This window comes from Cryptomeria japonica, chromosome 4, assembly GCF_030272615.1.
Source record: "Cryptomeria japonica chromosome 4, Sugi_1.0, whole genome shotgun sequence".
Lineage (NCBI taxonomy): Eukaryota > Viridiplantae > Streptophyta > Pinopsida > Cupressales > Cupressaceae > Cryptomeria > Cryptomeria japonica.
In genome coordinates, this window is record NC_081408.1 from 12156662 (window position 1) to 12300840 (window position 144179).

At 37.7% G+C, this 144179-nt stretch overlaps 1 protein-coding gene across 2 annotated transcripts; it reads right to left on the reverse strand.

Annotated features, from left to right (window-relative positions):
* Positions 1 to 27548: 27548 nt before the first annotated feature.
* LOC131040780 (bifunctional nuclease 2) lies at positions 27549 to 101594 on the reverse strand. 2 transcript variants are annotated; one of them, XM_057973737.2, is made up of 10 exons: positions 100475 to 101587; positions 95088 to 95258; positions 84484 to 84533; positions 84321 to 84377; positions 84150 to 84215; positions 83971 to 84045; positions 28424 to 28545; positions 28244 to 28335; positions 28068 to 28154; positions 27549 to 27942 (listed from the first exon to the last, which is right to left on the reverse strand). In XM_057973737.2, exons 1-9 carry the CDS (start codon positions 100770 to 100772, stop codon positions 28090 to 28092), a joined length of 996 nt encoding a protein of 331 aa, XP_057829720.1. In that variant the 5' UTR covers positions 100773 to 101587; the 3' UTR covers positions 27549 to 27942; positions 28068 to 28089. The 2 variants fall into 2 exon arrangements, with proteins under 2 accessions (XP_057829720.1, XP_057829722.1); XM_057973739.2 differs by lacking the exon at positions 95088 to 95258 and having other exon boundaries at positions 100475 to 101594.
* Positions 101595 to 144179: the final 42585 nt, after the last annotated feature.

Below are 144179 nucleotides of genomic sequence, written 5' to 3' on the forward strand. Positions count from 1 at the left end.
TTATCCAACAAATTATTTTGATAATTGTAATTTAAAAACAAATCATATATAGTAAATTAGATTATGAAAAATTGAAAAAATGATTAAAAAATTGTGCAACCCACAAGTCAATTTTATAAAAAAAAAGGTAGGGTTTTTATGAAATTAACCACTAAATTTATGTAATTGAATTGCAAATTCCTACAAATAAGATCTAAGACCATAATAAAAAATTAGCATGAAAGGATTCGGGTTCACCAAAATGTAATGGTAGAAAAACTAAGCTTTCATCAATAAGGATAGTAAGACCATTAATCTTTCCTTGGGGACCATTACATTAAAAGAGGGGTCAACCTAATAGATATAGCCACAATCCAAATAAGGAAAGGGCTGAAATTATAATTAGATTCTCTGGTTATTTGTTTGCCCCCTCTTTCTAGTTGAATATTGAATGATAATTATGAAATTAGGATAAAACAATGAATAGTTGAAGTAGATTGTTAAAAATAGACTACTACAGATATTGCACGAAGCCACAAATTGAGATATGGGCAAAATAAGATATTTAGAATCTATTCCCAGAAGTTCGACCTAATTTTTTGAGACAAGGAAGTACAAATTCACCCCGGTCCTCTGAATTTTACTCCATCAAAAGCTAAAATTGTTCATCGTTGTCGACTCTGTCAAAATCCTAGATTACAACTCACAAGCATGTTCCCTGCACATAAAAAGAAAGGAAATAGGGTTATGGATAGGGGTTTGCCTTGGGTAAAACCTTGGTTTAGGAATTAACCTTGGATTAAATAATGTAAATACTGAAGTAAATACTAAGGAGATATGTCTTAGATTTGCAATTGTTGATGATGATGCAAATTTGTTGAATGTAATCACAAATGTTGAATGTAATGGCATTAAAAACAAATTAACACGAAAAACCCCAATCAAACACACATACTTGCATGAAGATTGATGTAAATTTTCTCCATAATTCTTGACGTATGAAATGCAACCTTTGATGTCTAAAAATGTTTGATGATGAATGCTTCACAGATGCATGAATGATAGGTTATGTGATGGATGGAGACCTAGATCTAAAATGAATTCATAATATGTCTTTATATAGGGTTCCCTAAGTAAATTACCAATTAGGCTGACCTCCAACAATCAAGTGTAGCCATGGGGATCAGATTCTATCAGGGAGGGAAATGTCTTACCCCATTTCAAATTGGGGCATGTTTAAGGGGGACCGAGGTGTCTTGGGGTGCCCTAGTCTAGGACTATGACACTCCATGCCCTAGTCCTCAAACAAATAGGACTTTCCAATCAAAAAAGAGGGAAGGGACCTCCAAGATGAGGCCCACTCAGCAGTGTTCATGACATCAGAGTTGGAGAAGGGCACCAAAATAGACCTAAAGAGGGGGATGGAGATAGGACACACTAAAGTAGGAGTATAAACATGGGGTGTGAATTTTACCGATTACAATTTATAACACTACAATAATTAATAGTTATATAGCCTCTATCATTATACTCAACAACATAAGTGATGAATAATGATGAACAATGAATACTCTAAATGGTACTGAGAGGAGGGGGTCAATCAGTACATACAAAAACTTATCCGCAACTTATCAAGTTAAAACAATGCTAACCGGTTGTCTTCATTACTGAATTTAACCATGGCAATACCGGTTAAACATAGTAAGACTTTAGACAACATAAACAGGTAAAATTGAATACTTCAAATACATTCAATACTTGATAACTACTTCACCCATAAACATATGCATGTGTTATATCAGCAACACCATAACCATTAGCTCTGCATGCATAATCACTTAAACAAAGATTACTTAATCATCACATGAAAATGCACAACCCATGACACACAAATTTTTCAAGTGAAAACCCAAATGGAAAAAACCACGGTGGGGATGAATACCCACAAGCTTGTTTTGAACTCTTTTGAAGCTTGCTCTATTAGGAGCCTAGTCTGGTTAAAAACTTTACAATAAGGTGCTGCTAGGAACCAATCCTGTTAAAGATCACCTAGTTAAGGGATGGCTATATACCCTGTTAAAGGTTACCTTGCTAGAGGATTTAAAGAACTCAATGAACTTGAGTCACCTGGTTACAGGATTTACAATAAGCCTGTTAAAGCTACCCGGCAAATGGATTTTCCTTCTATTGAAATGGTTAGAAGACAACAGGTAAAACTCTGATCTGATAATATCACTGTATGCTAAGGCAGATCCTTTTCAGTTCCTCTACTCTGCAATCACACTCTGCAGTTTTCTCTCACTAGTCTAGCAAGTATCTCATACTTCGTATACATACACAAATTTTGCCAACAACTTACAATAACAAACATCATCGACCTTATAGACAACAATTAGGTCGGTAGCATAAACCCTAAACCCTAAGCATTTAGGTTTACAATTATAGGTGGTCCAATCCTGACCATCCAAACACTTTTCATAGAATGAAACAATCTCAAACAGATCACAAGTCATTCTGCATCATCCATTCTTCACCGCATATAGAAATCAGTAACCCATCATGCTTTCTTCTCATAAAGCTAAGAAGAATGTTCATTCCCGGGGTAGACATTTAATGCAATCGATCTTCACATGCAAGATCCTCAAGGAAATCCTTCACGTGCACAAAACTGACGTGGCATATCAATCTTATCCTTATTTCTTAGCTAACTCATCACAAAATATCATTGGTTGCATTGCACAAGCTAGATTGCCAAACCGGAAACCCTAGAGCTGAGACTACCAATCGGTAGTCACACTTAGTGGAACCCTGACACCGGTTCACTACATCTCTTCATACCGGTTCTTCAACTTGATCATCAATAACAACTGCTTCCAATCTTCATACCAGTTGACCTATACTTATTGACATCAATGACAACATACATTATTATCATATCATCATGTGCCAACAATAAGTAGAGTGAGAAGGCCAAATATTGGTAAAGATTTACGAGTTTGATTAGGGGGTGCCACAAAGTAGTTTCCTTTATCATTCATACCATCCACTACTATAGTATTAGAATTAATAAGGTATTGAATTTCATGCTTCAATCTAAAGAACTTACAAGTATCATTCCCAACTTGATGATGGAATTGGCAATAGGCTTTAGGATCAAAAGAACGTGAAAAAGGCTTGGAAGTATCTATGGTAATAATGGGAGGAAGCTTCATCACACTAAAATTAATCAATCTAGGCATGATGCTATGCACTAACTCAAAAAGAGGAGTGAGTTTGTAATGTATATATTATGAAGAGAAGTGAACTACAACATATGTTGTGGCCGCCACTTGCCAATCAATATGATTAGAAGAGTTGTTGGTATTAATCTTCATGAAGTTCTTGTTTTGTTTTCTGAAGTTTTAAAATTTTTAATTTGCATCTTCATTCTGATCAACCAAAGTCAACGATGAAGAAGATTCTATTGACTCACTTGAAGTTGATAATTATGAAGTGTTGTGCACAATTGTGTGAAAGATGCATAATCAAAAAATAAAATTTTATCTCTAATATTTTTTTGCAAATTAATAATAAAAATTATTTGAGCATCACCACTAGGCATAGGATAAGCAATTTATGAATGCAAATGTTTATATCTACCAATTAAATGAGTCACTTTTTCTTTAATACCTTGTTTACAATGCACCAATTTAGTCAAAGTAATTTGTGGACCAATATTATGTTAGCAACAACCAAGAAGGAAAACCGAGAGGAGGGAGGAATCAGTTTTCACCAGATTAGAACAATTTAAGCACAATCTCAGATCTTAACAACAACAAGAAGAATGGAGATAAGAACATTGAATCTACAACATATAACACCAAGATTTTGACATGGAAAACCTGGTTAAGGGAAAAAGCATGGTGGGAACCTACCCACAATAAGATGATACTCTACAGTAGTATGTGTAAATATTACAATGGGGATGCACATGCATTCAGACACACTGCCAAGAGCTCATTGCTCAAAATAAAATGACCTAGAAGGATCCAACCCTTAGGGAAGGCTCACTACCTTACAAAAAGATTCAGACTACAATCTGGATTACATGAACTGCAAAATTAGCATCTCCTTATGCCTAATGACAGTTCTGGTTAAGCATATTTTTCTACCCTACAATAATATCTTCTCAGTTCACCACACTGAAGGATAAATTCTCTTAAGCACCACATACACCTCTCTCTGATAGTGCAGACATAACACTGATACCCAAATTACATGACTATACCACCTATTTATACAAATCATCAACCTTGACTACAAGGTCGACTAAATCCTCAACTCTCAATTATAAAATTACATCTCATGATTAATAAATCAACCACCAGACCAATATGATGATATACAAGACATATCATGGACCTAAACCAAATCTCCAAACACGCATCACCACCGGAAATCTCGCCAAGATCAACCGCAACACGCTACACCATCGAGAATACCGCATAATGCAAAGAATGTCACTGGATCATAAAAATCACCAAGAACATGCACAAGAATTAATGAGGACCACCAAAACAAATAGGACACGATTGGGAAACACCAACAAGTACATTAGAACCATCCACAATAGTTGAACCAACACCACTTATGCAAATCTTCATCAATCAACACACTAACTCACATGAATACTCAACAACAGCAATTCGGACTAGAAAGATAACTTGCGGAGCACAAAATCGTGAACCATCTAAAATGAAAATACACATGAACATACAAAACATTCTCCCAAATCCGCAACCAAAGAAATGATCATACCGAAGCTCACTGGAGCAAATACCAAACTTTGTCAACCACTGTACAAAAAGACTAAACTATAAACCAGATCAAATAATATGATCGAGCAATCTCCCGAATCATTGAAACCAATAAGGAATAAAGTATTCTAGTATCCCAAATAGATAAACCATCCATATCAACTCAATGCAATCACCAGAACACCAAACATATCTTCTGCAACAATGAAATATGTTGACATCAATGACAACAACATATCCAACATATTATTTTACAAATGTTGAACAAATACATTAGTCATTTTTTTAAAAGAATCAATTGAATAAAGAGGCAAGGTGAAAATCCATTATAAATCTTTTTCTCTTAAGGTATAGGTGAACAACTTTGCCATGAGTTTGTGATATTAGAAATCACTACACAAAATTGAAATGCTTACACATGAATTTGGGAGTCACCTTGTCCATTATATTTTTTCAAAGGGGGCTTCAATGGTTTGTGAAAAATGAGTATGAAGGATGACAATAGAGAGTGGGATAGCAATAGGATATATAGAAATAATGGATTTTGATTGAATTATGGAAGCCAATTGTTGTTGTAAAGATGAAACATTTTGGATCAAATGGTTTATGGTAGCTTCAGTGGATGAATTAGATTGAGATGGAGGATTTGAAGGTGTTGTATAAGAGGTAGGTGGAACATTGTGATAGGTGGGTAAAGGATATGCTTGGGAATCAAATTTAAAATTGGTTGAAGGTGGTATGTAAGAATATTTATTGATAGGATCCCCCCCACTACTAACATGTGTAGCATTAACAGTTTGTGTATAGGTAGCCATTATGAAAGATGTATATGTATGCACATTAGGAAAAGATGTAATAATAGGAATGAAAGGCTCAAGTTGGCTTTAAGGATTTGAATGTCCAAGCACTTCAACACAAATTTTCAATGCCATAATTTTTTCATCCACAATATGAGCTATACATGCAACACTTCCACATCATTTTCATCATTTTAAATCAACCTATTTAAACCTCTAATCAAGGGGATTGACTCTCCACTCATGTGTTCCTGACTCACAAATTGTTGAATCCCTTCCAATTCCTTGTCAAGGTTCCCCAATCATTTATTAGACACTTGATTTGAATAGTCATCCTCGTCATGATCAGAAGCATGAATGGAAGGATTCTACAAAATTGTAGAGTCAAAAATATCACCCTCATCACCTTTAGTGGCAATTGCGACATTTGGCGCCTCCCCCACGCTTTTTGGAGGACAAGTCCGCTAACTTGTCCTTTTTTCCACCGAAGAAGTCCATGTCAGCTTCCCCGAAGGCGTTATCAATTCTATCAATCTGACAGGTTCGCAAATGCAGACATGGAGCAGGGACATCCACATAGCACACTACAGTCCCACCAACCTGCCAGCCAATAGGTGACCATTGGGGTGTTATGACCCGTGCTAGGAAGGAATTGTAATGCATGTCTGCACGACCACTGACATCCAGATTCGTCCCTCGGCCTATATCTTTGATCTAAGGAAATTTCCAAAGGACCTTTTGGCAGATTGAAGACTTTCTCTTGGAGATTGAAGCTCTTGGAGATACTACCACCATTGTTGCAGCATTATCAAGCTACTAAGTCCATCAAGCATACCAACACTTGCCAAGCACTAGGGGAGTAATCTAACTCTATCTTTCACTTCCAATATCTCATTTACTTTCCAATTATCAAATAGCATAGTATCATCTTTGCATTCTTTTTTATCATCTTCTTTATCATCTTCCTTTCCCGTGGCTATCTGGGGTTGTTCATGGAGGTGGAAACACCAAAATAGGGGTTTGACTTAGGCAAGCTCCAAAACACAACCCCCAACATTTTCTCTCTTTCATGTATGTAGGCACAGCTTCACAAAGAGGGAATTATCTTGCAAGAGGCTTCACAACGTGGACTAGTTGTGAGATTTCTTGATTCTCTACTACTTTCCTTATTCTATTTTGTAATTCGTTTTTTCTATAGTTTTTAGTATTGTTTAGTTATTTCATAAGTGCCATCAACATGTCCAGGATTTTCTATCTAGGCTCTACACTCTGTTTGTATAGGACGACAACGCACTACACTAGTGTCCCTATTCTGCACGCTCATCATGTGGATAGAGGCTCTACAAAGCCGTCCAGAGACGTTTCTTGGGAGGCTGACGCTCCTCATATAAATTTGTTATCCCCTAGCTCATCTTAGTGCCAGTTCACAGAGGTAATCAGAAGGACAATTTTTCCTTGAGGATTCATCATCCTTGAGGTGACAAATTCCCTCCATTACAAAAATGTTAGGCATGTTAGGTGTTGAATTGAAACAAGAGCGTTCATCAAAGCTCCTATAGAATAAGTTAATCAAGCTAAGCTCTTAGTGTTTAAACTTTAAGAAATCGTAGTTTATAACTTCATCTCATGTGATATTGGATTCACAAAAATGGGCAATGTAACTCTTACACAAATAAGGCAAAGCTTATGAAATAGATTTGTACTCACAATACCTCTTATATAATTGATAATGCAAATAATTATAGCAAATTAAGTGATTAAATAATACAATATCATAATATAATGATCAATTAACCACTTAATTAAGAAAAATGAACTATAGAAATGATAGATTTTATCAATTAATGTCTCTAAATCTAAAAATGATATGAAATTAAACTTAGAACTAAAAATACAAATTAAAAATTATACAATAAAAAGTTAAATTCACCAAAATATAATGGTGAGGAATGGGTTTCACTTGCTTAAACATACAAACTAGGAATCTAACCCATTCACATTAACATACATTTGGGAAACAACCAATAGACCCAACTACAAACCCTTGATAGAGCTAGGCACAATGGTAGATTATTTCCTTGTTAAGTGTAGATGCAATTAGATAAGATAAAATAATGAAATACAAGAACTAGGGCTAAAGATGCAAAATTGAGAGTAATCACTATAAATAGTAAGCTACAAGATATATACACAAACTTTGAGTACAGATCTGGAACATGAAACACAAAGGAACCTGCATCTGCAATTTGAGCCCAAAAGTGATGAACTATGTCAACAGACGTCACTATCCTAAAGGTGTTCGATGCAAATATTAGAAAAAAATTCTAGATCAGGATGCCACTCTTAAGATTTCCCCGAGATTTTGTTAGAAAAGTATCAAACATTGACAATATTTGTTGTACTATGGGGAAAATTGACATAAGGCAATCAAATTTAACGAGTTAACCACCAAAACTCAAATCCAATTGACAAAATCCGCAATAACAATGAAAAATAGAATAGAAATCAACAAAGCAATAAAGATAAATCAAATAAACTCAAGATCCCTTGTTGATTCAATCGTTGACTTCCCTCTTCTCAATCTTTTGGTTGAATGACTCTCAGAGTCACGCTTGAAAACTTGCATTAAGACACAAAGATTTTGAAGATAGTGGTGGTTGATAAAAAAAGGGAGATTGATGATGAATTTATATAAATTGGAGAGAATTTGATTGATAGGTGGAACTGAAGTGAGCTAAAAAGGTGATTGATAGTTAGACAGGTGATTGAAGAAGTAAACTGAATAAATCAATTATTCAGAAAAGGTGGAACTTAGGGCTGAGTGTTGGTTAGAAATTAGCATGTGTAATAGAATTTAGCATGAAATTACATTTAATCTATATTTGAATTTGATATTAATTTTTGAAAATATCCAAATTATGCACATGAAGTAAAATTAAATTTTGAGAATTTAGAATTTAGAACTAAGAGAAAAATTAGATTAAATAAATTTAAGAAATTTATTTAATTTGGAAGACATAGTTAGCTAATTAAATAATTTAAAGAAATTATTTAATTAGGGAGAAAATAGAAATTGAATTTAATTAAATAATAAATATTATTTAACTAAAGGTATAAATTCGAAATTAATTAAGTAATAAAATATTTAATTAATTTTTAAAAGAAGGAAGGTTGCATGATTAAATGATTGGAGGGAAATTAGAAGAAACTGAATAATTAGAAATGATGAAATGTGATGATTAAATTAGTTTAGAAGAACAAAAATTAGATTAATTAAAGACTTATTTAATTAATGAAGACGAATAATTAGCGTGTTAGTAATGCAACATTTTTTAGGTGTCTACATTTTCCCCTCTTTGAGACAATGTTGGAACAACATTGTTTCAAAGAAAATGAAAAATTTCCTGCCCCGATGTGCCTTGGTGATAGTAGGGTGTAATTATGCTCCTTCAAAAAATTGGTTGAAATTTTTTCAAAATTGAGACCAATTTAATGATATTGTACTCATGAGTGATAGTTTCAAATTTCATGAATTTTTGAGCTCGATTAACTAACCTACAAGTGCTTCAAAGTTTAGGGGGACCACAATCGTTTTAGAGGGAAAAACCTTAATTTTTGGCTATAAATAGGAATTTATAGGTTCATTTGCATTCATTGAGTTCAAAGCATCCAAAGCAACTTCAGAGCATTTAGTAAGCATTTTGAGTGCAATGACAAGGATTGGAGCAAGATGTCACCTATTAGAGCAAGTCAAATCATATCAACGCCCAGCTGGCATAGGCGACATGGTAAGTACCTTGAAAGTTTTTGTCAAATTTTTCCCGTTTCCAAAGTTTTTCCAAATTTCTAAAATGTCAAATGTTAATCGTTTTGCATACATACTTTGTCTTTTTTGCATGCGTTGTAAGTTTTGCACAAGAGTTTGTAGGATGTCACATACGTTAAATATTTTGCATCAGTCTAGTTAGGGTTTTGCATTATTCCATACACTGTCTTGCATTTTTCCTATTAGTATTTTGCAAACGTTTTTTCAATACTTCACATTCATCAGTTTGTCTTGTCGCATTTGTTCATAACATCATTTAGTCCTCAATCAGAAAATTCCTCAGGTTGAAAGTGAAAATTCATACTACAGGTCCCATCTTTCTGTGATTGAAAAGTCTATCTAGAATCTTTAGGTACATACAGGTTGCATTCCTTCACTGTCCTTAGGTTCCCATAGGTTGCATGTCCTTCATTGTCTTTAGGTTCTTATAGGTTGCATGCCCTTAGGATCAACTGTCTAAGGTTTTCTGCTTCTACAAAGTCTAGATCTCTTTTGGCTTAGTTTGTACTTTTTGAATCTATACTCCTCTGCTAAATTTGGAATCTGTACATACAAGAGAGGAAAAATGGTGTTGGATTGATAAGGGTTTTCCTAGCTCAAACCTCAAGTTTGGAATTAACCTTGTAATGAAGAATTGATAGAAAATAGAGCTTACTCTTCTAGGGTAGACGCTAAATCTAAAATAAAATGTTGAATTGAAATGTTATATCTTTACTCATGAATATCTCTTTACTCAAAGTCTTTGTGAAAGGTTGATGTTTCTAGATGGAAACTCATGCTTGCCTTCACATAAACTTGATCATGAGTGTCATCTTGAATACTTGAAAATATGAACTATCGACCTTTCCTTCATTGTCTTGATGATGCTTGATTACTTTCTCACTTGAAATACCTGATGTGAAATGAATTCCTTAATGAGAGATGCTTGAGAGTTGTTTCCAATGAGGGGACAAGAGCTGCTTTTATACTCAGCCTCAAGAAATGTGTTGAAACTTTCAAAGAAGACCGACATCGGGTATCCTTCTAACTCAATATTTTTACCATTAAAGGGTTCAAATTGGAGCCCCTTTTGTCTAGAATATGGTGCCAAGTGCCCAATCCAATCCTTTTGGACTAGGACAAGTTCAGGAAGAAAATACATAACAAAGACCTCAAATTTGGCATTGGTTTGAGCAAAATTAGACATAATTAGGGCAAAGAAGGAAAAACACCAAGGTGAGACCCAAATGAGCATAAAATTGTATGGGGATACAATTTATGACACTGCAAGATTCTATGCTCTTTCAAGAGTAGTTACAACATCAAATACATATGGAGAAATTTTGGATAGGTAACAATGTCTCAAATAATAACCAAAGTGTCTCACAAAACAGCTAAGAAATTGTCATATTTATAGAGCTCACATATCAAATATAGGCACCCATGTTTTCCAAAACCATCTCTAGTTCCTAGGTAGACAAGTGGTCTCCATAACAACAAATTTTTATATCCTTAACACTTTGCAAATAGAACTTTTCAAACCACTAAAATTTGTCCTATAACGATAACTTTCCATATGCAACTACACTCAATACATTGAAACTTAATAAATCCATAATTAAGCGTCCACCATACATTAACTCTTTTTGACTCTCTAGTCTTGACAAACAAACTTTCCAATCCTACCAAGAGTTAACTCAACAACCACGGGACACATGTCACCAAAGTGCACCTCCTAGGAATTTTATAAATTCCTTCACCCAAGATGAGTGCCCAAGTAACAAGCGACCCATTCCTGGCACACTTCTCACCTTAAGTAGAAAGCCAAATCACAATCGGGTTCCACAAAATGACATAGGAACTTTATTTTTTTCATCTACTTCCACTTCTTCTACCAAATCATCTCCTCCATTTCCAATCTCTTTAGGTGATCTTGATTAACCTCACCCTAAAATGTTGTAAGTGTTGACGACTCCCTCTTTTGAACCATCACTTATCACAATGTTTCTTAATGTTCTACATTTTTCTAAGGCCATTGATATGCTTGATAAAAAAATCATGTCTATCATTTCTCTTGTTGCTCATCCTACTCCATAGCGCATGATCCAGCCAAGCTTTCCAGGGACCCTCAATGCTTCCATAATTGATATGAATATTCCTCATCAACTGACTAAGCACAAGTTGAAAAATCCTCCTCCCTACTATTTTAAGGGATAGCAGGTTGATTAATTAAGAGGCATCTTGAATTGTGGGGGGCTAAAGTATCAGCCTGCAAAATAATGGCAGTGGGAGGAGGGGATTATAGCTATAATTCTCATTAGCCTTAGAATAGTAGGGGCCCACCCAAATTATCTTCCTCGTGCACACCCTTTCCTACAACTATTGATTTATTTTGATGAAATATCCATCCCACCCACTTGACTATGCCCCCCACCCAACCCCACACACACCCCTACTATTCTATGGGCTATAGTAATTAATTTATAATTTCCCTACTATTCTAAGGATGGAGCCCCCCTATTATTGTAGGGAATCAGTCCATAGAATTTCAAGGAAAGTAATTAATCAGCCTGTTAGGATAACATGCTAGAATAAGCTAGAATAAGCAATCCATCCCCCTAGTTGAACTGTAGGGCGAACTGTAAAGTAATGGTGTTCATTAATGTGCTTGCACTTGATAGTTGCAAAAATAGAGCTATAATAGGACCCACCCTCCCCCTATAATTACCTCCCACCCAGACAACTATCTGTTGGCTATTTGGTGGAATTGATTTTGTGTTGCATTGATGTTTTGTCATTGATGCCAACACTAGTTGTTTGGATGCTTTACCTGCACCCTTCTGGTCACGGTAGGTTGAGTGGTTTCTAGTTGATTTGGATCTAGTATGATCTGGTAGGCTCCGGTATGATTTGGTTAAGGAATTGGCTTGTTCATGATACTCATGCTCATATTCAGTAAGTTGGTTTTGGTCTGGTAATCGGATGCTATCTTGTTTGCTTAGAAACTTGGCTTCTGGTTCCGGCGAGGGTTTCACCGACAGATCTTTTGATGAAGATCTTTGATGAATTACATAAGTGGTGTTGGTGCAGCTTCTAGTGGAGTTTCAGGATGCTAATGGTGATCATGTTCGAGACTTGGCGGATGGAGATCATTGATGTAGTGTGTGGACCTATACTGGGTCCCGGTTGATCTAGGTTATGGACTGACTTTAATGTAACATGTGGATTGGACCTCTCGATGTGTTTCTGGGATGTCTTATGTGTTGGATATTATTTGTTTGGTCTAAGGCTGACATGGTTTGTAATTATGTAATTGGTTTATTATCTGGTGGCCAACCTAATTGTTAATGGTCGAGGGTTTGTATATATAGATGTAAGATCTCATTGTAGATCATCATGGTTATGTTAGAGGTCATGGTCAAGGGATGTAATGTGCGAATAATGTAATATCATTCAGGTAGAGGATTTAGTCGATCATTGAAGATTGAATTGGGTTTATGTAAGAGGATTTAGTCCTTCGGTATTGAGCTTAACCGGAACTGTACTCGAGCATAGGAGATGTTATCTTTTGTAGTTCAAAACTTCTCTGGATTGTAGTCTGGATTTCTATGTAGTCAGTGAGACTCCTTTTGTGATGAGCAGTACGGTCTAGGTTGTTGGCCTTCCTGCAAGTGCAGGCCCCTAAATTGTAATTCACATACTTACTGCAGAAGTATTATCTGACTATGGGTAGGCTTCCCACCGTGGTTTTTCCCTTTACCAGGTTTTCCATGTATAAATCTTGGTGTCATGTGGATGGTATTTATTCTATGATTATTGTTTATGCTTAATTGGTTTAACTGCTATTCTGGTATTAATGTTTTGGGTTCCGGTATTAAAGTTTTAGTTGCTATTGGTTCTGGTAATCTGTGACAACTGATTCACCCCCCCCCCCCCCCCTCTCAGCTGTCTTCCAGTTATTTGAACTGTCTAACACTACCCCCCTGAGGAGCTTCAATAACACATATTGATAGGGTGGCAGGCCCGAGTAAGACCTAATTCAATCACCCTACCTAGAAAAAAAAGGAGTGGTTCAATCACACATGGGCATGCCACCTCAAAAATAGATAAGATGTACCTAGTTGGTAAATAAGAAACAATTTCATATATTGGTCCTAATCTATCCCATTCGAAGCTCCCAATTGAAGGGAATATTTGCCCACCCCTACCATGTTGGCATGATGACCAACTAGCTCTCCTATCTTGGTTGGCTAAATGATTGAATGGATTGAAACATGGTGCTATGATCAAATGATTACCTTAGGGTGGGTTGCGGGTGTAGTAAATTGAGATCCTCTACTTCATCTTCTCCACCACCAATTAACCTATCTTATTTTGTTCTTGTTGTTGAAAAAGCTCGTCCATCACCTAAGTTTGTCATTGCTACTCTTCCAAAGGTTGGCAATGATCCTTGAATCATTCAACATCTTCTAGTTGAATCACCACACTCTTCTCAATAAAATTTTATGTTTTTCTCTTTCAGAGGATATTTTGAATTTGTCAACCATTTTCACACAATCTTTGACACTCACCTCACAAAAGGTACAAGATGATGATGTTTAGGTAGCTTCATCTTTGGTTCTTACTGTAGGTGAGACACCTGATACTTCCTTAGCTATCGTTTCTTTACAAGCACAACCTCCTCCCTATGATCAAGATTGAGAGTAAGAAGACTTTTTGGATATGATTTATTAGAGAAGTATACTTAATGTCTTTATATTTTAGAGTTTGTATGATTCTATATGTTCCCCCATACTTTCATTCTTATATTTGTGGTCACCCTTCGAGGACCCATGACACTCTTGTAGGTACTTGGTTACAGGGAAGAAAATTTGTTGTTAATTTTTTTGTATGTTTTATCATTCTTCAGTGTGTTGGTGCATTTAGGCCTCTTCCATGTTGATCCATTTTTTTTTTCATGTGATCCTCCCTCCTCTGTGCTTCTTATTCCATTGTATTTGGAGAAATTATGATGTTAGTTCATACAGTATTACATACACATATTTATCTATTATGAATTATATTGACCCCAAATACTTAGATCCCTCAGTATTTCTTATCGATATGTTGTTGATTTTATATGTCACCTTTTATCTACAAGATGGCATTCTGTGAATAAATCTATTTATGTATTTCATGGCACAACATCTCTTCTCAAAATAACTTGCAATGTTTGGAGTTGTGCAAGTTATTTCAAGGGGTGGCACTATCACACTATCACATGGCACTTTCACACTTATATATCAAAATAATGTATAATCCTTTTAGTTGTCTGATATTTTATGTACCATCTAGCATGGCTACACCTTGTTGAACTCGAGGTCTTTATATATGATGTCTTTTTTCATTGTTTTCCTGTGATGTAGTTTGCAACAATTATGGGCTAATTAGATTATTGTATGGTCTCTAACATAACACATCTTGATAGCCATACCTACCAATGTCTTTTATGAATCTAAAAATATTTGTGTAACACATTTGTTTGTAACTGATATGTTTGTGGTAAATTTACAACCTAACATTGTAGTTTTATGCAAGATATTCTAATTTTGGTACAAGTCTCCTCCATAGGGTCCAAGTCCACATAGATGAAAAGTTATACACCCTTTTCACATCCTATGTAAAACTCTTTTAACCTTACATCACTCTACTTGAACTCATGTATCTAGTAGATTATATATGCTCACTAATGTGGGGGAAAAATGTAATGTCACAAATTGCATACCCTTGCAATTTCATATTACATAAACCTCCATTTAGCCCAAGAAAAGACACTTCTACAATTGTATAATGATTTTATTAAAATCCTTCTTTTTAGTAAACATTATATTTTTCCTCGGTCTCTGAGTCCAATTTTTCTCAGACAAAAGTGCTACGCACAAACATCCATACAACACACTAGCATCTTCCAAATTTGAGAGATTTGGCTAACCATTGGAGCATCACATCCTAGATTTTTCCAATGTAACACCACTACCAACCAAGTTGGACACCACAAGTGAATCAGGACCTTCTATTTGGCTCCAAAACTCCCATTTTAAAAGAAACAAATTTAGAAGGCTGCTCTCTCTCAACTTTTCAATCATTCATGCATGTATACACAACTAATAATTTTTCTCTTAAGCTTTCAAGATAATATTTGTTACTGATTTTGGCAAAAACTCTAAAGCTTTGGTGCAAATGTTCTTCTCTTGTGGTATTAGCGTGAGGATAATCTTACTGTTGGCTGAATTTTCCTTCTTCTATTGTGGAAGATCGGTAATATTAGTTTTAAAAATATTTTAAATTGTTCATTGTATTATCTTTAGCAAAATATATTTTTTCTTTTTCTCCTTGCATGTCAATTACCTTTTATTTATCTTGGTTGCTTATGAAGGTGGAAACAACAAAATGAATTTTTGCCTGAGGCAAGCCCCTAAACACCCACCCCAACCTTTCTCTTTGTTTCCTATGTGTTTCTCTACATAGAAGCTCTTGTTGATTTTGGATTATATTCGTGACTTTATTTTTACACCATGTGCTTATTTATATTATAATGAAGACGTGTTATATCTTGTTGTGTTTTGCATTGTCTCATCCTTGAAATTTGTGTAGGTTAAGTCATTTTTCATTTGTTTCTTTACTTATACGTGATGAAAACATGTCGCTCTATAGTCAATGCACCATGCTCACATCTATGATAAAGAGTTAGTCCAGGTTTTAGGAATTCCTTAATGTCTGTATGTTCTATTTTTGTAATCATTTTAATCTAATTCTACAAGTATATATATATATATATATATAAAATAAAGCTTCTCTTTTGAGTTTCAATTGTAATCCATTATCAAAATATGATAAACTAGAAGGAAATGACACCTTTATTTGAGCGTAAGATAGAAGATTTAACTCAAATTTGGGATTGTTATACTTTTTAGAAGTTCATTTTTCATACTCTACAATAACAACTACAAACAAAAGATAAATATGGGACCCCCATATCCTACTTAGACAATACTAGAGTTTTCTTTAACTAGCCTATCACCCAACACTCTAGCATTAGTTTGTGAAAATTATGTAAGCACCTTGAATCAGGTAATCCCACAATACAGTGTCCCATTTCTAAGATGTCTAGATTATTTTTTGAAATCGCATAATTTTAAAAAAATTATAATGATTTAAGCTTAAGGGATTCCATTTAAAATATTTTAATTGATGAGGGTTGGATCAAACGCCACTAGATAGAACCCCTCTAGTCTCAAATCCTACTTACAATGGAGTATTCTCAATACCTATCAAAATGCTAACATAAAACCACTTTTGCTTTATATTTTGGGGGATAAAATGAATTCATTTACAAGTTTTGTCTTATAAGTATGTAGTTGTTATTATAAGCTTTCCAAAATGTATAATTAGAATATATTTAATTTGATTTCTATATTTTTTTTATTTTTTTTTAGATGTACTTTTTTCATGAAACATTAAGGTCTTTGTTTAACATGTGAAAAAATAGAAAAAAAACTAAAATAATGTGTTCTCTAGGTATTGATGTCCTCATTTTAACAAAAAAAAAGTGTTGGGTGAATATTTTGTAATCAGGTAATTGATTACAAAATGATGGATTCAACCATGGTTATGATGAGATTATATCTCTCCTCACAAAGGGGAGGTTGCCTTCTCATTGCTAACTATTAAAAGTAGTATCTAAACTAAAACTATATATACTAATCTATTCTCAGGGGCATAGCATTCATCATATTCTCTTCTTTTAGAATAGACGTTCTTTTTCTTACAATATCACCTTGATCACAAACTTGTGACAATTACAAAATATATGTTTCATCAAAATACTAAATTAAGCAATAATAACTGATAAATAGTCAAGTTACACAAAAGAGTAATTGAGAATGTACCAGCAATTCCTAAATAACAAATAAACTCATGCAAGTCCAAAGTCTTCCATTGCTTCTCCAAGTTGATCACAAGAACAAAATTATGATATATGAGCAGCTCAAAGTCTCTCACATATACCACAATTCAAATTACTCCAAGTAGATAACAAAATACATCACAAAGTCTCCAAACTATTATCAATTCACAAATATCAAGAACTTAAAATATAATGATGTAGCACAAAGTCTACAAGATCATATTTGATTACCTTTAAACAAATTGCCTCTCTGCAATACACAATTCAATCAATATAAGATAATGCAATGAGAAGGATGTAAGAAGAATCTCACCACATAAACATATTGAATCGAAGAAAAATATTAGATGCCAATTTATTTTCTTTATTGATTGAAACTTGATTTACAACTTAAGCCAAAGTCTTAAAACTTTTTTCAAACTGGCAGAGTTTCAATGCATAAGATAAAAGGTCCTATTTACAAATAAGCCCTTCAAATTTATAGAGGAGAGCTTATGAGAAAAAAGAGGGAAAGTTTCAACTTTGACTTATTCAACCATAGAGACCTATTTGACTTTGATTTGTGTTTTGTTACATGTAATTACAATTTTATAAATTACATGTAAAATGTCATAAACAAATTGCATAATGCATAACTAACAATATGAAAATAAACAAAGTCTTCGGAGTCACGTCTTCATTATCATCATCCTTCTTCATATCATTGCAAGGTAGCTTGTGCTTCAAAATCATTTGGTCTCAGTGTGTAGGACCAGGCATTTGGAACGAAATTGCATCATTGAGTTTGATAATTTCTCAAAGTTAGGAAAATTCTACATATGTTCCATATAATATCATAGAAATTCTCTATTTCTACATGACATGTGTGGAGTGGCGGAGTGATGCAGACCCCTGAGAGGATTGAGTAACTTAGACCAAATTTGGTCACCACTTCCCAAATATATTTGGGACCACTTAGATCAAACTCACAACCAATCTTAGATTCCTCACAAGGCTGTAGACATCAACAAAAACATACCAAGCACGATAGACCACACATCATGCAAAATCAAGCTTAAACCCCACTAGGCTTCAATGCTCAAGCATGAGACGACCATGAACTTGATGTGTAACTCTTAGGGAAGACATAAGAACACCTTGTAACATTTTTATGAATAAAATTTCAGACCCCAAACAAGTTTGTTTTGATCCTAACTTCAAACTATGACTATCCACCATGTAGACCAACCCCTAGGCCTAAAAGCCCTCAACGTAGGACAACACCAAAATACACATACTCAAGGTTCTTTAACACAACTTATATGCATTAAATTATATGTCTCAACAAGGCCTAAACCATAGTACAAACTCAGACCTTGACTCTTTATGCAAACCCCAAAGTGTAAATTTGACCTACTAGGCCTAGAGCCCCAATTAGGTCACTTTTATAAAGCAAGTACCCTCAAAATTATTCAAAAAAACATGAAACCACTTGTAAAACCTCCTAATATCTCTCAATCCACAAAATCCACAGTCATTTGGGGTCCAAACAACTCTAATTCTTCCCAGCACTCAAAATAGTAGCAAATTCATAACTTGTCACATAGAGATGCTAGGTTAAAACTTCATGAAACTCACTCCTCACTCCATGGCTTCCCCTAAAAAAAATTTAATATTAAAATAAATACATGTAATTTGCATTACCCCAAGTGGAATGAATTTTGGATCGGGGAATGTCAAGTTATTGACATTTTTGTACAAAACCCTAGGAATTGAGGGTATTCAAACCCTATTTTAGAAATTGGATGGATCTCACTCAAATTTGCACCAAAATGCTTGAATATTATGGAAAATTAAAGATATATATTTTTTATAACAATCCATATGCCTTCTTTTTGATCAATCAATCCATACAATAAAGATATAAGGTCTGCAACACGTGTTTTTACAGAAAATTTGTAGGGGAACAATGAAGTTTTGTATTCCAATCACCAAAAATTACATCAACAACCTTCCTCTCGGTTTGGGAGAGGTTTATATAGAACACATACATCCTTCCAACCAATCATAACCACCATTTGAACCTTATGACCGTTGGCAACAACTTTTTTTGAAAAAAATTGTCATGCATCTTTTGCAATGTTGACAACTTTTCACTCTAACCTATCATACTCACCTAGACTCAACAAAGTCATTACAAATAGGCCAAATGTGGCTCAAATATGCTAAATACATTGATCTCACCCACTTTTACACCTTTGGGTGACCATTGACCACTAGTTGACCAAATAGGTCCTGATGGGTTACAAAGTCCAAAATGGCATGAATGCCTTACATAATTAACAAAACATCATGAATTGGTCCAAGGGACCTTATTACATCATAAGAAAATGAAACACAAAAACCAAAAGATCAAATCCTTTTGAGTCACTAGCTAAGTGTAGAGGGGGTTGCAGTTCAAATTCTAAAACCTGAAGTACATGTGAGAATGTAGTGAAGGATATGTCAGTCGGGTTTTGAAACCTAATTAACAACTATGAATAAATAATGAAAGTGAAAAAGGTTGCAGGTCGGGTTTTAAAACCCAACCTGCATGGAGGTATGTGACATTGTGCAGATTGGGTTTTAAAACTTGACCTACAATTGAGTGTTATGTAATGGAGGTTAACATGTCCATCAAGTTTTAAAACTTGATCGACATGTGTGAAAGGAAATGCAAAGAGGGTCTATATCAGGTTTTAAAACTCGAGGCATATGTGGGACAACAAAGAAATATGCAAATCAGATTTTAAAAACCGAATCGCATTTTGTGCAACATGGATGACCTGTAGTTCAGGTTTTTGCATATTTGTTGTTAAGACACATGCAGTGTTAGAAAAAAAACCCGATTCTACATGAGAAGGAATTTTTCTAACTTCCAAAAAACAAAGACTTGTTAAAAACGGCAAGACAAGAAGGGGATCTGATCGAAATGGGTGATTGAACTAGGTGTGAGGGCACTTGAAAAATACCCCGATATACGTGTTTAGAGGGTATGAGATACAAAAAGAAAAAATTTGTAGGGGTTATCCCTCAATTTGAGTGAGCTCAAATCAAGGGATAACAAAAAGTTAATTCAAATGCATAAAAAAAATTTATATAAGACAATATACACTTATGTCCAAATTATAATTAATCTCACTTCAAAAATTAATTAAAAATCTATGCAACAAAAAATTACAAACAAATATCCATGCACTAGATATTGGTGTGAAAAATCTATATTTTAAATATTATAATTTAACTCTTTCTAAAAAAATATATGCATGACAACATAAATATCACTTTTTAAAAATATTGTTTACTAAAAAATAAGTTATTAAGAGTTACTTAAAAAAAATCATAATTTATTTCTAAATTTTAAGTATGTATGTATGTATGTATGTATGTATGTATGTATTTATGTGTATGTGTATGTGTATGTGTATGTGTATGTGTATGTGTATGTGTATGTGTATGTGTATGTGTATGTGTATGTGTCTGTGTGTGTCTATGTATGCATATGCGTATGCATATGCGTATGCATATGCGTATGCGTGTATGTGTGTGTGTGTGTGTGTGTGCACAAAATTTCACAAATTACTTGTTTGCATCACCTTGAATTCTAAATAATTTAGATGTTATAGGTATTTGAATCTAAAGATCTACTGAAAAATACCGATTTCATTGTTCTGATTTGTCCAAAAAGTGGGACTCATTATTGTGGGCCTATCAATGCTTTTTAAAAAGAAACAAAACAAGGGTGACAACCCTATACAAAGATAGGCCAAAAAGGCCGCAAACAATTGGTCAAGAACAAACCTTTGACAAAAAAGGCCAAAACAAACTACTTCCAACGCACTAGGAGAACAACTAGTAGCCCACATCAAAGGTGGGTAGAAATATCACCCACAACCTAGGGAAGAGTTTGGGGAGGGGGAAGATTGATCTTTCCTTTGTTGATAAACAACAGTCCAAACAATAATATCATTTGGAACACCATCACAAGGGGGACCAAGAGGCGGGAATCCCATAGACTGTTAGTACCAAGAGTAGAAAGTTGACCAAGCAACAAGACCTCCACCAAAGGCTAGATTAAAAATTAAGCAACAGATGAAGAAGGTCCCACAAGTCCAAAGGAGGCCACACCAGTAGTAGGAGGCAAACCATCATCTCGGGAGGAATTGCCAGTAGCATGTGAAGAGTCATCACGGGAAGAATCAAAAGTTAGGACATCTAGGTGATCACCATTAGTGTCCTTCTACCAAGTGGCAAAACCTTTATACCTCGAGAGAGAAGAATTAATGGCCAAGTGATCAGTAGAGAAGCAACAATGGCATCAAAAGGGAATCCCTCATAATCCAGCGATTGAGTCCATGGCCTATCCCCAAATATGAGAACCACATACTGAGGAAGAGGCATGGAAATGTTAATATTGACCAAAATGCGTGCAAAAATAGAAAGACCCATTAAGAAAGTGGTATTGTCTACCTTCAAGAAGTGATTGATAGAGTTGCCAATGGAAAGTCAAAACAAGAATCTTCCCAAAAATGAAGGGGAAGATTGGGAAGACAAACCCAAACTAGACACACATGGAGTGGTTCAGTAAGAGGGTAAATGAGGTTGTTCGTGGTTTGGTCGAGAGAGAGTGGATATCCCAAACCCACAACTTGCTCAAAACCAAATCACAATCAACAACATAAATAAAACAAGAAATAAAAAAACCTTAGCACAAGGGAAAATCTCAATGTTTCCCGAAAATAAGGGCCTCCAAGAATCCATCAACCATTAATGAAGATCTAAGAGAGAAGGCTAAAGACCAGTGAATCTACACAGCAACTTGCAAGGTTGGTGAAAGTCCACGTTTCCACCACATTTTGGCCATAGAGCACAACAGGGGAGGTCTTGGCACAAACAAGAGGATGTGATTTCCACTTGGGAGGAAGGGTAGCAATAGATTTGGCAACATGAGCAAATATTTGTCCACCAACAATAGAAAAAGGCTTTGGAGGTACCCCAACACCCATGACAGAAAAGAGAGCAACAACAGGGGGAACGTCATCACACACCAAATTTACAAGACTCCCGAGCACCATACTAACAAATCCAAAGATAGATTAATAGGAGACAAGGAAGGTACATCCATAGCTAGAGTAGATCTAGAACCCCCACAAGCAATAGAGGTAAACCCATGAACAGTAGAGAACCCCACGATAGCACATCTAGGGGCATGGGTGGGAGAAGCAAACTGAAAGTTTCAAAAAAGTTGGAGGAGCGGGAGCCATCAAGAGATATTCTTTGAAGCTTTTCAAAGAAACATGTTACTAAAACTATTTAGGCCTATTAATATTGATTAAATCTTTTGATGACATTTATAAATGTATAGGTTCTTGTTGAAAGGATAAAATTTCATATTAAAATAGTTATTATTTTCCTTTTTCAATTATCACTCAAACACTCTTAATGTTAGACTCCTATGTGTATATATGAGGGTTATCCAAATGTCTATGACTGTGCGATTCATAACTCATCTCAAGTGGAGACTCGGTTGTGTTTTAATAGGTGAAATACAAAGGGTTTTAAGTGCATATAAGTAGAGCCCTTTTAGTGTCAATGGTTTGTGAGTTCTAGTTGGTCTATATTATTTTAGAGAATGAATTTATCAAGTCTACATTGAGGATAAGGGAGAGGTGGTGGAATGGCTTACCTACTTGCTCATTTGTATTATATAATAGCTAGCCTCCAAGGTGCTAAAATAGCTATTGTGAAGAACTAAAATGAGTCCATAAGATTAATCGAATGATCAATGAGATCTAGTGGTTCCCTCGTACAAGGTATCATGTGATCTTATTTATCAAGGTTTAAGATATGTTAATCATGTAAGAGAGTATTATATGTGCTAATCATGTAAGAACATGTTGTATGTGATATTCCTTTTTTACATGTATGTGATGTTCCTTTAAGCTTTGATCACTGGTTAAAGAGACTATATGCATTGAAATTATACATATGTGAATGGAGTTGTTTTCCTATAAAGCCCTATAAAGATTTTTTCATTTTAGAAGAAGATTAGAGTCATAAAAGAATGGAGTTATGTTGAATTGTTTACTTTTCAAACTATGATTGGAAAAATCATTTATGGTTCTTTGTTGGGTTTATCGGATATGGTTTTAATGAAGCATATGTTAAAGTGTATGTACATTTAGTTTTGCCTAACCTATATATATGTGTGTTTGTTTGAATGAATCTCTTGAATTAGATAGAGATGGATAAGATCATACTTTTGGTTGGGAAGATGAGATTTAAACTCAAAACCATAAAACTAAAACCTATCCACAAACCTAAACCTAAACCTTTAAGCATGAGCCCAAGTTTCACACTTAATATAGACTTCAAACTTCAACCAAATTTGAGGAAGAACCTTTGGGACAATAATAAAAATGGCACAGAAAACAAAGGCAAGTTTATGTGGGGCTTGTGACACAATCTTATATAAGGGTACAAACATTGCACCTAGTGCAAGGTTTTTTTTGTTGGATGAATGGCACTTGACTAGTGCACTTGTTTTTTAGATCAATCAACTACCACTCAACGACTACTTAGAGTCTCATTCGATCAAGTGAGACTTGATAAATGTTGCAACCTAAATCTATGTACTCCTAAACAAGTTTAAGTTTCAAATGTTAGCGTGAATTCTAACAAGATCCTAATGGCTTGTCATATTGTTTTGTTTGAAATTTCTCTTTTCATTTTTCACTTCCTTGACTTTCACTACTATTTGTTTTCTTTTTATCTACTCATTGTATTTCCAATATACTTATTTTTATTTTTATTTTTTTTAAATATCAATATTTAATATTTATGTATTAAAATTGAGCCCTTGCTGCCACAATAGGTTATCCCTTTTGGTATAACTACTCATAAATACTCACCAGTCGAGACTGATTTCTAAAAAGATAAAACATTACCATGGACATCTAAGATGAAGATCATACATCACAATTTTTTGGCAATGGAAAATTTACCAAGGTAGGAGTCCGTTTGAAAGTGAATGTTGCACCCATATAATGTATTAATTAGATATATGAGAGCCTTCTTGTAACCTACCATCGATGATCCTTGAAGGAGGAAGGGGAGCGCAGGCATTCATGCAGGGATACAGTGGTTGGATTTGGATCTTCAATTTGAAAGACAATTTGACAGAGTGATAGCGACCATGAGGCCAAAAATAGAGATGGATCTACCTAAAATCGTATTTGAACATATTTATTAATTAATTTGAAAATCAAAACAACATTTTTTAAAAATTTTAATTATTAGCCGATAGGCTTTTTATGTGGGGAAAGCCCCCACCGGAATTGTCTCACGCCGGAGTTTTTGGCCGGTCGCAAAATTTCAAGGCTCATTGGCTTCCGAATGGCAGTGGGTTAGCGTGTTAGAAACATCGATTGGTAACAATAAAGTCCACTAGAAATGTTTGCATCTATTTATTTTGGAGTTTTGGGAATCGAATATTAATAGCCAAAAGAATGTAAACGACAATCGATCTCTTCTCCTATTACAGGCGGCATCGTAGCTTTAATTCTTTAAATGGTCTGTGGCATTCGCCAATGTTGAATGCTTCTCTTTCTGCAAATGAGGACAATTCTTTTGTCGTGAGTAATATAGCTCTTCTAATCCACATCCACGGCATCGCCTATAATTACTCAACCAGATAAGCTTACTCAAACCAAAAGTATCTCCAAGCGCTCTGCTCTCAACTGTTTTATTACTCTGAGAAGCAGGCAAGAAACCATTTTCATCTACACATTAATTATTATCTTAACTTGGCAGGGGATGCCATTGCATTTCTCCAAAATCACAGCGTTGGTGAAATGATTGTCATGGAACTCGAATCCGACACTTCTTTCTTCACTATTTGAGAAATTCCTCAGTATCGATTCGTCCAGGCTTTCGCTCTGTTGTTCCAAGTCATAAACACAAGCTTTAATTCTTTCAAATAATCTGTGTCATTCCCCAATATTGAATGCTTATCCTCCCCAAGTTTTTTTTTCCTTCAGAATGATTTAGGTGTAAATTTGTTTAATTATTTTTTATGAATTTATAATTTAAATAAGTTTATATTTATTTTGTTTAAATAATAAACGTTTTAAGATTTTTAAGATATTAAAATTGAGATCTATTATCTCTCTTGAAAAGAAGAAAAAAAAATTATTAATTTCATATTATAATAAAAAATCTAATAATTTATTTATTTTTATGATTTTATAATGGCAAAAAAATTAAATTATGTTATTTTAATATTAATTCGTTTAAAGAAAATATATATAGATATATATATATTTAATTATAAGGGGAGAATATTACATATATAAGATTTTTACAATGCATTCTAAAAAAATTTACAATGCATTCTAAAAAAATTTACAATGCATTCTAAAAAAATTAATTTGCATCAATGTTCTAACTCAAATTTGATTGTTTCCATCAATGTTCTAACTTAAATTTGATTGTTTCAAATTGAATTTCATGATTTGTCAAAATAACTAAAAGTAAATTAGTTAACATTTAAAGTTAAAAACCAACAAACCAATATATAAATTGTATTAAAATTAGTAGAACGAAACTTCACACATTGGTTCAAATATAATATACAAGATGGAAGAAATAATATTTTGGCACATCAATCACTAAACAAAGACTAATGTTATAATCTAGAATTAAATATGCAACTCTCTTTAGATTTGCTATTTATAATCTTCAAGATAAATAGGTGGCTCCAGATTCTCCTTGAAATAAGCCTCTTTATTGGGTGTTACCTTAAATCTTTGGATGATCTACATTTTTATTTTATATCTACTTTTCTATTTTTAGATATAAATTGGTATGTTTGTATCTACATTTACAGCTATACTATTTATTTAATATCCTTAATATTAAATTTGTTAAGATGAATCCAATTAAACATTATCCAGATGACCTATTTATCTAAGACCCCTGTTTTATAATATGCATTCAAAAATGAAGAGTCAAAACAACCTATTGTAAGTTTTCTTTGTGCATTAGGTTACCAGACACATCACAAATATTTAGTAGAAAATAGATGCAAAGATGCAAAGAATACATTCAAAGAAAATCAAGTTCTATTGATAAACTCAAAATACATAATAATTCTATGGTTTATTATATAAATAAATAAAGATATATATGATAGGTGATATCTACATTTTTAAAAATTTATTATGTCATAAAAATTTATATATTTTAAAATATTTAATTAAATATCTATCAAATGACAATAACAACGTATTGTAAGAAATTGTAAACAAATGGTTGAAATTGATTATTCCAAAGTGGAATTGAAAGATGACAAAATGGATAAAGAGATATCTACGGATAATATTATCTCTAGCACATTTCTCTCTAAAACACCTCAAACTTAACCGTTCGCTTTTCCAAGACATCATATGGGTGAATTATTACTTCGATCTTAAAAAAAAGATGTCAAATATATATTAGAGGAAGAAACATTGACAAGGTTTTTCATAGTCCACTAATTGAATGGAGCTTCTGTAAAACAATGAATTTAATTATTCAGACTCTACAATGAATCATGGCATGTGATCCAGAATATTGATAAAAATTATATTCACAAAATTTTGACAGAAGAATAATGTATAAAAAGATATTGATATCTAATTATTTAGTGAAGAATTCACAAATTGGAAACAAATGGACTGCAACAAATATACCTTAGCAAGTAACACCTAATTCTAATTTATACCGATCTGCCACTTTTTGAACAATACCCTTATTCTACATGTATGCCTTGCAGCTGTAATTTCCATGTTTTCAGTAAGGATATATTCCAAGGTACATCCTTTTAATCTTTTGCTCCTCCAATGGTATATCACAGTTCTTTATCCTACGTATCCATGGTGAATTCTTCAATATCAAACGCTTTTTCTTTGCTTTATATATTTTAAATTCTTAAATTCAGCGAACGTACTTTCAAGCTTTTCTTCTATCCACGAAAAAATGTTGCAACACTTGGAACATTTGCATTATGTTTGAAAATAGAAAATTAGGAAAATTTTCCTGAGAAATGAAATTGTTATAGAAATTTAGGGAATGGACATTTCAGACAACACTTGGAATGTTAAGCATGTGGAGAACAACCCAAATGATTAAGCTTTTTCCTTGTTCTAGAATTTACCATAAGAGTCGCGTCAAAGTAAAAGCATGCAACCTGAATGCTTAACATAGCTTATTATAAACAACAATCCCAAATCTTTAAGAGAAATTAATCCATCTTTCTGACAGAACAGATTCTAGAATTTACACTAGTCTAAGTCACCCAAAATAAGTAACTATGTGCCAAATTGCATTCAGTGCAATCTTGCATACATACAGAAATGAAGACTGACTGGGCAAGTAGATCTTCGCTCAACTTGATTACTTACACAACAACATAGTAAATAAATAAAGCAAACAATTAGCTCCTAATGATTGTGTCATCTTTTTGACATGATATACAACACTAATAGATACAATCTGCTTTCAACTACGTGATTTCCAAATCCTACGTATGTACAAGAGGTTGCCCTTGCCTTCGAAATACTTCTGCATCAAGAAACATATAATGTTCTCAAAGTGTTAAAAAACATTAGCTATAAAAACAAAACCATAGTAGTGCTTCAAAATTAGAACGGTACAATACAACATTTAGCTAAGATACTACTACTCACCTGACTTGTAAAATGGAAAGTATCAAACTTTCTTTGTTCGGTCGCTTCTCTGTGTACGCAATTGACTTAGTTCATCTCTCCACTTGGCTGAAAGACAAGAAAAACATGCATCTTAATCAGTAGAGCATTTACTGGCAATCAATGTAATTCCCATCAATAATTATTAAGTCTATTACCTGCATCAACGTATCTTTCTTCATCAGCAGCAACTATCATGTTCCGAACAAGACCAAATTCCATGGTAGCAAAACAGGTATTTCCATCAGGCCTGGTAAGAGGCCATAAACGGTGTAAGACTTTATGTCGCAGATTGTATATTCATATTACATAGAGAAAGCATAAGATTAATAGGATACCTGTCTAGTTCTCTGGTCATTAAATCTTGTGATTTATAAGTTCGTGAAGATACTTTGGCAAAACCATCAATTATTTTCATTCCATCAGAGAATGCTATGTGTTTGTTCACTTGTATTGGAACCTGTCAGGCATTATATCAGAAAAATGAATTATTTTCATGAATTTGAAAACAAAAAGGAGATACATATATATATCTGGAATCAAAAATCCAAATTCAATTTACTTTTTATTTGGCCAATCTGTTTTTTTGTTAAGTGGGACTATGTTTGGTGATAAAGTAAAGCAATTTCAATGACGACCCAACATTCAAGCCCTTCTGAACATGATTGTCAAGTTAGAGCATGCCAGATCAATGCACTGAGTATTTATGCATAGTGGCAACGGCCTGTTGTGACCTTTTCACACATCGCTCCATTGCTAACGGGGACCCCCTCTTTTCCGGCTTGTTGCGTTGTTAGGTTAGGGTTTTGGCTGCTTAGTGGGCAATTTTGTGTTTCTCATGCCCGAGTCTCCGAGTTTTTGATCATGCCTAATGTCGTCTAGGGTTTTGAAGTTATAGGATCAAGTTGCAAACGTTGATATTTTAATGATCCTAAATTTTGTCTAAGTATTGACCTTCTAAGCGTTAACTTGTTTTTAACACGCGCATCAGTGATTTTAAAGTGTCAAGGTGTTTTCAGACCTTTTGGAGTTGTTTTCTCGCTCCTAAGGTATTATTTAAGTTGATTTCGCACTTTATCCCGATAATTTCCTAACGTTTCGCTCATTTTTTTGGAAAATTTGCCTAAGTCCAGTCTAATTTTGAAGTCACTAAGTGATTTTGAGTGGTTAAAATGTCAAATTCTTAAGAGAAATCCATATTCCAAGGGTTAGAAGGTCAAATTCCAGGTTAGAAGTGTTTTTCCCCTCATATTCTAGACTACCCACCCTTTTCCCCCACTCAAAATCCACACTACACATGGGTTTCCCCTGAAATCCATACTAGCTATGATTTTCCACCACTGTTTACCCATGTCTGAGTCGTTTTTCCCCTGGAAGTGCTAAAATTAGGTAAGTGTCAGGATTTTTCCAGACTGCCATCGATTTTCCACTAGGAGTGCTGATTGAAGTACGAACTATAGTACGGACAATGTTAAGGATGATTCCATGCCTGGATCGATTTTCCACCAGGTTGTTTCATGACAAGTTAATGCGCATTTTTGTGCAGACTCTCAGTCCATACCTGAGTCAGTTTTCCACTAAGAGTAATTTGATGAGTTTAAGTCCAGATTTTCATCCAGACTGAGGTCGAATTTCCACCAGTGAGTGTTTTTTGCAAATGAAATGAATTTGGAGTGTGGATTCCTTGTCCATACCCCCATCGATTTTCTCCTGACCTGTTTTATATGCATTTTGATGAAATTTTGTATGGATTTTTATCCATACTGGGATCGATTTTTCTTTGTGGGGAATTTTTGACGTTCTTAAATGATATTTAGTGGGATATTTTAATCCCAACCCATATCGGTTTTCCCCTGGAGGGTCAATTTTAACTTAAAATTGAAATATTTAATAAGTGAGCCCCATTTTAATTGTTTTTAAATGATGATTAATGATTATTTAAAATTTTAAAAGCAAAAATTAAATAACTTGCAATAAGCATTTAATGTTTTTACCCTTCTAGAAGCAAGTTGGTTTTTGCCAAACAAGTCTATAAGCAAGTGTTTTATCCCACATTGCTTGTGTGGTGAAAATGAGAGGCAAAAGCAAGTATAAGAGAAGAGTTTCCAGCAATATTTTATTATTAAATCTGCCAGGTGTCTCCATGAAAGGCGATTTTTCTCTCTTATTGGCGAATTTTGGCAAAGTGTTGAAGTGAAGTGTAAGATTGAAGATTCTTTCCTCCTCCATTTTTTCCAACATGGCTATCCTTGCTATTTCTGCCATTGAAGTCCATTTCCAGATTTTCAATTTTTCCCAAGTTTGGCGATTTTCCAAGTTTGGCGACTTTTGGTAGAAATTGGCAATTTTGTTGAGGATGGTGATTTTTAGTGTTTGAGAGCTTTGGCAATTTTATTCTCCATTGTTGCTTGTTGTTCCAGACCTCCATTGTTGCAAATTTGAGCTACATTGAAGACATTTTCAGAATTTTCAGAAATGGAGCTATAGCTGGGAAAGTTCGATTTTTATTTTGCAAGTGCTTGGAGCGAGCTTTGGTAAATTCCATGCGTGCTTGATGCCACTTTTGCCTCCCTACTTGCTGTCATTTGCTTCAGATCTGAGTTTGCTTCAGATTTAGACCTCCATTGTTGGCTATACATTCAATTTTCAGACTCAACTTTTATTGCCCAACCAGCTGCAACTTTAGCAATTTGCATTTGGAGAGTATTTGGAGGCATCTTGGGATCATTTTCAGACCATTGGAAAGCTGTCTCAAGGTCTGCAACTGTGTTAATGGCTGCTTGTCCTCAGAAATTTATCTTTTACCAGCCATAACTATGTTTCCAAGATTAAGTTATTTTCATCAAGAAGACTGATTTTTATCAATTTTGTGCATATTTTTTAAGGATCGCAACATGTTTTTTTAAGTTAATTTATTAGTTGCAGGTTGTCTTCAGATTTGTGACCTTCATTGTTGACTGCGGAAGGTGTCCTCAAACATACCTTGTGTGAAAACACAACCTTTCACACCTTTCCTTAGTCATTGTTGATCCAGTATACTCCTTTGCATTTTAGTTTGCATAATTTCTAAGCATAAGGAGGTATTAATGAATTTTATAGAGGGTTTCCATGCCCTAGCGTTGTCACACTTTGAATCTAATTGTCAAAATCTACAAAGAGTATGGACTATTTTCTTGACTTCATGCTTTAATTAGCTTAAATCTTTAGAAAGTCGGGAATTTTATCAAGAACATTATTTATTTTCCTAAGTCTAACTTCAAACTTCGTACACGTGCGATGTCGAAATCCAGATTTAAAGAAAGGAAAGAACTACTAAAGATGTTGAAGAATGGATTCTATCCAGAGCTTAAGATTTCATTCAGATGGAAGGAGATCACAGATACAAACATGCATTTCCTAGACTTTAACCAGATGCAACAGCAGATGTTCGGAGTCGGAAATCAGGTTCTTTCCCCAGCATATGTGAACATTATGAAGAGTGGTATTTTTCATGCCATTGGATTTCCACAGTCCATACAATGCAGTGAGCTTTTATCTTGGAGTGCGCACGATGTTATGATCCGCCCACGCGAATGATCAAGACTCCTAAGGGCGTTGTCATTGCCTACCTTGCTGAGGATGCTATTGTTGAGGTGTTCCGAATTCCACGAGGAACACATATGAAGGATGTGACCAAGGATGAATATGCAGAAAGATACACGAAGAAGATGAATGCCTACAAGAATATGATAAACAAAGAGTGGATGATTGAGCCTAGGTCTCATCATTCCAAGGCTCCCAAGACACTCATGTGCATAGACTTCAAAAAAGAGTATAGCGACTTGATATTCCTACTCAAGAAAGTGATGGGGATGCAGCAAGGAGCAATATTCGATGGATGGATGTTCTATTTCATCCAGGATTGTCTTAGAGGGACATTGGTAAATTGGTCTAAGATTATAAGTGACAATCTAGACTTTCAGCTGAGGAATGTAGAGCGGTCCAAGTCATTCGCCATGATTTCTTACCTAGTATACCTGCTTGCACGGTTTGTTTCATACAGAGGATTGATATGCAAAGGTGAAGTCGGGAATGGGCAAGGACAATTCAGGAGTCATGAATGCTACCCCCAGCTGAGCATGTATAGAATTGAAGACTATAAGAGAGTGAATGATGCATTCACTATGTACATCATGCGGATGTTGCAAGGCGAAATCCACAGAAGATTGTCCAAGGAGGCAATGGAGCTAATAGAAAAATATGGATCATGGTATATTCAGTTTCCTACTTTCACGTACCTTAGGATTCATGGGTTTCAATTTGAACCCTACAGACCGACCAACAAAATGATCTTGTTAGAAGTGGTGAGACATTTTCTAGAGTTTGATGCCATTCAAATAGAGAAGCATAGGATAGGCATGACATTCCCTATTTCAGTTGGGAAGACATCAGAGGTTTGTCAGTCTGCCATAGCCGCCAGCATTGCGAGTGAGGAGCTAGCATTCTATCGATTTGCTACATATAAGAAAAGAGAAAGATTTGATCCAAATAAGAAAGTTGGAAGGATCCGGGGATAGAAGTTCATTCACAAAGTGGACATAGAAGATTATTGGGCCAACCTGATGGACAAGCAAGCAGTGAAGAGAAAAATGTGGTCCAGAATGTCAGTGGATTTCATGAGGAAGTGTGGACTTTTCCTCATTCCTGATCAAGTGTTAGATGACAGAGATCATACGCATCCACAATATGAGAGAGAAATGAAGAAGGCAATCCTATTGCCTAATTGGTCAAAGTCAGAATAGATTGACCTGAATGTATTGATGAGAGAGGTCTTGAGTTTCTCCCATGCATGGGTATATATATAGATGAATAAGTTAGTTGATATGGGTGATCCCTTCATTATGAAAGGACGAAGCCGGAAGAGTCTACTTCCGAGAATGATCAGAGGACTATTAGTGATGTCAAGATTTATGCAGACGAAGGGAGTCAAGCTCCCAAGAGAAGGAAGAATACGCCAGGAGAAGTCAAGGCCAGAGGGAAGAAGATTGATGAGGTGAAGAAGAAACAGAAGACTATCATTCCTCCACCTATCACTCCTTCACCACCTCTCAGTGTCTCATCAATCAAAGTGATTTAAGTAACAGAGCAGAACAAGGAGACCTAGCAATGTTTCAACACATTGATACTACCAAGGAATATTCAAGAGTTACATGCCACAGCGACATCTGCACCTCCAAATGAGAATGATGATCAGTCGGGATCACCTACTGTCCTTTTGGAAGTTAGTTTGGGAAATGAGATATACGATTTGACCAGGAATAATCCTGATGATGATGATGATGTTATCTCGGCATTGAGAGGACTTGATCAAGAAATGTGTCTCGATGATGGCATGGAGATGGCCACTATTCCTGATTGGCTGATGAGAAGTATGGAGAAAAGTAAGAAAATAGTAGAGGTACAGCCTATTGATGACATTGATGACTACCTAGTTAGGAGTGCCAAGGAGAAAAAACCCAAGAGCAGAGATTTTGTCACACATAGCTAGAGATGAGACAGGAATGCGGATTGCACAGATTGTTGTTCCTATTGCAGGCTTGACAGTGGACATTGCTACTCCTATGGATTTCCATATCACTTCAGTTGCCCTTGGTTGTACATCCAGAGAGCAAGAGTTTCAAGAGGTTGGTGAAAACCTCAAGGCAATCGATGCAAGGTTAGGCAGAGAGATTGCGGAGAAAGAAAGGTACAGAGAAGAGAATATCAGACTTAGAGAGTATATTGCAGGGATAAGGCGTGAAAATCCCACCTTTATTCCCCCTATTGCAGTTGACCATGGAATACATTCACACTATGAGGCAGCGAGAGATACACTATCGGAGGTGGAAACGTGGGTTGAGAGTACAAGAAAGCAGGCAGATGATTTCCTTACTCAATTTGTCCATGCATATGATAGCACAATAGGGCTTGTATTTAGAATCCAGTATTTGGAGGGAGTTTGGGAAGAATTCAGGCCTATCCAAGAGAAAGACTATTCCACGCCTCCAGGCTTTGAAGAAGATTCCTAATTCCACCTTGGTCAGCGAGAACATTGTGCACAGTGGAGACAAATACGATTTCCATGGCTGGTATTGTTCATTAGCCGTGAAGAAATCAACTTATGAGAACACCCAGTCGAGTTGTATGGAGATGGAAGGATTGATTCAGAACATTCAGATGAAGATCCTTTCCTCGCTTGAGGAATTATTGGATGTTGATGTTAGTGATGCTAGTGGTTTACACTTAGCCCAATTAAGAGACAAGATGAAATTTATGTATTTTTGCCAGTTAGACTCTTTGAAGAAGAGTCAGATAGACGACTTGGTCTTTTTGTTGATTCATGTTCATAGTTCGCAGACGCTCATGCCAGATTGGGAGAACACTTTGGATGCTTGTTCAGATTCACTGGACATGATTGATTTATAGCAAGATACCTTGCCTAGCATTTCCATGGAGTTAGATTCAGTATTGGCTAGATTCTTGGAGTATGCTGAGAGAGAGAGAGATGCAGGGAGGAATCTTCTAGAAGATTCCCTATTTGATGACTAGGTATCTTCTTATTGGGCCATATGTAGGTTGAGGAATGAGAGGATCAATTGACGGCAGACTTGGTGGAGTTGTGAGACGTGTCGGTCACGCAGTACGTGCCGAGAGAGGCTCACGAGAGAGCCGTCTCGGAAGGCACGGTACATGGTGAACTCACCGTCAGCACCCCCGTCTTTGACCTGCTCGAAAGTATTCTAAGGTTACTCGCCAAAAATCTAATTGCACTCCAAGACCGAAGGGAGGAGACGACACAAGAACTTCGGCGGCAACAAGTACGAGGAGCGGAGCCGTAGGGAGGAAGAGGAGAGGGAGGCTAGTCAGCATCATACCTCTGGCACTTGATGCCCCTACGGCCAAACAAAGACAAACGTACCACTACCACTGAAGGAGTAAACGAGGGAACTGTACAGAGATCTCTCCGCATAAAAGAACAGGCCGACAGGAGACGACGGCTAAGGGAGGTTGCCGACTCGAAGAGTCTAGAGAAACACAGCAGAAGTCGGAGTCGTAGTCGGGAGAGGCAAAAGTCGTGTATGTGGAAGGAGTTAGCCGAGGTCGCCAGGAACCTGCCACTTCCAAACGTAGCGGAGGAAGATCTCGCCGACCAGGCCCCACACTCGACGTCAAGTGAAGAGGACTCCAGAGTTGAGTCACAAAGCACCTTGTCCGAATATTCTAAACAAGGAGAGGAGGCGGTACGAGACCTTCATGAGGAAATCGCCACTATTTTTGAAGCAACATTATCTGGCATAAAGAATTTTTCCTTGTCAGAGGGTATCAAAATAGGAGGGTCAGATCCGGAAACCCCAGGAAGGAGGGACTATAGGAGCGAGGGTGACCAAAGCCCTACGGACAGGGGTCCAACCAGACCAAGAGCGTACGGTACCACCCGGACACATAATACCTTCCCGGCATATAGTCATTTCCAAGCGCTACATAAAACCATCTAGGCAAGAACAATGGCACACACTCCGGAGAAACAAAAGCTTCCAAAATTCATGGGCGACGGGTCAGAGGACCCCGTACGGCATTGTAAGACATGCGTGACCATTTGGGAGGCAAATGGCCAAGACAACTGGGATTACTGGTTGAAGGCATTCCCAGCCACTCTGCGAGGAATAGCCATTGACTAGTACACGAACCTCGATGCCCAGTATAAAACATCCTGAGCAATTTGAAGAAGGCTTTCGAAGAGGAGTTCAAACTCCTATGGGACGACAACAAAATTGTGGCAGAGATTTACAACACCAAACAAGGAAAAAATGAAAGTGTGCGAGCATATAACAAGAGGCTGAGGGAACTACTTAACAAAATGGAGAACCAGTCAGCGGATGGCCTCAAGAAGCGATGGTTTGTGGAAGGATTGGTACTATCCCTGAGACGGACGATGAAAGTGGTCCCTCCGCCATCGTATGATGAAGCATACAACCTCACGATGGATATTTAAAGTGAAAACAAGACATCCCGGGGTAAGTGACGGTGACAGTACAAATGAAGACAGCGATGGGGGGTCCAAAACCGTGCAAGCACTCCGGAAGGATATGATGAGGATGATGAAGGAATTAAGGGGTGACAAGGAAAGTGGTAGGGAAGGAAAAGAACTATGGTGCATCGACTGCAAGACTGAAGGACACGAAAGGAAGTTGTCCCCGCAAGGTTTTCTGTGACATCTACCAAGCAATGGGACATTCCACTAAGGAATGCTCGTACAACTTGAAAGCACGGAGCACACAAGTGCTCTACGCCCAACCCGACCAAGACACACCGCCAACGACACCTCCGAAGCCAACAGAAAACTCTGACACCTCCCTTAGAGGGTATAGAAACAATCGTCAGGGTAACAATAGATCCAATAATAACACACCAAGGAGTAGAATTCAATACGACGCGTAGGGACGACCCATGGTTCAATGCAGGAAGTGCAACAAATGGGGTCACTTTGCGCGGGAATGCCAAAACAGGGGTGATGCAGGAAGTTTGTTGTGCATATAGTGCAGTCTAGGAAATCACAAGGACATAGATTGTCCAAAGCAAAAAGGGGTGAATATGCTGGACGTGGAAGGATCAAGAGAAACGTATTGGCAATCACAACATTGCAAAACAAGAAAGCCATGTATCCTGACCCTAGCATGGAAAAGGAAAGGCTTCAAGAAGCCAAGGTGGATATCGAGCAGGTGATGGCAAAAGAGCGGAGGGCCTCGCACCTGGCTGCCACTACACCACTCCAGTCGGGACCAAAGAAAACTATCATTAAGCAAATGTTACAAACCACAATACCCGTACGAGTATCCGACCTTCTGTAGACCATGCCACAGTTGAGGATGGCTTTGACAAATGTAACCGGGGATAGTACCCTTGACCAGGAACACCAAACGATGACATAACCATGTAGTACGGACCTGATGAAGGGACCTGGTACGGATGCCATGAACCCTATGCTACTCGAGGTAAGCATCGAACGGAAACCGGCAGTAGTAGAGATGGATATAATGGGACAAAAGCTCACAAACACCATTGTGGATGGTGGGTTCGGAGTCAACGTACTACCGGACGAAACTTCAAAGCCTCGGCAAACCTACACTCTAGCCACCAACCTTCCACCTGGTCGATGCGGATCAACATAGTATCAAACCCCTCGGTACCCTTAAGGCACAAAAGGTGGTAATTGGGATGCAGCAATTCCTTCTGGATTTCATAGTCATCCCACTGGAAAGAAAAGCGTACGAAGCCCTCCTGGGAAGGGGATGGTTGATCATGGCCAAAGCTAATCATAACTGGAAAAAGAATACGCTCTCAATCGAGAGTGACGGTCATAAGTATGTAATCGATCTAAGGAACCAGTTTGTCAGTGAAGAGCTCGCGTCGTTCGACTCCGACTCAGAAGATTCAAATAGATGTGAGTGGGGTTCTGAAGGAGACGGAGGAGGGAAAGAGCCCGACGAGGAAGGAGTGTTGGAACTGGACGGATGTTCCGAAGATGGAACTAGTTCACTGGCCGGACTTTTTCATTGGTAAATGGAGGACTATGAGGTCTTCCACCCTGAGTGTCACATGCTTCAAATATGTGAGATAGGAGAATCAAGTGGCGGGATGGAAGAGCAATCCTTTCCCCCAGAGTACGGTAGGTACTAGGAGGGAATGGCGTGGATGGACGACACGCCAACCCACCAGTTTGAACAAGATAAACCCATCAAGTACGAGGAAAGAGGTGTGGAGAAGGTTAATCTCGACAATGAGGAAGAACCACAGATGATACTTGTAGGGGATGACTGGAACCCCGTGTTGAAGGCAGCAACCTTCAAGATATTCCTAGAATATAAGGACGTATTTGCTTGGACTTACAAGGACTTGAAGGGGGTACCGTCGGAGCTGTGTACATCGCATAACCCTCGTACCAGGAGCCCAACCGGTACAAAGGAGGTCGTACAGGATGAACAAAAACTACACAACCAAGTAAATGAGGAGATCAATAAAATGCTAGAAGCAAGGATCATATTCAAAGTGGAAACTAGTGACTGGGTTTCCCCAATAGTCATCTCTCTTAAGAAGGAAGCTAATCAAATAAGGGTATGCGTAGACTTCAGGTACCTGAATGCAGTAACCATCAAAGACACCATTCCCGATCCCGTTCACTGACAGCATCCTAGAAGAAGTCATCGGGCATGAGATAGACACATTCCTGGATGGATTCTTCAGGTACAACCAGATAAGTATTGCGGAAGAAGACAAGTTGAAGACCACATTCGTGGTGGAGGAAGGGGTGTATGCCTATAATCGCATGCCCTTCGGATTGTGCAATGCACCTGCAACCTTCCAGAGAATAAATTTGCACATTTTTGACAAGATGTCCGTAGGAAACTTCAAGGCATTCCTAGATGACCGATCGATTTTTAGCGATCAGGACACCCATTTGAAGGCTCCGGGGGAGTGCATGGAAAGGTGTCGGAAGGCTAGGTTAGCCTAAACCTAAGGAAATGTAGGTTTATGGTACCACAAGGGAAACTCCTAGGCCACATCGTTTGTAAGGAAGGTCTGAAGACAGACCCGAACAAGATAGGAGTAATTGTCAACATGGAGAGCCCAACAAACGTGATAGGGGTGAAATCATTCCTTGGCCATGTCGGCTACTACCAGAGATTCATCAAAGGCTTTGTGCGGGTGTCCTGGCCCTTAGATAAGCTAACAAGGAAGGGAGAGTCGTTCGTGTGGGGTACGGAGCAGGAAGAAGCCTTCAAAGAATTGAAAGACCGGCTAGTGAGCGCACCAGTATTGGTATACCCGAACTGGAACAAAGAATTTCACGTACACGTCGATGCCTCCAACTATGCAATTGGTGCTACCCTCGCGCGGGTAGGGGCGCAAGGACTGGACCATTCCGTATTTTTCGTAAGCGGACTCCTGTCAAGGGCCGAACGAAACTACAGCACAACGGAGCGAGAGGCACTAGGGATGGTGTACGCAGTACAGAAGTTCCGACACTACTTGTTGGCTACACCGTTCACATTTTATGTGGACCATCAAGCACTAATGTGCCTGGTGAATAAACCAATCATCCAAGATAGGGTAAGTCGGTGGCTACTACTCCTACAGGAATTCACCTTCACCATTATCTTACGGCCAGGAAAGTCCCATGTAATAGCCGATCAACTATCAAGGATCAGATCAAGGGAACCAACCGAGGGAGTGAACGAAGACTTTCCAGATGCACACTTGTTCCAAATTGCAATACTACCAGTCTGGTATGAAAAGATAGGCCAGTACCGATCTACCTCCACATTTCCAAGAGAGATGCCTTCAGGGGAATGGAGGAAGCTTGCACTGAAGAGCAAGACCTTCCAACTAATTAATGGGCTTTTATATAAAATGGGTCCCGACCAAATCTTGAGGAGGTGTCATGGAGGAGGAAATTTGCGATGTATTGAAGGAGGCACACGACGAGTTAGTAAGCAGACATATGGGACCAGATGCAACCGCCAGGAAAGTGCTTCTGGCCGGTCTATGATGGCCAACTCTACATACCGACGCTCGAGAGTGGGTGATCGGGTGCGACACTTGCCAGCGGGCGAGAAAACCACTCAAGAGGGACTTCATGCCACTCTTTCCTTCGCGGCCGCAGGAGTTATTCGAACAGTGGGGTCTGGACTTTGTGGGACCTTTGAAGCCAAGTAACATGCACCGGTGTAAATATATTGTAGTAGCCACGGAATACCTCACCAAGTGGGGAGAAGCTAGGGCCTTGCCGGACAACACGACTCTGAGTACGGCACGGTTCTTGTACGAACAGATTGTCACAAGGTACAGGATACCCCTTCAAATCACCAGTGACAGAGGAGTGCACTTTGTCAATCAAGTAATTCGTACCATGACCATAGAATTTAAAATATTCCATAACCTATCTAGTCCGTACTATCCTCGCGCTAATGGACAGGCAGAAGCAACCAACAAGGTGTTGGTATCAATAATCTACAAATCGTGTGGGGTGGAACGGGAAGACTGGGAGGAAAGACTACCAGTCATGCTATGGGCATATCATACAACATACAAAGTCACTATCGGGCAGTGGTACCAACTGAGTACACCGTACCGAGCCTTCGAGTGGCGGTGGAGAACAGACTAGGGGACCAAGAAAGCTTGAATGCAAGGCTTGGTGGCTTGATAAAACTGGATGAACGAAGACTGATGGCACAATGGACGACGGAGGTGGCGCAACGCCGACGGAAGCATTGGCATGACCAACATCTACGTAAGGCCAACTTTCGGCCGAGGCAGTTAGTTTTGAAGTATAACGGCCGAAATGAACTTCGACCAGGGAAGTTCAAGGTCCGTTGGCTCGGACCCTATAAGATCAGAGAGGTCGGTAGGAACGAGGCAGTAAAGCTTTCGACTCTGGACAACAATCCGATCAGAAACCCGATGAACGATTCCAAGCTGAAAATCTACAAAGAACGAAATAAACCTGTGATTGAGATTAACATGCTGGGATACGCCAACAGAGGACATTGGACCATTGGTCGGAGCAAGGAAGTCGAAGAAGACCCGGTGGTGAAAGGAGAACCCTATCGAAGAGATGACGGCTAGGTGAAGCCTTTGGCGGCCATGGAAGAACGACTTGTACCGAAAAGGGAGGAAGGTGTGGCGGTTCCCAAGATCCACAAGCACCTCACGAATGTGTATTTTGGGGACCCAGCTGTGTGGGTGTGGGTTTCAGGGCATTGGAGGAAGTGGGCCCCATACGAAGAACCTCGAGAAGGATACATAGCACATGATATTGATGAAGAAGCGGAAGCCCAAAGGAGAGTCGAGAACACAAATAAAGAGGAACCGGTGGACATGGAGAAAGAGCTCGACTTAGAGGTATATGGGGCATCCCTAGGTCCCTATTTAAAAATGGTGCTGAAAACAGAAGATCTATTCGTCATCGCTTCCAAAACAGGCGAGGTAGAAGTCGGACCCAATTCATTGTACCAGGTGATCCCTAACCCCGCTGGGCTACCGGAGGTTGACAGAGAGAGAGAGTAAAATGGTACCAACCGTACGGGGATCGCTACATTGATGGTCGATACAAGGGTGTGGGACCCGCTCCATTGGTGGACAAGATATGGGATCTGGAGTACGTAGGGAAGTGTTGTGCACAAGAATGTTACAAGAGACTACCACACGTATTTATGTGGTTGCACAACTCAGAGATAAGAATGAAGATGCCGAACGATGCCTCGGGGATGAAGACTCCGAACAGGAACCAAACAAGAAATGGAAGGAAGACAGGACGAGGAACAAAGGAACAATGAAGAAGGTGAAAAAGAAGCAGGGTATGTGGCCAGCAAGGAGAAAACAAAGGAGGCGGGAAAATCATTCAACGGCGAGGGCAAACGCAATAAACTGGCCAATGGCCCCCAGAAGACCAATTAGAAGGCACAACCAGACCAAGGGATACCTAGGTAAATTAAAGGTACAGAGACTAATATTTAAAAAGCCTTGTCAAATAAAGGAAGTAAAACAACTGTTAAAAAAGAGGGTCCTAAAGGGTAAGGAAGAGAAATACAGGGAAAAAAGAAAAAAAGTCCAAGTTGGCGAGTATTAAAAAATTGAAATACCAAGCAAGTATAAGCAAAATCACTAGGGAAAAATTAAGACTGTTAAAAAGGCATTTATTTTATATCAAGTTAATAAAACATTTGCACCTAACCCTAACCCTGACAAAGAAAAGTGATTATAAAAACCTCCAAGAGACCCCATTATGCACAGAGCAGGGAAGACAGAAAAGTGAACCCGACAGCCAAGCAAAATTAAGAAGACAGAGGCAGGTAACTGTACAGCGAAGCAGAGGAAGGGACTATAGCCAGTACACCATACGGACTACCCGTACGAACGCAAAGGCGGGTAGGGAAGAAGGGACAAGTCCATACGGCATACGGATTGCACGAGCGGGGAATCAAGGGCGCCGGAGGTCTTCATCGTACGGCCTACGCATACGAACGCATCAAAGAAAGACGGAGGATTGCCTAACCTGTACGGCGTACGACGCACGAGAAGTAGAGTAAGGTCTCTACCGTACGACGTACGGTCTACACATACGGATGCAACAAGAAGAAGCCACCTGTGGAATAGACCGTACGGCATACGGTATAAGGGGAGCAACTGAAAGGAAGGTGTACGACGTACGATGGTCATACTTGGTCCATAATGTAGGCACCAAGGTCGGCAGAGTATTCTGTACGGTAGGCTACCTCGGCACCATATTCCCTACGGAGCCCAGCACATACAGTACGGTCAGCTAAGGAGAAGGAAGTCGTATGAACATGAAAACAAGTATCGTACGAAGACCAGTACGCAACAGTCCGTTCAAGCAGGCAGCAAGCAAATATAAGAAGCAAGGGGTTCCTCTGACAAAACACATTAGGGAAGCTGTACGGCAAGGAAACTATGGGTGGTACAATGGGTTGTACAAACTGGAGAGACACTCTTTTTGACAATTATAATAATGACCAAGGACGGGGCAAGGGAAGAAGAATAGAACAAGGCAGTTGCAGTGCAGCCATGACTGCCACAGAGCCAGCCAGCAGCAAGAAAACCAAGAACAAACCAAAGGTACAGAAGGATTCAGAGGGAATCATGACGGCGAATGTAGCATTTGAGAGTGTGACTGGCACCGAATGTCGTACCTGGTGGAAAGAAACCCCTCTAGACCATGTGACAAAGGATTCTCTCAAGAGGGCACAAGTCGACCACACCATCCAAATGCCCACATTCAGCATTAAGGAGTTCGAGCCAGTTTTGCGAACCATAGTGTCGGGATACAACCCACAGGAACGAGCTTCAGTCATTCAGTTCCAAGGGTGCACAATGCGAGTTTCATTCAAACCAGAGGATTTTAGGAGGGTATTTGGTATGCTCGAGAAAGGGGCGTCTGCGGCCAAACCAACCAAAAAACTCACCAAGGAAAAAAAGAAATGGTTGATGGATTTGGTGTGCAGAGACGATCTCATGGAGGAACAGTGGAAAAGTGCCTGGGCCGATAGCAAAGGAATGAAGTGTGTGTTTATCGCACTAGAAGAATGGAGGATGTTAATGGACCTGGTCAAAAGTCGCCTTACCAGAGCGAGTTGGGCATCCGACATAGCTATATGGATGATAGGATTAATGAATGGGATTAAATGTGGAAAGGTGTACAATTGGGGCAACTCCTGGCAAAACGAATCCATGATTTCCTAAGACTATAACACAAGACGTTCTACACAGAGTTTCGTGACTCGCGGCGAGTCACGCGAGTCGGCGGGCCGAGTGACCTCCGCCGGGTCACGGCGACCCTGACCCGGGCCCGGACAAGTCACAGGGTGTGACTCGCCTGACTCGCCGAGTCAGCGAGTCACCCCCTGACTCGCCGAGTCCGAGGGTCGTGACCCGGCCGGCGCAGCTTGCAAAAAGTGGACGCTAAAACAAAAAAAACATAACACATTTTTATTATGTTTTGTGCCATTTGCCTTTGTCATAACCCTAAAAGGAATTGCCATTCAGTTTTATGAGTGGAAGAGAGGAAAAAAGAGAGCCATAGTTGTGCAACCAGCTGAGAGGAAGAGGTGAAAAACTTGCACAAATCACATTGGGGCAGCACTACAGTTGCATTGAGAGCATCAAGGAGCTCATTTCAAACACTTGTCAACAAATTTGAAAGAGGTAAGTTTTAATTTTTATTGATTATGTTGGTTTTTTTTTCTATATTATGGATTTTTTCATTTTTTTATTTTTTTTTTTTAACTTCAGCTTTCCAAATCTATATTGTTGCTTGCATACTTCAATGATTCAATCACAATGGCATAAATAGAACAATAGCATAGCAAACCCTAGACTTTTTTTTTGAAAAAATTGTATACATGTATTTATAATTTTTTCTAAAAAAAATCTAGGGTTTGCTGATTTTTCTGAATTGTTAATTTCTTTCTTTGAAATTTGAAAATTTTCAAGAAAAAACACAATGCACAAATTAGTCTTTGCTGATTTTTTTTAATTAGTTTAAAATTTAAAATTTAAAACTTTGTCAAACACAATGCTCAAATGGTGATTTGTAAAATTGTCTTATTGCAGCAGCCCTCACGTTTTGAAAACAATTTTTTTTCCTAATGGCTCATCCTAATCCTCCACCTAGGAAGCATGGTCAAAAAGATGAGGCATGGAAATACACTGAAGAATTCCCTGGTAGACAGAGAAATCAAACCAAGTGTATGTTTTGTAAGGAAATTAACCATGGGGGGATAAATAGATTAAAATATCATATTGCTGGCATACGTGGCCATGATACTGAGTCTTGTGACAAGGCAACTCCCGAAGCAATCCGTTTTTGTTACGTCCTATTAGAAAACTTTGAATTACATAAGCAAACCAAAAAAAGACAGAGAGGAGTTATGTCATATTGGTTCCCCTCCACCCACATCCGCATCTGGCTCCACATCCACAGCTGCATCCATAGGTTGTGTTGGAGAGGGTTCTTCTCTGCCTCCCTTTCGTCCTAGTGCTTCTGCTAGTGCCAGTACTTCTATTCCTACTCCTAGTCACACTTTTGGTCCTAGAGTGCGAAAATCCAAGATAGACAATTTTTTTGTACCACGCACTACTCCTGGCGCACAACCCTCGCTTGAGAGCATGTCTTGGAACAAGGAGTTCATGATGCAGGAAGAAAAGCAATTTGCAAGTTTTGGTACTTCTGCAACATTCCATTTATTGCAGCCAGGTACTTTTTTATTTGATTGTTTTAAATTAAAATTTAAAATTTTATGGTTTGAATTTGAAAGTTGAAATTGAAATTGAACTTTTCTTATTTAATCTATTTCAATTTGTGACAGGTCTCCTTATTGGCAAGGCATGATTGATGCAGTAACCATTTGTGGGCCGGGGTTTAAAGCCCCTAGTGATACTAAGTTGAGTGGTCCTCTCTTGTTGGAAATGGTGGAAGATATGAAAGTTGACCTAGAGGACCACCGCCAATCTTGGAGCCAGAAAGGTTGCACCATCATGACAGATGATTGGACTGATAGGAGGAATAGAACACTCCTAAATTTTCTTGTTTCCAGTGGAGGTGATTGATCATTTTACTTCTCTATATGCATTGTGATTGAAATTGAATAATTTACATTCTAATTTATTGATAACTAATTTGTTTTATTTTTAGGATCCACCATGTTTTTGAAGTCCATCGATGCTTCCTCACATGTCAAAAATGTGGCATACTTATGTGAGGCTATTGAGGAAGTTATAGATGAGGTGGGGGAAGAAAATGTGGTGCAAGTGGTGACGGATAATGCAGCAAGTTATGTTGCTGCAGGTAAACTTTAAAAGTTTTCTTTTAAGTTTTAACTTTTGACTTTTAAACTTTTAAGTTTTTAACGTTTAAATATTAATGGTAAAATTTCACATCTAATTCTTTAACTAATTTAAAATTGTTGCAGGAAAACTTTTGATGGAGAGGCACCCAAAAATCTTTTGGTCTCCATGTGCGGCCCATTGCCTTGACCTCATGCTGGAGGATATAGGTAAGCTTGGATGGGTGAAAGAATGCGTTGAAAGGGCCAAGAATATATGCAAATTTATTTACAATCATGCATTGGTCCTTAGCATTATGAGGCAATACACGGGGGAAAGGGAGTTGGCTCGTCCTGGTATAACGAGATTTGCCTCAAATTTCCTCACATTGAAATCCTTGTTAAAATCAAAGGCATCTTTGAGGCGCATGTTTGTTGGTGAGGAGTGGACTTCCTCATCCTATGCTACGACCACTGCAGGGATGGATGTAGTAGATTGCATTTTTGATGAGCCAGGTTTTTGGATCCCTTGTGCAGAGATCGTGCAGGTAATCTTATAAATTTATAATATTATATGCATATTTTTGTTTTGTTTGCAATGTGCAACTTTGCAATTTTTCTTATTTTCATGCACACTTGTGAGTTAACTATTTTTGTTTAACATTATTTGCAGGTCACTGAGCCCCTAGTAGTTCTTCTACGAGTTGTTGATGGGGAGAAGCCCGCTATGGGCTACATATATGAGGGCATGGATAGGGCCAAGGAGGCCATTAGATCCATATATGCTGGAGTTGAGGATAAGTATAGGCCCATTTGGGACATAATTGATAGAAGATGGCATAACCAACTTCATAGGCCCATCCATGCAGCAGCTTATTACCTCAATCCATCATTTCGTTTCCATGTTGATTTCAAAGCGGATGAGGAGGTTCTTAGCGAGCTATATTCAGTAGTACAATGGATGGTCACTGATACCACAGCTACACTTCTTGAGATGGATGCATTTAATAATGCATCAGGGGCAATCTTTGCCAGCCAATTGTGCAAAGAGGGTCGGACAAAATTGCAGCCAGGTAGAAAATTCTAAAGTTTATGACATGCATTTTAATTTTTCATTTTATAATCTAACTTTAAAGTTGGAAATGAGACTAATGTTTTTTTCTTTTCCTTATCTCAAATAGATGGTGGCAAATGTTTGGGCCTTCAACCCCAAACCTTCAAAAAATTGCCATCCGCATATTGAGCCAGCCGTGCAGCGCTTCTGGATGTGAGCGCAACTAGAGCATGTTCGAGCACATCCACTCGAAGAGGCGAAATAGATTGTCTGTGGAGAGGTTGAATGATCTAGTCTTTGTTCATTACAACCTCCGTCTCAGGACCAGACAGATTTTGGACGATGACTCCTCTTCGATCACTCTAGAGGAAGTCGACCCTGAGTCCGATTGGCTCACTGAGTCCACCGATCCAGTCTTCACTGATGAGGACCTTGAGTGGGTTGACCAGGTAGACAGAGAGGTTGAGGCTGTGGCTATGGCAGAGGAGGAGGATAGAGCACGATCAGGCACAGCACCTATGGCTACTCAGACTGGCACATCACAGGCAGAGACTATGGCTACTCAGTCATCCAGGACCTACCTTAGACGCCTTTGTAGGAGGCAGATAGACGAGCCTGAGCCTGAGCCTGAGCCATAGACTTGTTTTTTTTTACACTTTATAGTTAGATATATGTTTGGGAACATTTGAAGTCATGGATTTTATATTATACATTGGACAACATTTATAACTCTATATATCTATGTTTTCTAATTCCTTCAGCTACAATTTACATTTCTACGCATGTGATGGATGTATGTTTATGTATGTGATCAAATTAGCTTCTATTTGATGATGTTATAGTGTCTTTAAGCTTAATTCAATAATGGGTGTATGAAACAAGTTTTAAATCGTTAAAAATCTCTAAATTTCAAGGGTTTTCTTATTTTGCCGAGTCATTGTCGAGTCCGAGCCGAGTCACGAGTCGAGTCAGCCTTGCCAAGTCAGAGCCGAGTCCGAGTCTGGGAACTTTGGTTCTACATGTGTCATCATGCTATCAGCTTGTTCCTGGATGTCATACGCCTGTAGGTACCACCGGAAATATGGGGAACATTTGAACCACACAGACGGGTGGAACCGAATAAACCCACTATGTACTACTATATCCATCTGGACACACTAGGCGACACAGCACAGCCGACCAAAAAGAGAAGGAAACTGGACACATCCATCGAGGCCGAAGATGTTAGCAGTGCAGAAGATTTGGAGGAGGAGGTGGAAGAGACGAAGAGCAAGAAAGTGGTGATGAGGGGTTCCATCTAGCAGGACACACAGTTGTAGAGGAGGAAGGGGAAACAGAGTCGCAGCAGCAAGAAGAGGAGGAAGAGGAGCAACAGGGAAGGTTAGGGGCCCAATGGAAAAGTATGAGGATAAAGTTCACACCTTCGAAACTATCCTCGATACACTTGGTACCACAAGAAGCGCTTGTAGTGGCCAGTCCCATGGGAGATGTACGACCAATAGAGGTGGTGTTCGGAAAAATCAGCGAAGGGGAACCACCAGCACAGCAACGGGGTATCACTACCACAAATCAGCTTGGTTGTACTTACAGCAGAACCTACAAAGGGTACGATAGTAATTGGTACGGCAAACACTGGTACGGCCATAGTTTTAAAACTCGTGGACTCGCCACGGACTCGCGAGTCCATGGGAGCCACGAGTCAACTCGTCAAGGACTCGCGAGTCTTTTGCAAGGACTCGCGCGAGTCTTTTGCACAGACTTGCGAGTCTTTCAGATGGACTCGCGCAACCCAAAAAAAAAGTCATGCAAGCTTTAAAATCGAGTTTTTTTTAAAAAAAAATTGCCTTCATTTGGCATAACTGAGGGAGTGAAAAATAAAAGAAAAATAACACCCGATGCCTTTATAAAATAATAAAAGTATTTTTGGCCTCGTGGGGCGATGCCCCTTGACCCCAACTTGGGGGCACTGCCCCCAAACCCCCGTCGAAAAATATAGGGGGAAACTGCGCCGATGGAAGTAGGAAAAATTTAACCTCCAAGTTTGATTAGGCTCCATATAACAGCATAATTAGCATTGAAGAAATCTTGGTATTATACATTTTAGAGTTGAAAGTTTGAAACTATGAGTATGTGACATGTGTAATGTAACTAATGTTTCAATTATGGCTCTTATGTTCTCTAAATGCATTAATTTCTTTATGTTCTTTTGTAAAACTACGGTTTTTTTTTTTTTCCGAATCTTTCACGAGTCCGAGTCCGAGTCCAAATTTTTGGTTTGCCGAGTCCGTGGCGAGTCCAAGTTTTTAAACTTTGGGTACGGCAGACATCGGTACGGTACTAGCAAGAACCGATACGGGTGCATCAAATACTAGTACGACCCCAGCAGGTACTAGTACGACTCCAGCATGGAAGGAGACGGGGAATATACGGATGACTGAGGGTGACTTGGAGGCAGTGGTAGCATTGGATAATCTCACAGATGAAAATATAGACACCTCGCTGGATGGATGGCTAGGGCAGTTCGCACTTGCCCCGCACCTTCCCCCCTCCCCTGCACCGCATAACATGGCCATTGGGGCGCGCATGACTCCAGACAAAGATATTACTATCCCAGACCTGGACGGAGGGAGATCCGTTGATCGAGAGCATCAAAACCAACAGAGCAGTGGACCGGAGGGAGCACTCGTAGGGCTCCACATCACCCCACTTTGAGCAGCAAGGGTGGTCGGACCATAGTGCGCCAAAGATGATTCAAAATTGGACCCATGGGTATCTGGTGGGAGGCACATGCACCTTGGGCACCACCTTCTGCAGCATGGAGAAGGCCTTCCGGGAGGTGTACTTACAAATGCGACAACACCAGGTGGAGCAAGAAGCTCAGCAAATGTACATAACAACACTGGAGAAGGAAGGAGAGAAGCAGGCACAGTTAGCTACAGTGGAAAAGAACCTGAGGAAGGAGATGGAAATGAAGATGACCACATATGAGGCTCGTTGCAGCATACAGGAGAAGAAGGCGCAGGCACTAGCATCCCAAGTGGCAGAGCTCACCTCACAGCTAGAACAAAAAGATAAAAAGCTACTGGAAGTTGCTCACATGGTAAAGAAAGCACAAGAACAGCAGCTGCTGGCAGAAAAGAACCTGAAACTTCACGTCGGACAGCAACCTCCTCCTGCAGCCACTACAGGGACGCCTCCTCCCTCTTCTTGATCCTAGTTATGTTTTATATAATTCAGCTTTTCTTGTCTTAGTTGTCTAGAAGACGACTACGTTTTTTGGGGGGGCTAATGTTAGGGGTAAATAACGTATGTTAGTGAGAATAATAATTGTAAGTGTGTTATGTTGTGTTTATGATTATGTTTGTCGCCAAGAGGTTCCTGTCGGGTAGTTGGGAGTTGGTGACAGTTGGCAACTTGACCAACTGTCGGGTCTATATATTGTTTGGTCGGAACCTCGACAGAGGGAGATTATGTATGGACATTTTGGACACTGGAATAAAGATATAACTCTTTTGGTCTAACTGGTATCATTGTTATTTATGATGTGATGTATGACTGTTATGTTACATGAATATTTGGTATGTGTGGAAAACACTGCGTTATCTGTTCATTCACCAACTGTACATTAAGGACTAAACATAGGTGGCGCCATTTTTTTATGTAAACCTTAATTAGGGCAATTCTAGGGTTTTGTTAGCATGATCTTGGCCGTTGACCTTGGATCAATCTTGGCCATCCATTTTGTAAGAGACTATATATGCCTCCTTGTCTCTCATTTGTAAGAGAGTTTTTGTAGAATTGTTGGTATATGCTGCAGCTATTTGAATCATAATCATTGTTCAATTGTTGGTGATTTTTCTCTTCAAGTGTTGTGTTTGCATTCATAGTTCTCAATTCCTCAAAGTTAGATTAGAATTTTAATTTAGAATTTATTTTCATGTATGTTAGATTGAGTGAAAGATTTGTTGGATATATTTGTGTGGAATCCTTAATCCATACCACTAGCCTCTTGCCGCTAGTAAGTGCGCCTTGTGTGGTCAAATGGAGATTGAGTAAGCTTAACTTCAACTATTACACGTCCCTTGACAAGCATCAACTTGGATGGTGTCAACGTTTGATGGTGATAGTCTGAAAATCTTTAAGTATACCTTAGACGATTGCACTAAGCTTGTGTCAATACCTGCTTGTGAGACCTCGCCTAGTTTGATTCCACTAAATTCGTTCATCATTTCCAACATTCCTAGGCTTAGAATAGATTTCCTGAACCCTATTCCTTTTGCCTATTTTTTAGTAAGAATTAAATCCAGAGCCATATTGATAAATATTAAGTTGTCAGCACACCTATTCCGCATCTTCATGATAATCCAAACATTTGCATAAGTCCCCAAGTGAACACTGCAATTCACATCGACCACTAAGTTACCCACTCGTCAAGACCCGACATGTAGAAACCTTGGAATCATTTTAGTTGATCTCATTCTTAGCATCTAAGGTGATTTTGTTCAAGAGAGGGTAAATTACCTTTGGTATTTTATTTTGTAATGTTATGTGCCTAAAACACACATCAACACAGCCCCATGTAAACATTGTATGCTGTTTTTGGATTTGATTGTGTGAGAATTTTTAACCATCAATGTTTCGAATCACACTCCGTGATCCACCATCAAGATGCGAGAGAGCTCAAGGAGTTGTAAGATAGATAGTTGCAGACCAAGGCTTCAGTATAAAGAAGGGGTAAGGGGAGAGAGGAGGGGGTGAGCATGAGGACCAAGGGAAACAAAAAGGCCAATAAAAAAAAAAAATAAAACCCTTAATATATAAAAAATTAAGACCAATATGATACCCTACTTATATGAGGTATGGAACCATGAAATATTTAGGTGTTTTGTACCAAAATATCCTGCCTTGAGATTTTCCAATTTTTCTATTCATCCTCAAGGATCAAAAAAGTTTCATGTCAATAAGATGAATTCTGCAGAAAATAAGCAACAGAAATTTCTAGGGTCGGATCCATGTCTGTGGGATCAAACCTGCACAGGGTTGGATCTGCAACCGCAGTATTTGACTCCAACTGTCACCAAACAGAATCTAAAATGAACAAGCATCATTTCCACTGCTTGTTCAAAGAGAATCTTCGTAGGTTCCGAGAGGGATGTTCCAGCACTTCTATCACTTAAATATAGGAGTGCAGGGTACATTTTTAAGTATGGGAGGCAAGATTGATTGCTGTGTTGGTCAAAAAAAAGGAGAACTCAGCTGTTTAGAATAAGTTAGAGACATGACACACTGATTAAGAAACAACCTCGAGTTGATATGCACCTGTTTATTCAGTTGATTAATATCATGGTAGACATAACATTGCTGCTCCCAAGCTGTTTTTTTGCCTTAAGGGTGTTTGGAGGGTAAAATTATTGGGTTCTTAATGTCTGTCGATTACTTTTATTTCTAGCTTGTTATTTTTCTGATTTCAACAAAAGTTGTTATTTGATAAATCAATTAGAACAGTAAGAAATAAAGTTTGACTTATTTGCTCTACTACAATTTGAGAATTTTTGGATCGTTTTGGTATCAGACTGGTTTTGATCTTTGTAGAATTGTGGAAGTAAATTTGTTGTATTGACAGGTATTCGATTAGAAAAGAGAAAGAGAAGCTGCCTTCCAGCACAGAAATTGGTGCAAGTAAACTTGATGTATTGGCAGGTATTTGATTACAGAAAGATAAAGAGAAAGCTGCCTTCCAGCCCAGAAATTTCTACTCACAAGTGGAAAAAAGAAATCAAGAACAGAAGATTTAAATGCACGGGTGTCTACTCATTGAAAAGCCATATGGAAAGTGTGATGAAAAATCAACAATTGTTGGGCTACCAACAAGAGAACATGATACAAATGTAGAGCACAGATTTATTACCGAGAGGGAGGGGAGGGGGAGAGCGGGGCCGGGGTGAATCAGTAGTAAATAAATCTTAAATCCTTTAATAAACTTATTAAAACTTTTAATCTGAATTCTAAATTGAAAGCACCAAACTGAAAACTGAAAGAAACATCACACAACGATACCAATGCACACGAGAATACATGGAACCCAAGATGGGAAAACCATGGTGAGAAGTGCTACTAGGATCTATTGCCCTGATCCAGCCTCACAAAAATAATGTGTACAAAACTTGAGGGCACCAACCCACACCTACAGCCTTGTTTGAGAGCACCAACTCTTACAAACTTACTTTACTGAATCTAAGCACCAAGTAAGTGTCCCTAGGCACCAACCTTAAGGATGTTACAAGTAAGATATAACTAAATCAAATCTGCAATAATGTGCTCTGATTTTGTGCATCATAACATAGAAGATGTAAAGAGGACTCAAAGCATGTGTGACGAGTGGTTAAGGAAAGCTAGGCAAGCTAAGTTGCTAGCTGCCCAAACAAGGCAACGCTTACAAAAGGTCAAGGAACGCTACAATCATATAGATCGAGCACTTCAGCAAAGAGAAGCATATCATCAATCATTTTTTCTTCCAATGAAAGAAGACATAGAGATGGAGCACAAGCAAGGTAAATATGATTACAAATCAACTTTAGAGAAGTCACGTGTTGCTTCATTGGGTTTTCATGATGATCAAAAAGTTGAAGAATATACAATCACAGATGAGTATAAGTGACTTTATGAGATCAGCCACACATGAATTACTTTGGGGTGTTAAGAAAAACACCTACATTTCAAATTTGATGTGGGCACCTATTTCTTATGATATGGCAGTTATCTACTTGTTGATTGGTGACTCAATCTTCCTTGATTCTGCATGGGTTAGCAGCTGTCTTATTTTGATTTCCAATGCACTTTCAGATTTGGCATGGTCTACATCAGCTATTCAGTGGCACGAGAGTGTATGGGGACATACCTACTTGATGGGTAGCGAGTATGTGATGGATGGGTTACTTGATGGCTCACTTGGTGCAGAGGTTGGGAGCGAGTATGGTTAGTTCCTTGACTTGCTTCCTCATGAGTGATCACTTGCTGTGACTTTATTTCTTCTATTTCATATTGAATGCCACTGTGAATGTTCTTGACACTCCTTACTTTCAATGATACGACATATTAATCATAGTTTAGAAACAATTTTTGATCATCAAAATATCTCTGCCTTTCACATGTTTCAGAACCACCACACTCTCTTACACCAAAAACAAGTCACATTCAATCAGCATTTATATATTTCTTTTAGACTATCGGTCAGATGTAAACAGTTCCAAAGAAGTTATAAACACTTATAACCACCTTGGTGTTAAGCGAATTAATAAATGAATGTGTTTTCTTTATACACCCTTGCACCGAACTTTCAAGGTCTTGTATAGGCTAACAGAATAGTTATGTAATTATAAACTAAAGTTAACAAACAACCACTTTGGTATAACTGATTCCAACCAACTGGACTCATTATTTCAATCTTAAAACTAGCATGAGACCACAACTCATATTTAGATACTTCGCTGAAAGAACACATCTGTTTCAAATGATTAGATGCTAGATGAAGATCCGTATTAATCACAGTCTTATCTTTAAACCATAATGACGTTCGCACTAAGGTAAAGCTGTCAATATTCTCAGAACAGAAATATGTTATTCTTCATTTTCTGTTTGCAGAATACGATCCGATCATTTACAACTGATGTTATCAACTTTGCAGATCATTCTGAATCGGATTGGATTTTATTCAATGCAGACCAATACAGACCAGATCAAGATCAAATGATCATAAAGATAGAATATTCAGTATCCATTTGATTTGGTTGTGTTTTGTTATTTCAATCTAGATTTAATTCACTTGACATTAATGACCAAAGAACTAACAACAACAACAAATGGAAATAGCAAAGGAACAATCGTCCATGGGAAATTTGGTAAAGGCTCTAGCTAGGAAATCAGGCATTGGAGAAGAAGAAGAAATAGATAAAGAGGGATTCTTGAAAGAGCCATATGAGTTAAAAGAAAAATAGAAGAGCAAATCCCAGTTAAAGTAGAAACTGAAACTGATATAAATCATAAAATCTTTTGATGGGCAATTCAATGCTGAATTTTTAATTTCTTGGATAAAACAAATGGAGGCTTATTACAATGTACATGATAGTAATGGTACACGAAAAAAAAAGTCTCAAATTGGAGGTTAATGCTCTTGTATGGTGAGAAAGCTATGTAGAAAATTGTAATAAGGGGGAAAATCCTATTGTGAATAATTGGGAAAGATTTAGGAATTTAATTTGTATACATTTCTATCCTGTTGGGCATAATCTGACCAAATAATAAAAAGGATGCATTATAAACAAGCAAGTGGACAAAGCGTGCAGTACTATATACATAATTTCCAAAGACAGCCATGTTGAATGGCATGGGCATGGAAAAGGAAGACATGCTCACAGAGAATCTATATTATTGGCTTCAAAGAGGTAAACCAATCTGTTATTATTTAGAGATATTTACTTAAGCTGTTAGAGGATGTCTTATTTATGATAGAGAATTATATGCACTAGCTCAAGCAAGTAAATGGAGAAGTTACTTGTTTGGTAAATAACTTATTGTGCACACTGACCATTGACCTCTACAATATTTGCAAGCACAAAATAGATTACAACATAGAAGACACTATAAATCGATGGGATTTTTGCAACAATTTATTTGATGATCAAATAAAAGAAAGGAAGAATTAATGCAGTTGCAGATATACTTATCTAGGACACCTATTTCAAAACCATATCAACTATGGTTATGGTGGCACAATTGGAGTCTTTTACAAAAGAGGCTCATGTAGAAGAATATACTCAAGATCAAAACCTTGGGAAGAAGTGTGATGTCCCCGTTAAATTAATACTATTTGGTATTAATTATGAATAAAATTAACTTTTCTCATCTTATATTAGTTCTAAAATTGACTAATATATTATAATAATAGTTATTTGCTTATTTCAATAAAGCTTAATTAAGTGTTAAATATTGGTTGCTTTGTTTAGCTATTGCGGGAGTTGGTTTTCCTACGGGTTTCCCTACGGGAATTCTACCGCCTTGGTTCTTTAAATAATGCCTGGCACATAAAGAGAACATAAAGAGTTTTGATAAACCGAAAAACTAGAAGTAGAGCCTGGATATCTACGTGATATCAACTTGTATTGGAGAATTCCTTTCGCCAGCGACTACTGGCCTACTGGAATCGAAGTTAAGGATCGGGAAGTAATATAATAGCAATACACACCGTTCATATGTATGTTACCATTCCTTGTGAGTCGTGGTAGAGACCGCGCAAAGAACAGAGAGGGATCGGATTGTGGAAGTCCATCAGAGTTTCCGCAGAAAGGCACGTAACACTAAACATTACCGTATGTCCCTGCAAACCAACGGAGAGTATATCATTGGGCATGCAACGCTCCAGGAAGTCGACTGCGGGTATGACACCATTCAACACGTAAAGTCTATGTAATTATACTGAGGGTGGCAACCAGCATATCGGACCCATTCCTTTCATTGTGTTCTGAGAAGACCCGATATCGGGTGTGTATTAGTTACTATTGCAAACACGAAGGACTAAGGAGGATCGTGGTGTGATAAGTAGTGCTTGATGGAATCGCGGTGAGCCATGGACTCCATTCCGGGGTATCTGATGCGGAAGGACACCACCAGACACGCCACACGGTGAAATCTGAAGCTTCTTCAATGATAAATAACCACACGAAGGGACATCGACAGCCACGACAAACCTACAGGTGCACCATTTTGCGATATTGAGTACTAAAATTGAATGTTCATTAATTGTTGTGAATATCAATAAACCTGAATTGTGATTTGGTCTTCACGGGTTATATGCATAAATGAAAATTATAGGCATTTCAATGTTCAATTGGTTAAGTAAAAGTTACATCTCTGGATGAACTGGTTATACATAATTATTTACAATCAGAATCTAGTGAGGAATTTTACAGTGGTATCAGAGCTTTGAATCCTGCCAGCTTGTAGGGTATTTTCAGGAAAACTTAAATGCACAGTTGAGTATGCACCAGGGAAATTATAATTTCCGAAATACTAGGGCCCGTCAAAACAGATTTCCAAACTCTCCTTTAGCACAGAGTAGTTCGTCTATTCCGTTTGAAATTGAGGATAGCCACACAAAAACTGACGAGGAATTTATCTTTGAAACCAACATGGGAGACCCAGATAACAATAGGGATCTATTGGCTGCATTAATCAGAAGTCAGCAAGATATGCAAGATAGAACGACCAATTTGATGACCCAGTTTATTGCCAATAATATAAATCAACACCAAAATAATGGAAGGCAGAATAATCAACATCAAAATAATGGGGGAAACAATGGGGGTAGAGATGAACAGTCAATCAACAATCAGCCAGAAAGAACAGGAACAGCTAGATCATTTATGCCCAAATTTACTGCTAGAAAACAACCACCTGAACATGAACCTACAATAAGAGAAATACAGGAAGAAATACATCAGGATTGGTTAGGGTCAGGAGAAGAATTCAGGTCAACAATGACATTTAGAGAATATTTAGATGTCAAAAAGAAACATAGGCCAAGAGGACAGCGAGGAAACAATAGTGAATTGCAAAGAAAAATTGGAAAAATGTCCATTCCATAATTTGACGGAATAGGTAAAACAACTGCTCGGGCTTTTGGGTGCAAAAATTAGACACATACTTCCAATTAAATTGTATGTTGGAAGAAGAGGCAATTAAATATGTTGCGTTACATCTTGACTGTGTAGCACATGAATGGTGGCATCATGGACAAATAACCTTGGGTCATAATTTAATAGACACTTATGTTGAGTTTACTAAGAAACTTATTGATAGGTTTGATTCTAAAGATCCTGAATTACATCTTAAGGATCTGACTCAACTTAAGCAAACTGGAACTGTTGAACAATATATCTCTGAATTTGAAAAATTGGCAGTCTTAGTTACTGAGATTTCTGAAAGGCACAAGATTGTGATATTTATAGATGGATTATCTGATTCCCTAAAAGGTTGGGTTAAGTCCCTAAACCCCCTTACTTTACAAACAGCTATCAAAAGAGCAAGAAAATTAGAACCATCTTCTAAAGGAAAATTTTTAAATAAAGGACCACCTCATAAACCAGAAAAGAACAAACAACCTTTCAACAAGGATAATTTCCCTAAAAACAGGTTAGATAAGGAGGAAAGGGAAGAGCTCAGAAGGAAAAAACTATGTTTCTGTTGTAGGGAAGCATGGCAGCCTAGACATAGATGTTTAGGGAAAGGAAAAATTCATTATATTGAGGTTATGTCTGACAATGAGGATGAAGAGAATGTTGATCCTAACATAGAACAAACATCACTGAACACAGAGCCAGAAACAGGTACTAAACAGGGAGGAGGAGTAATAGCATCCATGACAGGAACTCCACATTATAATATTTTCAGAATTAGAGGAGTTTTGAATGGACAGCGGGTAATTGTTATGCTTGATAGTGGTTCCACTCATAATTTTATAGATGCAGCACTTGTGGAAAGACGTGGTTTGCAGACTGAAAAACATGAGGAATTTGATGTTAGAGTAGCAAGAGGAACTAATTTATCTAGCACTCATAAAGTTCCTAAATTGAATATTACTCTTGGCAATTACGCTGTTACAGATGATTTTTATGTGATTGATTTGGCTGACACTAATGTTGTCTTGGGCATACAGTGGATGGAAACATTAGATGAATATACACAGAGTTTTAAAAGAGTGGAATTCTCTTTTAAAATTGATGATAAGAAGGTAGTCCTTCGTGGTATGTCTAACAGTGGTCCCAGGATTTGCCAGTGCTAAAGGATGGAGGCTATTTTCAGACATAGAGATGTGGCATGGTTAGCACAATGTTTAATTTCCAACAAGGTATCAAGCTTTGAATCTAAATCTTATCAGGATGATTTGTTAACAATATTAGATTCACATCATTTGGTTTTCAGTGATATTCCTCCAGGAGTCCCACCTGATAGAGGATTTGAACATACTATTGAATTAGAAGAAGGTGTTAAACCTATTATCACTACTCCTTATAGACACCCTAAAACATTCAAGGATGAAATAGAAAAAGCAATTAAGGAATTATTGGATATGGGGCACATCAAACCTAGTTCTAGTCCTTTTGCTTCATCTGTAGTGTTGGTCAAAAAGAAGGATGGAACTCTTCGTATGTGTATTGATTACAAAGCTCTTAACAAGAAAACAATCAAAAACAGGTATCCAATTTCTCGAATTGATGAATTGTTAGATGAATTGCATGGTGTTGTATACTTTTCTAAAATTGATTTGAGATCAGGGTATCATCAGATTAAGTTAAGAGAACAAGACATTCATAAAACTGCTTTTCGTTGTCATTATGGTCATTATGAATTCTTGGTTATGCTGTTTGGTCTAACAAATGCTCCGGCAACATTTCAGTCTTGTATGAATCATATTTTTAACAAACAGTTAAGGAAATTTTTGTTAGTATTCTTTGATGATATATTGATTTATAGCAAAACTTGGGAAGAGCATTTGAACCATATTGATATAGTTCTTGGTATTATGGAATCACAATCACTGTATGCAAAGGCATCTAAATGTGAATTTGGAATGATTGAAATTTTGTATTTAGGGCATATGATTAGTGCAATAGGGGTACAGGTTCATCAAGAAAAGATAAGGGCCATTTTGGATTGGCCACCACCACGGAATCTTACAGAGTTAAGGGGATTCTTTGGTTTATGCAGTTATTACAGGAGGCTTGTCAAAGGTTTTTCACAGCTTGGGGCACCCTTGACAAATCTGAAGAGCACACAGTTATACTGAGAGGGGGGTGAATCAATATAATGAAACTTTTCAATTCAATATTTTATATGATAGAATCAATCACTAAAAATAATTTTGCATATGAACACAATAACACAAAGATTTAAGTGGAAACCCAATGCGGGAGAAAACCACTGAAAATGAATGCTATATATTTATGTTCTTTTACAATTTTGTGAGCACCAACCCACTGGAAGCACCAACTCCCTAACTTTGTTTTGTGAGCACCAACCCCCGAACTCTATTTTGTAAGCACCAACCCACTGGAAGCACCAACTCCCGAACTCTGTTTTGTGAGCACCAACCCACTGGAAGCACCAACTCTCTCTGCTGAAATTGTGAGCACCAACTCACTCTTCACAAATCTAATTTTCCCTCTTGAACATGTTGCTGTAACAATGGATGATGGACAATGGTAACACTCTTTAAATCTGCATACACATCTTCATACAAATATGTCACAATTTCTTTCTTAAATCTGCTGTAAGCTGATCATAAATCTGCCTTACTCTTCATTTCAAATCTGCATGTGCTAAGTTTATATATCTGCTATTATATTCTAAACTTATGCTCTTTTAGGACAGATTGTTCATGTTTCTCTTTGCACACCTCTTACTTCACCTACATGAGGTATACTTTCAAAAATCCACAGTTTTATACAAAGTATATATATCCAGCATATCACCATCCTTCTCAAAGCATTTTTAAAAATTCATATATATATGTGCTAGTTCCACCGGTTGCAAACCAACATGACTTTTAGTTTGAAAAGTCATATCCTTCAATATTTCAATAACTTCTTTTAAATTCTATTAATAAACTTTTTACGGGAGTATTTGTTTGCCAAACGCTTTTGTTTATATTAATAAACTCTTATGCCACTATACCTTAGACAATACTTTTCATAATAAACAAACCACCGAACTTAATGAAACCCGATAATATGTATTGTAAAAATAAGGTATGTAATTTATTTACGATATTATTTTCTCCCAGCTGGTATTAAGTAAGTTCCGCAAAACACAAAGTTTAATAATTTTTGTTGTCAAGATTTATTTTTCACTTTTAATTTTGCCGGTCCATATCTATCTCTGCTTTAATTAATTTAAAGTGTGTCGCCGATAATATTGTTCAATATATTAACACTCATGGGGTGCCGTAAAAAATACTTGGTTAATACATCCGCCATCAAAACATTTTTTTGCTTTAATAAACTTGCCGCTATATTAATATATTTGCCGATAATTATAAAGTCTTTCCATATTATATATCGGGTAATAAATATATCAGATTATTTATAAAGTCTTTCCATTAATAATTTTCATTTGATTTCTATTTTTGCCTTCAGATAATGATATATATACGAACCATGCTCACTATAATCTTCTGCTTTATCGTGCTGATTTGCCAGGAAACTTCCAAACCAACACCAGACTCTAGGATATATTTTAGATACTTTCATTCTTTCTGTGATGTCATTTTAGATGCTTCCTGCTTTCAATTAATTTAGCATCAATGACAATACTTGCATCAAGATCTTACCAAAAAAGGGGCTTTCCGATGGACTGAGGAGGCTCAACAGGTATTTGAGAAACTTAAAGAGGTAATGAGTTCTTGTCACGTACTTGCTCTTCCAGATTTTAATCAGCCTTTTGTATTGGAATGTGATGCTTCTGGTGATGGAATAGGGGCAGTCTTAATGCAAAACAAACATCCTATAGTTTATGAAAGAAGGAAACTTAATAAGCTTGAGAAATTGTATTCCATCTATGATAAAGAAATATTGGCAATCATGCATGCATTGACAAATTTAGACAATATTTGGTTGGTAGTAGATTTGTGGTGAAAACTGACCATAACAGTCTGAGATATTTCTTGGGACAAAGAGATTTAAATGACAGGCAACAGAAATGGATCAGTAAGATCCAAGCTTATGATTTTGAGATTGAATATGTAAAGGGGAAAAATAATATTGTTGTAGACGCTTTATCAAGAAGACCTAAGATCAATGCGTTCTCTGTAGTCACAGCTGATTGGAAATCTTTATTGCTAGTTGAATATTCAAAGGATTCTTTTGCTTGTGATTTGCTAGATGGTAATATACAAGATGACAAATATAAAGTTGTTAATGATGTTTTCTATTACAAGGACACGATTTATTTAATTCCAGGTTCGAAGTTAAAAGCAAAAATCCTCCAAACTATGCATGATATACCTTTAGCAGGGCATCCTGGATACTTCAAAACGTATCGACGGGTAAGAGAAAGGTTCACTTGGAAAGGATTAAAAAACGATGTTCTACGCTATATCAAGGAATGCACCACTTGTCAGCAAAATAAAGCAGAGCAAACTTACCCTGCAAGTTTCTTACAGCCGCTACCTATACCAAATCAGAAATGGGAAAGTATATCAATGGATTTTATCACAGGTTTACCAAGATCTCAAGGTAAAGATTGTTATTTTGTTGTGGTTGACAGATTAACTAAATTTGCACACTTCTTTTCTATCACTACAGAATTTACAGCAGTTCAGATTGCAGAGTTATTCTTTAAAGAGATTTTCCGTTTACATGGTTTACCAAAGACTATAATCAATTATAGGGATAAGCAGATTTCTAAGTATATTTTGGGGGGAGCTTTTCAGATTGACAGGTACAGAATTGAATCATAGCACCAGTTATCATCCGCAAACCGATGGACATATGGAAATAGTGAACAAATGGATCGAAGGTTACCTTCGTAACTATGTAGCTGGTCATCAGAAGGCTTGGGTCCAATGGCTATATCTGGGTGAATATTGCTATAATACTACCTTTCATATGTCAATTGGTATGTCTCCTTTCAAAGCATTATATGGCTATGATGTACTATCTTTCCTGGACCTCACTTTTGAGCAGAGCAATGTACCTAAATCTCGTGATTGGCTTCAAGAAAACCAAGAAATTTTGTCCACTCTTAAGGAGAATTTGCAATGTGCTCAGAATCAACAGAAACTCTATGCAGATAAAAAACACGTTGAACGCCATTTCGAAGTGGGAGATTTGGTATTTCTCAGATTACATCCTTATCGACAATCTTCTCTCAAACGTAGTGGGTCTCAAAAGTTAAAACCTCGATTTTATGGTTCTTATCAGGTAGTTCGAAAGGTTGGTGCAGTAGCCTATGAACTTGACTTACCAGTGGATAGTAAGATACACAATGTCTTTCATGTATCTTGTCTCAAGAAAGCTTTGGGGCAGCAGGTATCCGTTTCCGAAGATTTACCTCCTTTAAATGATGAAGGAAAGCTTGAAATGATTCCAGAAGTCATTCTAGACGCACGGGACAGGCAATTACGGAACAGAACTATCCGGGAATATCTCATCAAATGGAAAAACCTGCCTCGGGATGATGCCACCTGGGAGAATGAAAGAGTTCTAGAGTTGCTTGAGGGCAAGCAACACGAGGCAAGGGAGACTGTGATGTCCCCGTTAAATTAATACTATTTGGTATTAATTATGAATAAAATTAACTTTTCTTATCTTATATTAGTTATACAATTGACTAATATATTATAATAATGGTTATTTGCTTATTTCAATAAAAAGCTTAATTAAGCGTTAAATATTAGTTGCTTTGTTTAGCTATTGCGGGAGTTGGTTTTCCTACGGGTTTCCCCATGCAAATTCTACCGCCTTGGTTCTTTAAATAATGCCTGGCACATAAAGAGAACATAAAGAGTTTTGATAAACCGAAAAACTGGAAGTAGAGCCTGGATATCTACATGGTATCAACTTGTATTGAAGCATTCCTCTCACCAACGACTACTAGCCTAATGGAATCGAAGTTAAGGATCGGTAAGTAATATAATAGCAGTACACACCATTCATATGTATGTTACCATTCCTTGTGAGTCGTGGTAGAGACTGTGCAAAGAACGGAGAGGGATCAGATTGTGGAAGTCCATCAAAGTTTCCGCGGAAAGGCACGTAACATTAAACAATACCGTATGTCCCTGCAAACCAACAGAGAGTATATCATTGGGCACGCAACGCTCCAGTAAGTCGACTACGGGGATGACACCATTCAACACGTAAAGTCTATGCAATTATACTGAGGGTGGCAACCAGCATATCGGACCCATTCCTTTCATCGTGTTCTGAGAAGACCCGATACTGCAAACACGAAGGACTGAGGAGGATCGTGGCATGATAAGTAGTGCTTGATGGAATCGCGGTGAGCCATGGACTCCATTTCGGGGTATCTGATGCGAAAGGACACCACCAGACACGCGACACAGTGAAATTTGAAGCTTCTTCAATGATAAATAACCACGCGAAGGGACACCGACAGCCACGGCCAACCTACAGGTGCACCATTTTGCAATATTGAGTACTAAAATTGAATGTTCATTAATTGTTGTGAATATCAATAAACCTGAATTGTGATTTGGTCTTCACGGGTTATATGCATAAATGAAAATTATAGGCATTTCAATGTTCAATTGGTTAAGTAAAAGTTACATCTCTGGGTGAACTGGTTATACATAATTATTTACAATCAGAATCTAGTGAGGAATTTTACAAGAAGTTACATGAATTAAGTTTGCAAAAAGTGATGAAAACTTCTTAGAGAAGGGCTACTCTATAAGGTAGGAAAACTATGTGCACTAAGGGCACAAAGACTTCTTCTCATGAGGGTGCATATAACTTCAAAGTGGTAGAACATTTCAGTGCTAAAAAAAACAGTGGTTCATTTCCTAAGGCATGTGCATCTACCCAAAAAGCAGTAAGGTTTGTTAGAGGTTGCAAAATTTGTTGTACTAGTTCATCTAAAGCAAGAAAAGGAATGTATTTGCCACTTCCTATCCCCACAATATTATGGGAAAGAGTATATATGGACTTTGTAGGAGGATTAATGAAAAGGCATGAGCATGACTATTTCTTTGTCATATTAGATAGATTCAATGTGATGATTATATGTAATGTCCCTTTTGGGGATATTATTTTATTTTGCCCTACAATCACAATTTCAATTAAAATAAGAATTATAGTACATTTAAGAATACAATTTTACCCATTTGAAATGACTTCTATAAGGGAAATCTTGATATAAGTCCTGCACACAATGTTAGTTACTAGAAATTGACATTAAATAATAAGCCATAATATCAAATATCACACTAATCATTAGTTAACATCATGGCATCTATTAATATCATTCATATTGAAATCCAAATAAGTAATAACCATTTCAATGTGGATTCCTATCATAGTCTCATTAGGAATTAGTTGAAAAGTTTGCAAACTGCAATCTCAAGGGGAGATTCCCTTGTACCGCGAGAGCATGGGTAGGGCTTAGTCCATCCATTGTGGGTTGGTGTACTTGAGGGGAAACCTCAAGCCCAAGGGCACTCATTTGCCCCTTGGGCCATGACATCCATTGTGGGTTGGCATACTTGAGGGGAAAACCTCAAGCCCAAGGGCATTCATTCACCCCTTGGCCCATGATATCCATTGTGGGTTGGCACACTTGGAGAATTCCCCAAGCCTAAGGGCACTCATTTGCCCCTTGACCCACAACATATGGTAGCATCATAAGCCAGCTCCGTCCCTCAATTCACCTTGGAGACACTCCATCCTCCTCGTTCAAGTCTAGGAGCACTAACCAGCCATCCAACCCACAAGCACTCCATCTTGGGGTAGCGTGCTTGATGAGAGTATGAGACTACCCCCTCCACCAAGCCTAGGAGCACACATATGCCTCTCGGCCCACAAGAACTCCATCTCAAGGTAGCATGCTTTACGAAAGATAGGTCAAGTCTTCACCTCCCTGAACTCGAAAGGTTGATCGACCTTCCTGTTTTGCAACCCATTTCTCTAAATTAAGAAGGCACTATCATATGAATCTTCCATTAAATGTTTATAATAAGAGTATTTGGATTACTTGTAAAGATCATTAAGTGTTTCCAACATTACTATAGCATGGACATATAAATAAGCCTATAATTCTATCGCATTGTGCAATGTCACTGTTGTGACTTTTTCACACATCGCCCCATTGCAAATGGGGACCTGTTGTGACGTTTTCACACATCGCCCCATTGCAAATGGGGACCCTTGCTTTTTTGCTTTTTAGGGTTTGTTTTTTGGTCTTTTAGGGTTTTGTTAGTTAAGCCTTTGCATTTTGAGTGCTGTCGGGAAGATCAATAGATAGCAGGTCCTGCTGGAGTGAAGTCCTGATCCTGAAATTTGGCTAAGTCTGAAAGTCCTGATCCTGAAATTTGGCTAAGTCTGAAAGTCTTGATCCTGAAATTTGGCTAAGTCTGGAATGTCCTGATCCTGAAATTTGACTAAGTCTGGAAACTGAAAAACCTCCAAAAACTAGATTTTGCAATATAACTCCTAGAGGTCTGAAACCACTCTCAAACATCCTGAAAGTATATATGGAAATGTCACTTATACTTAAATGTTATATTCCATAAAAATTATCCTCAAAAAGTCAAATTTCGCCCCTGTCTTTCACTAAGGATCCAGAGCGAATTTCGATCCTGTCGCTTTCCAAGGGTCCAAGGCAAATCGCTCATGTCCCTCACCAAGGGTCCAGAGCGAAAAAGCTTAGTGGAGTCATTCCTGACCTTGTTTGGACAAATTGAGACATCAAAGGCATGAAGGAGGACGTAATCAACCCATTGAAGATAGTTTTGAAAGTTAACAAGGCATAAATGAGCTCATAAAGGCCAGGGCGCTCCTGTCCCTCTCCAAGGGACCAGAGCGATTTTCCCTCAAGACAAGTTTTTGGCAAAAGGAAGGCAAGTTTCGCGTTTGAGGTGGGTGAAGGAAGACGCAATCACTCTATTGAAGATAAATTTGAAGATTGCAAAGCACAAGTGAGACCTATTTTGCCCAAAGCGCTCCTGTCCCTCTCCCAGGGACCAGGGCGAAAAATGTATTATCAAGTCTATTCCGCCAAATTTAGGTGAATCCAAGCCAAGGCACATGATGGAGACGATATTGGGAATACTTTAAAGGAAAACAAAGTTGCAAAGACCGCAAGACTGGACGAGTGATGGCCAAGGCGCTCCTGTCCCTCACCAAGGGACCAGAGCGAAATAGTCAAGTATGCCTAATTTTTAAATGCCTCTATCGTTTGCAAGACTCAAGAAGGAATAAGAAACAACGTTTTTCGCTTTGAAGGCAATTGGAAGTTGATATGATCAAGGGTTCGCACAAAGAACAAAATGGCGCTCCTGTCCTTCAGTCAAGGACCAAAGCGATTTCAATAAAGTCAACCGTTCCCTTCAAAAACTACGTCAAGGCAAGGTTACGCAAAGTCAAAAATGACTTTCGAAGGACGATGAACGTGGAATTAACCTCAAGAATCAACAATTTTGAGCTCAAATGCAAAATTCGCTCCTGTCCTTCAGTCAAGGACCAGGGCGAAAAATCCTTAGGAGGGCTCATTTGGTCTTGGAGAGACGAGTTTGGCATGCGTAGAACAAACATGGATCATCAATTGCCCTCACAAGTTGATTTGACGATTTAAAAGACAAGGGCCAAGGAGGAAAAGCAAAAATCGCTCCTGTCCCTCACCAAGGGACCAGGGCGAAAATGGTTTAAAAGGCATTCATTCCAAAGATGGAATAGGTTAAACTCAAAATACCAAGCGAGAACCCCATTTTGGACGTAGAGGATGAAGTTTCAAACGTGAAGAATGAAAGATGGAGGACCAAAATGCATGGGCGCTCCTGTCCCTCTCCCAGGGACCAGAGCGAATTTGATTAAAGTCCCAAATTCTTCCCATGCTTGGACGCCAATATCCTTCAAATTGCATTAAATGACAAATTCAATAAAACCTTGAAATATTTTGAAATTAAATTGACATTTAATGATGGCGCATGGCATTTAATAATTAATTTTGAGCCTTAAAATCGAAATTTTTAATTATAAAGGCATTTGAAATTAATTATTATTAATTTAAAAATAAAATTGGGGCGCTTGGGGTATTATCTATTATTTTTTGCAAAGTCGGCCTCTTTCTTTTTATTAATTTTATCTATTTTGAGGCCTATTTCACCAAGTCGGCCCATGGGAAATGAAATGGTGAGCGCCTATATAGTGGGGGTATCTTGAGCGATGTTAATCCATCATTCACTCATTCACTCAAGTGCGATTTGGAGAAGAGCAACAAGGTGCGAAATTTGGTCTAGGAAGGAGCGATTTTTGTTGAAGGCCAGAGGTGGAGCGAATTTTCCTCAAGGCGTTGAAGGCTAGAGGTGGTGAAGTTGATAGAAGAAGCACATTTTGAAGACTTCGATCCACATTTTGCCTAGCAAACTTGCTTAATTTTGCATCTTTTCTTAGATTTAGTTCTCAAGTGGAGGTATGGCGAGATTCTCCTAGTCTCAATTTTGAATTTTCAATTTTCAATTTCAAGTGGCTTAGTTAAATTTAGGAAATGATAATTCAAAGATTTACCATGAGGTTTCCTAATTTAAAACTTAAATCCTCTTTCTAGTCTATATTTCCAAGTTGCAAAACATGTTACTAATTTTGAAATGTTGTGTAGGTATCAAGATGGCGACTCCCAAACTCGAAGGATCTACAAGTCGAAAGACTCTTCTCAAGGAAAATCAAGCCAGATCAAGGACGGTCTCATCAAGGACGATCAAGCAAGGACAAGGGCGACCTCCTCCAGTCTAGCATTGACAAGGACGACCTTCTTCGATCCAGCATCATCAAGATAAGGGCGACCTCTTCCAATCCAGCATTCCAAGGCGAGGTACATCATCATCCTGCAAATCAAGGACACAAGAAGTCAGAGCAAAGGGTTCGCTGAGGAAGCGAATAGTTCCAGATGAATTAATTAAAGATAGCTTCTCAACAACATCAAGTTGAATATTTATCAAGTTACAAGTGTCAGACGAGGTGGCATCCTAGTCATCACTTCTCCAATCAGTGTGGTCCACCTCAGCATTTCCAGATTCAATGTACCTAACTCATGGAAGGTGGCACAAACTCCGATGTACCTACCCCAGCTATCCATTGGTGGAATTTTCTAGAGAGGACATGTGTCCAAGCAATACAATTTTATCATTGGTCAGGCATTAAATGTTATGTAATGATTGTAACAAACCCTAATTAAGGTTTTCATTGTTGAATCTTGGCCATTGATCTCGAATTGATCTAAGCCATCGAATTGTATTGAGGGCACTATATAAGCCCTGGCATTTCATTTTGTAAAGGCAAGTTAGAAATAGTTAGAATAGGAATAGTTGGAAGCAGTTAGAAGATAGAGAGAGAATAGCAATTAGAGTAGAGTAGAGAGAGAAGGCAAAGATTGTTGCCAAGATGTTGTTGTAAAAGGCTTGTAACTTCATTGAAGAAATGGTGAAATTTATGGGTCGATTCGACAATTTGCATGGTCTTTATACTTCTCATGTTTGATTTCATGTTATTAGATGAGTGGAAGAAATGTGCTTGATTGATGGTGAAATTCGTATATCCATACTACTAGCAGTTTGTTGATTGCAGACTTGCCTTGCGTAGTCAACTGGAATCGTTCAGCTTAAGCTTAACTTCAATTATCGCTTCTTCATTGATATGCATCAGCGTGATGGTGTCTATGCCTGCAGTGATGATTTGAACATCATAAAGCTTTCCTTCGAAGATCGCACTAGCCTTGTGGAGATGGTCCTGTGATGTCAAAACAAGACCTAGTTAGAATTTCATCAAAGATCAATCATTGCTCCTACATTCCTTAGTATTAGGATTAGATCCTTTCCTCGCCCTCATCTTTTTTCCTTTTTTTCAAGTCAAAGTTAGTAAAATCCTGTGTTCCAGCAATATTCAAAGCAAATCAGGAAGTTCAATCATCAAGTGTAAGTCCCCTTGTGATTCCAGCAAATCACATCATACCACAAAGAGCTTATCCACACGTAGAGACCCTACATCAAAGAACCTTGGAGTCATCCTGATTGATCCTTTTTCGCGACATCTTCAGCAATCAGAGGCTTTATTCAAGAGAGGATAAGGTACCCTTGGGTATTTTATTCTGTGTTAGGCAGTGTACAAAATACACGTCAACAGGACCCCCTACTTTTTAGGTCCTCTTGGTCTTTTGGCTTTTCTTTCTTGGGTCTTTTCGCGGAAGTCTCGTCAGTCCTCTCGTTTGCAAGTGTTTGGGGGTCAATTTGATCAAGTCTGCAAGTCGTTTGAGTAAATTTGGCCAAGTCTGGAACCTGTTTTATCCATTTTAGGGTTTCATCCTTCAAACTTGGATTTGAGGCCTTTCCTTTAGGGTTTCAGAAAAATTGGACATTGCATTGAAATTTGGACTCTTCAAAGAACCTGCACGTGAAATTTGAGCGAATTCTGAGCAACTTTCTATTTTTAGAAAGTTACTATTTTTTAGGGATTTCACTGCCTCCCGGATTGCTCTAATTTTGCCAAAAATCAAACTTACTATTTTTAGTAAGTTTCTATTTTTAGTAAGTACCCTTTTGTCTTGTTTTTGCACTGATCTTAACATTTTAAAGTACTTACTATTTATAGTAAGTCTTTTCCTAGCAGGTTCATCAATAGGCAAAGTCAAAAAGCAGGCTATTTGAGCAAAAAATGGTTGTGCGGGAATCATTCCAAGAGTGGAAAGCATCAAAAAATCTTCCCAAGGCAAGAAAATCTCTTCAATTCCAGATATGGCATCTTGATCCGGAAACAATTGAAAAATGGCTAAGACAGGTTGAAAATCTCCAAAGGCATCAAAATGCATACCTAAAAGAAGATGGCGCCAAAATGAGACCATGGAGGAAAATTTTCCATGCTAGGGTGATTTTGGCGCTCTAGCATGAAGTTGGGCGCTAAACTCTAGGGTGGTGGAGGAATTTTCCTCCACCCCCAAAATTCTTGCATCATGGTGTTTTGGCACCCAAGGCCAAATGAGGGCACTGGATGAGGGGTGCCATGGAAAAGTGAAAATCTCAAAATTCCTCCATGATGGTGTTTTAGCACCCAAGGTCAAGTATGGGCACTGGAGAAGGGACATCAAGGAAAATCAACAAACACTCAAAATTTCTCCATGATGGTAAAATAGCGCCCAAGCCAAGTGTGAGGCGCTAAAGAGAGGGGGTCAAGGAAAAGTCAAGCAAAGTCAACATTCTTCCATGACATGAATTCCAGCGCCCAAGTTTGAAGATCAAATTCCAAGGCATGGAAACTCGCAAACAAGGATTAGAATTGAAAAGAAAATTCCCCCCAAAAAAAATTTTGAAAAATTCCATTTCAGGCACGAAAATTCGTCCAAATTTCAAAAAAAAATCAGATTTGGCTAAACAAGTGAATTTTCTCTCTCTTGGACCCTGGAACTTAAAATTGAAAAAAATCCCTAAAAAACAGGCAAATTCAAATTTTCAAGAAAATTCTTCCTGGATTAAATTTTATCTCTATAAATTTTCTCTCTCTGGGGGTTTCTCGCCAATAGCAGCCAAGTCAACGTATGTTGAGGTAGTGGAGCATCTTTTGCATGTAGCCATCACATTTAAGGCATTATGGCTGATTCTTTTGCATGCAGCCATCGCATAGGGGGATGATGAGCATTTATGGTAGCATGAGCAGTTTTGCATGGACGAATTTTTATTGCACAATGAGCAATCTTTTGCATGAGGGTGCACTCATTACATAGTGGGCACTTTTTTAATGTAATGGTTAATTAATGCTTTATGGGTGCCATTTTTGGTAGGATTGTAATTAATTGTATATGGGCATAATGGGCATTTATTGTTGATTCCCACCTTGTTGCATCATGCGTGGGGAATCTTTCAGGCATAACCCTAATTAGGGTTTTGCATGTAGTCGTGGCTTAAAGCCTATATGTATTGTTGCGATAAGTTTTTGAGATAATAACAACGAAACATTGTTCTCTGATGGTGTCCACTTAAGTTATTTTTCAAAACTTGCATGGTTTCACCTTCCTCACTTAGAGTAGAAGTGGAGTAGTGCTTTGATTTCAATGGAGAATGTAATGGTGTTTGATGAATTTCCATTGTTCATACTTTTTGCATCTTGTTGATTATAAGTTGCAGTGTAAAGTTAGCCTGAGCCACCAAATTTGTGCTAAGTTCAATTGTGAATAGTCGTTTGGATTGCGCTGTGTTGGGTATTCAAATGCACTTTCTCAATGTGAAAATCCTTCAACATCCTCAGAAGATCGCACCGGTTCTTACGGAGTTGTAGTTAAACTTGGCGAAGCAAAGCTTGGTTTATTTGGAATTTGTCCACTAAAGCATATCTATTGATATCACTGCCCTTAGGAGTAGATTCAGATCCTTCTAACCCTTTCCCCTTTATTTTCAATTCTTTTTAGTTCGTTCAAAAGAAAAGCATCGTAGAATTGCTATATCCGATGATGAAGTTCTAGCCACAGCAAATAAGTGAAAAAATGATCCAAACCTAAGTTCCCTTGGATTACCAACATATCACATCAAGCCAACTGAGTCACGTCCATTGCAGATAGGAACCTTGGAGTCTATTGTTTGAACTTATTGCAATCTTAGCATACAATCATACTTTGATCAAGAGAGAGTAAAATGACCATTGGGCAACTTTATTATGTGTTAGACGCTGTCATAAAAAACATGTCAACAGTCCCCCTTTGGGATTGCCCTAAATCTTGCCCTTGTAAATATCAAAATTCGCTAATTTTGACCCTTATTAATTCTAATATTAGATATTGATCCATTGACTTTCTTGTCTTCTTTTATCTTATGGATGATTCCTCCAATTCTCCCTTCTCAATTGCATTAATCTCTTCTTTATATCTTCATTTGTGGGAAGTCACACCTCTTCATAAGAAATAAGTCCTCACTCTTCGTTTGTCATGTCCCCAATTTTTGCCCTTCCTTAGTGACAGCATTTCTAGCAGGGTTGGTCTATTATCTAGTTCCCGTAGGCCAACAGAGCATGGAGGGAACCAACTCAGGGGCTTAGAGAGTCATGCATGAGCCTTTCAAGCAGCTTGGAGCAGTTGACAACAATTTCCTAAAATTTAGGACGGATCCCTATTTTTTAGGAGAATTTGAGTGCATCCAAAGACCTCTGGGAACGTTTTGGAGACTTTGAGTGCATCTCCTATTTTTTAGGAGGAACTCCTGGTTCACTAACAGACCTTCCAAAGGTACACACAACAGAGGAGGACCATTGGGGTTCAATTTCAAGTTGACAAGGTCAGTCTCCTACTTTTTAGGATTTTAGGGGAGAACTACCAATTGGCCTATGAGATTCAGGCATCCTTCACAGTCAGGTGGCTACAAGCAGTTTTTAGTTTTGAGCTCATTTGAGCATTTTATGAATAAATTGGGAAATATTTAAATATTTCCTCAGTTGGGTTAAATAAATAATTATAAAGTGAATTATTATAAGCACTTTATATTACAATAAAGTATAATAAAGTACCCATGGGGCACATTTACCTAGAAGTTATAACTTTAAAATGGGGCCATTTTATATTATGATAAAATAGACCCTTGGCTTAATTGGAACAAGAGAAGGCATTATAATATGAAATAAAACATTGTTAATACATGAAATGAGAACCCTAATTCGAAATTAGGGTTAGGGCTGGGAAAAAAAGTGAATAAAAGAAGGAAAAGGTAAGCCATTTGAGACATTCAAGTTCATTTTTGACATCAGCAACAGGTGGGAGCTCTGGAAAGGAGTATTCTGGAGCAGATTGGCTTCCAAGAATGAAAACTCATGGGAGAAGTGAGAGTTGGACGTAGCCCCAGCCCTCAAGAAGGCAAGAGCATCATATTTTCAGTTTGTTATCAGCTGGGTATCGATTTATTGAGGAGGAAATTGCAGATCAATCAGTTGTAAGGGCAGAAACTTACCATCAGATTGCAGATCGAGAGTTTACATCAGCATTGGAATCATATTTTGACCCAGCCGTACCATATTCTTGCTGGCAGTACCATTTGGAGCAGCAGCTAGGGTTATATCAGCATTTAAAATCAGATCTGCTTTGCATGTATGCATTTTCATGTCATTGGTTGCACCAGTAAACTTGCTTCCTTTTGGCTTGGACCTCCGGGTATGAGAATTCTTCTTATTCAATATTCTAATATTTAGATCTCGAAAATTAATTGAAGCTGTCAATAAAATTAGAGTTCTAAATTTTAGACCAGTCCGTACTAATTTGTAAATTATGCTCAGAAAGTGTTATTCTTATGCATGTGATGAATGTTAAACCCTTTGCATTAATATTTGGTATCACACTCCTAAGCAAAAACCAAAAATCCAAAATTGCAAACTTTCAAAAACTCAGAAACTCAGTGAAAATCAGAAAACCAGAATTGTTAGAGGGTAAAGTCAGAATTCTTAATGAACAACTAGCTGGGGATTTTCCATCGTTACTGCCCTTTGAGAATAATAAATTACTCTCCAAATGGATCTCCCTTGGATGTCCTCCTCAAATGAAACTTTCGCCTTTTTATATCCTCCAATGTGAGGGAGAGTCATACCTCTTCACCATGTCTACCCTTTTCAATGGTCACAACCTTCATAATAATCACCTTTTGAAAGAGACACAACCTTTCATAATTATTACCTTTTGAAAGAGTCATAATCCATTTCTGCATTTTTCAGAGAGTTGCTTCTTTATTTACTTCCCCATTCCTTCTTCCATTTATCTTTCCATAATTCTTATTCTTCATTCTTTTTCCCCTTCCTCCTTGTCCTCTTTCAAATGAACTCTTCTGCCTTTTATATCTCATGTCTGAGGGAATCACAACTCTTCATAACAAGCCTCTAGACTTTTCGTTTAACTTAATTAAAACTTGTAATTATAGTATGTTAAATTTTACTATTCATTTATTTATTTATATTTTAATTTAAATATTATTATTTATTATTAAATCCTATTTCAAAAAAGGATAACTCTTCATTACACATTGATATTCATAGATTTATCGTTGATCTGATTGCTGCTATAATATAATTATTTTCTGCTCTTAATTCATTTCTTACTTATCTGCTTGATCACTTTATCTTGATCCTTCATGGATTGTTGTTGAATGATTGATATTTGTATGAATGCTTGATTGATTGAATGAATTCCCTTGATTGTATGATTTGAGGTATTGATGAGTTATGATTAAGTGATTGTTGATTAGATGATTGATGAGTGATGATGTAAAGAATGATGGTTCAATATATTAGTGAAGATGGTTGAATGAATGCTGATTTCATATAATGACTTGCTGATTGATTGTTTTCTTGATTTGGTAATTGGTGACTGCTTTTGTGGATTCATGAGTGATGGTTTATAAATGAACCTTGAATGCTTGGAATGATTTCTCATTTATACTTGACTGGTGAAAGGGTCAACACCTTTCATAAGAATTGAGTCACCACCCTCTATTGCTGCCTTTTGAGAAAATAAATTATATTCCAAATCGATCTCCCTTGGATGTCCTCCTTAAATGAAACCTTTTCCCCCCTTTATATCTTCCAATGTGAGGGAGAGTCACACCTCTTCATTATGTCTGCCCTTTGCAAGGGTCAAAACCTTTCATAATTAGTGTACCTTTCACATTTAGCATACCTAATAATGATCCATACATTAATTAGCATCAGGGTAGACGAACAGTTGCTGCTAGGGTAAATTTGTTGGGTTGTGTTGATTTCTTTCATTTCCAGTATGTGATTATTATGATTTTCAACAACATTCATCCCTCTCTAAAGCTATCATTTGATAAATCAAGTAAAACAGTAAATAAATAAACTTTGATTGGTTTTTCTACCACAGTTTGATAAGTTATGGATCATTTATGAAGGAAAAGTTATTTCTATTGGTCAGGTATTTATAATTTTGATTGATGAAACTAAATCCCTCCATCATGCATAATAATCCAAGGAAAAACAACAGCATGAAAATCATATCTAATGAGTGCCAGTTGTCAAAATCTTCAAGATTAATCTTCACCGCAGTGTCATACCCTGCTTATTACTTGCACCAATTGGAGTTTATGTTGGTGCATCAACAATTCATTCAATGCTTCCAAAAATTGTCATAAACTTTTAGATAAAAAATAAACATATTACTTGGCACACCTGCAGTTGCTACTAGCATAGGTATCTTAAATATTTCTATCTAAAAGATTGATAGAGGCAACTATCTAACCTGTGTAACAAATCCAATACAATTGCCTCAAGACTAATATTATTCAACATCTTCTAGAGATGTATTTAAGATTCTATGCTACTAGTCATTTTCTTTAAGTAACATTTAGCCAAAAGGATTCAGTATATCCTCATTTTTTAACAAAGCAAGTCTTTGTTTTGGTTTTCTCTGTACTAGTTCCTTTCACAACATTTTATTGACCTTTTTTTAATCTAGTCTTTTGTATTTTTAATCCTCTATTAGATAGGAGGAGTCAATAGGGGACCGATACATTACTTTCAACTCCCATTTTTCAAGTTGGGACATTATTCTTGGGGTATTGCAGGGTGCCCTTTGGTTTGAAACAATGTGGCAAAAGTCAATTTAAGGTACAAAAGAATTTGATGGGTTTTTTGCGTTCTAGTATCTGAAGAATATTGCCATCACCCTCAATAGTTAAAACTTGTTATCATATTGTAAGGATGTACCTAAAGCTTAAACCTATTAAACAAAGTTGATCTTCAACTAAAATGTTCAATAGAATTCTCCTGAGGAAATTAGTTAAGCATAGGGCTTGCCTTAGGATACCAAGGGCAAGTGCCATCAAAATATATTGCTTGTGCCATGTGATTGTGTCTTGCTAATTTCTTTTTTAATGCAAGGTCACTCTCTGAGAATAGTCAAAGAAAGGAATAATAATCCTATGTGCCAGAAAATATTTTAAAATGCTGCAGGGTCTTTGTTTCCTTATTATAGATTAGCAGATTAGTTCACTCAACTCTGTTAATGTCTCTGCAACATTGTACCTACTTTTGCATCCTTGAACATATTTCAATCTAACAAGAGACTCATAAAGACAAATCTTCTTGTTCTACAATTTTTTGAATGCCAAAAGTGAATTGTAGAGAGTTAGAAATGAATTTTGCCCTATTTTAATGTATGGGTTATTATTAGGTACGCTAAATGTGACCTCAAGTTCTATCCTGTCCAGCTATTTCCTTTTTGGTCAACTTGTACAGCCATACAATCATATTGATGATGCTCTAGGCCATGAAAGTTACCAAAAGAGATCCTATTTTGGCCAAGTTTCGATTATTCTTTCCTTTTCATTGCCCTTGCAAGCTTCCCAAGCCTTACAAAAATGCTTAACAGCTTAAAGATGACTTGACCTATGATAACTGCATGAGGTGGTTAGTGCAAGTTTTGTCACAGTGTGACCTTGCCAAGATGTCATTTCTAACAAGGATACAAGGCCTTATCCCCTTGGAAGTCCTTGGCTCATGTCATGAACTAAGATACCACTTGTGAGAAAATATTAATGGTTTCACCTTCATTTTTAATAAAATAACACGTGAACCTTAGCATTCACATAAGCCATTTGTATGTTTCTCTAGCTGGGACTTCAGCTTACAAATGCCAAGAGGAAGCCAATATTTTTATTTTGGATTACAGGATGCAACTGATTTATATATGCTTCTGCATATACTCTATAAATGTCGTTTGCCACACTTAAATTTCATTTTTCTAAAGATATATGAGGGAAGGAAATCCCAACTTACTCTATGGGTACATTGTGTAGCAATGTATGATGTCCCTACAAATTTTGGCTATTCTTCTATGTCATAATAAGTTATTAACTAACAATGCAGTGGAAAATTTAAACTTTGTGTTTGTTCTGTGCATTATTGCTTCATGAACATATGGCAGGTTGTCCTTTTTGTGGTAGGTTTTCTTAGAAGGCATAGCATTCAATAACGGTAACAAACAATACTTTTATAACTTTGTTCTCTTGCAACTAATTTTAACTTTCCATTCTAACTATTTTCCATCTAACGTCTACACCTCGTTTACAAAATATTGGATGAAATGAGAGCTGGATGTCATGGAGCCAAGTAGATGCTTACTATGTAGAAAAAGGATCTGGCTTGCTTCTATCTTGGACCACCCATCATGCATTTTAAGGAAGCTTTGACTTTGGGATTTTACCGTCTCTTGTGATCCTTTGTTAAGTTCACTTAAAACTTTAAAAAGTATAACATTTGTGGAAGGTAACAAATGTAAGTTCAATTTGTACTTTTGTAACCAATGGCAAGTTGCTGGTTCATGAACTATTCTTATATCCAATATTTACACCTTATTGAAAAAATATAGAGTGAACTTGTTAGTTTTAGTACTTTCAGATTGAATAAAACTCAGAAAATCAGAATTAGTTTTAACTAGGTTAATTAGATTTATTGTTTTCCAGATTTAAGCATAGTAAAGGAAATGAATGCATAAAGACAAAGCACAATTACCCTGGGAAAACCTCCTAGGAGGAAAAACCCAGCCAGAAAAGATCCTCAGATCCGATTATGGTTTTGAATTCAACTGATAATTACACACTTATCTGGAGTATAGATGTTGCAGTCACAAGGAAGATGACATAGAAGTCTACACAATTAGTTTGCTAATGGAGATCATGATTTGCAGTCCTTCTAATCTGACTTGCTGTGCGTAACAAGGGTAGCAGCACCTTTCAAGTAGTTCGCAGTCCTTCTATAGGGTTTGTTTGAATGGAGTTCTCTATCTCTTGGTGGTGATCTGCTGCCTTTGATGAAGTTTGTTGTCTTCTATTAATGATCTACTACCCTTTAATGTAGTTCGCTGTTATCAACTGCCTTGAATATATATTTCGCTTCCTTAGAATATATTTCGCATCTTCTTGCAAAACTAAATGAATGATGTTATGTGAAGTATATGCTTTATTTATAGGAGTAGCAATACTTCTTAATCATGTCGGCCTTCTTTGCAAATTAAACATATTAATTTATTTAATTCCTTTTAAGCGAAATGGATAGGGTCGGCCCTATCATGGAGGCGTGTTGGGTTTGGATGTAGCGTGGAGACCTTTTAGGTGGAGCCGAGAGGTATGGGGCCTGGCCCTATATGTTGGAGAAGGGATTGGCCCCCTTAGGCGGATTCCAATGTTGCCCAAGGCAATTGGAATCCGCCAGCCCTAATTACAAACAACAGAACTATGGGGCCAAGATCATGGAGCCAAGATGCTTAGCATTAAAAAAATAAAAAACAGACCTAGCCCATTTATATCCTTTACTGTCCATTGTGTAGCCAAAGGAATCCTTGGCTTTGCGATTGCACTGTCTCTCATTAGATTATTTGGTAGATCGGGATTGAACCACTTTAGAATGCCTTGTAAAAGCTATAAGAAAAGTACACACACAAACCCCCTATCACATACAACGATTCAAATGCATATGAAATGCTATGAAGCAAAACTAAAAATCTGCAAACAAGAACCTGACTTCTTTCATTCAACAATGTGAGAAATGAGACTGTGTCTCTACAAATCATCAAATACACAGTATTGCAGCCTCATGGGCTGATTAAAACTCATGAAACATGACTTAAAAATCAGTCCAAATACATTTAGAATCATGGAAAAATAACCTCTGAAATTTCTTCACCAAACAAGTTCTCCTCACTAGCAAACTCAGCTCTCTAACCTGCAAAACTTCATATAGACCTGTAAAACTTTGTCAATGGCTTACTATAGCCATACTGCTGCTGCAAAACATCTTCACCACCAGCAACAAGAGTCAAAAATTACCTCTTTCTAATATCAACCCTCACACCTGCCAATCTTGACTTTAACAAATGAAAAGCCAACTTCAATCTCCACTTCCTAGAATAATATTACATTTCATTTCACTGAATTTGTCTCCCAGAAAATGCTACGCCTAAATGCCTACCTCCTCATTTGCATGCATTAAATGACATCTCACATGCACAAACATGCTCTTACAATTTCATAAAAGATTTGCCTCTTGTCTCATTCTTCTGCTGGCTGGCTCCTGGAACAGAAAACTGCCAAACATGCACCTAGGTGTCCACCTTGTCATAAAGATTGTCATAACGTGGAACCTCCATAATCATGCAATGTGTCTATTTTGGGTCCACCAAAGGTGTGAATTGTCTTCTTCCAAAACCCCATGCCTAACTCCTTCAGATTTACATTAAATTACATACAATTCATCGGCATCCAAATGCTCAGAACTAAATTTAATTTATTACAAATATGCCAAAATATTTGCTGAAATATTTGGCTCTATTAAATACATAAAATCCATGTAATGTCCCCTTCTCGTTGATGACCTCCCAGTGGTCCATTAGCCTATTCCTGAGACCCGTAGGCTAGGTGGAATGAAGAATGAGGGTCCAGCATTGATGAGGCGAGAACTTACTATTTTTAGTAAGTCAGGGAATGGCTATTTTGGTGATATTATCCTATTGAGCTCTCCATGCTCTGTCACTGGGCGAGAAGATCATGTTTTTCAGAGCAGTAGTTCATGACTTACTATTTTTAGTAAGTGGCAGTATGGCATAATTCTATTTCTGGCAGTGGACAGGGTCCTGATCCTGCAGCAGTTCAATGGTCTTCCTGGCTCAGTTTCATCCTGGTTTTGACAGTAATCAGTACGGGAGTCATATGTGACACAATTAAATATTATTTCCTTATCCTAAGGTTTAATATTTAATTAATTTGATCAATTACTACTGATTTATTGAATTTGGGATTAATGCCTAATATCTCCTAAGTGCTAGGCGAAATTTATGTCTAAGAAGGGGGCGTCAAAATTATTAAGGGAGATATTATTTTATTTTCATCTCTAATGTTTGCCAAGTGAAAAATTGTGGTCCTTGCTTTTTGGCATGAGGATTGACTTGTGGGATGGCACCACTCTTGAGGTCCACGTGAGATGGAATGAAATGCAAATGGAGAAAGATGAGTTTGAAGCAATTTGCATTTGGATTTGGTGGTGTGAAGTTATAAATAAGAGCCTTGGGCTCCCATTCTGGTTATCTTGAAAATTTGAAAATGTTATGCTATCAGTTTGGCGACAGAACTTTTGAGGCTTCGGAGTGCGTCTCCCTAGTGCTTCCCGGTTTCGTACTTGAAACATAGTACCTAGCTGTGTGTTGTAATCTACTATATTCTCAAAGCATGTCTTAGTCATTTTTGGTGTTGGAATGATTTTGGGAACTTGCTGGTTTGCCTGTGGCTGAAGTGCATTTTCGATCACACCTCTCTGTTGAAGCGACTGACCGTTATGGGTATTGGCTCTTTCATCCTTCCCGGTACTGGCGATATACACTGTAAGTTTGTGGCATCTTTAGTTAAGATTTGAATTTTCTAGACAAAATCGAAATTCCTAAGCTAGGCGTGGGTTTTTGAATTGCATTGGGATGCGTGCAAAATTAATAATTGAGTTATGGTATCATCTCTTTGGTTGGTTGTCATCGCAGTTAGTCTAGTGTGGGTTTGGGACTGATTTTGGGGATTTGGATGTGTATTGAGAGAGTTGTGAGCTTTTTTGAGTTTTCTTAGGCTGCTAGTTTTGCAATTCCAGCCTACAGATTCGATGTTAGCAGAAATTCATATTCTTATTGGGATAATCAACATTACTCTCTTCTCATATCATCTATTTTTGTAAGGTTAAGTAGTAGTACTACTAACCAGTTCTGTTTTGTAATTCTCATCCCGCTAAAAAGTGGAAGAGGCTGCCTATTATCAAGCAAATTGTAATTTCAGTCCTCCCACTACATAAGTGGTCGAGTGATATCGAAGTGTAGTGGTCCTCCCGCTGCATAAGCGTTCGAGTTGAGATTCTTATGTAATTGCAGTCCTCCCGCTGAAATATTGCAGTTGAGTGATTCGTATTTTTGTGTATCTCACTTTGCTGGTTCGCCGCCAAGTTTTCTTGCTTTCCCGCTGGATAAGCGGAAGGGGCTGGCTTGCCGCCCAAGCATTGCATTGTTTTCAGTTAATTAAGCTAATGATCCCCTCAACACCGTATGCTCTCACCTTCCCACATTGGGCACTTGGTGATCAAAAAGTGGAAGGGTTACTTTCCCAGCATGTTTCAATTTATGATTTCTAACCTTAACGGGTTATCTTCTTGTTGATGACTATTGTTGGCCTTAAAAATAAAAATAAAAATAACTGGGATATTACAATCCACCTCAAGTGTACATTATTCCACCTAGGACAAACAACCAAACATGACAAATAAAACTGAAAAATCCTATTGGATAATGCTGATTGCCACTGTACCAAGGATGCTCCTGCATCAAGGAGGCCTTTGCAAGTTTATGAAGAATTCAACTTCTAGAGAAACGTTTCACCATGCTTGGTTGAAAAATTCTTGGTTGGTGTATTTGTATAATTAGTGTTTACACCAATGCAGCATTGCAATCTAGGATATACCAGGATAAAGAGGTAGGTGAGTGGTGCAGGAAAATACGGAGAACTAAAAAGGTTGTGAATTATTGTAGTTTTATGTAAAGCTTGAGAATTCTATTGCAAAATCTTCCTTCTGTTTTCTTGCCAAACTTATTTTTCTCTTATAAATGTTTTTTATTCCAACATTTTAGAACTATGATGGAATGCACCATTTGCAACTTCAGTTATCACTATGGTGATAATGGCACAGGGGACATGTGTTCTTGGGTGTTCAATTATGGGGAGTGTTGGGGTAATTGAAGTCAGAAATATATATGGTTCGTGTGTTTGTAGATTACCAAGACATTGTAAAATGTATTTAGGAAACATGGAAGATGCAAGAGTCAAGAAAGTTATGAAGGTGAAAATATCCATAACTGGAAAGGTCTCCAGTTATCAGTGAGTGTTGACCACCAGGAAAGTTATGAAGCCGAAAGTTTAGGGAATTGGAAAGAGTAATTTATAAATGCAGTTATTGTTTTGTTAAAGGAAACCTGGAGTGCTTATTGCAACTCTAAGAATCTTCCTTATATTATGTGCTAGCCATCCTTCTTTTTCTCCAAAAGAGTTTGTTTTCCTTGTAGATTGGGAGAATTGAACTATTGTGGCTCTAATGTCTTTTCTGTTGAATAGGAGAATTGGTAGCTATGATTTTCGAAGGGTAATTTATGAATGTATTTATTGTTTTGTTAATGGAAACCTGGAGTGCTTGTTGCAACTCAAAGAATCTTCCTTATATTGTGTGCTTGTCATCCTTCTTTTTCTCCAAAAGAGTTTATTTTCCTTGTAGGTTGGGAGAATTGAACTATAGTGACTCTAATGTTTTTCTGTTGAATAGAGAATTGGTAACTCTGATTTTCAAAGGGTTGAGGATTGCTTCTAACTCCCACCCCGCCCTGGTGAACTTAAACCATTGTGGCTCTATTGAGATCAAAGCCTTTTGAACCCTCTCAGGCGTATATTGATTCAATAGATTTAAATGGTTTATTCATTTATTATACAAACATCTGCTTCACAATAGGTTTTTTTAACACACCACATGCCCCTCCTAACACTATCAAGTATGTGTCTCGGTGTCATAAACATGTTCCCTCTTAGTTTTAATAAAAGATGAATGAATGAGTAATACACCAAGGTATTCACTACAACCACATTACCCTAATTATTAGATTTTCTTATAGTCCTCTCGTGTTCCATCAACAAAATTTAGAAAGTTTTCTGTTTCTTTATTAAAAGTATACACTGGAACGTGATCTTGTAATTAATCTTGCATTACCAAACTCTATTTTGTCATTGCTTCAAGAGGTAATTATAGAGCCAATGGCTATCGACTTATAATTTTCTCTTCAGATACGTTCTTATTTTTCATCTCTTGGTGTGTCATAGTAACTGTTAAAATAAAAATCTTGATTTGAACTAGTGCTGAACTGTCATCTGGACTCTTCAATGATACTGCAAATGTTTGTAGCTTCTTGCAATCAATATCGATGATCTCTAATGCCACTAAATCTCATTAACTCTGAACTTACATTATATCTTGACCACACAAAAAGCTCGAACTTAAAAGTAGTTATCTCATGAATATGTATCTATATTATGTTTGCAACACATTACCTCCATTGGCCACCATATTTGCTTTCTCAATTGCTTTCCTAAATAAAAGAATGCCATTAAGATTCACTTGCCAGTTGCTTCTTTCACTTAAATTTTCTGTCAAATGTGGGTTTTAGTGCAATATACCTTCATTTATTGTGCCCTTAAACCTTATATATTGGGACCATTACTCCAATCTCGTTTCATCACTTTGCTGCATTATTTAATATTCCCATATTCTATGGCTTTTTGTTGGTAATTATAATGGTACCATGTCAGCACCAGAGAGATCTAACATGTGTTCTAGTTCTTGAAATGTTTTGCTAGATATGCATTGGCAATCTATTAAATGGTAGGTTGTAGCATGTCTTCATATATAAATTCAGCTATAAGGATGATAACAGATAGCACATGTATGTCACTTCTTGGAAAACACTTCCAGTACACCATGAACAATGTAACCTCGTATCTATGCAGTGCCTTAGATGCTTCAAGGACCTAGCTACCAGAATAGCATTCCACTAAATACAGCGATCTTTACACAAAAGCACATATATATATGATGATGACAAATTCAACCTTACATAAAAAGTCATCATAACAATAGATTGAAAGGGTCACTAATACCTTGCAACGCACTGCAATATTAATGGCATCCGAAGGGCGAAGGTCAAAGCTGACTTGTTCTGTTTCATCTCCTATCTGGCATTTTCAGAGGCATCAAATCAGAAAAAAAAATAAACTTGAGTTCATTACATCAATACATTAAATTTTACAAAGAGACAATTGATGGTTCATGCATATGCCTTGTTCAAGTATAATTGTGCAAAGTAGGCCTGATTCACTCTCTGTGTTACTCGAACAAGCTTCACCTGGCATGATGTTTATTATGTTGCATCAGTAGGATGTCAAAAGTAATCCTGCATATGAAAAAGGAAAAGCATGGCCCTTGTAGACAGGTGCTCCTCATAACTTACTTCATATCCCATTTTGTCAATCATGTCCTTCAGAATATGATATACTGTTGGTCTAGCCTGTAACAAATTTACAGTTCATCTCTGTAAGTTATAAACAAATGCTTCTATAGACATAAGATCACACAAAGCAAGCAAGAAAACTCTTATCAACTGTAGAACTCACAACTTGTACATCGCGCAATGCTTCCATCAACATCATACAGGATGATTCTACTGCAAAACATAATGGGATAAACAATCAGTTCCCTACAAGAAAACAATGAAAAAGAGCTATATTATAGGCCATTGATACACCAGGATCAAGCAGTATAATATTATGGTAAGCCCTTGCATTTCCTCAAAAATCAGTTCACGATAATACAAGCTGAAAAATCTTATTCCATTCGCAAACAAAATTCACCCGTGGTTTCTTCTTAGAATTCCATGGCAAATCCCCTGCCCTCTATATAGAACCATTGCCAGACATACTCAGCTCATGCAATCCATAAGCTACCCACACAATATAAATACATACCTATATCCTGAATGTGAGTCAGAACCAAACTAATTCATGGAATGAACTTGCCTAAAGAAAGACTGTCTAAAATAAATCAGCCAACCTCATCATAAGCCTTCCAAATGTTTTACTGTTAGAAAAGAGGAATATAATGTAAAAAAATTCAATCTGAATACACATCTTATGAAAATTTCGCAACACAAAGATAAACATTCTCAAGAATCCAAATCCCAAGGCGTACTAGAAGAGAATTTGATCTCATTAGAGAGATAAACAAGATGAAACATGCATCTCAAGATACCACTGCAAATGCACGACAAGAATTATAATTTGCATGCATATCAATTTTTCCTTTTCCTAAATTTCAGAATGAAGTCATGCATATTAAAGTAATATCATATTATTTAATGGTCATTTAGGAGTTTAGTTTATTTAGTTAGTTTCTATTTTAGTTTTTGTTTACAATTGTTTCATTTAGAAACATCATCGTGTAATTGCCTATATGTACACTATCGTTTTCATAATTGATTCAAGCAAATTACCATTTCATAGTATCAAAGTGGCTGAAGTTTTTGGAATTTTTTTTTTTTTAAGAAATTCAAGGAATTTTCTTTTAAAAAATCGGTTGTCTTTCTGAAAATTGTGGAAAATAAAAATCATGTTTTTTATGTTGAAAGTTCGTGGTCTTTCTCTGCAAGATCGCGCGATTGTGTGTTTCTTGGGCGCGATGGATTTATTTGTTTGTTTTGTTGTGACAGGTCACGTTTTCTTCCACATCATTTTCTCTAGCCGTTTTTTCTCTACGCATAAAGGGTTTCTTGTTGTTCGGCGCAACCTTTTCTTCTTCCTATGACATCTCTCCATCATCGTGCGATGGATTCGCATGGTTTTTTTTAATTGCGTGCAATCTTGTTTCTGACCGTCACGACTTCATTTTTTAACATGCGTGAGGGGTTTTCCTCCTCTGGTTTTTGCCGCCACTAGGTTTGTTTTCTGCTCGCAAGTGAAGGGGTTTACTACTGCATATCGCCTTGAATCTTCTAGTACAATTTTCCCTAATTTTCTGCGACTCGGGTTTTTGAATGCAGCTAAGTTTTTTGAACTCGTCTAGGGTTTCTGATATCTGGGTATTTCCTCATGCGGCCTAGGGTTTGCAGCGAATTTTATACACTCCTAGCCCTTCCATCTACAAAATAAAAATCAATTTTTTTTTAACACATGCCTCGAGATTCGTACCTTGGGATTTGTGCAAGTGTTGTCAAGTTAACTGTTTTTTATTAGAATAATATCTTAGTTGTTTATTATTTAATGGTCAATTTTGTATTCTACTGTAAATATTAGATGTTTCTAATTTTGCTTCTATTATTGATTGTTTCATAATGGAAACAACGGTCTTGTAATCTTATAAATGATCATTTGATCATTCATTTTATTCATTCAATATTTTACCAATTACTTGTGTATGGTATCAGAGCAAGTCGATGTGATTTCATAAAATTTGGTGAATTTTTTAGCCTAAACTGATCTAGAATATTTTTAAGAAATTTGTTCTTCAATTTTTTATGAAAATAAATTATTCATTGGAGTTTGTTTAAGCGTTGTTTTCTGTGTTCGTGGGCTTCTGTTTGCAAACCCACGTCTGTTGGTTTGTGGCTCGGAGGCAAGCATTTTTCGCGGACATTTGAGGTGTCAATTTTTCTCTATACAGCTTGCACGCAATTTGCATCCACGATTTCATCTAGTTTTCTTCCATTTTGGGGTATTGTTTTCACCAAATCGAGCAGTTTTGTGGACGAACCAGATCTTGTATTGACCCTTATAATTTTCGCGACCAGTTTTTTACCTTGTTTTTCGCGAAAAGTTTTCATGCCGTGCGCAACAACCCTTCTTTTCTTTGCTTGCGACAGGTTTTTTTGTTACGTAGTTTCTTTGTTCGAGTTTTTCACTGCTCAAGCAAAGGTTTTGTGAGCGTTCTCTAGAATCCCACACCATTTTTTTGGCAAGGTCACGTTTTACAAACGGGTCAAGGCACCCTTATCTCTATTCAGGTGCCTCTTTGTTGCCTACAATGTGGATTTTTAGGCTCTTCTGTCCACGGTTTTTTCTTAGAACTTGCAACCCACACGAATTCCTTCAAGTTCTTTTCAGCTCTGTGTTTGCTCTTGTATGCCCTGGTTAGGGTTTCCAAAGGTCCGGAGGGCTCTCTAGTTGCATGGGTTGTCTAATTTTTGTCCTTAAAGAAATAAAGTTGGTTTTTCTAATTTTTGTCCTTAAAGAAATAAAGTTGGTTTTTCCAATTTTTCTCCATAAAAAATTAGTTGTGGGTTTTTATAATTTTTCTACTTAAAAAATTCTAGAAGGGTTTTACCCTTTTTTCCTCAAAAACAAAGTTTTGTATGTCGATCCATATCTCGGATTATGTGCCAGCTACTCTCTAATGTTTCAGTTTCTGGGTTTTGTGCGATTTTCTCCTTAAAAATCGTTTATGGGTTTTGATTGATTTTTCTTCTAAAAAATTGTGGTGTCTTGCAGCTGTTCTGGATCCACCTAGAGTTGCTAGGGCAACAATCTGCACAAGGGTTTGCCAATTTTCTCCTCCAAATCGTGGTTTCAGTTTGAGAAGCTGCTCTCGGTATCTCTGGCTACAAGGAGGGACAGTTTTGTTTCCCAACATTAGGTTGGACGAATCTCAATTTATTTTGGTTGTCTTGGTCATTTCTAGAAGTTTTGCAGAATCAAGATCTCAGTAGCAGGCTCATTTTGCAGAGTGTTCTGAAGAGAATACCTAGGGAAAAGATATTTTTTACAAAAAAAATTCTCTACTTTTCATTTTTTCCATGTGTGAAACACAATCCTTAATGTTCGATGAAAAACCTACATTCATAAGAAATAAAACATAAATATATTAAAAAATATACTATTTGGAAAGCTTATAATAAGGACTATATAGAGGGGTCGAACCATTTACTATATGAAAAAAAGAAAACATTAAGTCCAAGCCTTGGTGTTTTTTATAAAATCTGATATGGGTCGAGTGCTTTATAGAATCCAAATGTAAATAGCATGCATACATGTTGAAGTCCGTTTTGTTTCTGAAGGAGTTTATGATTATTCAATGTGAACCGACAAGTGGAAATGTGCAGTGATACAAAAGAAAAAAAATCAATTTAAAAGGGTGTTTGTGTGCAGCGTAATTAGAGAACTGTTAAAAAACAGAGACTAAACATTATTATCGTCTTCAGCACGATCTCTATATATGATTGACATACAGTTGCAGGCTAAAAAAGGATGTGTTGCACAGAACGTGAGTGGAGGAAATCTATCGATTTAGAGAAAGTTCCAGCACAATTCTTATCAGGTTAGTTGTAATCCCTCTTCAACCAGTAAGGTGTTTATCATGCATGAGTGTTGAGAGAGATATATATTGTATCGAGCATTAACTATATATATGAGATTACAACTGTGGGAAGGATATGAATAGCTGATTAAGGGTGCAGAGATAAAAAGATAGAGAAGTTGAGCTATTTAAATGTTTTATTGACTGATATTCAGGGTAATGCGATGACGAAGTATGAAAAAAAAGAGTTCTATGGCAGACTTGTGATCAAATTGTAGAAGTTGTGAAAAAGAGAGCATAATGAATTGAAGAAGAGAAACATATCAAAATCAGAGGTATTGAGGTCGGTACCTCATTTTGGTGAAGTTGGTGCTTCATCATTTAAGTTCGTGCTTTGAGGAGAGTTGGTGCTCACTTGTGTAATCTAGGTTGGTGCCTAATTCTTGTTAATGAAAGCTATTGTGTGTTGTGGTTTTCTATCCGAAAGGGTTTTCCACGTGAAATTTGGGATTCTTGTGTCTATGCCTAATCTCTACATTTCATTCTATGAGCTTTCAAATTTAAAAATTTAAAATACTGATTCACATGCCATATCCTCCCCACACCCCCCACCTTCTCAGTATTTTTTGTGTGTGTTTTATAGTACCCTTGTCATCCTTGAGTTTATTTGCATCAACAATAATTATTAGTAATTTCAGTATATTTATTTTTAGTAATTATTGTTGATGCAAATAAACTCCTTTGGAGTCATTGGACGTCTTTGAGTGCTCACCCATTGTCACTTATTCAAGATTATTCAATAAATTCCCTCTTTTGGTTGGGTGTTAGACTCCTGGTATGTTCATTATGCCTTATGGAATAGTTTCCTAGATTCAGGAAGTTATTATGTTGCTGTCATATAAAATCAGAATTCTGAAGTTTAAATCAGTCAACTGAATTCTTGCATTTTGCTTTCCAAGTGTTGGTTTATTGGCATTTGATAATGGAAAAACACTATGCATTTATTACAAGTCTATTAATTTTATGGCACTCTTCAATTTTGATTTTTTTTTTTCTATTTCTAAAATTATTATTTTCAAATTTGAATTTTGATTTACAATTTATTAGCTCTTCACTCTCACTTTGCCTTAATAATTGTTGATTCCTCTTCATCTAAATGAAATTGGAATAAATATTCCATTCACTCAATGAAGTGCAACCTATTGGCATCAAGTAAAATACAGAGGCTAGTTTGCGTGCATTCCAACTTGAGTCTACTTACAAACACAACAAGGAAGGGGCAACAAAGATATGGAATGTAAACCTAGAGTGAACCAGCTTGTATGATTCTGCTGCAACACAATCCTCACTTTTGGAGGAGTTGGATAGCCAGCATACTTTCATTGCAAGTGACAATGGGGTTACATGTGGTCCTATTCTACCTATATAATTTAACGTCAATGATGGTGACAATGTTGATCTTGATGATATCAAATTACCATATTGAATTTCAAATTTGTAATATTTATGCTAGTTTTGTTTAGCATATGCATAATATTTGGTATTCCGAACTTAATTCTTGATTTTAGCCTGCAAATATGTATATATTTCTTTTTTTAATATGTTTTTTATATAGATGTACCCAAAATGTACACAATGCCAAAAACAATACATTGCAACAGCATACTATACTCATACCTTTACCTAATTCCAAGTCAGCAACTTAGGGAATAAATGAAGAAGGTGGTGTCTATACTAAATTCCTTTGAAAGAAAACCCACAGAAGTCATGATGAAAGAAAAACATGAACGGCAAAGTAATACTTTTTGTTTTTGGGTAGCACAAGATTATTGAAGACCCCAAGGTGTTAGAGTTTGCACCCAATAAAATGTGGTGATAGTACAAGAAATCTCTATGAGAAGTGAGGATAAAAGGGCAAGGGAGAGGTAAAGAAATGAGAAAATATGGTTTCCAAGTTGGTAGAGCCGATAATACATCCTAGAATGCATGCACTATGGTTGAAGGAGCTTCAAGTCCTGAGACTAAAGCATGGAGAAGAGCAGATTGCCTCAAGAGGCAATGAAAGAGTGAAGTTTTCCTATGAGCAACTCGATCCTGTTTTGAAGAATTGCATAGGAGGAGAGTTTGCAGCTTACATCTTGCAAAGAGAAGATGGTACTACAAGGATGACCATAAAGAAGATGAGAGATGCTAAATCTCATGATTTTTCTATGCTAACTATATTGCAAGTGAAGCTGAGCGTGCAGCAAAAGATGACATGAAGGCACAAGAGTTGCCTTGTGCAACTAAACATTGTCTTGCAAGGTGACAATGTGAGTGAAAGAAGCCTTATCTAATATCCCCACAATTTTTTTTTTAAATTTTGCAATTTACAACACAACAAGGACCCGTTAGCGTTAGCAAAGAAAATATAATAATTCTGAAAACAACAACCCTTCCACTTTTTGATCACCAAGTGCCCAATCTGGGAAGGTGAGAGCATACAGTGTTGAGGTGATCGTTAGTTGCAAAATACTTAGAATTATTACAATGCTTGAGCGGCAAGCCAGCCCCTTCGGCTTATACATTTGGATACTGAAAACACTGAAAATCACTTGGCGGTAAACCAGCCAAGGACAAGCTAAGAAACTAAAAATAGCAATCACTCAACCACTTTTCAACGGGAGGATGATTATTACAACAGAGAAAAGATCACTCTACCACTTATGCAATGGAAGAACTAGGAATGAAAACAACAATCACTCTACCGCTTGTGCAGCGAGAGGACAATATTACAAAATCCAAATGTAGGCGACAAGCCAGCCTCTTCCATTTTTCAGCGGGATTTGCTTTACAATCCAAAAATGGCTGATAGTACTACTATCTAGCCTTACAATGAGAGATATGAATCTTAGAATAGAGAGAAGATACTGTCCACTACAAATGAATAATTCCAAGCTAAACACACTTAACAAACTCAAACACACCCAATGAGAAATAATAACACACAACTAACTCCTATTCTGAAAATATAATTTGCAGTACGCATAACACGCAGAAAACAGCCACTACCTAAATCACTGAAATGCTCATAACTCGCCCAAAACACCACCGAATGACACAAGAACAGAAGCAAATGAAAGATAGGATAGAGGCGACAAGACTAGAACCCCAACCCTACAACATAGATGCCAAAAACCTTAAGCACACAACCCAAGGCAGCCAAGAAGTGGTACGACCCAGCTAGATAGTACAATTTGCATTATTAAATTCCATGGTGCAAATTAAGATCTGTAAATTGGTAGACTTCATCGCCTGGGGGGTAGAAATAATCAGAGCCAGTACCCAGAATGATTCGACCAACACGCCAAGACCCACGAACAGATTTCTACATCAGCACACGCACAAACCAGCAGCATAAACACTTAGAAAACACTCCAAACATCTGAAATTGACACATGAATCTGCAACATTGTTCTTCAATCCACTCCTCTAAATGAAGAGAGGTCACAAGCTCAACTAGTTGATGTATTGCAAGCAAAAAATCAAGCGGCAGCTAGGAGGTATGCATTCCCCGAAGCTTCATTCCATATTTCAGCAACACTTCTTTATAATTTCTTCATGGATACCAAAATGAGAGCCCAAGGCTCTTATTTATAACTTTGGCCTGGCCAAATTCAAATTCAAATGCTCTCCAAATGCACCCAAACCAGATGCCATTACATTACACCCACATTTGGCGTTGCATTTCATTTCATTTTCCAAGCATATGGCGTCCAAGATAAAAGTCCCCTTCCTCTAGGCTCCAAGTTCAAACTTTTCCTTGATCCACAATTTGCAACATAAAAAAAAACATTATAACTTGAAACACTTTCATTCTTGGCACCTAACTTAGGAGAATTAAATAAAATCTTTTGAATAAAATATGCTTTTCCTTTCCTAAATCAACCATCATAATAATTAAATATTAAACTTTAGGATAAAGTACTAATTAATAAATCACTTGCAAATCATATACTGATCAATGCCAAATTGAACCATGAACTAAAGTGTTGAAAACCATCAGACTGAATTGGGTTGGAGCTCTACACTAAACTGCTAAAAATAGCATTGCCTAAAATGGTACTTATTAAAAATAGTAAGTCATCAAAACAACTCCAAAAAGTTTGCTCTTCAAACCCTGTGGATGAGCTCAAAAAACCCAGAAAAACTTAGAAACCCTGACAGCTGTCACCAACTTACTAAAAATAGTAATAAGTTCTGAATTCTTTTTCAGAACTAAATGCATGTCACACCTTTGTGAAGCTTTCAGAAAACCCAGAAGGAATCCACAATCAGAATCATAGAATTCCAAACAGTCAAGCATCAAACAACTCACACAGACCTCCTCAAAAGTAGGAAACCCTAATTTCTCCTTCCAGTTAGCCTACGGGTCTCCAAAATAGGCTAATGGTCCACTGAACTTCTCCTTACCTGAGAAGGGGACATTACACTTTAGGCTCTATGAAGCCCAAGTTTGACAAAATTAAAGTGATGTAAATGGGAAATAAGTTTTACAAAAGATGCAGAAAGATCAACTAGTAGAAGACTTTCTCCATGTAACAGACATGGGTAGAGAAAGGGATGAAGACATTCTCCATCTTGAGAGATGGGTAGGGATTGGTGAGGCAGCAGAAAAAGTTTCTAACCTGCTAATAGAAAATGATCCAAAGATTCTTTGGACAACAACAGAGGAAGCATGTCACCCAAGTGACATAGAGATAGAGGCAAGAGAAAAGAGGATGGTTACAAGTCATTCAGAATTGATGAAGAGTGCGGTACATGTAAGCTTTGACCACAGAGAAGATGAGGAGACTTTCAGACATCAAATAGTACCTTATATACACTTGAGCAACGAAAAGACAAATTTCTTCACAAGGCAGGCTTGAGGGGGTAAAAACAAATGGAGAGGAGATGAAGATTGAAAAATGAATATGTTGCAACAAAAGAGAATGCGGATCTGAAAAGCCACAGATATGAAGGTGATAAAAGAAAGGTGTCGATGCAAGGATAACTAGAACAGAATGTTGTTCTTCAAACAATTAGATACACCCTTGATCAACAAGGATAATGTAGAAGAGAGTGGAAGTATTTAAAGGGATATAGAAACTAAAGAAGAGATGAATGTGCAGTTTTTGTGCAAAAGAATGTATAGTTGTGTATGCAATCCACACAGAGGAATTGATGTTAGGACTTACAAAAACCTTCAAAATGAAGAGAGAGGAAACAAAACTCAAAACTGTAAACTGTAAAGGAGAGAAAAGCTGAAGAAGAGGACAAACATATAGCAGCAGCAAAAGAATATCCCTTAGAGGAAACAAGATAAAGGTGAAGGATGTGCTATTGCTGCATTGCACATTGAATTGCAAATGTGGCAGAAGTCCACATAAAGGTTGAGAGGGAACTCTCAGGACTCAAAAGGTTGAAAATGAGACGTAACAGTCAATCTGGAGCTAAGGGATGAAAGAAAATGTTTCTTCTGATGTAACTAAATTCAATGATGGAGCATGCTAAGATTTGAGTGTATTCTAAAAGAATGGTTCTACCACTCAACTCTATTTTGTAAGCACTGTGCTCACAAAGTTTACCTGGGACAAGGAGTATCCTAGTCCACAAGCAATCTTGTATCACCAAAACTGTTTGTCTCTAGTTTTAATTGTTATTTGTCTACTAAGCCTTTTTTGTCATACGTGATATTCAGAAAGCTTCTCTAAGTGGCTAAAAGTTGGATTAAAGTTACCCGTAGAAGTTCTCTTAGGCTACAGACGCACCTGTAAGTTTGTAACTGTAAAACAGAATGCCTACATCTTGTCTACAAGTTGCTACAAGTGTTATGTCTTATGCCTGAGTAGTATAAGGTCACTCGAGGATTGTTTTCTTGACTTCCTACAAATCATTGGGGCAACATTATTCTTTCAAAATTGCTATTGGAGCAATTTTTTTATTGCTTCAGCATCATATCATTTGATCTCTTGAAAAATGATCAAATCTTTATCTTTTCTTTATTTGTCAATACTAAGGCATCATAATCATTTCCATTAGAAAGGCATTTGTCATATTCATTTGGGTGAAGTTTTTCAAGGTTGATGTTTGTTGGTGACCATCCAAGTTCCCTAAGTAAGCAATGTTTTTAGTTCATAGGCAGCTATTACTCATTTTCTCTACGCAGACAGGTCATTTTCTTGGTCTTTGGATGTTTAGTGATTACACAGGCTGTATGTGGGCATTTTTTGATTGGCAGTCAATATATGGGCCGTTGGATAGTCATCTTGGTGACCTTTTAGTTGCCCAAATGGCAGAACCACTATTATGGAAAGACCCATCAACCTTCAAATAGGATTGTTCCTTTTAACAGGGGCAGATAAGAAAAAGGGTAAATCCTCAAAGCAAAGAAGAGGGGGAACAGATAATAGATAAGTAGATCTCCAGATAGAGGGTAGATAGAAGAATCCAAGATAGGGAATTTAATTTGTAACACAATCCTCTAGAACAACAAAAAGTCCTTGTTTTCATTCATTAATTATGTAAGCCTATCACAGGTCAACTGAAATTTATTACTCACGCTATAACTCAATGGTGTTTCAGATTAGTTGGGCATTGATTTATAACAAAAATTCAAAACAAAAGCAAAAAGCAAAAACCTCATAAAATTCAAGCAGCACTCAAACAATATGCCCAATGCTTTGAAAAGTAAATGAAAAGAACAGAAAGAATTTCAGAAAAGACTATTGAAAATGAAAATGACCAACGTAAATCATAAAATCTCTTCCAACCACTTACCTATTGCCTCACACTAGGAATTCTGCGTGCTTCGGATTTTGACAGGAAAATTTCCATTATTGCATGAATTTTGGCAAATTATTTATTAAGTAAAAATTTTGTTAATCAAACCAAAAAATCATGAATATATACATACCAACAATTATAGGAAGAAGAAGATCACTTCCATCTTCCATCTTAAGTATAATTGCAGACTGTGGACCATAATTGTTGTCAATACCAGCACTGGGATTGTTGAATACACACTTTAGATGCCTGCCATCTTTCATTATTATTGAGAAGCCATCTGACCCATTTTTCACCTCAGCTGTAGATGCAAATGTGAAAATAGATAACTGTAAAAAACTTAGAAGCAGAAAGCACGATAAAATCAAAATTAATCACAAACCAGAAGCAGAGATGATCCAATCATACTTTAAAATTTTTAAAGGGCGTAATTTTTGAGACATGATTATCCAAGATCAATCCAGTTTTTTCATCTTTGTCCATAAATACCTTTTTTTTACAAATTTTCCCTCAGTTTTACAATACAGATTTGGATTCCCTCCCAGAACAGATGCATGTCAAAATTTCAAGCTTTGCATAATTTTCAAGAAGCAGTTAATCCTCATTATTAAATTCTAACTATAGTCCTGCAGCCTTGAACCTGCATTTTTTGAAGTATTTGGAGCTTAGTTGAAGTAGTAAATATTATGAAACATGGCATGTGCCATGAAGGTTCCTATGCCCTCAAAGGCACTAATTTATGCTTGGCAGCATTGCTCCTCAACCCTACTGGGTGTTGTCACCTCTAGAACTCTATTCTGGTTTGAAAAGCAAAAAATACAAAATATTTTGGGCTGTGGCAGATTAAAATGCTTTAATTTTGACTCTGAGGCTTTTGTTTCTATGTTTGACACTTAGAAAGCAACCTTTCCTAAGAAGTCACAAAAAGTACTGAAATACAAATGTGTGCCTTAATAATATTCAATTGTAATATATGCCTTGCGAGGTAGTACCTCTAACAAAAATAAGGAGCATAAATTGTAAGCTAAAGTTGAGCCTAAAGTATTAATGGGGAGTCATGGGTCTCAGAAAGCAGTAATTTTACAGTTAAATCTATCTCTACACACTTTACTAGGCATGAAATAAAATGAAGACATTTTTTCCTCTTTTTTTTTTAATATTTCAGCATTTTTTAGTTTGATGCTATTTCCTGAGTTATCCCAAGTAATTGAATTCCATTTATACGTTGGTTTACCAAGTCAATCCCTTGTCCAAAACAATGATGTTATGGTCAAAGGCATAAAATCATGAATGCCAACATTCTTCTAACTAAACAGTTAAAGGCACAAGCTACATTTTTATTACTGAATATCTTGTGTCAAATATCTATTCCCTTAATATTTTTAATATCAACGCCAAGGAAACCCCATACTTTCACCCAAAAAAAACCTCTATACGTCAGATTATTTTCATTTGCAACAAAGGCAACCAGACATTAATTTTCCCCATCACATGTCAAAAACCTTTGAAATCAACAGATAAAGGCACCAAATATAATTACAAGAATCCAAAAAATATTTTGTCAAAATTTATTAACTCAAAAAAGCACTAGCTTTTCAAAAAGAAATTTTATCAATGTCCTTGCATAACCAAGAAGAGGTCAAAGGGGCTGGAAGATACATCAGGTACAATAGCAAAGAGCTAGGGTTAAAAATTACATTTATAGTAGGCATGAATCATAACTTTCCCAAAACAAAACAATGAACATAAATGAATCTATATTTTTAAATAATATTTTTATGGCATAAAAATAATCAAACCTGCATTTTCCATCAATACAGACAAAATTAGGAAAAACAGCTAAAAGGCACAAAAATGCAATTTTACTATTCATTAATCTTGAGTGCAATTTAATTTTCACAATCTTCAGCAGGATTATCTCCTACTTATAAAAATTTAAAAAAAAAAGAAAAACTAAAATCTCAACAAAAATAAATCTCTAATGTTTTCAAATAAAAATTATTAGACCCCAAATTTTCACTTTTAGGTCCGATGTTAGCACAAAGATTTAAATAAACTAAAATCCCAAAAAAGATAAATTAGTTACAGGCACTAAATATATAGTGTTGTTATTCCACACTTTTAGCCAAAAATCTGTTGACTCGGTCTTTCAATTATTATCTCCACAATAAAAAATCCTAGCTTACAAAAAAAAAATTAAAAATAATCAGTTACAAATAAAATACACGGTTTTTATTATTGCACATATTTATCCAAATTTATTGCTCAAACTTTCGAATTATTATCTCCAAGAAAACACCATATCTTGAAAGTAAAAAATAAAAAATCCAATAAATAAATATAAAAAACAAACGCACCCAACAAGTTTGGAGCAAGTTATGAGAGACGATGAGTTTCATGCCACAGACCCAAGTTCCATTCCTAGTGTCAGGGTACCTTGTTGTGACCATGGGCTCACCTTGATTTAGGAGTCAAACTTACAAGTTATGACAAGGTTAAAGCCCACCCCTGCATCACCATGAGGGCACACTGTAGTACAGTCAAGTGTAACCATATTACGAATCCAGGCCCACCCCCATGTTCTCTATGGGATCTGTCCCAATGTTATTCCCAAAATTTTGTCAAATGGGATGAGGTCAAGTTGTAAACTACTGGGCCTTCCATAATGAAGGCCCGTGTTCAAATCCTTGGGAGACAGTTTATATCATTAACTGTATGGATGTCGAAGGTTGAATCAAGTACATCACTGCATCCAATTCTATATATGGCACACCCAACAAACGAGGCCCAATTCAAGTTCTAAGTCAATTTAACAAAAGATATACTTCTCAATCCTGAAGGTTAACCTACAAGGCCAATTTAACAATCCAAAAAAATATTAGTTATAGGCACAATATACAATGTTAGTATTCCACATCTTTTACCAGAATTTACCAATTTGCCCTAGGGATGCATCTTTGGGGCTAATAAGATGCCCCCTCATCTAGGAATGCATCACTAAGGTTAATAAGACGTGCCCTTGTCCAAGGACAGTTTGGTAGCACGGAGACGGGAAAGACCATCATACTCCCCATCCCAAAAGTGAAAAAACAATTGGACCATGCCCCTAATTTGGGGGTGATTCTTAGGGCTAATGCCCCCCTTTTTAAACTATTGTTTTTGGATGGTTTGTCATCCACAATATCCAAGAGTTTTAATGCCATCCTATCCCCATCAAAAAACAGTAAGTGTAAGACACAAAAAAGAAAATTAAATCCTTTGTGAGGATGACAGGTGTGCAAGGCCCCCCAACCTAAAGATTTGTACTTAAAACACCCAAAAACCCTAGCCCATACTCATTTACGATTTCACTGTTTGCACTTTTCATTTTGTCAATTTACTTTGGCAAGCAAGAAGAGAAAGGAATCTGAAAAGAGTAAAAGACAGAAGAGGAGAAAAGTATTGGAAGAACCAATCCATCCATTTTTTTAGATCTTATTTCTTATAATCATATGGCATTTTACCATTTGTAACAAGTTTTTTTCTGTTTTTTATTTTCAGTTTGTTTACTTTATAACGTACAAATACTTATAACAACTGCTAGCTGCTATAAGTTGAATAAATAATACAGTAGGATTGAACTTAGTTCAAATATCACTATTGCATAAAAACATTAAAAAGTTTGCTGCTTTTAAATACATATCATTGAGTTTTGTTGTTATTTTGTTGTACTTCCTTTTAGGCTCAAGATGAGTTGCTTGAGTGACAATGGAGACCTTGATTTCAGTGATGAAAGAAAGGAAATGTGAGGGAACAAGTGATGATAGCCAAATCCCAAAAAAAAAGCAGTTTAATTGAGAGTGCATAACAATGTGATTGCCCTTCCAAGATGTTGGCATCACATGCCAAGGGTCCATTTGACAAGAAAAGCCTTTTGTGTCAATTTATAGTGTTGCTTACTGCTAACAAGGCAACTAATTCAAAGAGTAGTCAGAATGGAAATGTAACATCTACCCACACAGTTGGAAAGGAAGCATCATGAGGGATGGCCTTTGTGGGCAAACTCACTTGCATAGAGAGATTCTACTTCCTTCAAGGTTTCTACATGTGGAGATAGACCACCTGTAATTCCGACATTTTAGGTAAGTGGTGCAGAATAAGGGGAAATGTAGGGCCACCAGTTCTACATTGCAAACCCAATACAAATATGTTCCATGTGCTGACTGGACATGAAGCAGATCATACAATGGAAAAATTGTTTTTGGCCAATGGTATTCATTTCCATGTTGCTTGATCTCCTCACTAAGAGGGGATATAGCCAATGTAGGCAAAGCTGATGGCCAAGGTAATCCTTTTCATGTTCCCTTTAGCAAAACCACATTGAGGACCACAATCTAGGAAAGAAATGATTCCAAGGTTAAACTATTTATGGAGAAGATGAAGGCCAAATTGATATCGCATGGCTACAACATAATCATGGATGCACACAATACGCATTGGACACACACAATACGAGAGATATGTTTATTTATTTGTCTTAATAAAAAAAAATTTAGTGATAAAATTTGGAGGGAAATGCTGAAAAAAAGATAAGGAAATGTATGTGCCTGTGCGACATTTCTTCATTATACAGCGGCCACATAATTTCAGCATCCCCCTCCTCTCCTAAACACCCCACCTCCCCACTACCATCCCCACCAGCCCTTACCATCACCCTATTGTCACTGATTTTTTTACAGCTTGTTTTCAATATCTAAACTAGCAGCTTCACCACTACAATCATGGGTCTCGGGTTTGACTCCCTCCCCAGATTTAAGAGGGGGGACTGTTTGCGGGATGTGGATCCTCCCCGCAGGCGATTAGTCTCACTTCCCATTGGCTACGCCTCCTTTTATTTGCGCCTGCTCCTGGCTAAGCTTGCTCCCAACCCCCCCCCTCTCTAGTTTTCTATGGGCCCTACTATTCTAAGGGGCTGAACTGTAGGAAGAAAGACCAAGGTAAGGCAGGTTGGACGCTGGACTGAACCACAAGGATACCCTGTCGTAGCTAATAAAATTAAAAAAATTTAAAAAAAAAAAAAACCAAATTATCTTTTATGTTAAAGTTTACATGAGACCATCTGTGCTACTATAATTTATACAGGAAACTTAAATAGGTGGCCTCATGGAACCACCTATTTATTCCACTAAATTTTCATCATTACCTCTCAGAAAAATTCCTAGCTTATTACAAAATAAAAAATAAAAAACATCAGTTACAGGTAGAAAGTAGAGTGTCTTTTTTCCACATACTTACCAACAATTTATTTCTAATTTTTCAAATTATTATCTCCACTAAAATATTCCAGCTTATCCAAAATTTTCAATAAACAAAAAGCCGTTGCAGGCACAAAAAAAAAAAATTATTAATCTACATCTTTTCAAGAGATCTATTACTTAAAATTAAGGAGCCATTAACTCCAACCAAAAAACACCATATCCACATAAAATCGCATAAACAAACAATCCGAAAACTGGATTCAAAAGAAGAAAAACCAACCTGCTTCAATAACACTAGAATTGACATAATCTTCATCATTTTCACTGAAATTCTCCGCCATGCTTCCACTTCCGTTATTAGAAGACATGCTGGAGCTACACTGAACTTGCAGAAATCCTTTATGAGACGTCAATTTCACGAAATTGGCCTTAAAAATCCTAGCCCTGCAGCTATCCTGTTTACCTAACCCCCAAAATCTGTTTTTCAAAGAACTTATTCTCGTAGGCATCGCCGACATGTTCATCTCCTGCTTTACACATACGGACGGGCAAATCACAGGACTCTGCAAAGCAGCCATAGCGAAAAAGAATACAAGATATATATTTATCTACGAGATTCAAACCCGCGACCCTGCGAAGACTTTCAAAATCTTAAGAGAGAAAAAATCTTCGCGAATTATACACAGCGGCAGAGTTAGAGACAAGTTCAGACAAAACTTTATACAGCTAGAAGACAAGTTTATACAAATCTTTATACAGCTGAAAACCCTAAGGTACTATAGTACAGGATCTTTTTAGAGTAAACTTAAAGGGTAAAAGACGATTATGTACAGAAATTGCTCTGAAAATCACTAAACATAGAGAGATATTTACAGGAATATGGAAATCTTCATGTACTGTGGAAAACTCAAGCCTACCATGGAAATCTACGCCAGATTTCACTAAATCTTATAGAATTTTGCAAGAATGAAGAAAATCTAAGTCAATTTGGAGGATTTTTAAGCAGAATTCCGGAGGACAGACAATGAGGACATAGACAGAGTCGGACTGAATTTTCAATACTCCTAGAAAAACGATATCAGGGTCAAATTTCACGAATTCACACGATTTGTGCGAGAAGTTTTGCAGGATAGACGATGAGACTACTACGTCATGAATGCACCAAATTTTCAGTATATTTTACGAGAATAACAAAGACTCGGTTAAATTTCACTATATCAAGCTCCTTTGAAAGGATAATTTTGACGATTTTTACAGAGGGGACAAATTGATGAATCTGCGCTTGAATCCAAGAATAATTCGTGTATATAATGGCCTGGAAACGATCTAAACGTTTGTGCCCATAGAAAACTGGGTCTTTTTCAGTTCATATATGAACAAAAGCTGATAAACAAGTTGTTCAGATTTTCTTTTTTCTATTTTTAACTCCTTATTTACCATCTTACATCGGGTGAAAAACGGCGGCGCTCTTTTTTCACCGCATGGATAACGAAAATTGTCGATAAAACTACTCATAACTCGTAGAAAAAAATTTGATAAACTTGTAAAATTACCATTTCACGCGGAGTTAAATCATGCGGCGGGTGACAAATAGTAGGTAAGACTTTCCAACTAAGGAAGATTATTTTAATACTATTTTAGTAGATGCCGAAAAGGTAAAATGAGTGCGTGGGACCCGTGAATGGATATATTTTGGGCTAATACAATAATATAATTTATTGTATTTCATCTTTAATGATCATGCTGCCAGGGTGGAAAGCTTATCCGCAAGAAGGATTTCTGTGTACCGTATTGCACAAAGACAAACCAGAGGAATTATTTCCCCTTCCTATGTACACTTTCTTAGATTGTTTAAATTAAATTAAATGAAAAAATAAATACAAGTATTTATTTTAAAAAAATAAATCTAATTATTATGTGTATTTTTTATAATTTTTTTTTTTTTTTTTGAAATCTTTCTATTTTTTAATATGTTTTAATCATTTTAATATATATAAAATAATTTAATAATTTTAAATCATAAATTTAAATGTTTTTTATTAAGTTATTTAAAAAATGTCTATTTTCACTTTTATAATTATTAATAGTTATTTTATTAAAATCAATTATAATTAGTATTACATAAATATAAATATTTCACTAAAAATTAATAATTAAATTGAGATTAATTTTATTATTATAATTATAATTATATATTTTTTTAAATTAAATTAAGATTATGCTTTTAAGTAAAATTATATTTTCACTATAAAATTTGTATTATATTATAACTATTTTATTATAATTAAGAGTTATAGTTAATAGTTTTTTTTGGTCAGTAAACTTATATGATTTTATTAATGATAATAAAGTTGCAGTTACATAATCTTCGAAAATTTCTTCTCAAAATGAACAAACCCTGCCTTCCACCTATGAACAATCAGGCTAGTGCCCTCCACCTATGAACAATCAGGCTATCAAAATTTCGCCTAATTTTCTACCCCAAAATACAACATTACAAAAAGATACGACGTTACGAGTTCACAGTGACAAAACTTACAAAATTATAGTCTCAAAATGATGCAAAAAAACCCCAATTCACAGAGCCTACTCCACATTACCCTGGCCATCCCTTGTCTCTGCCTCATCACCTTGTCTTCGCCTCCTTCGCGAGATCTGTCCACCCACCACTCCTCTCCTTGAGGCATGACGCCTATGATTCCCATGTTGGCCATCTCTCCAGTAATCCACCAAATTGAACTTGAGCTTTGTCAGGTCCATCTTCTCTTGCAACAAGCCCGAAGCAATTACCAAGTCCCAATCAGTAATGTAATCTCGAACCACACGCCACCCTTCCACAACTTCATGCCTCCTCGCATTCATGTCCTCAAGACCACAGTATGAAAGAGTGCACGTGTGGAGGGTAGCCCGGGACAGCCACCCAATCACCCAAAGCAATCACAAGCCCTCGGCCCGGCTCTGTAAATGCAAGAAGAGCATCCAAACCCTACCTCCACTCTGGTCTCACACACCTCTCCATTATTCGTTTCACCTCTTCTATGATATCACATTTGAGCCCCCAAGCACAGAACATGGACGAAATATTTGTGTTCATGTAGTATTTTTGATTTGCCAGGATGAAATCATACCCAAGAACAATGGGTTATCTGTAGTGAAAACTATCTTCAACATCTCTAATGTGATCTTTGCCCCAAATGCCATTTGTTGCTTCAAAGCCTTTAAGTTGAAGTTCGCCTCCATTTTCATGGCAGCGATTACACCTTGCACTAGCCACAATAGTGAAGAGGATACCATATATCAATCAAAATTTTGTGTGCACATCTCCCACAACAACCGAGAGTGGCAATAAAACCTAGAGTACGCACCCCAAATGAACAATAAATACCTATCACCAAAGACTGCCACCTCAACTCTTGTCGTCCTTCCTCCCTTCATGGTAACTGCCAAAATGAAAGTGAATAAATGCAAGGTTCATACAAATCCAGCTCACATATTTGTCATGCTTCATCCCACCACTTCCACTACCAACTTGGATAGGGAATCTACCAACTAATTTCCCTCCCGATACACATGCAAAATTTTGAAGTTTTTGAAACCTTCTAATTTAATTCTGATAATTCAAACTGTAGTCACACAAATATGTCCAGCTTAATTAAATAAATATTCGCTATTTATTTGATTAAAAATCCACTAGCCATCAGTTAATTAAATTAATATTTAATTAATTTATTCCCAAACATTCTTCTATTAATTAAATAAATTATTCGATTTATTTTAATTAATTCATTAAATCAAATTCAAATCAATTAAATAAATAAAATATATTTATTTAATTAAATCCCCCTATTCCTCTTTTAAATAAATTAAATTAAACATTTATTTAAATCATTATCCCCCCCACTTACATTTTCCTACAAATGCAACTTGCACACATTTATTGAAATAAATTAATTTATTTTAATAAAATCTTATTTTCCCTCACCCACCAAATCCAATTGCATTCCTAAATCCCCTTCTAAATTCTTCTAACCCCTTCCTAATTAGTCTAATCCATCCCCTAATTATTGTCACATTCCTAAGCAAAATGAAGTCACTTCTCAAAGACTCCAAAGTCTTTGAAAAGCATTTAATACTTTGTGTGTTCAACAAATTAACCCCCAAAGTCTTCCAAGACCACTAATGGCTCTTACATGACTATTTATGGCTCTTACATAACCATTTATGGTTATTTCAAACTTGTCCCCCAAACATTTATTGTTTTGACCATATTCATCCATTTCACACTTGCACAAGAGTTTATCCATTGGATAAAAATTTTATTATTTGAATAAAGAGTTTATTCATTCAACTAATCTTGACTCTAACTCCCAAAGTCATATCAAGCATTTAATGCTTATTCCCTCTCCTCTCAACCTATCTCACATTGACACTTGTCATCCTGGGATTGGGTTGAAAGCCCTCACATGGATTTGAAATCATTCAATCCTGACCCTTGTTGAGATTACTCAATCTCAACCATCCATTGCTCCATTTTTCCTATAAATAGAGTCCATTTCTTCATAATCTACATCTTGAAAACTTGTATGCATTTAACATGTAGGCATTTTAGAGAGCATTTAGCATAGCAAACCAAAATCTTGTTGTTTTTTGGTTAAAATCAATCATTTTATTATCATCTAGTATTTTAGCTTTTCATTTTACATTAAGAGCAATATTTCAATCTCAAACCTCCATAAGCATCCATAGTGCAAAAAGTTGTTGAGAGCTACACTATTTTGGAACTTGGAGAGGAGATGAACAAGGGAGAAAGAGCTAAAAGCATGCTAAGAGGCATTTGGAGATGTCTCATTATCTTTATTTCATTAGTTAGATATATTAGCATGATTTTAGTGTCTCTCTTGATATGCCTGTTTCGATTAGTTTTTGATTGAATAACACTAACGGTTTCTTGTGTCTTGTGTTGTTTGTCATTAACTAACCTTGTCCATTTAGCAAAGCATCATTTGGTGAACCTGACGTGAATCCAACCACCTAAAAAACAATTTTTTTAATCCAACTAACATGTTTGAATGTTGAACTTGACACACAAGTCGCGCTTTGGCGCTTTTATCGTGTTTTAGCTCTATTGTTTTTTGTCTTTTAGCGCTTTTGTTCTTACAATAGCACTATTGTCAAAGAATTAGCACTTTTGCCAGTATTTTGGCGCTTTTGTATTTATATTAGCGCTTTTGTATTGTTGTAAAAATATTTTCTTTTAGTGTTTTTGTAATATTTTAGCGCGTTTGTGTTAAAGTAGCGCTTCTGTTTTCACACAAACTAGCGCTATTGTAACAGAACGTTGTAAAAAAAGGCCTTGTAATTGATAAAATTATTTTTCTTAGGCTTGTGGTAGGCAAAATATATATAGAATATAACATTTAAGTATAAGTGACATTATACTTTAAGTTATATTCCATATATATTGTCAGGATGTTTGAAAGGGGTTTCAGACCTCTAGGAGTTGTAATGCAAAATCTAGTTTTTAGAAGATCTTCCAAATTTCAGACTTAGTCAAATTTCAGGGCATTTCAGGATCAGGATTTGTAAAATTTGTAACCAAAATCAGAATTTAGGCTTGTGTAAGCCCACACTAACATTTGATCACTGATTGTGTGCAGGTTCTAATCTATTTTGTGCAGGGGAAGGAGTTAGTTTAGAGGCTTTAAGTTTCTTTTTTCTTTTTTTTCTTTTTTTTCTTTCAACAAAAGTTGGTTAAAAAGAATCCATTCTCCCTTCTTGTACAAGTTAAAATAAACCTCACATTTTATTTTGGAGTGCATAAAATGAACCTCAAACTTGTTTTTGGTGCTTAAAAGAAAATTCATCTTTCTTTATTGCAAAGTAAAAAGAACAACAACTTCAAATTTGCTTTCATTGCAAGTTAGGACTCATTTTCTTTTGGTGCTTAAAATCAACAACACAAATTTGATTTCCTTGCATCAATTCGAACCTAAAATTTACAATCCACACTTCAAAATTTTGGTGCAAATAAAATTCACAATCAACTTGTCTCAATTTTGCAAAAGTGAATTACTTCAAGCAAACGTGCTTTTTATTAAGTTGACTAGGATTTCATTTTCCTAGTTACTTAAACATATTGCCTTTGAAGTTAAAAAGAACATCATGACTATTAGAGCAACATCTCCAAATAGTTAGATCGCATTGTAATGGCGGATTAAAAAAAACAAGTGTTTTTCATGCTTGGCACACTTGTGCAAAAAGTCGGTCGAGTGGTCCCACTTCTAACACACATTATCCTCTCTCTTGGATTTCGTGGTCCTAGGTGCAAGAGAAAAGTGTTAGTAACACTCAAAATTTTATCTTTTTAAGAGAGGTCTGCCAAGAGACACATCACTCTTGGGAACGACCTCGCGCGGTAAATCCTTCGAGCCGCTATAGAAATCAGGTGAGAGCGAAAGCTATAGCCTTGGGTACAGCTGTTCCTACAGTGTAACTGGCCGAAAGGACAAATGGGCCCCACCACTAGTTACAAGGCTCTTAAGTGAGTCACTGCAGAATGAACTTATGTCCAAAAACATCGAACATGACTAAACACCTTTTAGTAGTAGCCCACCCATTCTATTGATTGAGGATATTTGCGATATAATTTAGTGCAAGAGCATAGATGGTTTTGCTCCCAAGATACTCACCATACATATTTCCTTGAGTAGAAACATAGCTTTTTGAAAAGTCACTTGTGGCTTGATAAAAGTGGTGACTCCCTCATCATAGGGATCATCTATTTGTTATACTCGTGCAAAACTAAGTATATCACATCCTTACCTGCCACGACGGGATTCATAAGGTATGTAGTACCAAAGTCGAAGAAATATCAAGATGTGGGCTAAATTTATCACAACTGGCCATTTGACCTTAGGGATAAAAAGTGTTTGAAGTGTGTTCGTTTTAAAGACCAAGTGCAAATTGAGCCGACTTCAGGCTTTGGAAATACACCTTAAAAATACATCTAAAGGAAGGGTCATATACAAGTCCAAGGATTGGGTTGATCTAGACCCATACTCATTTGTGCCTTTAAGGGCAACATTCTTGTGTTTGTGTGCCTGCTTTTGTTTTCTTGTCAAAGAAACATCAAATCAGAAAATCACTTCCAAAAACAAAGTATTCATCCAACCAAACACATCAAAAACAAAAGTGCAAACAACAAAGAGTCAAATTTTATGACCATTCTTCACATCTTGCGAAAGAAGAAGTGTCATCAGAATATCAAAAGAAGACAATTAAGCTCAAAGGCTTTGATCAAAAGGAGAAAATTCTTCTATATAAATAGACAAATCTTTGTCTCACATAGAATTTTTCTGCATCACATGCATCTCTACCTTCAAGGCAAAACAAACGAATTTGATTCAGAATCATTAAACCGCAGAGCTTTTATGCAATATACAGCTCTGAGTTATCACAAAAACCAAGGAGGTAAGATTAATTCCAACTTTTTCCCAAACGTCTGTATCACATACAACACAGCTCGAGAAATACCACCAACACCTGAAAGGGAAGAGGTAGAGTTTGTCCCATTTGTAACACAAAACTTTTATTGAAGTTGAAAACATTTCATCCATCATCTTATTCATCCATCATCACTTTATCATCAATTCATTCCAAAAACTCTCAAAACATTCAGAGGTTCTTGTCCAAAATTCTCTTTTAGATATTGCTTGAAACAAACACATCACTTTTAGATTGTTTCTACATCTAGGATAAGTTCATCCTAAGAGACACATCTACGCAGGTTAAAACTGGTTCATGAGTGAATCCTCTCATTACTAGGTAGTTAAATCTGTAACACATCTCAGATTTCTCTACACCTTATCACATCCAAACTTATCAAACAAACAAGTAATTCAAAGAAGGAATTTCGATTACATTTACCTTAAAAGTGCTAGAGATCCACATACAACACAATTCACCAATCATCAATCTCTCATTTCATCAAAAACTCATCATCATTTTCACTCAACTTCAACAAAGACTCATAAACAAAATGGCTCAAACTCGATCACGGTCAAGACAACGAAAAATAGAAATGGAAGAAGAAGAGGAAAATCTCAATGAATTTCAAGAAGCACTTGGAGGAAATGCGAATGATGAAAACCCAAGTACTCCTACTCCTGCAACAATAGAAAGGGCTCAGCATAACCCTCTCTTTAACAGACTGTTTGACGAAATACTCAGGAGCAATGCAGATGCTCACTTCTTAAAACTCGCTCAAGAAGGAGCCAAACTCCCCTCTGACTTTGATCTTGCCCAATTAAGACAAGCATCAGAAAGACAAAGTCACCATGAAGAGGAAAGAGGTAGAGATCACATCATATATAACATTCCTCGAGGTAACCCACCACCTCCTCCTCCAACTGAAATGGAGATGTTGCGACAACAAGTCGAGAATCTCGCCCAACAACTTCATAGTGGTGTCAAGACCAACCAATTCTCACTCAATGACATCTGTCCTTATCCTTTTGATAGGAATCTTTATATGCCACCCTTTCCACGAGGATTCAAAACACCCAAATTCGAAAAATATAGAGGAAAGGGAGATCCCCGCGATCATGTCAGATAATTTCATTCTGCTTGTCTTGAAGTGGCATATGAAGACACCTACCTAATGCGCCTTTTTCCCCAAAGCTTGGGAGAAACAACCACATCATGGTTTTCCCGACTATCAGGTGGCATTAGAACCGTAGACGTATAAAAATGACCATATTCTTAAATGAATATTTTATGTTCATTTCTCTATTTGATTAAATCTAATTTAATTAAATTATCCACATTCTTCTATTTTATTAAGTAAATTACTCGATTTATTTAAATAAAATTCACTATACCCATTTAATGAATACATCATTTTATTCAATTAAATCCCCCCTATCCACTTTTAATTAAATTCAAACTTAATTAAATAGTTATCCTAAAATTGAATAAATCTAATTTATTTAATTTCTCTAAATTACAACCAAATTGAATTAAATTACTTTATTTCAATCCTATTATCCCTCCATCCACTTGCAAAATCTTAAACCCCTTTCTAATCCCTTATAGAATCTTCTAAACGCTTCTAATTAGCCTAACCCATCATTCTAAACTTTGTCACATCCCTAAGCAAAGGGAAGTCACTTCTCAGACCTCAAAGTTTTTAATAACCATTAAAGGCTTCAAGTCTTCGACCACTTAATTCCTCAAAGTCTTTGATAACCATTAAAGGCTTCCAACCTTCAACCACTTAATCCCCCAAAGTCTTCAATAACCATTAATGGTTAACTCAAACCCTCTTACAGGGTTAAAGAATTGGTTTTAACTCAACCTTCACTCCACCCAAGGGTCTCATCAGGCCTTTAATGCTTTGACCATGATTATCTCTTAATCATTTGCACAAAGGTTTATCCTTGGATTAACTCTTAATCCAGTGGGTAATCCTAACTTAAGCTTGACCCTTACCCTCTAGATAACCATGAGGTCTCTTCAGGCATTTAATGCCTCCAACCCTTTCTCTCAACCCAACCCTATGTTGACACTTGTCACCATTTCATTGGTGCTAGTTACAAACATGGATCCCCAACTTTCAAACTCAACCCTTGATTAAACCATTCAATCTTGACCATCCATTGCCCTGTTTTTGCTATAAATAGAGCTCCCATTCCTCCATTTTAAAACATCCTCCAAATTTGTAGTATCACACTTATGCTCAAATACATTTAAGCTCTCATATATCATTTTATGCTCATCATTTAGCCTCTCTTTAGAATAGGAATTAGTCTAAATATGCATGTTTAGAATAATTTCTTTATCATTTTAGCTCAATCATAGACTAATATATCATGTTAGGATAGTATTTATACTAATCTTGTCATCTTATAATCTAGTTTATTGCATTTTAAGATCATGCATAGTTTAGGATGTATTTCATTCTAAAAATCTATCAAAGCATCCCTCGTTCTTGCATTTGTCATCCCTGAACCATTTTGCTCAGTGATCTGAGAGCAAAAACATTGGTTTGAGGGACATTGTGAGATAGAGAACCATGGGACCCACCTTGGGAAGCTGAGTAATACTTTGTTACTCCATAGCTTGCACCAAGAAGTCGTGTGTGTGTGTGGACTAGTCATTTAGCAATATTTTCACATATTGAGTTTTATCAGCTCGCTTTTCCCGCATACATTTCTGGCGCCCACCGTGGGGCCCGACCCCAAATATCAAATCAGTTTTTGAAACTAACTACTTTTGCAGGCACGTGGGAAAAATGAATTAGCGCGTTCAAATCACTGTTTAGTACATCCAATAAACAGTGTAGCGCATCCAGTCCACTGTTCAGCGCGCAGGGTCTCTACTTCAGCGCGTAAAGTCCTTTCTTTAGCGCATAACACCACTAAACTTTTCTTGTAGGTCTCAGCGCGGACGAAAAACAGAGTAGCGCATGTGCAAAATAGATTGGCGCGTCGGGTCTGTCAGATAGCACATCCAGTTTACCATCTAGCGCTTTAAGTCCATAATCCAGCGCTTAAAAACCATCTTTTAATGCATCAAATCATCACTTTTCCTGTAGGTCTCAGCGTGGGAGAAAAACAGAGCAACGCTTCCGACGCACAGAGTAACGCATCCGGAACACAGTGCAGCACATTAAGATATTGTTTTAGGGCATAACGATATTGTTTTAGCGCGTACAGTCCTTTTTGTAGCACATCACAGATAGTGAGCAAGAAAATTACAATTGTAACCGAAATAAAATCTAGACTTTTAGAAGTCCACCAAAATCTAGATTTTCTAACTATTCAATTGACTTTTGGCAGGACTCTAACAATTTTCTTACAGGTGGAGCGAGCCATTTTCTTTTAAGCGATTTCTTTTACTGACCAAAATATCGAATTTACTTTGTTGACCAAAATTCATTTTCATAGATCAGAAAATCATTGCCCTGAAAGGATAAAATAAACACCATGTTTTCATGGAGCAACATCTCCATATAGATTTTAACAAATCACTGCATTGAAAGGCTAAAAAGAACCAACCTGATTGCTTTGTTTCGAAAGTGGAAGGAATATGCTCTCCCCTTTACTGGGTGATCAAAAATCTAGACCACTCTTACAACTTTCTGTACTTCAAGCATTTACATCTTTTAGCAGGTCTGTCTTCCTGAGGAGTTGGAATCAACTCTTAAAGTCGTTTATGACCGGTGTGAAGGGAACGACCTAAGTGGGGAACGGCTTTGACGCCAAGAATTCCAACCCACTATAATCAAACGTGGAAAGTGACGAAAGTCCTTTTCAACCGTTACGCGCAACGATTAGCCTTCCCCCAGTATCCTTGAGATACGTAAAGCCTTTGTTTTAAAGGTTGGGAAGCCTCCTGAGGGAGTTTATCACTGACGGCCAAACGGGAAGCCTGATTACGAACCATATAAATAGAAACTTTGAACCGAGTCAGTAACCAGACATTTATAACATCATAGTGCAAGGGTGGGGAAGAATCCGCCCCCAAGATTACTCACCATATATCTCCCAAGATAACTATTCAACTGTGAAGCAATTCACTTTGAGTTAATTTCTGGCAAAAGGCAAAAAAATGGGCGCCCTCTAGGGGGTGACACGGCTGTTTGAGCTGACGGAGTATCAAGACTAGTGGGCTATGATGTTATTTATGACCCTTGACTAAAGAGTCTTTCTGAAGTGTATTATTTATATCCAAACCTGTTAAAACATTGGGGATTTGAACACATCCTCGCCGAACATACACTTTTTGTTAGATTAGGCAAAATGGTTGTACTTTTCGTGCCGTGCTTACATTTATTACTTCAGAAAATCATCCATCAAACTTGAAAAATTCACAACAAAAATTCAAAATTCACAAAAACCAAACCAAAAAAAAAAAAAAAGGGCAGTTTAGCGCATAAGAGCAACTTTTTAGCGCGTAGAGTACTTTTGTTAGCACATCCAAACCTCAAGTTAGCGCGTCGGTTCCAAACAATAGCATTTTATCCCAAGACAAATCAGTGTTGAAACGTTTTAGCGCATCAGAAAAACAGTCTAGCGCGTGGAAGCAACAGCTTAGCGCGTGGAAACCAAACATTAGCGCATAAAGTCCAAAAGATAGCGAGTGACAGACCCAAGATAGTACATAGATTTTTCAACTGTTAGACAACAATTTTTTAAACGGTCAATACTTTAGCACGTGTCTGGGGGCAGCCTAGTGCGTGTGGTTATTATTTTAGCGCATAGAAGAATTTCAGTAGCGCATGTAGACTCTGTTATAGCGCGTGATTAAAAACAGAAAAACAGATAGCAAAACCGGAAAAAAAATTTGAAATTTTCAAAAATATTTTTTAAAGCCTTTTTCCATCAACACCATTTTTCATCAAAACAGAGTGACAAACAAACCACTAAAACTATTTCTTGAGCTAAATTTGTGTCAAAACGAACATTGTCAGAATCCTAAACGAATCGCGCGATAGAGGATGTCTCTCCTATCATAATCCGGAAACTTCATCATTAGTATCGACAGAATCCTTTACCATCTTACGGATTTTTATCTCAAAACACTTGTTTAAAATTTTCAAATTGTCAAATCAAGTTTCTAGATCGGGAGGCTTCTATCCATATCATTTGACACGCTTTGTTGTGAAGGGGCATTTAAACCTTCACTTTGATAGAGTAAGATTTGAAATTTTCAAAAACAAGAATCAACTGAATCCAAACCAATCAAAGGAAACCATTGATCACTCATGCATGACTAATCCTCATATTCTGAGAAGAAAGAACCTTTATCGTAACATCACGTTGAAGAAACAACAACCTAGTTTTTCTAAATTCATCAAAAGAAACAAGTTCTTATACATCAATTGTCAACTATTCAAATCTCATCGGATATTCTTTTATCACGTCAAACGTTATATCCAAAACAAATCTAGCGAATTTGACAAAGAACCCTTAAAGACAAGAGCATACTGTCAAAAGTCTGTTTTTAATCAAACCATAAACCGCAGCAGAAAAATCAATCCAGTATTCTTGCCCGACAAGTGTATCACTTATAACACATCTCGACCAGAACCACCCACCCCCGAACAACATATCAACGAGGCTTTTGTCCCTTTCATCACTGAGAGTTTCTACTAAAATGCCTGTTACTCGCTCTCAAGGAAACAAACAAAGCAAGACACACGCTGAGTCTAGTATGAACCAAAGATTGTCAAATCCTTTTGAAGTTCCACCCTTAGAAGAACCTGAAATTACTGAAGCACTTCTTCGGGAATGTCAAGAAAACCCTTCATTCCAAAAGCTTGTAGAAAAGCTCATGGAAAATGACAGAGAAAAATATCTGCTCATGCTTACAAGCAAAGGCGTTAAACTTCCCAAAGATTTAGACCCAAACATCTTTAAAACTGGATCTCGACAATATGCATATCAAGAACAAGAAAGAGAAGAAGACACCCGTAACTTTGAACAACATATATCTAAGCAACACATTCCAGAACAACGCATACCAGAAATGCATATACCTGAGCTAGAAACACCAGAGCAAAATATACCATTTACCACACCTTTTCAGCTAAGAACCAATACAAGGGAAGAACTTTTCCCTCGACAAGACAATATACCTTTGGCAGCCCTTACTCAACAAATGCAAATGTTGCAAAGGCAAATACAGGATATGCAACAAGGGACAACAGTGCGGTACTCTTTAAATGAAATCTGTCCTTACCCATTTGACAGAAGATTGAACATGGTGTCTTTTCCTCCAAACTCAGACGTTCCCAAATTTGATAAATATGATGGGAAAAGTGATCCCCGAGATCATGTTCGAGAATTTTGCACACTGAGCCTTGAATTTGCTCATGATGACACCTATTTGATGAGGTTATTCCCCAGAAGCTTGGGAGGGCAAACCATGGAATGGTTATCCAAAATTTCACCGCCTGTTAGATCATTTGATGAATTGGTTAAAAAATTCATAACCCACTATTCCTACAACATCCAACATGCCATAACCATGCTAGATGTCTGCAATACCAAACAAAAGAACAATGAAACATTCATGATATTTCTTCAACGCTAGCGACGCATGGTATCACGATATCCTCGAGATATTCCTGAAAAGGAGAAAATGGAAATCTTCATCGATAACTTGAATGGCGAAATGAGTTACAGACTAAAACTTCAATGCATACCATCTTTCGCTAAATTGATTGAAAATGGCATTCAAGTAGAAGAAGCATGTGTCAAAAAGGGAACACTCAAATTTTACAAAGAGGGAACAAACTCATCAAACTACAATAACCAGAACAACACCAACCTTGACAAATCTTGATTTTGGACTCGAAACAAAAACGAAGGCAATAATGAATCATATGATCCCAAATCTAAGCAACCAGTGCTTGCATTATCCGGAAATCCTCAAAATACAAAAAATCCTAAAAATGCTACTCCCAGTGCTAACACATATACACCAAACATTGATCAAGGACAACTCAACACAAACAACACCAACGATACTCAAAGCAAAAACATGAATCTAGGACCTAACAACAATTCAGGCAACAACACGAACAATTTCCAAAAGCGTATCTTCACACCACTGGGACAATCATTAGAATCCGCATTCAGAGAACTTTTGGCAAACAAGATTCTTTCTTTGCCTCCAATCAGCAACTATGAACCCCCAATCAAACCATCTTGGTGGAATGATTCACACTATTGTGATTTTCATCGCAACAAGGGTCATAAAACAAACGAGTGCATGAGATTGAAACACATAGTATAGGACATGATTGATCGAGATGACTTAACGGTGGATGGTTTCAAAACAAATGGTGATCACGGAGCCTTCAAAAATCCTCTCCCAAATTACAACAAAGATGGAGCATCAACTTCAAATGATACATGCGGAGCTCGTATTAATCACATCTACAACAACACCATCAACCACATATCAACTGAAGATCATCAATTCAATGTCATCACCATTCGAGATCGGCATGATCATGAATCTGTCAATGTAACAACCCGAACTCAGAAATATGTCTTGAAGGGACATACTGCACCTACAACTACCACACCAAAAATCCAATATGACTTGGTTAGCCAACTACGCAAGACTCCAGCTCAGATATTTATCCTGGAATTATTGAAACTATCACCAAAACACAAAGACATATTAGAGCAAGCGCTATTGGAAACAAATGTACCTCAAAATCTGGATACAGACAGATTTCAAGTCATGGTCGCCCATATGACAAGACCTCATAACCTCACCTTCTCAGAGCATGACAATACTTCCTTGAGTCATCCGCATAATACTCCTCTCCATATTGAAGTCATTGTTTGCAAACACCGAGTAAAAATAGTCTTAATAGATGGAGGAGCCGGACTTAATATATGTACTTTAAAGCTTATCCGTGCATTAGGCTTCTCAGAAGAATCTATTGATCCTCGCAAGAAGATTACCATAAAGGCATATGATGATGAGAAAAGATCCTCTAGAGGAACTGTGATATTACCTATTCAAGTGGGACCAATACAAAAGGATACTGTATGTCAGGTCTTGGACATAGACCTTACCTACAATATTTTATTAGGGCGACCCTAGATACATGAAATGAAAGCAGTAGCTTCCACATATCACCAGTGTGTAAAATTTCCTTATGACGGACAAGAAATCTCCATATCTGTTGATCACAATCCATTTCAACATTGCAACGCAATGGGGGCAGCTCAAGACAGTTTGGTTCCTCATAATAGAGAAAAGCAGCGATCTTCAACATCAGATCCACAAACAGCAAAGTCCAACTCCTTATGGGGAGACTTCAAACAGAAAATGCAAATCAAAGACCAAGGTATGGGGGAATACTTTTTGGAGCCTTTATGTTTGGCCAAATTACCAACATCACCTAGATCTCATGGATTGCCTACTACATCAACACATCTGGTCACTCAGCCCATCACCAAATTTGATGGTACCTTCATCCAATTGGGCACTCTGGCACATGAATCAGAAGATAAGGATATTCTTAGCTGGTTATACAAAGATGAGAAAGAAGATAATAGAGTAGCCGCTCTGGATATTGTTCTACCTACACACCTATATGGAAAAGGATACTTAATCATGCAACAAATGGGGTATGACGGTAAAGGACCTATTGGGAAACGTAAGGAAGGGGTCACTGAACCTATAAATCTTCCTTCACAACCTAGTAGAAACAAAGCAGGATTGGGTTCTAAACTCACATTCCTATTAAAACGGCCACCACACACAACTACAAAACCTCAGTGGAAGGTAAAGAAGAAGTACAAAGAAGAATCCTGGCAGGAAGCACTCTTTGAATCAGCAGAAACAATCCGCAAGGCACGGGAACATCAAGATCAGAAGTTGCATCAGGGAAAGCTTCTAAGTCATAAGAAGGCCCTATCTGCAGCAGTAGCTCATATTCAAACACCAATATCTCAAGAACAAATAAAATCATCTCTGGATACCTTTGTGTCTCCTCGAAGAAGCATAGTCTATGGACAAATCCAGAAAATAGAAGATGGATCTGACACAGAATCAACAAAAACTATCAAAATGGTATCTATCGTCAAAGATTTATTTTCACCATACAACATACCAGTTTACAGCACTAATAGAATCTGGGATGATGCCTATGAAACAGATTCCAATGAATATGAATGGGGTACCTGCTCCGATGCTACTACAAATGTCCTGGATGATATTGATTCTATATCCCTTTCTCAAGAAGAACATAACGCAGAAGATAGACCTCTTGAATTTGGACCACAAAATATCTATGACCCCAAGGAAAGCGAACAGAAACATTATGCACAAGTCTATGCAGAAGATAATACCATCGAAGACCTCGATGAAATCCTGGACTTCTTTAAAACCAAGACCCATCACGATGAAAACTCTGTCCTAACACTTACAGTAGCAGAGCTTGATCCACCCAACGATTCCTTACCGCTTGTCTTTCCTGACCTCATCGACTGGGATGAACCTGAAACACATGATATACCAATTTTCCCAGATGATGAATCTATTATCCATTACCTATGTACCGTAAATCCAAAAATAGGCTCTACTAGTGAACAAAATAACGATGTCTGTCAATCAAGGAGTGCCAAGTTTCTTAGTCGCAAAAATACACCAAATAAAGGATTTGATGCTGAAAACCAATCAATGGCAGCTCTAGATCACAAAAAAGTAAAAATAAAGGACGCATCTGAAGGTGAAAACCTTTTTAAGGCACCTAACGATGGGAGACTTGACACTTTTCCTGAACACTTTCATGAGCGATCACCCATTTTGATTGAGCCCACTCAATCAATCAACATTGGTACCACAGAAGCAGCTAGAAACATACACCTTGCAGAATCCCTGACAGAGGATGAAATATCGACATTCATCATCTTCTTTAAAGGACAACAAATTAACTTTGTTTGGTCATATGCTGATATGTCCGGCGTAGATCCACACTTAATCATGCATCACTTGTCCATTTTTATAGGAGTTAAGCCAGTCAAACAAAAGCTACGAAAGATGAATCCACAGGTGGCACTCATGGTCAAAACTGAACTGAAGAAACTATTAGATGTCAGATTCATCCGACCCATTGACTATGCGGAATGGATTTCCAACATCGTTCCAGTATCAAAACCAGATGGTAGTATCAGAATTTGCACTGACTTCAGAGACGTCAACAAAGCTTGTTCAAAAAACGACTTTCCTCTGCCCAGTATCGACATAATTGTAGATCTTACAGCAGGTCATGCAATGCTCTCACTAATGGACGGTTTCTCAGGCTGTAATCAAATCAAAATAGCTCCTGAAGATCAAGATAAAATAGTGTTCACCTATCCTTGGGGAACATACTGTTGGAATGTTATGCCTTTTGGCTTAAAGAATGCAGGGGCCACTTATCAAAGAGCAATGACAACAATCTTCCATGACATGATGCACACATTTATGGAAGACTATGTGGATGATTTACTAGCTAAATCCTTCACCAGAGCCGAACATCTCGGCATCCTAACAAAGATCTTTGTTCGATTGGAGAAATTCCAAGTTAGGCTCAACCCTAAGAAGTGTGTCTTCGGGGTTACATCCGGCAAGTTACTAGGCTACATTGTCTCAGCTAAAGGTATTGAAGTAGATCTAGCAAAGGTACAAGCCATTATGGACATGCCACCACCAAAGAATATCAGTCAACTCAGATCTCTACAAGGACGACTTCAATCAATTAGACGATTCATCGCTCAGCTAGCAGATAAAAGTCTACCATTTAACCATTTACTACACAAAAATGTACCCTTCAAATGGGAGGCCAAGTGTGCAGAATCTTTTTACCAAATCAAACAGTACCTGATGAATCCACCAGTTCTAGTACTACCAGTCGCAGGAAAGCCTCTTATCTTATATATCTCAACAACAGATATATCACTGGGGGCACTATTGGCTCAAGAAGATCAACAAGGGAAGGAACACACCATATATTATATCAGTAGGACATTGAATGGCTATGAACTCAACTATACATTCATTGAAAAGGCTTGCCTAACAGTGTTCTTCGCATCTCAGAAGTTCCGACATTATATGCTAGCACACACTATCAAGCTAGTCGCAAAAATTGATCCTCTCAAATATCTACTTAGTAAGGCAGCTCTTACAGGCCGATTGGCTAAATGGGTCATGATTCTCAGTGAATTTGACATCCAATACACAGAAAGACGAGCCATCAAGGGACAAGCAATTGCAGATCAGTTGGCTGAAGCACCACTCCCAGGCAAACACACCATGGAGATCGAATTTCTGGACAGGGACGTTCTTGCTCTTTCTACTAAACAATGGACCCTATACTTTGACGGATCCTATACACAACATGGTTCCGGTGCTGGCATTCTGTTCATCACTCCTGAAGGACACACTATCCCAAAATCATATAGGCTTATGTTTCCATGCACAAATAATGTGGCTGAATATGAGGCACTGGTCATAGGCATCAAAATGGTCGTAGAATGGAAAATCATAGAGTTAAAAGTCTATGGAGACTCACAACTAGTCGTCCATCAAATCAACAACGACTATCAGACAAAGGATGACAAGTTACTACCCTACAAACGAATGGTGGATGACTTCAAACAGTATTTTGTGCACATCACCTTCGAGCAAATACCAAGATTGAACAACAAAGCAGTCGATGCAATGGCTACTATCGATTCACTACTACAAATTCCAGAGCAACATAGTCGTTACGAGTTCCTGGTAGAGCAACTGTTCTCCCCCGCCTATGACCACTCTGAATTCCAGGTTATCTATGCCTTGACTGGTTCAGATTCTCCGTTATATGGACCAATATATGACTACCTCAAGCATAATATCTTACCAATTGACCAATCCCGTAACAAAAAACGTAACTTTATCCGATAAGCTGCCCGTTACACCCTTACCGCTGATACTTTGTATCGTCGAGGTCTAGATGGTACTCTTCTTCGTTGCCTTGATCGTAATGATTCCGATTCTGCTTTACACGAGCTTCACGAAGGTATTTGTGGCACACATTCAAGTGGTACTACTCTTGCTAAAAAGCTTCTAAGGATGGGATACTACTGGCCTACAATGGAGAAAGACTCCTATCACTTCGCTAAGAAATGTCCTAAATGCCAGATCCATGGTAATCTGATACATGCACTAGCACAGGAACTGCAACCATTTACAACATCCTGGCCCTTTTGTCAGTGGGGACTGGACTTAGTTGGCAAAATTCATCCTTCATCTTCAAATGGACACAAGTTCATTATAACAGCAACAAAATACTTTACCAATGGATAGAAGCAGTTCCCATGACCACAGTGACCGAGAAACAAATTGCCTCTTTTATCCTCAATTATCTAATCTGCAGATATGGTATTCCAAGTTCAATCATCACAGATAATGGACGACCTTTCAAGAATCAAGATGTCCAAAAACTATGTGAAAAATTCAAAATCCAATATAGGTTCTCTACACCATACTACCCGCAGGGAAATGGTCAAGCGGAAGCATCTAACAAGACAATACTGAAAATCCTCAAGAAAATAGTGAATGATGCAAGCAAAGATTGACACGTACAACTCAATCCAGCACTTTGGGCATACAGAACCAGCATCCGCACACCTACAGGAGCAACACCATACTTATTGGTATATGGATCAGAAGCCATTTTACCCCTGGAGGTAGAAATCCCATCTCTCAGAGTCTCTTTGAAAGGATTAATCCCAGATGAAGAGCATCGAGTTAACCGACTGCAAGAGCTTGAACTATTAGATGAAAAACGTCAGCATGCTTATACTCATCTCAAAACATATCAACAACGCATGTGCAGGAGCTACAATCACAAAGTCATTCCCCGCAACTTCAAGGTTGGTGACCTAATCCTCAAAGAAAATCCAAGAAATCAGCAAGATCGAGAAAAGAAAGGGAAATTTGAACCTAACTGGTTGGGTCCCTATGTTATCATATCAGTCTATGGATCAGGTGCCTATCAGCTAACAAATTCTGAAGGAGATGTGCTCGACGAACCAACTAACAACATCCATCTAAAGAGGTACTACACTTAAGTGGCCTAGTGCACGAAAAAAGTCAAAATAAGCAAAAAAAAATCAAAAAAATCCAGAAAAAGCAAAAACATAAAGTACAAATAAAAAACAAATTGTGAAAACCTGGTAAACAGGCGCTCTTGTGAAAGAATGGCTCCTCCATCTATATCAATACCATTTTATCCATACAAACACTATCGGCCATCGCCCAACACTTAGCAAATATCCATTCAGGACATACTTAGCGTAGTCACTATCCTGATTTGTCTATATATATCCTCTTACCACTAATCCACCATGGTTTGGAAATCACTGTACATATTCACATCAAGAGGCACACTCAGCTAGGGGCATTCCAATCGTTTAAAATTGGTAAACATTCAAGATATCAAGGCTATTTGCAAAACTCAACAGCTTGACATCCAACAACCAAAACTACACTTCATCGCAAAAACAAAACAAAACATTTCACAGAAATACCAAGGATGGATGATTTTTTGAAGTATTAAATGTTGCATTATCGCATAAATTTTTTTTTGACTATTTTGCATTTTGAACTTTTTAAATTATTGGAATCTTTCTCACTAAAACGCTTCAAAGCTAGAGATCAAGGGGAACTTCGAATATTTTCTTAGTCTTCTGTCTGGGAGGCGATCACTTGTACTGTGTGAATACATGCCTCGAGACGTGATATGTTGAATATCACTGAAGGCTTGATTTCACTTCACGCATACAAATGATCTAATCTTGTCTGTTTACGCAATGCGCACTCAGGTCGTCCTGGTTCAATTATACCTTGACGCTTGTGCTATCTTGCAAAATCAAATATCATGTAAATTTTTCTTAGGTCATTATGGTTCAATTATACCATTATGCTTGTATAAATTTTCAACATATCCTAAACAAATCAATGCTCAGTGATGATATCTACAAAGAAAGCAAACAAATGGCTATATCGGATGGCAAATGCAAAATCAGGATGCTCCAAAAACATTAGTTGCATATCATTTTACAATTAGTTGCATATCATTTTACATTAATTGCATATCATTTAACCATAGTTGCATATCAAATCATACATCTCATTTTCAAGATACATCTCACAGCATATAAAAACATACATCCTGCATCATACATTATATCATAAATTTAAGCATTGCATCATCATAAAGAAATAACCCACATAACATGCATCCATATAAACACACCACATGATCAAAGAAAATGGCGCCATATATATATATATATATATATATATATCAACAATGATCAATGTCCAGTACAGAGAATAACAATGATAAAAAATACAACAGAGACCACGTCTCTCAAGTATGACTATCCCCTGACGGAGATGGTCTCGCTCCAGATGCACCCGCCCCTGGATCCCCAAGAGGGTCCTGTTTCAGTGGCCCCGTGACACCTCGGCTCTCCGACCGCGACCCAGTATCTCGAGATCGACTAGATCTCGACTGTGTAAAGCTTTGTACTCGCCGGTCTCTAGGTACCATAGCCTCATAGTGCCGCCTATAATACTTCGCCTCCTGAGCTCTTAACGCCAGCTCTCTCAAGGTGTCTCTCATCGGACCACCTGCCGCTGCTCTTTGCATACTCGACACCACCTCCTCCGCTCGCCCCCTCCGCTTTATCTCTGTATCTCGCTCAGTGGTCAACTGAGCAATCTGTCGCTGATAGGTCAAAATATGTGCCTGCAGCTACTGAACAGTCACCTGTAGGGTCCGGATCTGGGCATCCTCAACATGTGTAGGGATTTGAACCCGTAGTGGTATCTGTGTCGGGGCAACTCCTCCAACCCTGCCTGTCCTCGGTACTGGAGGTGGGAGCACATCTGTCCTCCTCCTCTGAACTGGTCACCTCGCCTCATCATCACCCCCACCGCAGCTAGCACCTCCCCCACTCTCCCCTCTCCACCGGTTCCAATAGCCAATCCATCTCTCCCCCTATCTATCCTCCCCTGTCTCACCGCTCTCTCCACACCCCTATCTTCTCTCCTCACTCTACCTCCTCTCCTCCCTCTAGCTCCTCTCCCTCGTCCATCTCCTCCATCATCATCATCATCTCCCTCTCCCTCCTCCTCATCCGAATCAAAAGCTGGCCTCATCTCATCAGGATCAGATATCCTGGCCACCACCCGCGCAGCAAACAATCAGGCAAACTCATCCGTCATGCCCACATCCTGAATCTCAGGGGCATAATCAGATATCTGCTCAGCCAACCCAATAAACTCCTCCACCGCCACTGCACTATCAATGGTCGGCCCCCAATCCGCTACATCCTGCCACCGTTGTGCATATAGGCATGCTCCCTGTGGAATACCCTGTTGGCACCCAAACTGTCTCAAAACTCGGGTCACTACAAATCTCTCTATCACGAACGGGGTCCTCCCGATCAGGTATCTGGTCATAAATACAAAGGGCATCTCCAACCCATCCTCGGCCCACACCTCACATTCTGTGTACGGTCGCCAGGTGACTGTATCTATATCATCCAGCACTCTCTTCCAGTGCTCTAGTTTGCCCAGCTTACGCTGGACAACTAGACCCCTGTATCCTGGTCAACTTAATGAAAAACACGTTTTTTGCTTGAAGTAAAATTTGTTTGTAAAAATCAAAAACAAATGGTTTGTTCTTTTTACTTGCCCAAAATTGAAGTGTGGATTGTGATTTTTTAAGTTTGATGTAAGAAAAGAAACTTTGTGTGTTGATTTTAAGCACCAAAATAAAGATGAATCATAACTAGAAAGCAATACAATTTTGTGTTTTTCAATTTTTTAAGCACTAAAAGACAAGTTTGCGATTTTTATGGTGAGTTTTTAACCTACACAAACAAAAACATGTTAGTAAAATCGATGTTCAAGGGGGGCTTCCACAAGCCTAAGAATGTCCATTTTTGTGGTTACAAGGCGATTTGGACGACACTCTGTTGCAATAGCGCTAATCTGCGTCTAAACAGAAACGCTATTTCACACAGAAGCGCTGAAATAACAAAACTGACAGAGAGTCAAAAGCGCTAAAAAATCTTCAATAGCGCCAGAAGGATGACCAAAGCGCTAAAATAGTGTCAAAAGCGCTGAAACTTTTACAATAGCGCTATTGTAAGGGCAATAGCGCTAAAAGAAAAAGTGTCAATAACGCCATAACGTGTTCAATAGCGCTAAAGCGCAACCTATGTGACACTTTCAACAATCAAACATGTTAGTTACAAAAAAAATGAGATGTTTTTGGTGGTTCGATTCACGTCGGGTTCACCAAATGATGCCCTCCTAAATGGCACAAGGTTAGTAAATGATAAATAACACAAAAGACACAAAACCGTCAGTGTTAGTCAATCAAAAACTAATCTAAAAAGGCATACCAAGAGAGACACTAAAAACATGTTAATATATCTAACTAAAGAAGCAAAGATAATGAGACATCTCCAAATGCCTCTTAGCATGGTCTTGGTTCCTTTCTCCCTTGTTCCTCTCCTCTCCAAATTCCAAAATAGTGTAGCTCTCAGCAGCTTTTTGCACTATGGATGCTTATGGAGGTTTGAGATTGAAATATTGCTCTAAATGTAAAATGAAAAGCTAATATTAAGCTATTGATGCTAAAATAATATATTTTAACCAAAATAACAAGATATTAGATTGTTTATGCTAAAATGCTCTCGAAAAATGCCTATAGTTTAAATGCATACAAGTTTTCAGGATCTGGATTATGAAAAAATGGGCTCTATTTATAGGAAAAATGTAGCAATGGATGGTTGAGATTGAGTAATCTTAACAAGGGTTAGGATTGAATGTTTTCAAATCCATGTGAGGGCTTTCAACCCAATCCCAAGATGACAAGTGTCAATGTGAGATAGGTTGAAAGGGGAGGGAATAAGCATTAAATGTCTGATATGACCTTGAGATTTTAGAATCAAGGTTGGTTGAATGAATAAAATCTTTATTCAAAGAATAAAGCTTTTATCTAATGGATAAACTCTAGTGCAAATGTGAAATGGATGGATATGGTCAAAACAATAAATGTTTGGGGGGACAAGTTTGAAATAACCATAAATGGTTATGTAAGAGTCATAAATGGTCATGTAAGAGCCATTAGTGGTCTTGGAAGACTTTGGGGGTTAATTTGTTGAACACACAAAGCATTAAATGCTTTTCAAAGACTTTGGAGTCTTTGAGAAGTGACTTCATTTTGCTTAGGAATGTGACAATAATTAGGGGATGGATTAGGCTAATTAGGAAGGGGTTAGAAGAATCTAGAAGGGGATTATATTTTGCAAGTGGATTTGGTGGGTGAGGGAAGATAGGATTTTATTAAAATAAAAATTCATTTATTTCAATAAATGTGTGCAAGTTGCATTTGTAGGAAAATGCAAGTGGGGTGGGGATAATGATTTAAATAAATGTTTTATTTAATTTATTTAAAAGAAGAAAAAAAGATTTAATTAAATAAATAGATTTTATTTATTTAATTGATTGGAATTTGGTTTAATGAATTAATTAAAATAAATTGAATAATTTATTTAATTAATAGAAGAATGTTTGAAGATGAATTAATTAAATATTAATTTAATTAACTAGTGGCTAGTGGATTTTTAATCAAATAAATAGCGAATATTTATTTAATTAAGCTAGATATATTTGTGTGACTACATTTGCCCCTCTTTGAGACGGTGCGGTTTATTGCATCATTTCAAAGAAAGAAAAATTGGTGTGAAGAAAATGTCTCATAAAATGTAAATTTAATGGATGGTATGCCCCCTCGAGAGATGGGCCAAAAAATTTCGAAAAATCGGGCGATCTCTCGAAAAAGAACGAAAATTGGCAGGGTGGTAGAAGAGAAGAAGTTAGCCATACGGGTGAAAAATAGAAGAAAACGGAGGAAACATGGAGAAATGGGGCGCTCGGGAAGTTCACGGGGACCACGACGGTGAGTGGAGGGAAGTTACAGTGACGGTAAAGGGTATAAATGGGGTGAAAGGGGTGAAAACAGGATCATTTGTGACCGCGACCAGTTGAAAACGAGAGCTCTAATAGTGACGTTTGGAGGAGCGAGCAACAGCTACGATGCCAATTCCGATCACCGAGCACAGATTCGAGCGAGTCCGACAGTTCCAGCGCCCAGATGACTGCGGACTAGCGGTACGCAAATTCAAAAATTTAATTTTTGTGCATTTTTTATAGAGTTTTAGCTGAGTCAAAGTCAAGTCGGAGCAAGAGCGCTAGAACTGTTGTTTTGGCGTTTTTGCTCCATAAACTAGCGCTATTGTGCCGCAATGGCACTATTGTCCCCTTGTTTGAGCGCTTTTGCCATGCATTAGCGGTATTGCATGTAAATTTTAGCGCTATTGGTTAAGTAACGCTATTGTTGGGTTAATTGAGCGCTATTGTGTTAAAAGAGCGTTATTGTATAGGGGTTTTAGCGCTTTTGTAGTTGTAGCGCTATAGTATAGCTGATTGAGCGCTTTTGTTAGGGTTGTAGTGCTATTGTTGAAAACTAGCGCTTTTGTTGGTAAAATAGCGCTTTTGTCTTAAGATAAAAAGATGCCCCAGTTTGGATGAAGAAAATCTCCTGATGCCAATGATTGATGGATGGCGAGGTGAAGTGGGAGTTGTTTTGAGCCATAGCAGCCTGATGAGACTTAGGTCATTGTCAAGGTAAATGTCCGTTGAAGTCTAGGTGGCCATGATTGCTTACCTGTTGAGACCCGAAGATACTTGATCAAAGTATCTGTTGATAGTCTAGGTTTAAACTTAAGAAAGTTTGAAAACAAAACAACTGATAGTGATTGATGAATGTCCATGTGTAGGAGGATCTGCGCGTGTTGCAGTTACGCGAGCGTCATCCTGCGACACAGGGGTTGCGGGATCGATTGACCCAGGCAGAGATTGATTGTATTGCAGCGACTGGTCTTTATGAGGTGATGCACATGCCCGTGATTCGTATGAATTGCGGATTGATCACAACACTGGTAGAGCGGTGGCATAGTGAGACGTGCACCTTTCATTTGGCACAGGGGGAGATGACCGTGACCTTGGAAGATGTGTGGCGCATCCTACGGATTTCAATTCGATGAGAGCTGGTCACATATGATAGATCTTAGGGGACTGTGGCAGTGCAGCGGATTTTTGATGAGGATGTATTCATTGATGATGGCTCGATCGCGTGGGAGGATATAGCGGCACTGTATGAGCCACTTCCAGCAGTTTTGTCAGGGATCGTGGGAGGATTGTTGTGTCCAGACAGGCGGTCACATGGGTTGGCGGTGGGATGGGGACAGGGTATCGAGATGATGATGACCGAGGGGACCCGATTTGCATGGGGGCCGTGCGTGCTGGCGCACATGTACCAGGAGCTCCATGAGGTAGTGTATCGAGGGAGAGGTTCCTTAGCAGTGGGCATGACGCTGCTACATATTTGGGCGTGGGAGCACCTACCAGTGACGCGACCAGTGAGTCTTAGATTCCGAGCAGTGGACCAGCCGTATATGTTTATGTACAGCGGCATGATGAGTCAGCCACACTTGGGGAAGTTAGAGTGGTGGCGGCGGGCATTGGATGACCTGGATGCAGTGATATGGCGGCCATACTTGGAGTGTGAGCCATGGGATGATGACGCAGAGGCACTGCCTTATGTTTTCATGACCCGATTCCTCATTGGGAGGACCTCCTACCATGTGGAGAGACAGGTGCCTGGGCGAGTGATGAGACAGTTTGGACGGCAGCAGGGACTGCCTAGCGGATCTGGAGAGTATGCGCGGGTGATTCGAGAGAGGTATGCATGGGGTCCAGTGCTACCTTATGATCAGGCACTGGCAGAGTTTCGGACACTGCAGGCGAGACCATGGGACCTACGACCAAGGGTCGTTGATGCAGGGGTTACAAAGGAGTACACGCAGTACCGGGCGACACACCCAATTCCACGGATATCGGATCCAGCAGAGCCGATCCCAGCATTTGAGGATGAGAGGGGACGGAGACAGAGGAGGGCAGGAGATGGAGGAGGAGGAGATGGAGGTGGAGGAGGTGGAGGTGGAGGATTGGGGATGCGGAGCCAGCGGAGAGGGAGAGGTGGACTGCCTTTACAGATATCCCAGGGACCATTGATACCGAGAGGAGTTCAGCTGAGTGGGAGAGGGATGGAGCGGGAGATCCCGATGGACAAAGGGGAGGGGACTTCTGGAGAGGGAGGTGTAGGGGAGGCAGCTATGGACACCGGGGAGGGAGCCACTGGAGATCTGCGGGATCACATTATAGTGCGCTTGCAGACGCGGATAGAGGATTTGGAGGTAGAGGTGGCAGCTAGGGATGTGCAGCTATTTGTACGAGAGTCAGAGCTGACGGTGGTGCTGTGGGAGAGAGATACTGTAGTGGAGAGATTGGCAGAGCTACAGGAGAGAGTACGGGTTGGAGTAGGAGCACAGGGGCCTATAGGGGAGGTGATGAGGGAGATGCGGCGAGCTCAGGCGGAGATAGAGTACTGGCGGGGGTTATATGAGTAGGTAGTGTCAGTCAGTCAGCGAGCTCTTAGTTATTCTCAGATGCGGCAGGCTAGATCAAAGCGATCGCAGAGGGTGCAGAGCAGTGGGGGTGTGATGGGTCCTTTGAGGAGGGAGAGATCAGGGGATGCAGTAGGGAGTGGTGGTTCGATGAGGCCTGCACGGAGAGATGGATCAGGTGGTGCAGGCACCAGTGGTGGAGCAGGGGGAGGTGTGGGGACAGCATCTGGTCAGAGCGGTATTTGAGAGAGCATTCATGCATGGATGTATTTGTATCTTTATTTTGTGGACTATATCTTGGATGGCTCTTGGTAGCCGATTTTGTAGACTTCATTGTACTCTGATATATGAGATGAGATATATGAGATCCCATATTTTGATGATATGTAGTTGATTATGTATGGATGTTTATGCAGGATGATGAGTGATTGCTTAGATGGATATGATTACATGTATGCAGTGATGAGATATTTCTTATATGCATGTTTTGATGATGATACTGACATATGAATGCAGGGTTATATATGTATGATTTGTTTGATTTTGGATGCAATGCTTTTATGTATGTAATGTCATGATGATGATGTATGCTTATGATGATGATGTATGTTTATGATGATTTATGAACAAGATTTTGGTGTTTCCTATGTTGATATAATGATGAGATGATTTATGTGATGATGTTAATGCAATGGTCGAATGAATGATGTTTATGCATCTAGATGTTTTTTAGATGAATGTAAGATGGATAAACAAAATGTAAAGTACAAATGTTTATATGATAATGTTTTAAATGAATGCATATGCATAATGGATATAAATATATATAAAAAAATGGTATGGACCAATGTTTAATAAACAAGTGGATTTATGATTCTAAATGTTTTGAATATGATTTAAGTACAAATGATGATATTATAACTTATGTTTAATAACTGCACCTTAATGCAATTTAAAAAAAGATGATAATGAATGCAAATGTGAATGGATCCTAAAATGAGCATAATAAGATACTTAGTTAATGGATGAACGAATGTACTTTTTTACTAAAATGGATAAATGAATGTATACCATAATAAATGATAAAGGATAATAAAGAGATGATGGATAATCGATACTATATGAATGCCTAGTAAATCATTTTTAAAACAATCAAAGACAATTTAATCCCACGAATAAAGCTGCGTATTTATGATTGATGCAATGATGCAAATGATTAATGAAAACTAAATGTCAAGAAAATGAACTATATGTAAAGTTAAAAATGACATGAATGTTTAATGCAAGATGCAACTAAATGTTTAAGGCAAGATGCAACTAAATGTTTAATGCAAGATGCAACTAAATGTGAGGATGATATGATCATGAGGAATGCAAGGTTTGTAAGACTTTGCATGATGTATTGATGATGTATCAGAGTACTCGATCGTAATTGTATCCAAGACCAGATTAACTGTCACAGTTTTGCATATAAAACCTACATATGAATGAGTGAACGGATGGGTGATATGCAACGGAATGCAATATATAAATAGATGAGATGAAATGACGATCCATAGTGCTCTATTTTCATCATTGAGCTTTAAAATGTTGAAAGAGAATACAAGCATCTTGACATAATGATTCAAGATGACCTTAGTATTCCTTTCATGGATTTTATATAGCAAGTTAATACAAACGACTTGATATAAGGGTCAAGTCGACCAGAGTATTGCTTGTGGAACAGACAAGGATTATCTCCGTTCATGCATGACTTGGATCGTCCTCCTTGATCTTAGGCTGATCATATCCTGAGACAAGTGCATACCGTACTAAGAGATAAAAACCTTTATCCAGTTTGGATGAGGTAGGAGGAACCAAAGGAAGAGCATTGTACCTACAAACAAACAGTATATACATAAAGAATAAAGAATAAGGATCCTTGGTAATGGTTCATGCTCATATGGTCGAGGTATACGCTGTAGTCAGCAAGCCGTAGTGATCTATGACTGTATTTTTGCCTATGATCACGTAACTTAGTGAACTTCCCACGTAGACACCATTAGTACATGCCCCAGAACTTCATCGAAAATAATGCGCAAACGATACAAAACAATGCTGAAAGATCCTGATACAGATAAACGAATGATTGTACTCCCAAATCAACCAAGTATTTGATAGCTTAACATAATGTTCTTGTCAAAGAAAACGTCACTTTGTCTTTGTTTTGGTAAGGAAGGATGCATCCTTGTTAAAGACAGTTTTTGAGTGTTGATGTTGATTGTGTGGTTTGATTGATAAATGGTCCTTGTGTGAGTATTTTGTCAATGTTTGTCTCGGTATCTGCGGATGAGTATGTACAATGTTTTGTCATGTTTTTGTGTGATTTTCGATGTTTTTTGTTGTTTTTGGATTTCGAATTGTTTTTTGAATGTTTTTTGGATTTTTGCGAGATATTTTCCAATGTTTTTGGTATTTTGATGATTGCTTGAATGAAGAACTTAATGAGTCATAAGAAAATGTAGAATCCACTTCCATGAATAGGTTAAGGACATTGCCCCCAATTTTAGACATGACTATGAAAAAGCGGGATGCTAGACGCATGAAGTATTTATCATATTTGCAGAGAAATAACAAGCCATGGTTTTCGGATGGATGGATGTATGTATGAAGTAGATGTGATCGCAACAAGTTTGAAAGACAATGGAGCCATAGCCTTTACGAGTGGCACCTGTTTGCCAGGTTTTCACCATCGTACTTACCCAAAGTGCCACCGGAGTGGTTGTTCACCGTTTGGATGCACGATTTTTCTTTACTTTTTTTTTGAATGTTTTTGTATTTTCTTCAGGACATTTTTCTGAATGTTTTTGGTATTTTCTGGTATGCAGGGGAGCCTGATGCTCTGTACAGCTTAGGTATAAAACCGTTTTAGGTGCATGCTGTTGATTGGATCTGCAAGCGGTTCTCCTTCTGATGTAGCCAACTGATATGCCCCGGACCCGAATACAGCAGTGACAACATATGGGCCCAGCCAGTTTGATTCAAACTTGCCCTGATGTTCTCTGTTTGGTTGATTGCGAGGATTCTCTTATAGAACAAGATCACCTACCTCAAATGTATGAGGTCTAACTTGGTGATTGTAGCTTCTACTCATGCGCTGCTGATAGGCTTTGAGATGGTTATATGCAGCTTGTCGCTTCTCATCAAGTATTTCTAAGTCCTGAAGACGGGACACTCTATATGCTTCGTCATCTATCAGATTATGCAAGGAAACCCGTAATGATGGTATCTCGACCTCAATAGGCAAGATAGCTTCTGCACCATAGACCAATGAATAAGGAGTTGCACCTGTAGGGGTTCGAATGCTAGTTCGATATGCTCATAGCGTTGGATTCAATTGAACGTGCCAATCACGACCGGCATCATTGACTGTCTTCTTGAGGATTCTTAATATGTTCTTATTTGATGCTTCGGCCTAACCATTGCCTTGTGGGTAATAGGGAGTGGAAAAGCGGTGTTGGATGTGAAATTTCACACAAAGTTTATGGACATCCTGGTTTTTGAAAGGAAGACCGTTATCTGTGATGATGGACATGGGTACACCATACCGACAGATGATGTAGTTGAGGATGAATGAGGCGATCTGCTTGCCGGTGACTTGGGTAAGTGGAACAGCTTCGATCCACTTTGTAAAATATTCGGTGGCGGTAAGAATGAATTTGTGGCTATTGGATGAAGATGGATGGATTTTACCCACAAGATCAAGGCCCCACTGACAAAAAGGCCATGGTGTTGTGATTGGTTGCAGTTCTTGGGCTGGTGCATGTATCAGGTCGCCATGAACTTGACATTTCTTGCATTTTCTGACAAAGTAGTAGGAATCCTTTTCCATAGATGGCCAATAGTATCCATTGCGCAAGAGTTTCTTGGCTAGTGACAGACCACTTGAGTGAGTCCCACAAATTCCTTCATGTACCTCTTCCAAAGCCTTTGTTATCTCATCTTGTTCCAGACATCGAAGGAGAGTACCATCAAGACCGCGTCGGTATAGGGTTTCGGCAATAATGGTATATCAAGCAGTTTGGCGAATGAAGGTTTTACGTTGGTTATTTGATTGGTTGGGAGGAAGGGTGTGATCGCGGAGATAGGTGTAGAACTCACCATACCATGGGGATTTAGAACCGACAAGGCGACATATCATCTCGGATTCACAGATATCATAAGCGGGGATCCAAAGTTGTTCTACCAAGAACTCGTAGCGTGTTGAATTTTGTGGAAGATCTAGGAGAGATGCAATGGTAGCCATAGCGTCAGCAGCTCGATTCTGATCTCTTGGTATCTGCTCAAAAGTGATAGTAGTAAATGATGTCTTTAGAGTGTCCACCATTTGTTTATATGGCATGAGTTTATCATCCTTGGTCTGATATTCATCTGTTGCTTGTCGAATGACTAGTTGGGAGTCGCCATATACTTGCAGTTCTTGTAATTTCCATTGTACGGCGAACCTGAGTCCTGTGATCAAGGCCTCATACTCTGCTATGTTGTTTGTGCATGGAAATGTGAGTCTGTAAGACTTCGGGATGCTATCACCCTAAGGTGTGATAAACAGAATGCCTGCCCCCGAGCCGTGCCTAGTGTATGAACCATCAAAATATAGTTTCCATGGTTGTGTTATTGTGATCATGAATATCTCTTCATCTGGAAAATTGGAAATAAGAGGATGATCGCCTCTGAGGGGTGCATCAGCCAACTGATCTGCAATAACTTGACCTTTGATAGCTTTACGGTCCACGTACTCAATGTCAAATTCACTTAGAATCATCACCCATTTGGCCAAGCGACCTGTCAATGCTGCTTTGCTGAGTAAATAGTTGAGTGGATCAATCTTTGCAATGAATTGTACTTTGTGGGTTAACAGATAGTGCCTCAGTTTTGTGGCTGCTAAGATTACTGCTAGGCAAGCTCGCTCAATAGGTGTGTAATTGAGTTCATAGCCAACCAGTGTGCGAGAGATGTAGTAAACAACACACTCTTTGCCTTCTGCATTATGTTGTGCAAGTAATACACCCAATGCTGTACTTGTTGCCGAGATATAGAGTAACAATGGTCTACTTGGATCTGGTGGCATCAACAATGGTGGATTCATGAGATAGTCTTTAAGCATCTGAAATGCTTGCTGGCATCAGGCATCCCACTGAAAGGGGATGTTCTTGTGTAGCAGATGTGTAAATGGGTGACACTTATCAGCCAATTGTGCAATGAATCTTCGGATGGATTGAAGGCGTCCTTGTAATGTCCTTAGCTGACTGATATTCTTTGGTGGTGGCATGTCCATGATTGCCTTAACCTTTGCTGGATCAACCTCAATGCCTTTGCTTGAGACAATGTATCCTAGAAGCTTCCCGGAGGTTACTCCAAAGACACATTTCTTTGGGTTGAGTCGAACACGGTATTGTTCCAGTCTATCAAAGATTTTATCTAAGACGTGGAGATGCCCTTCTCTGGTGAGTGATTTTGCTAGTAAGTCATCCACATAATCTTCCATCATAGTATGCATCATGTCATGGAAGATGGTGGTCATTGCTCTTTGATAAGTCGCTCCTGCATTCTTGAGACCGAAAGGCATCACATTCCAACAATATGTGCCCCATGGACATGTGAAGGCTATCTTATGTTGATCTTCTGGTGCGATCTTTATCTGATTGTATCCTGAAAAGCCATCCATGAGTGAAAGCATGGCATGTCCTGCTGTCAAATCCACTATGATGTCAATATTGGGAAGGGGGAAGTCATCCTTAGGACAGGCCTTATTTAGATCTCTGAAGTCAGTACAAATACGGATGCCCCCTTTTGGTTTGCCAACAGGAACAATGTTGGAGATCCGCTCTGCATAATCAATTGGTCTAATGAAACCAACATCTAGGAGTTTCTTGAGTTCTATTTTGACTAGCACTGCAATCTGAGGATGCATCTTACGAAGTTTTTGCTTGACAGGTTTGGCTCCTTCTGCTATAGTGAGGTGATGCATGACTAAATCAGGATCAAGCCCAGGCATGTCTGCATATGACCATGCGAAGTTGATCTGATGCTTCTGGAAGAACTCTATAAATTTAGGTTGTTCCTTTGGAGTGAGAAGAGATGTCAGATGTATGATATGAGGATTTTCAAGAGTCCCCACATTGTATTCTTTGGTTTCCTCGATGAGAATCGTTGATCGTTCCTGTTGTGTACTGTCAGGGAGAATGTCAAACCCTTCATCCTCAGGAGCCTCAGAGAGGTTTTCACCGTTGGATACGCTCTTTCTTTTTACTTTTGTCGGATCAAATAGTGCCACAGTGTGGTTTTCACTGGAAGATCCATGTTTTAGTGTTATATTTTTGTAGCTGAAAGGTTTGGCATCCGCCCCGAAGTATGCTGCGCTATTAAGTTCGATGGCGAATCCAGCTTTGTGATCTCCACTTGGTAGGTTATCCCTTAATTCTAAAAAGTCAATGATGACCTCATCGTTTTGGAAGAAGTCAAGACATGGGGGATTTGGTTGGTTCCATTCGATGAGTTCAGGGTGGACAATGAGTTCAGGGTGGACAATGGGCATTACTTCATCGATTAGGTTAAGTGCGTTAGAGGTATCAGTGAGGGTTAAGATGTTATGGTGAAGGTCGTTGATGGTACTCTCCCTGTCAGAATTAGGCGTAGGATGAGACGTAGGGTCTGTGGAAGATGTTTCCAGCTCAGGAACCCAAGTGGTCTTTATCTGTGCTTCTCCGTAAATAGCGATGTCTTTGCATGGTGGAGGTGGTGATGTGTCTTCCTCATCTTAAGTGTTAAGCTGTACTGAATCAAATTCCCACTCATGTGAGTCGGTCTCTGAATCACTCTCCAGCATCCGATTACTATACCATACTGGGATGTCCTTTGAGTTAAATACTGCAAGTGTGATTGGTTGATGTACCTTGGTAATGATCGGTGTTGTAGGGAGATTGATGGGGATCAAGGAATCTAGTATAGGGAGTATCGGTAGTATTGACTCAATGGCTTCTGCTAGAACTATTGGTGCCATAGATGCTACTGCAGGTTCTGATACAGTGGTTGTTGCTAGTGGTGCTGCTGGTGGGTTTACGGGTTCATTAAATGGCTTTGGCGATAGTTGCATTGGGGTTGTGAACCGCGATGGGGCAGTCGGGATGGTGCTGGATGCCGCTTTGATAATGAAAGGTGGCCTTTTGGTAGTAGGCTGACATAATGGTTTGCTGGGTTTTCCTTTGAACTTGAGTTTAGGAAAGATCTCTTTTTCAAAGCCTAGGCCTGTATTACCTTTGGGCTTGAATTCTGGTAGTAGAGGTTCATGTCGTCCTTGTTTGCAATATCCCAAAGCACTCTGACCATCATACCCCATTTGTTGCATAATGAGGAGACCTTTGCCATACTGATCCGTAGGAAGTGTAACTCACGGTATGGCAGTGGTGATGGGATCTTTATAGATCCATTCCACTAGGTCCTCATCTTGTGTTTCTTCCTCTTGACTCTTTCCAAGAACGAAAGGCGTCAAAGCACATGCTGGTATGTTTAGTGGTTGCTGGAGTACCTACTGTGGTTTACTATGTGTTCTAGGAGAAGTGGGCATTTGTCCCACACAAAAGAGTTGACTCAAGTTGTATTCCCTCGGACCTTCCTCTGCGATCTTCATCTTAAGCTTTTCTTGCTTGGGTATAGTGGTGTTTGAACGGGCAAGAGAGGCGGGACTTATATATGATGTGGAAGAAATGGCTTCTCTATTATTAGGAACGGTAATCTCTGGTTGATGGCTGATATTATGGCAATATGCAAAGGGATTTGCATCGCCCAGGATTGTGATCTCTACACCGTTATGTGGGAATTTGATACATTGATGGTAGGTAGATGGAACGGCTTGCATGGCATGTATCCAAGGTCTCCCTAATAATAGATTGTATGGCAGAGGAAGGTCCAGAACCTGACAAATGATGTGCTTTACCACGGGACCCACTCGGATTGGTAGTACCACAGCTCCTTGGGATGAACGCTCCGCATCGTCATAGGCTTTGATTGTGATCTTCTGACGAGGATCCACTGATTCTACCGCATATCCCAATGTTGTGACCAACTGCAGTGTACAAATATTTAGGCCTGCTCCATTATCGATCAAGACTCGCTTGATCCTATGCTGGTTAATAAATACTTCGATGTGGAGTGAGGCATTATGTGGTTGCTGGAAGGAAGAGTTGTTACTTTCGGAAAAAGTGAGACAAGGTGATAACTTTAAACTTCCAACCATGGCTTGAAATTGGTCTGTATTCAAATTTGCAGGGACTGACGCCTCTTGGAGTGCTTGATCCAAGATAGTTTTATGAGAGGGCGATAGGTGCAGAAGCTCTAAAATGGATATAAGTGCAGGGGTTTTGTCTAATTGTTCCACAAGATTGTACTGCTTTGGGATGGAGGGGGTGCCTTGTGGAGCTGCCTTTATGGTGACCTTGCCACGACGTGTAACAACATTGCAATTTGAGTTGGGATTTTTGAAGGTTATGGTTGCAACTTGTTCATTAGCATCATACAGATGATTTACAGTGTAATTATACGCAGCCTGCGTATAATCAGTGGTATCAGTGCCTCGCCTGGAAGTGGAAGGACCCCTTTGATCTTGTAATGGAAGTGGATTTTTGAACATCAGATGATCATTATTTGTTGTTTTTGGGTCATGTCCTTCAATTTCAATTTCTCCTCGATCAATAAGATCCTGAATGAGATCTTTCAATCGGTGACAATTACTTGTCTTGTGCCCTCTTCCTTGATGGAATTCACAGTGTTCAGTATCTCTCCACCATGCGGGTTTGACCTGAGGCTCATAGTTTGATAGCTTAGGTAGAGTGACCAAATTTTGAGAAATGAGTTGTCGCAACACTGTTTCAATGGGTTCCCCTAAGGGAGTGTATGTGTGTTTCTCTTTTTGCTGACGAGGTCTAGGTTCATCATGAGATGTGATGCGACCTTGATTGGAAGGAACATTTGTGTTGTTTTGAGGTGGAGGATTTTGTCCTGCAAACCGAACCACAGGTTGTGCGTTTTGGATAGTCCAGGCATCCATAACCCCATCATTGACGATATTCTTGTTTTTATTCTAGAAGTTTGGTTTATCGCTATTGAAGCGTGGACGAGGACCATCTTTTGGTTCATTAAAGATTTTGATGAGTCCTTTCTTGATGAGTGCCCTTTCACATTTCAAACCCTTGGTGATCATATCATTGTGTCTTTGACATCCAGGTGAAATTCCATTTCTTCGTTTAAGTTGGAAATGAATATTTCCACTAGTTCTCGTTCAGGTAACTAAAGAGAATGTCTGCTAGACATTTGACGCCATCGTTGCAGGAATACTGAGAATTGTTCACCTGGTTTTTGTTTGGTGTTGCACAGATCAGCCATAGTGATGTCGCGTTCAATGTTATGAGAGTAATGAGCTAGGAACTTCTGGATGAGTTCCTCAAATGTTCTAATGCCTCCTGGAAGTCGGGAAAACCATGATGTGGTTGTTCCTCCCAAGCTTTGGGGAAAAAGGTGCATTAGGTAGGTGTCTTCATATGCCACTTCGAGACAAGCGGAATGAAATTCTTTGACATGATCGCGGGGATCCCCCTTTCCTCTATATTTTTTGAATTTGGGTGTTTCGAATCCTCGTGGAAAGGGTGGCATATAAAGATTCCTATCAAAAGGATAGGGACATATGTCATTGAGTGAGAATTGGTTAGTCTTGACACCACTATGAAGCTATTGGGCGAGATTCTCAACTTGTTGCCGCAACATCTCCATTTCATTTGGAGGAGGAGGTGGTGGGTTACCTCGAGGAATGTTATATCTGATGGGATCTCTACCTCTTTCTTCTTCATGGCGACTTTGTCTTTCTGATGCTTGTCTTAATTGGGCAAGATCAAAGTCTGAGGGGAGTTTGGCTCCTTCTTGAGCGAGTTTTAAGAAGTGAGCATCCGCATTGCTCCTGAGTATTTCGTCAAACAATCTGTTAAAGAGAGGGTTATGCTGAGCCTTTTCTATTGTTGCAGAAGTAGAAGTACTTGGGTTTTCGTCATTCGCATTTCCTCCAAGTGCCTCTTGGAATTCATTGAGATTTTCCTCTTCTTCTTCTTCTATTTCTATTTCTCGTTGCCGTGACTGTGATCGGGTTTGAGCCATTTTGTTTATGAGTCGTTGTTGAGATTGCATGAAAATGATGATGAGTTTCTGATGAAATGAGAAATTGATGATTGGTGGATTGTGTTGCACGTGGATCTCTAGCACTTTTAAGGTGGATGTAACCGAAATTCCTTCTTTGAATTGCTTGCTTGCTTGATAAGATTTGATGTGATAAGGTGTAGAGAAATCTGAGATGTGTTATAGATTGAACTACCTAGTAATGAGAGGATTCACTCATGAACTAGTTTTAACCTGCGTAGATGTGTTTCTTAGGATGAGCTTATCCTAGATGTAGAAACAATCTAAAAAGTGATGTGAAGTGTTTGATTTCAAGCAATATCTAAAAGAGAACTTGGAACAATAACCTCTTAATGTTTTGAGAGTTGGGACGGATTGATGATGAAGTGATGATGGATGAATAAGATGATGAATGAAATATTTTCAACTTCAATAAAAGCTTTGTGTTACAAATGGGACAAACTCTATCTCTTCCCTTTCGGGTGTCAGTGCTATTTCTCGAGCTGTGTTGTAGGTGATGCAGACGTTTGGGAAGAAGTTGGGATTAATTTTTCCTCCTTGGTTTTTGTGATAACTCAGAGCTCTATATTGCATAAAAGCTCTGTGGTTCAATGATTCTGAATCAAATTCGTTTGTTTTGAAGGTAGAGACGCATACGATGTAGAGAGACTCTATGTGAGACAAAGATTTGTCTATTGATATAGAAGAACTTCCTTCTTTTGATCAAAGCCTTTGAGCTTAATGGTCTTCTTTTCAAGTTGATATTTTGATGACACTTCTTCTTTCGCAAGATGTGAAGAATGGTCATAAAGTTTTTGACTCTTTGTTTGCACTTTGTTTTTGATGTTTTTGGTTGTTTTGACAGATGTTTGGTTGGATGAATACTTTGTTTTTGGGAAGTGATTTTCTGATTTTTTCTTTGACAAGAAAACAAAGCAAGCACACAAACACAAGAATGTTGCCTAAAAAGGCACAAATGAGTATGGGTCTAGATCAACCCAATCCTTGGACGTGTATATGACCCTTCCTTTAGATGTATTTTAAGGTGTATTTCCAAAGCCCAAAGTCGGCTCAATTTGCACTAGGTCTTTAAAACGAACACACTTCAAACACTTTTTATCCCTAAGGTCAAATGGTCAGTTGTGATAAATTTAGCCCACATCTTGATATTTCTTCGACTTTGGTACTACATACCTTATGAATCCCGCTGTGGCAGGTAAGGATGTGATATACTAAGTCTTGCGCGAGCATAACAAATAGATGATCCCTATGATGGGGGAGTCACCACTTTTATCAAGCCACAAGTGACTTTTCAAAAAGCTATGTTTCTACTCAAGGAAATATGTATGGTGAGTATCTTGGGAGAAAAACCATCTATGCTCTTGCACTAAATTATATCGCAAATATTCTCAATCAATAGAATGGGTGGGCTACTACTTAAAGGTGTTTAGTCATGTTCGATGTTTTTGGACATAAGTTCATTCTGCAGTGACTCACTTAAGAGCCTTGTAACTGGTGGTGGGGCCCATTTGTCCTTTCGGCCAGTTGCACTGTAGGAACAGCTATACCCAAGGCTACACCTTTCGCTCTCACCTGATTTCTATAGCGGCTCGAAGGATTTACCGCGCGAGGTCGTTCCCAAGAGTGATGTGTCTCTTGGTAGGCCTCTCTTAAAAAGATAAAATTTTGAGTGTTACTAACACTTTTCTCTTGCACCTAGGACCACGAAAGCCAAGGGAGAGGATAGTGTGTGTTAGAGGTAGGACCACTCGACTGACTTTTGTGCACAAGCGTGCCAAACATGAAATTCACTTGTTCTTTTTAATCCATCATTTGCAAATGTGATCTAACTATTTGGAGATGTTACTCCAATAGCCATGGTGTTAGTTTTAACTTCAAAGGAAATGTGTTTTGTAATCTAGAATTCGAAAATCCTGGTCAACTTAATGAAAAACATGTTTTTTGCTTGAAGTAAAATTTGTTTGTAAAAATAAAAAACAAATGGTTTGTTCTTTTTACTTGCCCAAAATTGAAGTGTGGATTGTGATTTTTTAAGTTTGATGCAAGAAAAGAAACTTTGTGTGTTGATTTTAAGCACCAAAATAAAGATGAATCCTAACTAGAAAACAATACAATTTTGTGTTTTTCAATTTTTTAAACACCAAAAGACAAGTTTGCGATTTTTATGGTGAGTTTTTAACCTGCACAAACAAAAACATGTTAGTAAAATCGATGTTCAAGGGGGGCTTCCACAAGCCTAAGAATTTCCATTTTTGTGGTTACAAGGCGATTTGGACGACACTCTGTTGCAATAGCGCTAGTCTGCGTTTAAACAGAAGCATTATTTCACATAGAAGCGCTGAAATAACAAAACTGACAGAGAGTCAAAACCGCTAAAAGATCTTCAATAGCGCCAGAAGGATGACCAAAGCGCTAAAATAGTGTCAAAAGCATTGAAACTTTTACAATAGCGCTATTGTAAGAGCAATAGCGCTAAAAGAAAAAGTGTCAATAGCGCCAAAACGTGTTCAATAGCGCTAAAGCGCAACCTATGTGACACTTTCAACAATCAAACATGTTAGTTACAAAAAAAATGAGATGTTTTTGGTGGTTCGATTCACGTCGGGTTCACCAAATGATGCCCTCCTAAATGGCACAAGGTTAGTAAATGATAAATAACACAAAAGACACAAAACCGTCAGTGTTAGTCAATCAAAAACTAATCTAAAAAGGCATACCAAGAGAGACACTAAAAACATGCTAATATATCTAACTAAAGAAGCAAAGATAATGAGACATCTCCAAATGCCTCTTAGCATGGTCTTGGTTCCTTTCTCCCTTGTTCCTCTCCTCTCCAAGTTCCAAAATAGTGTAGCTCTCAGCAGCTTTTTGCACTATGGATGCTTATGGAGGTTTGAGATTGAAATATTGCTCTAAATGTAAAATGAAAAGCTAATATTAAGCTATTGATGCTAAAATGATATATTTTAACCAAAATAACAAGATATTAGATTGTCTGTGCTAAAATGCTCTCTAAAAATGCCTATAGCTTAAATGCATACAAGTTTTCAGGATCTGAATTATGAAGAAATGGGCTCTATTTATAGGAAAAATGGAGCAATGGATGGTTGAGATTGAGTAATCTCAACAAGGGTCAGGATTGAATGTTTTCAAATCCATGTGAGGGCTTTCAACCCTATCCCAGGATGACAAGTGTCAATGTGAGATAGGTTGAGAGGGGAGGGAATAAGCATTAAATGCCTGATATGACCTTGGGATTTTAAAGTCAAGGTTGGTTGAATGAATAAAATCTTTATTCAAAGAATAAAGCTTTTATCCAATGGATAAACTCTTGTGCAAATGTGAAATGGATGGATATGGTCAAAACAATAAATGTTTGGGGGGACAAGTTTGAAATAACCATAAATGATTATGTAAGAGCCATAAATGGTCATGTAAAAGCCATTAGTGGTCTTGGAAGACTTTGGGGGTTAATTTGTTGAACACACAAAGCATTAAATGCTTTTCAAAGACTTTGGAGTCTTTGAGAAGTGACTCCATTTTGCTTAGGAATGTGACAATAATTAGGGGATGGATTAGGCTAATTAGGAAGGGGTTAGAAGAATCTAGAAGGGGATTAGATTTTGCAAGTGGATTTGGTGGGTGAGGGAAAATAGGATTTTATTAAAATAAAAATTCATTTATTTCAATAAATGTGTGCAAGTTGCATTTGTAGGAAAATGCAAGTGGGGTGGGGATAATGATTTAAATAAATGTTTTATTTAATTTATTTAAAAGAAGAAAAGGGGATTTAATTAAATAAATAGATTTTATTTATTTAATTGATTGGAATTTGGTTTAATGAATTAATTAAAATAAATTGAATAATTTATTTAATTAATAGAAGAATATTTGAAGATGAATTAATTAAATATTAATTTAATTAACTAGTGGCTAGTGGATTTTTAATCAAATAAATAGCGAATATTTATTTAATTAAGCTGGACATATTTGTGTGACTACAGTGACTATCATCTCTCTAGTGGCAAAATGGAAGGTGTTGGTATCACTATGCCACCTCTCTGCCAAAGCTGTCAGAGGCATATTCAAAAGAGAGGTCAACCCACATCTCTCAATAATGTCAAGATCGGCCTGTGACAACCGCGGTATCAATGTCGACGGCCTCGAAAATCTCTCCCGTGACTGGACCACACCCAATCGCTCCTGTCAAACAAGCAAAACAAATCCAATATCAGCTTCCACATCAAAACAAACATATCAAAATCAAACTTACATCAACAACATGAAACAATTTGTTCATCTACATCAAATTCAAAATCCTATCATTTCATATCAACTTGTAAAACAACTCAAGTTATCAAAAACCATATCAAAACTTGTAACACAACTCAAGTCTCCACAATCACATAAACTTGTAAAGCAACTCAAGTTTCCCACCCATATCAGCTTGTAAAACAACTCAAGTTTCCAACCCATATCAGCTTGTAACACAAATCAGGCTTCACACATTGAACTTGAAACACGGTGAGAAAACAAATCATATTTTGATCAAAACACCACATTGCTATCTATACATAACTTGAAAAAAGCGCAAATCAAAACAAGTAACTTATCGGGAGATGAATCAATTTCCCCACATTTCACATGCACGAAATCATACACATCATACGCAACTCATCAAATTAAATCAAAAAAATTTAAAATATTGATTCATCTCCCGAGGGGGAATCACCATCAAATATCGAATCTGGGGCATCACACATCAAATCAAATCCGGGGCACGACTGGTAAATCATAAGAGCGACACAAAAATTGCATTTGATCATAAATCACAAAAACACATCATTTTCTTTGAAATAACATGTGCACACACGTCACTTCAAAGAGGGGCAAAATGTAGACGTATAAAAATGACCATATTCCTAAATGAATATTTTATGTTCATTTCTCTATTTGATTAAATCTATTTTAATTAAATTATCCACATTCTTCTATTTTATTAAGTAAATTACTCGATTTATTTAAATAAAATTCACTATACCCATTTAATGAATAAATCATTTTATTCAATTAAATCCCCCCTATCCACTTTTAATTAAATTCAAATTTAATTAAATAGTTATCCTAAAATTGAATAAATCTAATTTATTTAATTTCTCCAAATTACAACCAAATTGAATTAAATTACTTTATTTCAATCCTATTATCCCTCCATCCACTTGCAAAATCCTAAACCCCTTTCTAATCCCTTCTAGAATCTTCTAAACGCTTCTAATTAGCCTAACCCATCATTCTAAACTTTGTCACATCCCTAAGCAAGGGGAAGTCACTTCTCAAACCTCAAAGTCTTTGATAACCATTAAAGGCTTCAAGTCTTCAACTACTTAATTCCTCAAAGTCTTTGATAACCATTAAAGGCTTCCAACCTTCAACCACTTAATCCCCCAAAGTCTTCAATAACCATTAATGGTTAACTCAAACCCTCTTACAGGGTTAAAGGATTGGTTTTAACTCAACCTTCACTCCACCCAAAGGTCTCATCAGGCCTTTAATGCTTTGACCATGATTATCTCTTAATCATTTGCACAAAGGTTTATCCTTGGACTAACTCTTAATCCATTGGGTAATCCTAACTTAAGCTTGACCCTTACCCTCTAG

Bases quoted from the DNA above. Each gene is read 5' to 3' on its own strand.
- LOC131040780 (XM_057973737.2), bottom strand. From the start codon at position 100,772: ATGGCTGCTTTGCAGAGTCCTGTGATTTGCCCGTCCGTATGTGTAAAG. The intron at 84,534-95,087 runs GTATGTATATAT...TATGTTTTGCAG, and splicing joins TCTTCTTCCTATAATTGTTG to TAGAATCATCCTGTATGATG. The intron at 28,155-28,243 runs GTAATAGACTTA...CTTGTCTTTCAG, and splicing joins AGAAAGATACGTTGATGCAG to CCAAGTGGAGAGATGAACTA.